At 34.7% G+C, this 144,179-nt stretch overlaps 2 protein-coding genes and 2 long non-coding RNA genes across 4 annotated transcripts; 3 read left to right on the forward strand and 1 right to left on the reverse strand.

The window, feature by feature from the left end:
• Positions 1-11,494: 11,494 nt before the first annotated feature.
• On the reverse strand, positions 11,495-13,692 carry LOC128548312 (uncharacterized). The gene is made up of 3 exons (XR_008366933.1): positions 13,549-13,692; positions 11,867-11,960; positions 11,495-11,650 (listed from the first exon to the last, which is right to left on the reverse strand). It is a non-coding gene; the product is annotated as an uncharacterized LOC128548312 (long non-coding RNA).
• A 31,749-nt stretch (positions 13,693-45,441) lies between these two features.
• Positions 45,442-115,791, forward strand: LOC128548214 (uncharacterized). Its single transcript, XM_053522666.1, has 6 exons — positions 45,442-45,627; positions 65,735-66,412; positions 66,648-66,806; positions 68,519-69,362; positions 98,083-105,965; positions 115,540-115,791. The coding sequence occupies exons 2-6, from the start codon at positions 65,855-65,857 to the stop codon at positions 115,789-115,791; spliced, it is 9,696 nt and encodes a 3,231-aa protein (XP_053378641.1). The 5' UTR covers positions 45,442-45,627; positions 65,735-65,854.
• Positions 115,792-129,879: 14,088 nt separating this feature from the next.
• LOC128548215 (uncharacterized) lies at positions 129,880-131,609 on the forward strand. Its single transcript, XM_053522667.1, has 2 exons — positions 129,880-130,232; positions 131,588-131,609. Exons 1-2 carry the CDS (start codon positions 129,880-129,882, stop codon positions 131,607-131,609), a joined length of 375 nt encoding a protein of 124 aa, XP_053378642.1.
• A 5,358-nt stretch (positions 131,610-136,967) lies between these two features.
• Positions 136,968-140,557, forward strand: LOC128548294 (uncharacterized). Its single transcript, XR_008366922.1, has 3 exons — positions 136,968-138,175; positions 138,982-139,086; positions 140,287-140,557. It is a non-coding gene; the product is annotated as an uncharacterized LOC128548294 (long non-coding RNA).
• The last annotated feature ends 3,622 nt before the right edge of the window (positions 140,558-144,179 follow it).

Genomic DNA, 144,179 nt, shown 5'->3' on the forward strand with positions numbered 1-144,179 from the left:
ATAATAATCTACCATAGTAAAAATGTACAAGTTTTTCTTTTCAGTCATAGGTTCAATCCTACAAAAAAGGATTTTACATCAACTTAGGCTCTAAAGCAACACACTTTGGTGAATATCAATTATTTCTATGGAAATAAATAGCTTAGGTAAGTTTTGTCCGTCTGTACGATCTGCAGACTTGCTATAGGGATTGTTTAATGCTAATCTGTTTTCGAAAAAATATTAATTTTATTTTATTGTAAAAAGCGTTAAAAGTAAGGTATCAAACTGACAATTCTTTTGATAAGTAGTTGAAAATATTGTCTAATCGAATATGAAAAACAATTTTCTTCTCCGACGGACACGCCGTCGGGAACATTTGCTGAACTTTGCCATTTTTGGCTTAAATATTAGCCGTAAAATGAGGAAAAGTGCTTATAAAATATTTATTTATGGGTAAATTACTGCAAATAAAAACTTGTTTTGATAGAAAGTGACAAAATCTGAAAATATATGACAAAAAGACAACATCTGTTCGTCCGTCTGTATGTAATTTAGGATAAAAGCTGTATTCCGTACTTTTCCGCACGGAAAAGTCCGTGTTTTTCACTAACTTCAAAAAATTGTAGAATGTTCCAAACACAAGTTAATAAAATAACTTTTATGAATTAAACCTTAACATGATCTAAACAGATATGTAATTTTTATATCTCTTTTTTACCGCCAACGGTTTTGTATCATTTGTCGTGAAAATATCCATACTTCTTCATATATTAAATAGAGAGATGGGCCTTGTCAGAGAGTCATAATCTTTATAATTTGATGTCCTATTTTAATGAATGATACTTTGGTGCCAGTACCTAGAGAAAACAGGCCACGTCAGGTTCGAATCTGGCGGGCTAGGGGTCAAGGCCATAGTTCAAATTCCGGTAATATTCTCAAAATATGAACTTTTTCAGAGCAGTCTATGCACTCCTCTTTTCTCTAGGTACTGGCTTGCCCTTTGCAACAAGTTATCATTTATTTAAATCGGACTCCTCTGACAAGGGATGAAGAAGTATGTTTATATATATTAAGTTAATTACATATTACAATATTACATGAGGAAGTGTGCATATTTTAACGAAAAGGGGCACATTTTGAGATGGTCCCCCGACGAAACCGTCGGCGGTCATAGTATTCAAATCACATATCTGTTTAGACAATGTTTATACAAAATGTATATAATTGATAAAAGATATTTCATTAAGGTACTTCCGCAAATTGAAATTAGAAATTCATGTGAAAAAAACAGAACTCTCAAAATAGCTTTCGAAATGCAAGGACAAAAAAATATATAATAAAAGTTGAAATGATATATCTGTAGGTAGACTTGCGAGCATAAAAGCTACGTTGAACCCTACCTCCACAGTGATTTGAAAGAAAATGAATGAACATTTTTGGATAATAATTTTGGTATCGTATGCAACCTAAATTGCTATGTAATATTTATTTTCAAATCATAGAAATGCCAAAATAGTGCATAGGAGCGCTACCGTTTCAAGAAAAGGTCGTTAAACAGTCTAATGCGAAAAACACATGCAAAGTATTTCTAAAATATCTATTTCAAGGAATTAAACATATGATTGATTTCCTTACTGAAATATATATGTCTCCTTATTCATAGTTAGAGTACAGAATTTATTTCAGGTCGATTGTGAAGGAAGTTTTACAACTGATATTAATCACTCTCGACACCTCATTCCTGATGGAATCCATCGCCACGAGGGTATGAGGAAAGATGCCAGTTTCCCTTTTAATGCAGAGCGCCAAGCAAGTGAGGTACTGGTACCATTTTTACGTCTTTGGTATGATGCCTCGATAGCCTAGTGGTAGAGCGTCCGCTTCGAATACGGGCGGTCTTGGGATCGATCCCCGGTCGCGTTATACCAAATTTTAGGTTGATGCAAGACTTCCAGGTGTGAAACATAAGTGATCGATCTAGGCCATTATAACTCTCCAGTTTAAAGGAAAACGTGTCTCATGTGTTGTACATCTCCAGCACATGATATCTGAAATCGAGGGCACGACATCTTATCTCGAGAGCATGACATTTTACCTCGAGCGCGAGACATTTTACTTCGATGAAATGGCATCTTATGTCTCATTTCGAGATGTGAACATCTTTTATTATACCTATTTTTTTGTCTACAATGATAAAATTCCATTACCCGAGAAAGAGATATTTTGACTATCGAAAACTTTTTTAACCTTTATAACACGTGACTAAGCGAAAGTGACCGATAGATCATGTGACCGCGCTGGTATTTAGAATCTCATATAAGGGCAATTAACTGCTTCATGGCTATATACCAATAAAAGAAATTATTCTTTGTTACATATAAAATTCAGCTACTTCAGAACAATTTTGTTACAGTTCTAGATTTTCACTCTGCCGTAGACCTATTTTCCACAAGATATCCATACATTTGCTTCGAGAAAACGAAAAGAAAAAAGGAATGTTGAATACCTGTAGTATGCAGTGAAATGCAAGTCAACTGAAGTCAGGTACCCTCATTTCGCCGCATTTTAGAAAGCGGTCCCCAGAATAAACACTCTACTTTCCTTTTCAAGTAAACAACTCGAAATCATGCAAATACTAGCATGAAAAGTGTACTTTTTTATGTAAAATTCATTTCACAAGTGAATGCCAATTTGGCCCCCTGATGCGCGAAAAACGGAAAAACGAGGATCTATTTATCAGGGACTTCTTTCGACTACATCATGGAAGCACATTATTGTCCGAATAACTGCTATATAACCTCATCTTTTAGCCATATGATTGCCTCCCTTGTACACTTAATTATATTAGTAACGTCACTATTCAGTGTGTACACAGGCAATAACCGCGCTAAAGATAAAACTGTTAAATTAAATTAATTAAAAACATTTTAAAACATCTTGTACAAAAGTTTGTTCGGTATATTAAAACAAATACTATATGGAAGCTTATGTGACACTGGTATTGTCAACCTCGAAATAGAATGTCACCACGCGGCATTCGCCTCGGTTGACATTCTGCCCTCGGGTTGACAAATTAAATTTCACACACGCTGCTGTATGATATTTATATACGAGTGTCGACATCTATCTTGACAGTATGACATTATATTTTGAGCGCAAGACATCTTATTTCAATCGCACAACATCCCATTATGAGAGCATGACATTTTATCTCCAGCACTCGACATGTTAATTCGAACGCACGAAATCACGTCTCGATCACTTCACACCTTATATCTACTGAAAAATGTATGATATATGCGTTATAGAACAATCTGACTAAAGTACATCTCCTATTACGCTACGCATAGGATCTGAGAACGACCTATTGATAGCCTCGTTCTGACGACCCTTTCACTAGCCAATCAGAGCTTAACTTACATCATTTTGCAAATCTACATTTAGCCTTGATTTTTGATATTTACAATTCTTATGTCGTAATGTGTCAGATAGCCGGTTAGTTCAGTCGGTATGCCACCTGCTCTGTAAGCGAGGGGTCCCGGGTTCGAGCCCTGGAATGAATGCACATTTTTCTTACTCTTTGACATTCGAACAAGTCGTCTGATTGGTTCAAATAAAAATAGATTTGCGAAAATAAAAATAGCAATACTGGAAATCCGAAATACACAGAAGACGTATGTGAATGGGTCGTTCTCAGATCTTCGTTTAGAAGATCAAGTACTTAAGTCAGATTGCGTTATAGAAAGACCTTGCCACCGAGGGATCACACTCTAATATGTTGATAGACAACCAATGGCAAACTGATTGACATGCAAGAAGAGTAAACTGCACCGATTTTGAAAACACCAGTGCCTTTGCACAAATGAAACTTAAATCTGTCCATGAAGTATTCCTGTGTACCAGTGAAGCTGTGGAAAACGAAAGATGTCCTGCCAAGTGATCATGGGTTCTAATTCTGTGTTGAAATTTTAGTAAATGTTATAAGGCGACTATCCAGCTGAAGATCATGTGTTGTCCTCATTGCACTATTTCAAATACCGAGCGGTGTACCTTGATATTCTGCATATCTTTAGTTTCTTGGCATTGCCTCCTAGTATCGTATCACATTATCATTCTACCTTTCCAAATTGATCCCTTAGTCATCTACCCTCACCCCACAAATCAATTTCTGTTTTCCTTAGAAATACTTCTTTACTATTTTTTTATATTCCTGTATCATTATTAATAAAAACAATATTATCATTATTCATTCATTCCCTTCCCCACCTTTACCCCATCCCTACCACACGCCTCAAATACACGACATTACCATCCCGTATCATTTAAGTGGAAACTTTAACATCTCCCTGTCAAAAACACTGTCCCTATTTCAAAATAATTTCACTTTTTTTCTTGCGTGACCCTGTATCAAAACAGCCAACTATAAAGGCAAGGTGAGCAAGGTCCTCGTCTTTCAATATGTACAAGAAAGTAGAATATAGATAATTATACATGTTAAGACTGCTGCCTTCAGAAAGTATACATGTAATAGAATGTATAACTTCCGTTGGGCTTAAAGCTAATACCGCATTATTTTACTATTATTATATTATTGAAGATCTAAGCCTATTACATAATTGATTATAAATACATGTCTTTTAGTTTTCAATAGGCATTGTCGACATTAAAAGTTCATGTTACGATATATATCTGTGTACAAATTCTTGCGACATTTAATGTCAAAAGTGCAACTTATAGTGGCAGATGATTTAGCGGCAACACGTTTGCTAACGGTGGATGCAAAATTTAATTTCATTCTTGCGACGTTTAACGGTACCTGCGACATTTAACGCTAGTGCGACAGTAAATGGTGCTAAAGTAAGTTAGCATATGTTTTGGGCCGTATGTTAAATGCAGGATACGTCAGTTCCTCAGTGAAAAATCATATATATGTGGGACCGCTGCTTTGTGGAAAATACCTATTTCTATCCTATAAATTGACGTAAATACACATGTTTTGATACTTGTAAAGATAAATATGGTCATTATATTACCTTCACATTCGTTATATAGCACATTCTAACACGACCCGATTTATTTCCATACTAAACAAAGAAGACTGAAACTGTTTATTATTATTCAAAACACACACAGATCGTACGTCAAAATCATTACGCCAAGCGTAACGTCATAACGATGCTATGTTAAAGGAATTCACATGGAGCATGCAAATATTTAGAGAATATCTTGAAAAATGTAGACAGAAATCTTTAATAACTTGTTAAACTCGAAAGTATATTGTCTCAAATTTCTCGCCCTGTGTGGCTGCGTTTCTTTAGTAAAGCGCCGTTGAACGTGTTTATCATGATAATAATAATAATAATAATAATAATAATGATGATGATAATAATAATAATAACTTGGTCATGCCTAAAAACCAACTTAATCATTCCCAGCCGAACGTGTAGGACATAGCTCGATTTGTCAACTAAAGTTTTCCCTTGCCATTCATAAACAACAATTTATGAGCTCTATCTCTCCGCAAAATAGTCTCTGTCTTTAAGTATTGTTATTTAATAATAATTTCATATAAATACAACTAAAATTGCATTTTTCCTATTCGTCATTAAAATCGCTGTATGATGTCTTGAATGCTTAAGTACCTCAATGCAGATAAACTATATAAAAAAAAAACTTTAAAGCGCTAAACAGTTTTGTTCGTATATTTTATTTCTATTTTTGCGCGGCTTAGATTATCCAAGCCTGCTAAAATTCTCGAGTCATATATAACATCAAAGATCAAGATACTATGATAATAACTAATATCGTATTTCATAAACGAAAGAAACTTACTTATTTGATGAATAGATATGTTCTGTAATTTAAGTGATATTTGTATTGTTCTAAATAGAAAAAATATATGGCACACGATGACCGTTATGTAATATTACAAATACATTTCATACATTTTCATTCATTAAAACAAGGATGTAAAAACTACTTCTTGCCGCTGAAAATCAATCAGCATTTATCCCAGTAATGGTGAAACAATCTATGTAGCAAGATTCTGTGCTTGCTGATTTAAATGTGCCAACACAAGAAATCTAAAATCTTCTCTTTTCCTGCCAGTATTGTATTTCATAATCACTAAAATTATCAAACTTCCTTTAAAATATTTGAAAAAATAAATTAATTGCCATGGCAAAATCTTGCCATGGCAAACTTACCATGGTAAAATCTTGCCATGGCAGAATCTGGCCATGGCAAAGTTGCCATGGCAGAACCTTGCCATGGCAAAATTGCCATGGCAGAATCTTGCCATGGCAAAGTTGCCATGGCCAGTTTTCGCCATGGCAAAATAAGAAAACTGAGTTATCGATATGAAACAACATATTTCTACCAATACCATGGCAAATGTAATTTCCTCGTAAAAAACTAGTAATGATATCATATCAAAACATACTAACTTTAAAATAGGTGGGTTAATGTAACAATTTTAGGCAATTTTCATTTTTGTAAAGCGCGTATAAATATGGGCTGAATTTGCCAATTACCGGCGTGGCAAAAAGAAACCGGCGGCTATTTTATACACTCTGTCAGTTATTTATTTGTATGGTTAAAAATTATATATATGTTGAACTGTATACTTCATGAAATAAATACTTTTAAAATGTTTAAATTTGAAATTCTCTTATTAATTTAAGTATGTTAAATGTTTAACGTTTTCTCTAAAAGTTTAATACGCCTGTCAATTATGTCAATATACTATATGCCACAGGGTCATATCATTTTTATTATTCAATATATTTACGGAAAGAAACAAATATGCCCAGGCCTAATTCGGAAATGCACGAGGAAATAAAGTTGTATTGCACAAGCGTGTCTAGTATCTCTCCTGCTTATAAGCGTATGTTTTGAGATGTAAAATCAGATGGAGTCGGGAGAGATAGTTAGATAGGCTGAAGGTTACTTATACACTCTGTCAGTTATTTATTTGTAAGGTTAAAAATTATATATATGTTGAACTGTATACTTGATGAAATAAATTGATATTGAAACTTTAAACTTATATTTGTGTTACTCTACAATTCTGTTTTGGTGCCGTGACCAGGATTCGAATCCTGGAGATTGAAAGGTTAGTGAATAGTACATTTATTTTGCTTGCTAGACAAAATTTAACAAAATGGCAGAAGCTGAAATTCAGCAAGTTTTTCAAGATTTGGCTACTGAATTAAAAAAATGTTTCCACCGCAGTAGGGACTCAGGGTGTAGGTCAAGTTGTACCAAAGTTTGATGGAAATTCTAAAGAATATAGGTCTTGGATAAAATCTATAGAAAAATATGCTCTTCTTACTGGGTTAAATGATGAACGAAAGAAAATGGTATGTTATCAAACAGCCACAGGGCCTGTATCAGATTTGATATATAGGTTTTTAAATGACAATTGCGGATGTACTTGGGAAGCACTTACAACTGCATCGGGATCAAGCAAATTTAGAGGTCATAGAAAGGCAACTTATTGGTCATTTTGTAGACGGATTATCCGAAAATTTCCTTAAAATAAAAGTTATGCGGGACAACCCGGCCACTTTACAGGCTGCCATAAATTCGGCCACCAATGAACAAAATTTAAGAACTCGATTTAATCTAAGGTTTGGGAATTCAAGTGGCAATTCTCATAATTCAGATAGCCATGTTCCAATTGAAGTAGGACATGTTAGACCAAAGAAACAATGTCAGTTTTGTCGACAACTAGGTCATAATATCGGGGAATGTAGGACAAGACAAAAATAAATCCATGCAGTAGCCTTAGAAAACAAAGCAACAATTAACGCACAAAAATATCAACAAAACAGGCCAGAAACAAATAATGATTGGAAAAAGCAAATTGATTGTTGGAATTGTGGTAAATTTGGTCATTTTATAAAAGAATGTAGGAGTGGACCAAGATACAGGACAAACAATTTTAGGCCTTTAAACTAGAACGTCCCTGTCATAAAGAAGTCAACGATAGGAACAACGGGTTATCAACATTTTTTATAGCGCTAGCTGGAAATCCAAATTCTTGTTCAATAAAAATAGGTAGAATAAAAATTAGGACATTAGTTGATTCAGGGGCAGACGTTTCGCTCATAAGTCGTATAACATATAATCAGTTTAATCAAAGGCCTATCTTATACAAAAATCATAGAATTTCTTTACAGTCTGTAAATGGAGATTCGCTAAATGTTAAAGGTTATGTTAATCTAAAATTCAAAATAGGAGGAACACGAATGGAACATAAATTTTATGTAGTTTCAAATATGAACAGAAAAGCAATTTTAGGACGTGACTGGTTAACTCAAAATGGCGTACGTATATATTTTGACCTTGGATGCCTGAGGGTACGAAATACTTATGTCTCATTACAAGAAGATATTCACATTGCTTCAGTTGCTAGATTAAAGGAGGATGTCATAATTAAACCACAAACTACTCAGATATGTAATGGTTACTTACAAAGGAGAAATAAGCTTAAAATTTTTAAAACATACGCGTTGAGGAGTGTTGAAACAGGGTATTTAAGTACTGAACTTGGCCTTATGGTAGCAAATTCTGTCATAAAATTACGAAGGCATCGAACATTTCCTGTCATGATAGTTAATTCTACAAATAGGACAATTAGGTTAAAAAAGGGTTGTGCTGTTGCAAAGGTAGAACAAATTGACGAAAAATGCATAGCTGCAGTAACTACTGCTCAAAAACTGTCAAAAGATAAAAATACAGAATATTCGCCCATTGATACCAGCGAGATAATAGCACCAAAAGAGCACATTTCCTATGTGGAAAAATTAGTTAAAGACAATAGAGATGGTTTTTGCAAATAATGATTCAGAACTGTTAAAGACAGATACAGTTACCATGAAATTCCGACTTATGAGCATGAACCAATAAAACAAAGGCCTTACTGAGTTCCATTAAATGACAGAAAGGTCATGAGCGATGCCATTGATGTTAACATAATACGACCGTCTCATAGCCCTTATGCAAGTCCTGTTGTACTGGTTAAAAAGAAAAACGACAATAGTCGTCGCTTCTGTGTCGTTTTTAGGCGCATAAATGAAAAAAATAAACAAACAGCCTACCCCCTCCCTCATATCGATGATATATTGGCCCTGTTAGGCGAAGCTAAGTACTTTACCACCCTAGATTGTCGCTTCAGATTTTGGCAAATACCAATTGATGAAAAAGATAAAGAAAAAACTGCATTTACCACCTTCAGAGGTCTATTTGAATTTAACGTCATGTGCTTCGGATTAGTTAATGCCCCTGGGGTGTTCAAGGAACTAATGTCTAAAGTCTTAGAGGGTCTAGATTTTGCTGTCGCGTACTTGGACGACTGTCTGGTCTTTAGTAAAACATTAGAAGAAAATAAACGCCACTTAGACATTATATTTCAAAGGTTAAGAGAGCATAAACTTAAACTTAAGTTGAAAAAAATGTCAGTTCTTGCAGCCAAAAACTGAATACTTAGGTTTTGTCATAAGTGAGGATGGTATTAGACCAAACCCTGATGAAGTTAAAGCAATTAGATCACTTCCGAATCCAAAATGTGTTAGAGATTTGCGTAGAATTTTAGGAATGACGTAGTTTTACAGAAGGTTCATTAATTCGTTCTCAGAGATAGCTGAGCCTCTCATAAATTTAACAAGAAAAAATGTACCCTTTATTTGGTCAGAAGAATGTCAAAAGAGCTTTGATACTATCAAAGAACGGTTAACTGCCATTCCCCTATTAGCATACCCTGACATAAGCAAACCATATAATTTGTATACCGACGCGAGTAACCATCATGTGGCAGCGTGCTTAACTCAGAGTTGTGACTCAAAAGAATCTGATGAAAATAAAGAAAGACCTATATTTTTCTTGTCTCATAAGCTTAGTGAATCTCAAAGGAAATGGTCAGTAATAGAAAAGGAAAGCTTTTCTGTCTTCTACGCCTTACAAAAAATGGACATGTATTTAAGGGATGCAGAATTTACAATATTTACAGATCACCGCCCTCTGGTCACTTTATAACATTCACAAATGAATAACAAGAAAATTCAATTATGGGCATTGTCTATAAGCGGTTACAACTGTAAAATGAAATATCTTCCAGGCAAAAACAATGTCATCGCTGATTTCTTCTCTAGACCGCCAGAATCTGAAAGTATACAAACTGAGTCTGAGACAGAGTTCGAACCCGAAATACATAATAATACATACAAACTTGCTAGCAAAAATATAGATACAACCAAAAGTATTAATGTCATTAATTCTAATGATATTGACCCATAACAAGTGGCTAATAAGGGATATGAAAAGCAGGATTCTTTCGTAGAACCTGTTGCAGGATTCGCAGAATTAGATATGAAACTTGAGCAAGATAAAGACCCAGCAATTGTGCAGATTAAGATGCAACTTAAGCATGGTGATCCAAAGAAGTCCGAATGCAAAAAGTTTTTAGAAGTAGGTCAAGTCTTGTACTACATTTCAAATCCAGATGAAGAGCCCTTGTTAAGACTCTATGTTCCAAGTCATTTGAAAGCATTAGCCATAAATGAATATCATAAAGATTTACATCCGGGAACTCAGAGAATGTTTGCAACTATCAAAACAAAGTATTTCTGGCCAAACATGTTTAAAGATCTATACGCCTATGTATCTACTTGTGTTGAATGTCAAACAAGGAACCTAACAAAGGTCAAGGCCCCTCTGCGAGAAACAAATATTGCCCCATATCCATGGTCAATTGTATCAATGGATGTATGTGGTCCTTATGAGAAAACACTTAGTGGAAATCGCTACATTGTTTGTTTCGTTGATATGTTCAGTGGCTTTCCTGAAGCTTTTGCAACCCCTGACAAAAGTACAAATACTAAAATAGACTTACTTTTGAATGAAATTTATCTTAGGTATTGGTGTCCTCTTCAGATTATCCATGACCGAGAGTCGGAGTTTGCAAGCTCAGCCTTTACGGAAACCCTGAAAGAATTAAATATAGACAATATATCTTGTACTGCATCTCATCCTGAAAGCAATGCTAAACAAGCAAGATTGCACAGAGTCCTACATGACATACTAGCTAAGAGAATTCAAGGCAATACTCGTGAATGGGATGTCCACTTAAATATGTCTTTAGCAGGCATAAGGCACAGCGTGTCCTCAAGCTCAAAGGTTACACCATTCTATCTTGTCTATAACCGAGATCCTATCCTATCTATTGATAATCTGTTAAAGCCTAGGGCAAAATATCATGGCGAAGACTATCATAAGATTGTCCTTCAAGAACAGCATAGGTCATTCCTCTTAGCTTATAAACATTTAAAGAGGTCAAAGAGGAAACATAAGGCACAGATAGATAAGAAGGCTAAGGACATCAAGTTTGAAGTCAATGATGCAGTCTATTATAAGAACTATCAAAGAAAAAACAAACTTGAAGACCGTTGGAAATCACATTTCAGAATAATAGAACAAAAAGGTCCAGTAACATACCTGATTAAAAGCCTGCTTGATAATCGTGTCTTCCAGGTCCATGCCGATCAGATAAGGCATGCCAACATAGAAGAATGGCCAGAGCGAAAAGCTCCCCAAGGTTACCCAAAGAGAAGGGCGAACTTCGTAGTTCCACCAGATGATTCGTCAAGCAGTTACGATGAATCTGATGCTGAAATCACAAATAAAGCTGTTAAGGTACATGATCAGGCAAATAGAGTCAACTCTTCAGCCGAAGAGAACATTCCATTAGCACAATTGAGAAAGAAGCCAGAGCAAAGACCAAGTTGAGTCTGAAAGTTATTCTGAGAATGAACAAGCAACAAGCTTCACTAAAAATGTTCCTTCACCAAATAGTGTAGAAAATCAATCTAAACAACTAGATTACCTTAACGAGTTGTCCCATTCTGAATCGGCTGATTTCCAGTCTTCTCAGTCCATGGAGACAGACGACATAGGAACAGAACCCTTGTCAATTGAGTCTGAAATAGAAAATCAAAGTGATATGAAAATTGATATGATTAAGACAGTAGAGCCTGTTAACTTATGTAGCCCGGCTCCTGTACCTGAACAAAGGACTAGTGAAAATACGAATGAAGTCGCCCCTACGACTGTTACTTAAGAACAAGAAAAGCAGAAATGCCTACAACTGATTTTAGAAAGCAACAATAATCTTATGCAGAGCCTAATGCAAAAGATATTTTAGCTAATTCTGAAACAAGCTTTATTAGCTACGACTCTTAGTATTGATACAAAATTACTACATTACCCTGATTCAGTTAGCGCTACATTATGATATTGATAAACCCCATAAAGGCTTCAAATTTTGTGTAAATATAATATTGTCTGTCTTATGTGTGTATATATATTATTTTGATACGTTTTGCCGGTGCCTTGTAAATTAATGCAAAGATTATTTTGTTTTTTAATTTTTGATATTTTATTCTGTTTCGATCAGGATAAAAATGCTGTTTTAAAGAGAGTCTATTAATAAAAATGTATTTTGTCATATTTTCAGACACACAGCAATGAGGTGTGTTATTTTGCTTTGCCTAATTGGCATTATAAGTACTTTAGAAGTACACGAAAATGTTATTTTTGAAAAAGTTAATGAAGTTACTACCACAAAATCACAATGGAAAATTGCATTAATTATGGATGTCACTATCTTTCAAAAAGCTTTAGATAAGTTAGAAACAGACATAAATTCGGCTGAAAATATCTCTACCCAGATAATTGACACTTATTCGTTGATTGGTAATACGACCAAGAAAAACAATCGCAAGGTTGATTCAGCTATCTCTATATTTTTAGACTCCCTAGGAAATTTAAAGAATGAAATACAGTTCATCAAAGCTACATGTCTACAAAATTCATAATTTGGAAATACCTCATTATGATCCTAATGCTAATGCCAGCTCACAGTACACAAGCATGGCCATGGCCGCAAAATATGATTTCACTACAACTGCGTTAACGATAAATACCGAAAGAACAAAATTTGCTACCCTAACACCGGTTGAATTAGAACAATGTAGCGACCCAGTACAAAAATACAAATATTCTGCGAGATTCGTTCACCTATGTATCAAATTTCCTTATCCCAGCGCTGCCCTTCAGCTATGTTTACAAAAAACGATATGAAAATGTCAAGCTTTTTTAAAACCATTGTAAAGCCAAATACAAAATTACCATTCACTAAATACTTATATAAAGGTTACTGGGTTATTGCAACAAATATACATCTAAGATTTGTTGTTATCTGTTATGCATTAGGTAAACAAAAATCCGAATTAGTGGTTACACCTCCTATGGGTTTTATAAGATTAGAAATGAACTGCAGAGCTTATAATGAACACCTATCCTTAAATGCATGGTTTTCTGAGTCCAGTCAAAAGAACATAAAAATTAACAACGACCTTTCCTACTTTCCTAATATAACAAATATCAAAATATTGTCACCCGTTCATAAAAACTTTAACAAAGACTTAAAAACTGCCATCCCAAAACAACTAGAGCATATTAAAGAAATACCCATGGATCAACTGATCGAACAATTAAATCACTTACGTCGTATGCAACTTGATGATGTCCAGCAGGGTTGGCCTCTTTGGTATTACATCTTGATAGGGATATCCATTTTAAGTATCCTTTCTGTGGTGGTATTTACTTTAAATTTAGACAATGTACTCGAAAGAATGAAAGCAAGCAAAATAAAACATTTATTTCACCGCCACGTTACACCAGCCAGAAGTCAAGCGAAAATGACTAATACGTCACAACTTTCCAGATGGATGGACACACGCTAGCCAATCAGCAAATGGGAAACAAAGATGTAGCTCCCGGGTTGCTTCTCAGTAGATTGTACCCTCAGGTCCCAACAGATTGACGAATAAATTAATATCATCTACCTGCAAGAACAATCAGCACAGCCTAAAGTAAAATAACTGACATAATAATATCACATCAAACAGTAATGACAATTTGTGTAACCTTCTTATGGAAGACCTATCTTTCTACCCGGAAAATCATCAATTAAGAAGATTTCATAGATGTGAAAATGAAAAATTTGTACAAACTTATGAAACATTATCCGGAAGACCATTACAGAATTTCCTCATATGTGTACAAGCAAGTGTAACCTGACAACAGAAAAACTACACCTTTTGAAGCTTGACGTTTCCTCATATGTGGACCAACAAACTATAAAAGCTCATAGAATTCTACAGTCGGCCCTTTCCATTTTAAGCATCCTGTTCTATTTGGATATCTCACAATTTAATTCACCATGATGAAGGCTGTAATTTTCAAATTCTTCCTAAATTATATTGTAGAGTACTTGACATATCAAACTCGGAATAATATTCTCAAGATAGTTAATAAAACCGACAAACGTGGATCGCTGAATCTAAGTGATAATCCTTTGGAAACCTTACAACGGCGGCATGTCATAGACTATTTTGGTAAAGCACTACAACAGTCCCTAGAGGCGCTAAAGGACGATCTTACAACAACCCTGTTTTTAGCCAGGGCCACGAAAGCATTTATAAAGATGGCGGTTCTACAGCAACAGTGTTACTTAGCGGCGGATCTCCTCTCAGTCATGGCCCTTGAAAGGCTATGGCGGGTGTCCTCAGAAGAAGTCGTCCTGGAATCGGTCTTCGACGCACTGTATGCAGACACATCGACCAGTGACCTGAAGACGATTACCGACGAGGAGCGTGGGGACCCCAGCCTCTGGGATTGGACTACCGACTTCCCGGATGCCTGCCGCCAGGAGCAATACTGGGACTGGAAGTCAGGTTGTTTTGTTTCCATTCCATATTATTATTTTGAGAAAAAAAAGAAAATTGCTCATTTTGTTTTATTCTGCAAATGTTATAAGTCAACTGGCTATAAATCTGATCAATAACATCTGGATTTTTTTTAATTTGTTTATTATTCCTACAGAAAAAAAAACGGTTTCATATCATTATCCATTTATATTAATGTTAAGTCTAAATATTCCGTATACTTGCTTACAGAAAAGACTTATTTTTCTAGTAATATGAAACAGTAATTGTTTTTATAATCAAACTATTTTAGGTATACAGTGCATTATATCTGATCAATACGATCCGAAATCATTTTTTTTGCATTACTGTACAAATAAAATGTCTGATCATTTAAGATCTGGAATTTTTTATTATTATTATCTGGCCGCTTAGATCTAGAAATTTTGTTGTTTACATTCAAATGTAACTGCATAAATATGTCAAAAATCTCCGATTGTTCTCAAATCTAGATTATTCTTTCTTTGTTTCAAAAAGTATTCTGGTTACGGGTTCTGATTTTCTTAAATCTGGAAAATGCAAGGCAATTTATTCAATTTATATATTAAAAATAATTATTATTTATAAAAGTTTCCTTCTAACATTTTGTTTATATAACCATACTCATGTTGTTTTTATGTTAATAGCGCAAGGCTGTGAAAAGTAGCGTTCTGCATTGAGCAGTCGTACAGAGGCATACATATATTTATAGATAAAAAGTAAACCTGTGCATGTTTTAGAAAAGGAACAGTAAGAACTTATCGTATTTCTAAATATAAATTGTATAAATGTATTCTCTTACATTTGCCCTATAGAAATCATCATGTTCATTGCGTGAACTTAAAAACAATTATAAATTCTATGATACTTATATGTTACAGATATATTCTCTTATAGAAAGACGAATACTTAAGTTATGATATCTTTCAACATATGTTTCATGATCATTGTTTAAAAAAGTAAATGATTCTACTTTTCATGTTTAAACAGTAAATGATTCTACTTTTCATGTTTATGTCACGTATATTCAAGTTTATCATATTTTCCAACATATGTTTCATGTCCATTGCTTCAAAGTAAATACTTCTAATTTTCCTGTTATGACCATTTATTATTGGTTTAAATGTTAATATAAATCATTTCAATGAATGCAAAAATGTTCTTGTTTTAAAATCTTCGTTCTCGTTTCAGAAGTATACATGTTTTTAATACGCTGACACCTAGTGAGTGGCATCTATCGCCGAATCTGTCCTATACAGACGGTGCAAAACAGAACATATGTATATGTAACTTATGTGACTTTAGTTTTATGTGAATGACAATGTGAATCGGACTGAACATTTTTACAACTATGTTAAATCTTAACTGTGCGTTAATGTTGAATTCATATGTGTTACCAAATTTATTATGTATTAATGAATTATTTAAATAATGTGTCTAATGAAGGACAATAATGTTACCATCAGTAAAAAGAATATTATCACATGTACTAGGCAAATAATGTTAACATCGCTAAAAAGAATATTATCAAATGTACTTACCATTGTTGAGCACCTGTTCGAAATATCCTTTTCACAATTGTTTATTCTAGAACACCAAAAGTAGATTACATGCCCTCCACTGGAAGAGGTTGCCTTTTATTACGAAGGTAACTTTGAGGTGACAGACAATTAGAGATGATTATCAGTATCTTTAATTGACTGTTTCCGATATATGTGCAATATATCTTTCATATCAGCTCAATTATCTCGATATTATAATTATCGCAATATCACACATTTACTTAATTATCGGCTATGTCAAAATTTTAGGTTATCTGTAAGATAATTAAAGATTTAACAAGACCCTGAGCAATATTTTACCTCGAGCGGCATTTAATGTTGTGGTTTTTTTTAAAGTAAAGTCTGCACTCTCATTATGTAATAAAACTTTTCTTTTGTAAAATCTAATGCATAAAGGGCTCTTTTCAAACTATTATTTCATTTCTAACATGAATTATTGCTTAAAACGGGTTTTGTTTTACTTACTCTTTTGACAGATTAACTTTATTACCTTTTTTTTTATACTTTTTTTATATAAGAATGAAAGGAGTTGTAGCATTATGGGTTTTTCTTAAGTATATAAAAGTTTAAAGGAGTTTTGGATTTCATTTATATTAGGGATTTTGATATTATTGAAATACTTTTAAAATGTTTAAATTTGAAATTCTCTTATTAATTTAAGTATGTTAAATGTTTAAAGTTTTCTCTAAAAGTTTAATACGCCTGTCAATTATGTCAATATACTATATGCCACAGGGTCATATCATATTTATGATTCAATATATTTACGAAAAGAAACAAATATACCTAGACTTAAGGAAACTTGACATGGACAACCAAGATGGCGTCGCGAAATTAGGGTTGGTCACATTATTTAGTCCTATAGACGATATGCTGCTACAGAGGTCTAAAGATGCATTTTAATCATTTAAAACACACGTATACAATTGTAAAAATGCATTTAATTTATAAAAATAAAATATCAATTATTCTGAAACTCACCATGAAAACTAGTCACATTTTGTGCACATTTTGCAGAAAAATTATGTATCCAAACTGAAAATAATTTATATCCTCATTTCTTTGAATATGTCCTTCAGGTGCTCCACCTATGAACAAAAGAATTTATCTGCTGAATTTTATGCAATTTGCTCCGGAATTTCATCAGTAAATTATAAATTTCTATTTTTTACACCCTAAAAAGTTGAAACCTGTTTGCAGTATGAGGGTCATTAAAAAAGTTCAAAGCACATGTAAGTTTACTTTGTCTTTATTTCTGAGACTTTACATCCTCACATATTAAGTGTTTTGAGTGATTTGTTCATTTCTTAGTAATTCTACATTGTTTATATTTTAATTTTATAAAACGTTTACAATCTTTTCAATCTCTGTCCTAGTTCAAATGTGTTTGCTACTGTTTGAATAACCCTCAATGTCAAAACTTTACTGAATTGCATGGAAATCTCATCGAAAGTGTGGATCTTAGGCCATACTAAATCAATGTATGTTTAATGTAATTGATAAAGTTTTGATTTTCTGTTGCCTTCTTTAAAAAAATATACAGCCAGTTTGATGAGGATTTCTGCATTTTGAACATGCAAGGGTCATAAAACATAATGTAATATACCCAAAATCAGCTGTGTTTGGGTTCACTTTCCGTTCAAAGGACTGGGTGATTTTTACGATAAACATATTTTTGGAATTGCATAGCCCCTTGTTACTGAATTTATTTGCAACAAAATATTGAAATTTATAATTTACTGATGAAATTCCAAAGCAAACAGCATAAAACTCAGTGGATGAATTCTTTTGTGCATAGGTGGAGCACCTGAAGGACATATTCAAAGATAGGAAGATATAAATTATTTTCAGTTTGGATACATAATGTTTCCGCAAAATGTGCACAAAAATTGTCTAGTTTTCATGGTGAGTTTCAGAATAGTTGATTATATATTTTTATAAATTAAATGCATTTTTACAATTGTATATATGTGTTTTAAATGATTAAAATGCATCTTTAGACCTCTGTAGCAACATATCGTCTAAAGTAAAGGAGTAAATAATGTGACCAACCTTAATTTTCTGACGCCATCTTGGTTGTTCATGTCAAGTTACCGTAACTCGGAAATGCACGAAAAAATAAAGATGTATTGCACAAGCGTGTCTAGTATCTCTCCTGCATATAAGCGTATGTTTTGAGATGTAAAATCAGATAGAGTCGGGAGAGATAGTTAGATAGGCTGAAGGTTACTTATACACTCTGGCAGTTATTTATTTGTATGGTTAAAAATTATATATATGTTGAACTGTATACTTCATGAAATAAATTGATATTGAAACTTTAAACTTATATTTGTGTTACTCTACAGACCTGTCAGGAGGGGGAAGAAATTGACTCAGCAGTTCTTCCCCCCCACCCCCAAGCCAGTTCTTGACCAATCAGGTGGAGGAAGAAATTAACCAGTCAGTTCTTTCCCCCATAGCCAGTACTTGACCTGTCGGGTGGGGAAATGAATTTGACCAGTAAGTTATTTCCCCCCTAGCCAGTACTTGACCTGTCGGGTTGGGAGAAGAAATTGAATGGTCAGTCCTTTCCCCTCCAGCACATACTTGACACATAATTTCTTCCCCTACCTAACAGAGCAAGTACTGGCTAGTGGGGGGGGGGGGAGGGAAACTGACCAGTTAATTTCTTCTCCCCACCCCACATGTCAAGTACTGGCTAGGGGAGAAAGAACTGACCGGTCAATTTCATTTCCCACCCGGAAGGTCAAGTTCTGGCTACGGGGGAAAGAACTGACTGGTCAATTTCTTCCCCCACCTAACAGAGCAAATACTGGCTAGGGAGGAAAGAGCTGACCGGTCAATTTCTTCCCCAGCCTGACAGTTCAAGTACTGGCTAGAGGGGAAAGGACTGACTGGTCAATTTTTTCCTCTTCCTGATAGGTCAAGTACTGACTAGGGGGGAAAGAACTGACCGTTCAATTTCTTCTCCCCACCCCACAGGTCAAGTACTGGCTAGGGGGAAAGAACTGAGTAGTCAATTTCTTCCCCCTTCTGAATGGTCAATGGTCAAGTATATGCTTGGGGGAAAAGAACTGACCGGTCAATTTCTTTCCCCACCTAACAGAGCAAGTACTGGCTAGGGGGAAAAGAACTCACCAGTCAATTTCTTCTCCCCACCCCACAGGTCAAGTACTGGCTAGGGGGGAAAGAACTGACCGGTCAATTTCATTTCCCCACCCGACAGGTCAAGTACTGGCTAGAGGGGAAAGAACTGACTAGTGTGAATTTCTTCTCCCCACCCGACAGGTCAAGTACTGGCTAGTGGGAAAAGAAGTGACTGGTCAAATTTATCTATCCACCCAACAGGTCAAGTTCTGGCTAGGGGGGAAAGAACTGACCAGTTAATTTCTTCCCCCACATGAGAGGTCAAGTATTGGCTAGGGGGGAAAGAACTGACTAGTCAATTTCTTCCCCCACCTGATAGGTCAAGTATATGCTAGGAGGGAAAGAACTGTCAAGTCAATTTCTTCTCCCCACCCGACACCTCAAATATTGGGTGGGTGGGAGGGGGAGGGGGGGGGGTCGTGGAAGAACTGACCAGTCAATTTCTTCCCCCACCCCACAGATAAAGTATATGCTAGGGGGGAAAGAACTGAAAGGTCACATTCTTCCTCCATCTGACAGGTCAAGTATATACTTTGGGGGAAAGAACTTACCGGTCAATTTCTTCCCCACCTGACAGGTCAAGTACTGGCTAGGGGGGAAGAGTTATATATGTTGCTAATTATTTTGTGAATTTTGTTGGATGGTTTCTGTCCCAGGGAAGATATGACATGTTAAGGCCTTTTTATCAGTATAGCGGTATTTACCCTCTACCTGGCTCAGGTAAGTTTTTTTTTTAAAGTTTATTTAATTGTTCAGCTGAGCATCATGGGAAAAATTGTGCTTTAATAGACAGAGGGTAGAGACCGTACCATAGCTCTTCGCGTACTTTGATTTTTCAAAATAAAGTAATTTTCACAAGTGCACCGATTACGATTAAAAATGTAGACAATGGAATCTGTCTAAAATCATTGGAATGAACGAATGACAGTCGATCTTAGTCATAATACTGATTGACAGTGAATGCTAATGACACAATGTGTTGCAGAAAGGTATTTAGTTTGTAAATGTAATTTTCTTTCAACTGAAATCTTCTCAAAACTGGTAAAGTAATTGATTATACTTTGACAAAGATCACTGTCTTTGCCGTTCGCCGGCTGCTAAAAGGACAAATATATAAGATTCAGTGTAAGTTTCACTTCACTGGTACTGCCAGTTAGTAAGTTCATACTCTTAAAACACGTCAGAGAAATTTCGGCAGTTTCGACCGATCAAAACGTTGGCAGCATTAGATTATTTTTTTCTTTACACGAAAACTGCCGTTAGGTAATACGCCGATAATCCGGCGTTCACCGATAATGATGTTATTTTCACATAATTGTTCCAGTTCACGTAATATAATCGGTGCACTTAAACTGCCTAGCTATAGCTATTGTTGTTATAGGGAAGTGGTAGCGTGTCTGCCTTAGGTGTGTGAGGTCCTGGGTTCGAGTCCCGGTTAGAGCTTATATATTTGCATTCTGCTACAACATGTTTTTTTCTGTTAACAGACTGTTCCAGATGTTATAAATTTTTAGCACACAGTATCATGACCATTATTTAGCAATCCAGATCAAAAATTGAATGTTAAATCAAATGCACCCAATTAGAAAATATTCACTATATTATGTCCCTTCGATGTTTCTGCTCTCCATGTTCAAGAAGAGTTACATATCCTTGATCACAAAATTTTCTTTTACATGAAAATATTAAATGCTTATAATTCTACGCTTCTGGTTAAAATATTGTCTATATATCTATTTTTGCGAAATATATAGACATTTGCCTTCATTTTTAACTTCATAACTATAATTTGAAAAACTTAGGTACTATCTCTATATAGGGGAATTTATGACGACCGTAGCGGCACATACTCTAGTAATGAAACCCTTTCAAAAGCCATGTAAAGTTAAATAACGTTTACTTTTATCTTTTTATTATTTTTAAAAATAATCACAACCATCTTGTTAACGAATGCGTAGTGATATATTCCTAAATACTTGATCGAGCCATCAAAGACTGATTGAAGCCAAATATCAGGAGAAGGCTATCGGACTATAAAGGCTACAAGTTTTTTCCAGTATATCTAAATCTGCATATACCTTTGGATACAACCCATATGCACATTTATAGAAAGCCTATGAATATTCACAACCGTATTTTAAGAAATTCCAGTTTCAGTCAAAAAAAAAAAATATTTTCAAATCATTTAAAACTATGAATAAAGAACATAAGCGCAAACAGGCGACATCTTTGCTTTCAGTGCATAGTTTTTACAGTGGAAAATGTGTAACCAGTACACCACTGTGTCAGATAAGATACGCTTTCCGATCTTAGCAATAATGAAATCTGCATTGAAAATTGACATTATCAGTTACATGTCAAATGTTGGACTTAACCCGGATGATTTTGTATAACATTGAGGCATGAATAAGTTAAGTTATTTCTGTGTATGAGCAATAACAATGGAAGCCTCTAGGAGGTGCGATTGTACCGAAAAGGGAGACGCTTCAGGGGAATTAGGTAAGTTGTGTGAACTTTGTGAAGCTGGTCATGTTACAACCACAGCGGGTGGCATATGCAGAGAATGTGGACAATATATTTGTGGGAAGTGCTTTAAGATCAATCTGAAAGCAAGTGTATGATTGATTTAGACAAGTCTATGACCACGGTTCAGAACAGAGATGAAAATGTAGAAAAATGTAAAAGTCATGAAAGTGAAACAATAAAATATTATTGTCGCAAACATGGAAGTGTAGGCTGTGGCGACTGTACGATTCCTGTACATGGTCCTTGCAAACCTGAAAGTATAGAAGATTTGTCAATAAATTTCCACAACAGTGAATAATTTAAAAGTCTCTTGGGAAAACTTCATGATCTTACGACTGCAAGCCACAAAAATGACACAAAGGTTCAGGAAAACATGCAAGCAAATAAAGTTATGCTCGAAAAAGCTTTGATGGAGATTAATTGTTTAAGATCTGAAATCAACAACTGTTTAGATAACGTTGAAGCAAAATATTGTAAAGGAGGCAAAAAGTATTGAAAGCCGAAATAGCAAACTATTGGCCAAGCTAGAGCAAGAGACCAAGAAGGTGTCTTTCAAAATCACTGAGGTAAGAAAAAGTTAGACGCGGATGCAAGGCAATGCACTCTTTATTCAGACTGTTAATTGCAAGACCCATATACTTGACATTTAACGGGACGTTTCACGTATACAAACAAAAAGTGACATCAAAACATTCAAATTTATACCTGAAAAGCATCTGCAAGGTGTAATAACATCGATTGAAAAGCTTGTCCAAACAAGGCAGGCTAAATACTTAAGCAGAGATGAAGTTGCAGATCGGGACAGTGACAGAAAAAAAAAGGAAATGGTAAGAAAATAAATAAACGTTTTTCCGATTTTTGTTTTGAATTAAGAATTATTGCAATGATAGATTATTTTGATTAGTATTGTAATGTATCATCTTTAAATTAACATTTTGAAACCAATAAATGATTTAAACTAATTAAAAACAATCTTTTATCACGAATGAATGTCATTTTCTAAGCATAGTTGTGACACTGATGCAATATACAAACTCTGTTGAAACTTAATAACACCAGTGAACATTCGCGGAAACCTACTGAAATTTAATGTAATAAGTGTTTCAAAAATATAAGGGTAATTTGCCCATAAATCGAACACATTCTGCACAGTAACGATCATACTAATGTCATTCTAACGATGCAATGGTCCGTTTCATTCGGAAAGCTTTCAGAACTATCCCTTGATGGTTTTCCATGATTAACAATATCTTGGACTGTTTCGGATCAAATTACTGAAAATACATTCGACATTTACCAGCTTTATATATTCAAATAATACCGCGGTTCTACTTTTATTAACAAAATCGTTATTACATTTGATCAAATAGAAAAAAATAAGTTGACTCAAAAGAATACTGCAATCCATGATTGCTTATTAATCAAGAGAGGGGACAGTAACATGATGCTACCAACTCATATATCACACGTGTATTATTTAGTCAACTACCGTGTAATGTCACATGTGTCGTCTTTAATCGTACAATTTGCGTCTGCTAAAATCAACACTGAAATTATTATCTTTAATCAAACAATGTCACTGGCTTAAGAAAATACTCAGATATTAAAACGTGTTTAAATGGTTGCTTCTATATTTATATTATCAACATATATGCCTGTTTTTACGATTTATTAGTCCCCTACTGGTTGAAAATTTTAATATTACTTGGCACAAATATACCTCATTATAAAACGATGTGTCATGCACAACTTTCAGACCCCTAGCTCAAAGGTTAAGGTCACACTGTCCGGTCCATAACTTTGTCATCCATCAAGGGATTACAATATTATTTGGCATAAATGTTCTCCTTGATGAGATGACATGTCATGCGCAGCACCTAGAACCCTAGCTTAAAGGACAATGTCACACTTGGAGATCAAAGTTCAATAGAATCTTTTCCTGTCCTGTCTATAACATTGTCATGCAAAACAAATATTTCCTGGATGAGACAACGTATCATGCGCAAAACCCGGGCCCTTAGCTGAAAGGCCAAGGTCACACCTGGGAGTCAAAGGCCAAAAGATCTTTTTCCTGTCCAGTCTGTAACTCAACAATCCTTGAAGGGATTTTAATATTACTTGTTCACCATCATGAGGCAGATTGTCACTGGGAGTATCCAGGTCCCTAGATCTAAAGTCAAGGTCTCACTTAGAGGTCAAAGGTCAAATTCAAGAGTGACTTTGTCCAGAGTATTTCTTCTTCGTGCATGGAGGGATGTTGATGCAACTTGGCACAAATGCTCACAACCCTGAGACACCCTTGTTTTTAGAAATACTTATCTTGGTTTTTACGTTAAATAGCTTATATTGTATTTTTTCCAGTGGAGGACCTTGCATTGCATGGCAATACTTATTCACTTGTTTAGTGTTATATTTATTATTCTAAATAAATAAACGTAGAACTGCATTTGCTTAAAATCGTGCATTGTGATTATTTGTTATATTGGAATAATTCATATTTGGACAAGATAGAATATTGTGATGATCTGTGATTATTGGTTGAGGAAAATCAAGTGCAATTTCCATTGGGATCGTGCAGAAAAGAAGTTCACGCCGAATGCCTAGCGTGTGATCTAATCAATGTTTAAAATATTAAATATTTGGATACTTACACAACTTACAAATTAAGTTCCAAATCATAAACTATGTACGGGAGTTATCAGTTTATGTAGTTAATATACACTTGGTGATTTTCCCAAACAAAGGAAACGATATATACATGGAATCGTGAAAATACATAAAAACACTTCGATTTCTGACTCCCACTGCGAATTAAATAGTTTTAAAAAACGTTGCAGTTTGCTAAATAACTGATCTTTAGTATGGCTCTTGCAGTAAATTGTAACAAAATATTTGTTAGAATCATAGACGGAAAGGGCAGAATCAACATTAACTCTGTCAACCCAAGGAATAAATGAGAATTAATATGCAAGTTAATTTATTATTTCTTATTCCATAAAAATCGTTACTCATTATTTCGTTTCCAATAAAATGTTTATTCATCAGGTTCATTTTGAAAGTGTTTGTATCTTAACAAAGTCTGTATTTACAATCAATATTACGGCTTTCATCATCATAGCTATCTATATAATGTGTTACTAGTGATACTGTATAGTCATTGACTATTATTTGTCAATCACGTCGTCTCAGCATGAAAAATATTTGTGCCAAGTAATATTAAAATCCCCTAATGAAAGACAGAGTTATGACACGGACATGAAACAGACCCTTTTCATGCCATGTAAATATCTGAATGTCAAGTGTGATCCTAACCTTTGAGCTAGGGGTCTGAAAGTTGTGCATGACACAGCGTTTTATTATGAGGTATATTTGTGCCAAGTAATATTAAAATCCCTTTATGGATGGCAGAGTTATTGACCGAAAAAGAAGCCCTGTTGCCCTTTGACCTCCAATTGTGACCTTGACTATTGAGCCAGGGGTCCGGGTTTTGAACATAACACGTTGTCTTATCATGGGACACATTTATGTCAAGTAATGTTAAAATCCACTCATGAATGACAGAGTTATGGACCGGACAAGAAATAGCGGACGGACGGACGGACTTATGGCAAATTGCATTCTTATAGTCCCCAAAACTGGTTTTCAACCAGTAGGGGACTAATAAATCGTAAAAACAGACATATATGTTGATAATATAAACATAGAAGCAACCATTTAAACACGTTTTAATATCTGAGTATTTTCTTAAACCAGTGACATTGTTTGATTAAAGATAATAATTTCAGTGTTGTTTTAAGCAGACGCTAATTGTACGATTAAAGATGACACATGTGACATTACACGGTAGTTGACTAAATAATACAGGTGTGATATACGAGTTGGTAGCATTATGTTACTGTCCCCTCTCTTGATTAATAAGCAATCATGGATTGCAATATTCTTTTGAGTCAATTCATTTTTTTCTATTTGATCAAATGTAATAACGATTTTGTTAATAAAAGTAGAACCGCGGTATTATTTGAATATATAAAGCTGGTAAATGTCGAATGTATTTTCAGTAATTTGACCCGAAACAGTCCAAGACATTGTTAATCATAGAAAACCATCAAGAGATAGTTCTGAAAGCTTTCCGAATGAAACGGACCATTGCATCGTTAGAATGACATTAGTATGATCGTTAGTGTGTAGAATGTGTCCGATTTATAGGCAAATTACTCTTATATTTTTGAAACACTTATTACATTAAATTTCAGTAGGTTTCCGCGAATGTTCACTGGTGTTATTAAGTTTCAACAGAGTTTGTATATTGCATCAGTGTCACAACTATGCATTGAAAATGACATTCTTTCGTGATAAAAGATTGTTTTTAATTAGTTTAAATCATTTATGGGTTTCAAAATTTTAGTTTAAAGATGATACTAATCAAAATAATCTGTCATTGCAACAATTCTTAATTCAAAACAAAAATCGGAAAAACGTTTATTTATTTTATTACCATTTCCTTTATGTTTTCTGTCACTGCCCTGATCTGCAACTTCATCTCTGCTTAAGTATTTAGCCTGCCTTGTTTGGACAAGCTTTTCAATCGATGTTATTACACCTTGCAGATGCTTTTCATGTTTAAATTTGAATGTTTTGATGTCACTTTTTGTTTGTATACGTGAAACGTCCCGGTAAATGTCAAGTATACGGGTCTTGCAATTAACAGTCTGAATAAAGAGTGCATTGCCTTGATACAAATGCGTAACTTCTTTCTTACCTCAGTGATTTTGAAAGACACCTTCTTGGTCTCTTGCTCTAGCTTGGCCAATAGTTTGCTATTTCGGCTTTCAATACTATTTGCTTCAACGTTATCTAAACAGTTGTTGATTTCAGATCTTAAACAATTAATCTCCATCAAAGCTTTTTCGAGCATAACTTTATTTGCTTGCATGTTTTCGTGAACATTTGTGTCATTTTTGTGGCTTGCAGTCGTAAGATCATGAAGTTTTCCCAAGAGACTTTTAAATTATTCACTGTTGTGGAAATTTATTGACAAATCTTCTATACTTTCAGGTTTGCAAGGACCATGTACAGGAATCATACAGTCGCCACAGCCTACACTTTCATGTTTGCGACAATAGTATTTTATTGTTTTACTTGCATGACTTTTGCTTTTTTCTACATTTTCATCTCTGTTCTGAACCGTAGTCATAGACTTGTCTAAATCAATCATCACATGATTTTTACGTACATTTGCTTTCAGATGGATCTTAAAGCACTTCCCACAAATATATTGTCCACATTCTCTCTCTGCATATGCCATCCGCTGTGGTTGTAACATGACCAGCTTCACAAAGTTCACACAACTTATCTAATTTACCTGCAGCTCCTCCCTTTTCGGTACAATCTCCTCTCCTAGAGACTTCCATTATTATTGTTCACACACAGAAATAACTTAACTTATTCATACCTAAATGTTATACAGAATTATCCGGGTAAAGTCCAACATTTGAAAGGTAACTGATAATACAATGTGTGTATCAATTTAAAAATGCAAATAGTATTATTGCTAAGGTCGGCAAGCGTATTTTATCTAACACAGTGGCGTACTGATTACACATATTTTACTGTAAAAACTATGCACTTAAAGCAAAAATGTGGTCTGTTTGCGCTTATATTCTTTATTCATAGGTTTAAATAAATTGAACATAATTATTTTGGGACTGAAACTGGGTTTTATTTTTCAGAATACGGTTGGGCATATTCACAGGTTTTCTCGAATCTCTTAATGTGCATATGGGTTGTATCCAAAGGTATGCGCAGTTTTAGATATACTGGAATAAAACGTTTGGCCTTTATAGTCAGATAGCCTTCTCCTACCATTTGGCTTCAATCAATCTTTGATGGGTCGGTCAAGTATTTATCATAGGAATATATCTCTGCGAATGCGTAAACAAGATGGCTTTGATTTTTTTTTTCAAAATGATAAAAGTAAACGTTTTATAAGTTTACATGGCTCCTGAGGGGTTTCACAACTAGAGTATGTACTGCTAAGGTCGTCATAAAATCACCTATATCTATATAAGTAACACATTCCCTTGAAGCTCAGCTGAATAATTAAGACTTTTACCAGAGCCAGGTAGAGGGGTAAATACCGCTGTATTGAGGGGGAGGTCTTAACGTGTTATATCTTCCCCGGGACAGAAACCATCCAGCAAAAGGCTCAAAATAATTGACAATTCTGCAACAATTTATAACTCCAATAGCGAAAGTGAAGCTACTGACTATTTTGACATTTGAATTAGACAAAGACTACGCACCTTGAAATTCCCCACCCACAACTCCTGTAAACACGTCAAAATTGAGTGAATCGGAAGTAACAGAATCGAGTGCTAGACTGATCGAGTGCTAGAGTTACCCCTATACCTGTGAGAGACCTGAAAACGATTCCAAGACGAGGCAAAGGGTTTATGCATCTATAATATACATTGGTACCGGTATTTTCGTGCAGGATAACTTGACACCTTTTTTCGTTAGTGTAACCAGGTTGGATTATTTACATAATCCAATACAAGTTATCTCCCTTGGACTATCATGGGCGTTTCTCCCGCCTTTTATCTTTGTTGTAAGCGTCACGTGAGAGCTGTTCCTAGTCAGTTGTAGAAGAGGACGGACATGTTTATTTGGTTCGTCTATTTGATTGTTTCTTGCTGTACTGTCATTGTTGCAGGTTAAGAATGAATTTGTTTAAATATAGACTGCAAGCTTATTTCTGGTGTTTTATAAGTAATTAAATATTTGGAATACATGTAATTGTACATGTATATAGTTTTCAAGATGGCGGAATTTTTAACTTCTTTACTTTCTATAACCTTATTCTTAAATCTAATTAATACCTATTCAGTAACAATAAATGATTACAGTCTATGGTACTTAGTTGCACTTGTTGTTTACTCTGCAGCATACGAGCACCATAACGAGAGAATGTGTTTGACAGGCAACAGAACAGTTGTAAAGACAGTGTGTGTGCTGAATCGATATACAATCGGTATGTAAAATGTTATATTTATTATATATGAATGTAAAAAGCTTATTTAAAGGGAAAGGCAACCCTGCAAATTGCTTATTACCTAAGAAAATGTATGCCATGGGCAGTTATTTCGTGGTGGAATAAACAAATATATGTTTCAGAAAAAAATGTTTACCTGGGAAACGAAGTGCGGGTGACGTCATTTACACACTTCCGGTAGGGCATGACTAGATATCGGAAAGGGTCCTTTCAGTGGTATTTGATCGGAAAGGGCCTAACATGATCGGAAAGGGCCTGCCATATGTTTATTATTAGAAATTAATAATTATTTTTTCATATTTCATTTTTTTCATTAAAAAAAGAAAATAAATTATGACAAAAAAATCAATTTTCTATTTCTATATAAATTATAGACAAATTACGAGTCATGGCATAAACCGCGCTGATCGGAAAGGGCCTAACATGATTGTAATATGTCGTCCAAATAATTGACTCGGGCTGCGCCCTCGTAAAATTATTACGCCCGACGTATAACCGCCCATCGTGCATAAATAGTGTTAGAGCACTCTTTTGCTATAAATGATTTCTTAAATATAATATATAAAAAACAAAGACAAATATCAAACAGGGAATGCCACGTACCAAAAACGCAGCCTCCCCAAAACGAAACCCACATCACGCAGACGTGCACACCACAAACACACACACACACACGCACACAAACTTGCACGCAGGACAAAACGAACAAACATAGGAACACAGTGGGCACCGCCTTGGAACGGTCAGTGGCAAAAACACCACTGGGGAGCTTAAACCGGTTTATGGTGCGCACCCAACCTCACTCTTACCCCTACCATGTTCCAAAGATACGGGACAGTGTAAATAAAAGTAATCCCCTGCCTTTTCAGAAGACAGAGCAATAAGAGAAACACCCTTAAGGGCCCGACGAAACAGGCCAGAAGACAGATATCGAAACAGTTCAGTCCTGGTAGGATTTAAAACCTGCTTATCATAGAGGCCTCTCCCTCTTCCGTCAGACACAATCAAAGAGGGAAGCGTAGTGTCCAACTGTAAACGGGCTGAACACTAAACATGCGGTATGTCTCAAAACAGTTGATGTTTTTTTCTCTTAGAATCAATCAACATCTACAGAATGTATGGAATATTTACCCCCCCCCCCCCACCCCACCCAACACACACCTTACAAAAAATAATTACAATTTATTTTTCAAGTCTTGTTAAAAATATACCAAACACATACTAAACTACTTTTTTTTTAGATTAAAAGCCTAAAAATATGAACAGCAGATACTATGTTACTATATAATGATTAATAAAAATGAGTAGTTTCCGTAGTCCCTCCGATGCAGACTTTTGTGGGGTGGGGGGGGGAGGGGTTGGGGGCGTAAATATTCCATACATTCTGTAGATGTTGATTGATTCTAAGAGAAAAAAAACATCATTTATAGATGCCTGATTGTGAAATATCTTTTCAATGATCTCTCTATTTAAGAATATATCATTTTGGGTATGAATTACATGGGCATGTTTACTTGGAGGCAGTATATAATACATGGGCATGTTACACTGAAATCAAATACAATTTATACACCTAAAAAGAAAATACTAACACTGTCTTTTAAGCTAATATTACAGTAATGTTTCCCTATCATTTACAATGATTTATACTAAACTATCAAAAGTTGTTTATGTTTAAAGTAATAAATATGTTTAACAATAATATCCCCAGTTAAAGGCCTAGATTCACTACTATATAAGTGTCCCCCCCCCCCCCCCAAATCCAATATACAACTCCCATCTTATCTGCTGCTTATCAGCGATTATGTAACCGTAACTGATTAGAGGGCAATTAGCACAGCAGGGACCTCCAGACCATGAAGATGTGTGCAGTGGAGTTGAAAGAAATTAATTTTTCTTCAGTGAATGTGGAATGATAATAATATTAATTATTATTTTGATATACTATAGATGATAATAACTATTACTTTAATGTTATAATAATAATGATAATAAATAAATAAATAATAATTATTATTATTGTTATTATTATTATTATTATTATATTACATAAAGAATGATTAAAGATACAGTAATAATATTGAAAATAATAATGATAATAAAACACAAGTATAGTGAAAACTTCATGAGTTCTTTGTGCTGACAAACAATATTTTTCTAATTGGAAACTGGGTTTCTTGTATTCATGTAATCAACATTATTTGAACTTCAAATTATTGTGTTCCATACTGAATTTTCATTTTCATTATGTTGTCAATAGTGACTTTTTTTGATGCTTTGCTTTGTAACTTTGAAATGCACATACTGTTTTCAATTTTTAGACAAATGTTATTTACAGTATTCTGCAAGCTGTGAAAGTCAAATTTTTCTGAAATATCACAATTCTCCAGACAGACTTTGAAAAAATAAAAACTTGCATATTTCTTTAAGTAAGTTTATCATTATTTCATTGTTGTGAAAATAAGTTTCTGATTGTCTTATTATTGTGTTTGATCAACAAATATTTTTCTTTACATAGAAATGCAAAAAAAAACCTAGTATAACTTTAAAAGTTTTCAATTATATATCAATTTAAAATAAATTACATTGTTTCCCCTTCTCACTAATTGATACACTTGTAAGGTAGACTGACTCTCCAATAAACATTGACCCTTGTTTATTGGAACCATACTGTGATGGTCATTAGCCCCCAACTGTGCTGGTGAAGACAGAAATCCCTTGGCCCACTGCCAAAATCTAGGCCTTTGACAGCGATTGTTTGAAAATGTTTTAATATTGGGAAATGATGTCATAACGCAGCTATCTGGAATACTCTGTCATTCTGATCAGTCACTTTTTATGAGACTTGAAATTGAATTGCCGCAAGTTATATCAAAGGAAACACATTTGGACTTTAAATATACAGTAGATATTTATAGATACTTGCATGTCTACTTAAGACAAATAAGTCCCGTTAGAACCAACCATACATATATATTTACAGAAAAGTCATGACCATAAGTTTCGTTAGAGCTACTTTATAACTAGATCCATTCAACACTTTGCATATTGAACATTCAAGAGACTTTTATATTATTAAGGTAATGTTCATAATAAGCAAGAAATGAACTGATTTAGAACTGTATAAAACCAATTTCAACATGAATGTTTACTTGTTCATGTTTTAAAATTGAACAAATAGTATATCATATAATTTTAAATTTGAATTGTTTTAGGTCAACATATTTAAAGACCAGTTACTTCACTATTTCCATCATTCATCTTTCAATTGCAGACTATATTACAATTAATATTCATGTCCAGTGGTATATGTAATGGTTGTCATGGCTCAATTGAAAAAATAATTATACTGTATTGTATGAAGTTTGCATAGAATATTGTAGTGTCCGTAGCCCCATTTAGGCATTCAAAGTACATGCTATTTACACTTACACAAAACCATAAACACTCGTTGTTTTATTCTGAAAAAAAATTCAGAGAACAGCATATTAGTTGTGTCTTTTATTTTTGTACAGAAATGTACCTTTATTTAGAGAGCCTAATTTTGATCTTTTATTTTTGGAAATGTTAGAATACAACAATTTCAAATGAGCCAAGATATGACATTACAAAGGTTTCAATATTCAATTACAGTGTTATAATTAAGAAAATGAAAACAATTTCTATACTGTAGGTAATTTTGATGAGAAAATTCGTTTTGAAGAAAGTGATTTTCAGGGGCTATGGACACTACAGGACACTACAGGGTTATGTGATAATGTTATATCAAATTAGTAGATCAGCAAATGAAAATACCGAAACTGTCTCATTTCTTACTTCTTTAGATGTCGCGAGAATGTTGTTCTAGGCAAATGGACCTATGTCTTGTTGCTATTCTTCAGCTCTGTCAAAACATCGTAGAAATAAACAAATAAATTAAGCATTACAAGATATTTATCTGGAAGGGCAGTACGATAAGAAAATAAAGCAGTAAAAGTTTTTCCATAAAGAAAATATAGTTGATTAACGGTAGTTCTGTAAATTATCTATATTACCCCCTTATACACAATAATTGAGGCAATTCAAACGTAGTTTGCATTTTCTAAACATTCCAGCGCCATGCTTTTAACCAATATCACTCTAGCAGAGACAAAACTATTGTTTTGGGGCTTCTATTATTTCAATACTATATCATATATCACAAGATGATTTTGTAATAATCATCTTAAGGTATGACCCATCTAATGGTGAGTATTGCAAATGTTTAAAACAATGTTACAGCAATATACTGTATCCGGTGAGAGACTTGTATGCAAAATTAAAAACTTTTAGTGTGCCGTCTTTTATAAATTTTGTATACATGTAATACATGAAATTTCATCAAGCTAAAATAGAGACAAATTTCAAAGTGATGGGCACTGTCAAAAACGTTTGCAGATAATTCATTTTACCATTAATTTTGACAGAAGAAATGTAAAACTATTGGTAAACAATTATAAAAAAAAAATAAAACTGTGAATATTATTTTTTCTAGGGTGCCTCAAGTAAAAGGATTTAATGAGACAGAATTCTGACTCCAAAATTGAAAAAAGTAAGGTGGGACTATTTCAGATTTTGTTCACTTCATTCAAAATAACCTTCGGGCAGATGTAAATCTACCTACATTTCTTCCTCAATATGTCATTTAAAGAGTAAAGGCAAAATAGAGAACTTTTGCCGCATGTAACTCAGTAGTTTCTAACTCTGCCCTCTTCTGTTTCAGAGGTACATTCACTTTGAACAGCAAGAAATCACTTATCAAATAATAAAAAATCACTTTGTACAATAAATTAATACAATCTTGAAAAAAGTAAACAAATGCTAGAAAAAAAGGAATATAATGAAAAAATGAAATTATGACCCCTGAAAAATTTAAGACAAAGTAGCCTTATTGTTGGAATTTAATATTCTTCAAAAGGAGGTACACAATTACCTGGGTCATATCATAAGTTCAGTATTTGAACTTCTGTCTATATATCACACTAATCATCAGTCTGAATGTCTGTTAAATACAATAATAATATCAATGCGTGTCTCAATCTGTAAACCACTGACTACATAATACAAATTGTGAAAGATAAGAATAATATCAAATGGATATCTTACAATCAGAAATTGACATAAAATACAATATCGAATCATACGACTATATTTCAATCATTCGCACAAAGTAGGTCCATTAACTTATCTGTTGATCATAATATATTGATTACACTACAGATTAACATAAATGATTTAAAACACATATCACATAGTTATCTAACGGTCTGGTGGTCCGCTTAGTAGCTTTATAAATTTTTAATATACGTCAGTCAATCTGTTCCTTTTACAAGTAGAAAAACAATAATATATTGACAATACACCATACAGTCTTTTTAATTCAATATAGATTCAAGATCGGACAGATCCTTCAATGAAAAAATACACCAATTTGCAAATTCCCACATGTCTCACTAGCTGCTAAACTATGCTGAATTAAAGGAATCCTAATGAGCTATGACTTTGCTGTGGTTCCTTGTCAAAATTATGATCTAGAAACAAAATGCGGAAACAGAAGTAAATGACATCAGTAAACATACAATTACAGAATTTTATGCGGATCCGAGAATGATAATCAAAACACCTAAAATTTAAAATGGACGAATAGATCAATATTAACCGGACCAGGAAGGATAGTAATCGTTCGTTATACGAAACCAAATCTTTTATCTAAGTATTTTTTAATAGAAGCTTGACAAGCTTACACACCTTAGACCTTCAACGGTCTATTACTTGAATTGAAGTTAAAAATGCGGTCTCGCCCGCATAAAAAGATCACGTGACCACAAAATAATAAAGACTCCAATCTGATTGTTTATAAATATTGAAATAATCAATACTACTTTATACCTTTTCGTCCCTCAAATAGGGTTAAAGGACTAAGGTGATCGAATTGTATGTAACGAGCAAAACATAATCAATTATGTTGGGTTAAGGGTATTTGAAAAACAATCTGTTATATATTTTACAAGATTATTTAACTCGACACTTTCATCTCAGCCATGCTAAAATGATCACTCAGTTTGATAAAATAGTTTTGTATTGTGGAGGTTTTATGTGATCAGATTTTGATTTTTATGTATAATTCCCTTTGCAAAATGCAATAACGCATGGCTTTATCCTACTTGCTTTGGGAGTAATCTGTTTATATTTCTTCATTTCAGAGTTAAAGATGACCTAGTGACATTCAACAACAGACGACATAGTTTAATCCTCTCTCGCCGTTATTTGAGGAAGTTGACACCCCACTCTTAGATTTTTATGTCATGCCAGATATGTTTACTTGCGTTAGAAAAGAAACAACAAAGGTCCAATCTTTGAAAAGAGAATTTTTCGAGCAAGACGAAAAATGTAATAAAATATACATCATCGCAGATGCAGAATTTTGCAAAACGGCTTTCAGCAAGAGACATGTTATTACATGGTGCCAAAAAAAAATCGACCTGATGATAACAAAGATCGCTACTTTTCTCAGGAAGATGTTTCTACTATGAAATGTTTTGACTTTCTTTTTTCTAGTATCATTACGAGATGCAGACACGAATCGCAACATTGATGACATGGAAATGAAATGTACTGAATATAAGAAATAGTGAAATAGACAACACGATTGAACTGGCGGGACTTAATAAAGAATCCGAACGGAAGCTGAAAATCAACGCTATTTCGAAAATAAACGACAAAACCAGAGATGAGATAGATGCCCAAGTTCAGAAATTCGACGGTGAAAGCAAACTAAAGGCTATAAATGATTTTCAAAACAGTTCTGTGCTTTTTCTGTATATGATCTGCATTTGGAGTGAAGGAAAAGAACTAGGACGATCAATGAGTAATTTTTATAGTAGAGTCATAGAACTGCTCTATCAAGAATCGTAAAAACATTTAAAGTGCAGCACAGGAAAGCAAATGAATCAAATATCCCTAAATGCATCATGGAGCAAGAAACCTTTATAACATATTACAAATTTCTGAAAGTTCTAGGTGAACTATCTTTTCAAACACTATTCTGCTCTACAAGAGGAAACACACTGGTGTTTGCTGCTTCCGTGGCTAAGCGATTCTTGTCAGACGAATACTTGAAATTCAGTTTAAAGTCCGGTATATTGACGCAGAGTAAAGAACAAGGACGGACTAGCCAAAAATCAAAAGTTTCATTTGCACATAATAAATCCATGCAAGATTTTTTGCAGCGTTATTCATATGCCACATGCCAGATCAGGAAAATGCAATGAAAGGTGTCTGGTCGGTATGTAAAGATATAGATTTTGCAAATGAAAATGGTATTTTCTTTCCTTTTGGGGATCAGTTTGCGTTCTTCAGGAAGATTGTTTCAAATGATAATGGACGTTGTGGCGACCGACAGTAGAACACAACAATACAGAAGCTCTTCATTTATTTGGAACTATAACATAATTCAGCAATTGAAAAGTATTCAGAACATGTACGTAGATTTTGTAGTTGAAAACACACAAAATAGTGAAGAAGCAACGTGTCTGCATTTACAAGATTTTACAATAGATAATAACTGTAAGGATGCTAAATATTTTTTAGCATGAAACAACCTTCTTTCTATAAATAAAGGCAACATAAAATCAATATGTATAAAGGCAGTTGAAGGTATTCCTGACATTAACCAGGTTATTGAGATTTCAATCTCTATGACATACAAGGTCTTGAAAAAGTATTTTATAGGAGTGGTATCATTAAAGATGAAATTAAGATGCTGCTGAATGGATCACTAAATGGCTGTTACTTTCCACAAGCGGTACGTAGATGTCTGTTGTTATTTGCCCGATGCCTTATCTTGTCAGCTCGGGAGTATGCAACATTTAAAAGGAATATCTTTCGACGGTTTTGTTATGACACATAAACAGTTGGAGAAGCTGATGGACTACATGAAACAGAAACCATCGTTGCTTGAAATTTCACTCTACAACTTCAAATGCACTGACCACGGTACAACATGCAAGGGATGTAGACCTCTTACTCAACAGCATTCCTCTGTCAGATTTGGACATACGTGTGACTTCGTTAGAATTATGTGATGTTGGGAAGTTAGGAATCATAACTAAGTATCTACAACAACTATTGGTCGCACATAACCTAAACACTTTTCTATGCAGCTTTCAAGAGACAGCCAGTGACATTGACGCTATGCTGGAAACGCTTCCAATGTTGAGTCGTCTGAAGGTCATTTAATTACAGAAAATGAATTAAGGTGACAAAACGCTAGAACTACCATCAGCAGTTGAAAATATAATATTTTCGGACGTAACAATGTCGAGTAATTCCCTGGAAAAGCTGATTAAGACTCTAGAAAGCCATCAGCAATCAATATCTATTGAGATTAAAGGTTGTACTATAGTTCCAAGACATGCATTTGAAACGCTAAAGACAAAGATACGTAAATTTAACTTATTCGTGGTGAAAGAGGATGGTCTAGATGAAAATAGTCAAAATTCGTTTGTTGTCGAAACTTCAAGTGGTAAATTATTGAAGTGAAATAACGTCAATTTAAATAACACCTTATTTCTAACTTTGGGAAAGTTGCAAATGCCAAATGTAATTGAGTGAAACATTATAGAAAGTTGTAAACAATCATTTTCCGGCAAAGCTAACGCACAAAATAGGCGAAATACTTGACCTTCTTGTGATATGTTTTATGCGGAGATATTTAAATTAATGAAAGAGTAATCTGCTTTATACTTATAGTTTAAGAAAATTAACTTGATATGCATTTTTGTGTCACATTTATATGAGCCGCACCAACATAGTGCATTTGCGACCAGCATGGATCCAGACCATCCTGCGCATCCGCACAGTCTGGTCAGGATCCATGCTGCTCGCTAATGGTTTCTCTAATTGCAATAGGGTTTGAAAGCGAACAGCATGGGTCCTGACCAGATAGCAAATGTTGGGTTTCTTATGTTGCGGCTTATATGTTTATGACTTGTGTGAAGTCTTATACTTTGTCCGACTAGTTGTCATTTATCTCTATCTTTAGTTTTGTTTTATGGAAATATTCAATTTCCTAGGAGAACTTGCTGTATGTATTTTAACAATATTTGAGTGCTCCAGTTATAAAAGGTTTTCTCTTTTAAATCTAACCAAGATTACTACATTTTGTATTTGCAATTTAGCCTGTGTAACTTCTTAAGAATTCTCATTGTCTGGTGGAAGTTAAGCCCTTCTGCGAATTTTGAAAAGTGGTATATTGTATTTGGTATTATAAACTAACTTACAAACGGTGTGCAAAGTTTGTCCGTACTTACAAAATAAGTGTACGTTAAAAGACGTCTTCATAGCTGCATAACATTCCATGATTTTTATTCAATACTTTTATGTATAAAGTGCTTGAGAAGATAACAAAATTATGATGAAGTAAAAGTTATGTGCTTTTTTATCCTTTTTATCATTGAAATAAATCTGTGTTGAAAATTTATGAGAGGGTCCTTAGGAAACACTGAATACAACGAAGAAAACTACAAGCAGACACTGTTTGACTGAGTGTATTCATGAGATGTAACGAAGGTGCAACACCAAACACTCCCCCTTTTATTGTTATTTATCTGATGCAAATATCGGGTGAAAACGCTGTTGCGAACACAACAAATACGCCAAAATGAACTGTAAAATGATAAAAGTTTATCATAAAAATGTACATAAAAATGATTGATGCAAGACATCAAAAATCGCAAAATGTTTACTAGTAATCCCCTACACAAATGCCATGACCATCTTTCAGGTATATATTAGGTAAACTGTCACTACTTTATTTCAGTTAAGAACGAACATTACAAAGCTTTCTCATCTTTAGATAACTTCACCTTTTACTTCAAACATTTTGTATGACTTCAAAAATGCGAAAGTGGTGGAGATTTAGGGACTGGGGGTAGGGTGGCGTCTGTGGTCCAAAGCGAGGAGCATATTAGCTTTTGTTAGCACATTAAATCTCAACTTTCTGACACGAGAATAAACAAAATTTGTACGTTTAAGAAGAAAAGGTTAAGCGGTTGCGAATAGTATACACACAGGCAACTACCAGAAACAGAGAAAAAAGATTTGACTGCTCTTGACGGGGTAAAATGACGCCGGCGTCCAAAACCTTTATTTTAGATATGAGATTCATGTAACCCGATGCTAAATAGTTAACACTATTAGGTTTCAACTGATACCGTATACATTTTCTGGATATTTTACCTTACCTATGGTTTTGGAGAAGTTACCAGTAGACTTATGTAATGATATTTCTCTCTAATTTTATTGACTATATTTAAGAACAAGAGCTGTCTGAGGATATGGACTATCGACTACATGTATTTAGCAGACTTGTCAATCGAATAAATGTGGAAAAAAAGCAATGATTTTGTAAAATAGCAAAACAGCGTTAGAGAACCTGTACAATGCATGTCAGATTATGATAATGAATAAGTGTGTTAAGTTTCCATTCATTCCATCAGTGGGTACTGAGATAACAGCTTACATACAAAAACGTAAAAAAAACATGCTAAGTCAAAAAGGGGCATGATTTTGTAATAATGCAAAGTAGAGTTATGGAGCTTGTGTACTGCCTGCCAGATCCTGACAGTGAACAAGTGTGCGAAGTTTCAATCCGTTCCCACAAATCGGTATTGTGATACCAGCTTACATACAAAAACTTATTGCTGAGTCAAAAAGGTACACAATATCTTTTAAAAGCACAACAGAGTTGTTATGGAATCTATGCATTGTTAGTCAGTATATCTCATTGAATGACTGTGAAGTTTCAGTCCATTCCCTGTTACGGCCGTCTTCTGTTCTTACACTGAATTACCTGCCTTAAAGTTAAAAGGCACTGACCTCCAGATTTGGCTAAAAATAATCTTTCTTTCGAATAGAAGTTTGGTCATATTATGAACATTAGAATATGAATTTTTTGTTTCTAAAATATTTTAAAAATTCCAAATCAAGAAAGAAAGATGACCGCGTCGGGAATCGAACCCCGGACCGCCGCGGCAATAACTACATTTTTCAGGCGTCGTAACTAATAGCGCTATAGCTGAAGTAGTGAATAATAACTTCAAAATATAGATATTTATAATCGAGACAGTTTACCTGGAGTAAAAGCGTGACAAACGCTTTTCGATTTTTCATTGTAAAAATTAGTAAAAACAGCAAATTCTCATTTGTTTCCGTAAACATAAAGTTTGTCAGTAATTTTAAGTTTTAAAGCCTTATTAAGAAATATAGCATTTATTTCAAGATATCTGAAAAAATATAAAAAAATGTTTGTTGTCGAACGATCTGGAGGCCAGTCGCTTTAAGATATTTATTAGTAAAAAGATTACAAAATATATTATGTTCGGCGGACGTTTGTGACTATCATAGGAAAAACAAATAACAAGTTATATAGAGACAAATGTTTTGAACATTGATAGCCACTTAATAATGTAGTGAATGTATATTTCCGAACCCGTTGAAATGTCGGCCATTGCATGTCTCCTATATATACGGTGTTGAAACATCCTTTTTTCGAGGATGTGGATGCATCGTATTGCATGGGTGAGCGGCATGGTTGGCTTAGGCGAATGTGTCGTATTCTGGGAATGTGCATATAATGCGCTCTGTTGCGGACATTTGTCCGAGAATGGTGGCTCGTTCCGGATTGTACTACATACGAGAGTGGGATTTGTCAGTTCATAATAAACTTTACGTCATCATACAGTATATATATATATATGTGAGTAAATTTATTACTATTGCATTGCTATTATCTATCTAAAGCTAAAATATAATATTAAAACATCTGACACGGGTTGTTTTAGCATGTATCTTTCCGTTCACCTCTGTGTAATGTGGCTGTCGCGTAATTTCTTTCGCAAGTCTGTTGAATTTTGCGCGATTTGTTTTAATATGGCTAGTGTAAAGATCAATTAATTGGTAGAGAAGAGATTTAACTGCAAAGATTTTCTGAATTTTCATGATGTGTGCAGTGTCATTATAAGAGTACAATACTTTTTCGTCAAACGGAGCCTCAGTATAATCATAGCTTTATGTTATCATTGCTTTATGAAGTTAGTAAGTTACTGAACCCTGTCTCAGCTCTTAATATTCTTGTAAGTGTAGTCGGTAACATCCATAAGCCGGTTGTCTTTATTTCGGATTTTAACTAGCTCACTGTATACAATAACATCCGACAATAATTCTCAAACATAAGCTCAATTACTAGAAATGTATCAAGATTATTTGCCATTTTATTAGTTTGTATCGTCGTCAGTTCTTATTATACAAAACAGAAATCATCAGATGGTCAGTTCCTTAATCAACAAGGTTGTTTTCGGAATTAGCACTAACTAATGTAACACTGAATTGCTGTTAAATTCAGTATAAGTCAAACGTGTGCCTGTTTGGAACTTCAGTATCAGCCGTGTCAGATGCGTTATGTCCGGAGTCGCAGATGGAGACGTTTCGTTTACTTTCTTTTTCGCATACAGAAACAAAGTTTATACGTGAAGTTTTTACTATGTTTGAGAACATTTTTTTTTTAAAATTAGACCGGCTGCACCTGGAACTGAAAATGGATCAAAACCAAGTAATCATCAAAGCCTTACCATTAGCTAGGGTCTGTTTGTCCCTTTTCAAGGTAATACTTAGGGTGAGAAAATGGACATGAGTTTTTAAACTTTGTAGTTTTTTTCTTTCATTGTTCTTTCTCTTAAGAAGGACAATTCCGACTTGGTAAGTCAAACATGACGGAGCAATTGACCTCGAACACTGTTGTCATTAAAAGCCGACCATTCAAAACCGTGACCTAAGAAATAACTTCTGACGTTAAATTATTCTTTCCTCATTGAGGCGACTTTCTGGCTGAACTCGCTCCGCGGATTACATATTACTAAAGCCGAGGATGGAAAAATGGCGTTGTTGAAACATGCAAAACATCTTATTTGTCACTAAGGTTAACATACGTCGTAACCTTCGATTGCATGGTCAATATGTGAAAACAAACCCCAATGCAGTCCTCTCAGTGTGCGCAACAAATTCACGCATAGAATGCCTGGATGTCACATTCACGAGATTTTTGGACAGATACCACTAAGTTTGCTGTGTGCGAGGACGTCGGGCTGTTAGCGCATCAAATACTTCGTTAGGATGTTAGCAGAAAGAAAATAAAGCGAATATATGTCAATAGGTAGAATGATCTTGTCCTTGCGTCCATTCCTGGGGTTCCACACTATGATAACCACTATTTCAAGGAAATGGCTCCCCCGTACGAATAGTGAAATAGCCCGCAGGTGGCTATTCGTACGGCAGTTTTGTAAACTACATTGCATTGATGTCATTCAGCTGATATATTTTAAACCGATTTCTTTACTTTTCTTTATTTTTCAGTCGCACATTTGTGCAAAAAGATAAAAAAAATCCATTCTGTGAAAAAATAGATAAAACATTTTTTTAAAAAGCAGAGCACATTAATTAGAGATGGTACCTACCCAAATAAATCAAAGGGGGACAACTCTGAATTGATCAATAAACTGAAGCCAACATTAAACATTGATCAAAAGTGTCAGAAAAATCAGATAGGTCCTTTTTAAAACAACTTATCAGGCAGACAAAATATGACCTACATTTGTTTAAATCCCTTTGTATTCAATATACAATATGCACACTTTTCTCATGACTTACACAGACAGTTATTTTGTAAGTTGTAGTGAGGCGATGATAGAAAGTTTTGTAATGCATGAAGATTATATAGAATAATGCATACATTCCTTTGAAGAAAATTAACGACATTAAGAAACGTTATTAAGTTTTGATCTTATAATAATAATAATAATAATAATAATAACTTTATTTTAAGAAGGTGACATATTAAGAGTACATAGTATACATACAACTTATTTCCAATATGGCCTTCTACATAAATGTTAAAACACAGTATCTACAACAATAATAGTATCAGTAGCACAATTTTAACGACAATCACACTTTAAAAACAAACTCCATTTGAAACGATTTTACCAGGAGAATAAATCAGTGTAATTCATTTTGCATACATGTACATTCATTCATCAATATCATAAAGTTTAAAAGCTACCCTATACGACATAAAGTGCATGATAATTGATGAAGGTTTGAGGGGAAAAATGAATAAATAAATCAATAAATAAAAAAAAAATCTCAGTATTAGTAACGTTGTTCTTGTAATAAATATTCCTTAATTTTTCGTTTAAACGTTAACAGATTATCTTGAAGTTTGATGTTTGATGGAATGGAATTCCATAAATGTGTGGCTTTGTATGAGAATGTTTGTTTCAAGTAGTTTGTTCGGGGCTTTAACAAAGAAAAATCTTTACGAGTCGAGGAACGAAGATTATAGCCAAAGTTGTTTATTTATTGTTCTCAATGGAGATACATTGGTTTACACAACATTTATATATCAAAATGTAAAATGTATATATCCAACAATGAGAAATAACAAAAAAAGTTAAATTGGTAACACAAAAATTCATTGTCTTCAAATATAATTACAATGTTTTAAGGTAGTGGTTGTAATTACTACATGTTAAGGTAGCTGACAGGTAATGACTCTGTGTAATGTATTTTAAGCAATTCTCAATTTAAACATTCTCTGGAGGGAACTAGCACGATCCTTTGCTTTCCTTGAAAAACGAATAAATGCTGAAAAAGCATATGGAGATTACTCTATTTGAGGATTTTCGTTACAGGTCAACTACCCTAAACAAACTAAAAGGTGTTTTATTTATTGTTGAAAACAAAGTAATCGGATAATTTCAGATATCAACATTAATTTAAAACTTATACTGTTTACACAACTTGAAAAAAAGGTTTTTGTTGGGGCCTCTCATTTACAAATATATCAACAATTATCACCTGAATTGAGTGCATTCATGAGTGGAAAATATTGATAGTAAAATGGTGTAGGGGTTTGTTTACAATATAAAATCTTTAATAACTTCTTTTAGGTACATTTTTGGTATGCTTTTGGTAAGCTTATAATAAAGAGCATGTCATTCTCTTTCACTCAGATTTTTTTCAAGCGTTTTAGACTCTTGGCTAGTCTTGGAATTTGACTTTATTAAAAGACAAAAGGAAGTTCAGTATAGGCTCTTTCAAAATGTTGAAAGCAGAGTAAACTTACATTATACGCTATCAAATTTATTTAGCTGTGGGAGCTTTTCATATAGACTATAATTGGGGAAGTCCTAAAATCTTTGAAAAAACGGTCAATACAAGAGTTGTCCATTTTGCTTCAGATATTTTGAGAAAGTCATTTTTTAGATATCAAATATTTCTATTTTTGACATGGAGAAGAGGAAAACCATAAATATATTTAGAAAATTGGTGCACTTAGCTATCATTTCACTCTGAAAAAAACCTATAAAGATGAATTTGAATTTTTTAGGTACCATCTCTACATTAATTACATGTTTGTATTATCGTATCTATCCGTATGTTATGTATTATCTTACTTCATTATACATACAGGAGAGCCGTATTAATTATAAATGTTCCATTACCGTATGTCTGTATCTTATGTACTTTCTTATTTCATAGTTCATACTAAGTCTTATATTTTATAGGCCACGATTGAAAGCGCCTCCCCGAGGTTTGGCCTGGATCAGGGACTTATAGCTCGATGCCTGAATGTAGTTGAATACTGTTATTCAACCGGATATAATATACTGTTATTCAACTATAACAGAACGCTTTCTGTAACTAATGCGTTGATAACAATATTACACATAGACATAAAATCATCATTTCCTATATTCGAAATAATTTCCTGCTTTTTGTCTTCTCTGAAAAATAAAGAAATCGATTGAAAATATATCAGTTGAATGACAGTGTAGTTCAACACTGCCATACAAATAGCCACCTGAGGGTTATTTCACTTTCTTCACGGGACAGTCGTACAAATAGCCACTTCCATACTTAAAACAGACATTGCAACCAAAATTTTACAAGATGACCATTATATATTTGTATAGATACTATCAGACTAAGTATTTTTGATGATTTTTATGTTTGTTTCGAGTTAGGAATTTTTATCTAGATTTGTCAGTCGCCTGAATAACATTTTGTAAAGCCTATAAGATAATAATCTAACATTTTTTTACACTAGATCATACCTATTGTTTCTAAATGTATCTGGTTTAGTTGACTAAAATCTCTTTAAGGACGTTTAATCAGGTATGTCTTTGTTATACGAAACCACGCGATACCCGGCAGTGAATATCCGAATATGATTGGTCTGTGCGCTCAGTTGTTTAGCGATGTAATAAATACAAAATGTATATAGAAACATGGATTATAATTATGCGATTTTAGGCTTACACTAAATGCTATATTATAGAACTTAAATAATAGACAAAGTGCCAAACTTTTAATCTGGATTTTGGTCTTATGTTTAAAGTTAAATTATTGGAGGAAGATCAACGGTAAAGACTTTCATGAGTGCTAGTGAATTACAGTGTATTTTAAAATAACCGTAAGTATTACGTTAAGAAAGAGTGACTTTCTAATTTTCTTATGCCGTTTAGTTTTGTTTTATTGGGTCTAATATCACATCGACTTGGTCTAACTCACACCGACATAATCATAAATCATATTGTGACTATTCATTGTTGATTGAGGAAGACCCAAGTTGTCCGTTTGTGCATTATTTCAGGCACGGGCGATTAGATGGATATCAACAGCCTTCCGTATGACATGTAGATGACTTCCTCGCATGGATGAATAACCTCTGAGTGAGGGTTTTTCAAATTCTCACAACGTGAGGAGCAAGTTACTAGTGCCCTACTGGTTGAAAACCAGTTTCGGGGAGGAATTATAAGAATGCGTTTTTCCGTCCCCCATTCCGTCTTTTCGTCCGTCTGTCCGTCAGCAATTTCGTGTCCAGTCCATACCTCTGTCAATTCTTATTGGATTTTTATATTATTATTCACAAATGTTCCCCATGATGAGACGACGTATCATGCGCAAACCCCGAACCGCTGGCTCAAAGGTCAAGGTCACAATTGGAGCTCAAATGTTTACAGGGCTTTTTCTCCTGTCCGGCCAATAACTCTGCCGTCTATGAAGGGACTGTAATATTACTTGGCATAAGTGTACCTCATAACAACAGAACATGTCATGCACAACTTTCAGACCTCTAGTGTTAAGGTCAAGGTCACACGTGGCAGTCAAATTTTAACATGGCATGAATAGGGTCTGTTTCGTGACTGATCTATAACGAACTATAATATCACTTGGCACAAATGTTAACAACTATGAGACTGGTGTCATGCCCAAGAACTAGGTCTAAAGTCAAGGTCACACTTAAATTCAAGATTGTCTTTGTCCGGAGCATTTATCTTTTCATGCATAGAGGGATTTTGATGTAACTTGGCACAAATGTTCACCACCTCAAGGCACTTTTGTTTTTAGAATTACTTTCCTGTGATGTTATTATAAATAGCTTATATTGCAATTATTTATTTCTGACCGTAGGGAAAAGTCGAGACCATTTTTTCTGTGGTACAACATGTATAATATATCCAATTTTAGGTGTGTTTGACCTATCTCTACGTGGTAGAGCGTTCTGTGTGGACTTATATTTTATAGATTTGTTCTTATATTTTCTATGATTGGCTAAAGAAATTTTCTATGACGTGCATATATATTATAACATTCTGGCACTCTTATTCATATTTATATATGTTTTGAAACAATCAACAACTGTAAGTTTTTGTTCGAAGTGTTTTGTTATAAAATATTGTATAACATAGTTGTATATATAGCGCAATATTGTTCATATATCATTGACGATATCAGTTCATTATGTTATACTGCAGTAGAGAGAAATAGGTGCCTTTCAGTAGAAGACTTTGTACTGCATGGCAATACTTCATTCACTTGTTCTAACTCAGTGCTAATAATTACCAGGCCACGTAGGTCTTGAATGACATTGTCATGTCTTTTTTATATACAATGAACAAATTGTTAAACACACTCCAGATCGGCAACAGACCAGTAAGAAATATTATATCTTACCCATTCCGTGTATTTTATGTTAACGCCAAAAACTTGTACAACCTTCTCTACTAAACTTCCGGTCAAGACTTTTGAAATTGCAGGCGAAAGGTTAACAACAACAACAATAACAAAACAGATTGTGCAGTATACACAGTTATACATGCAATTAGAAATGATGAAAGAAAGTCGTCTTAGAATAAATCTGACTATGAGATCATACAGTGGTACATCAACGTTTTCTTTATTCTTAAACTCAAATTGCGCATTCATGTTGGTTGCATATACACATTGTAGCATGACTACGCTTGAAATACATTTGCACATCTGCCAATCCGTCTGGACCGGAAAGCGGCAAGTTAATCGTGCTATATATTTCTATTAACGTTGCGAAAACATAAAAATCTGCGGAGTATATGTGATAACACATATTTTGCGGAACTGCATGTTTTAAGTGAGAAATATGCAACTAAATAGTGTACCTAGGAGTAGGGTATACATATAAAACGGTATTTTCTTCCAGGTCTGTTGCCAGTGGGCGGTACTAGGTAATATGTGGAATGGCTGGACAACGTGCAAATGTCGTAATTAACTACTTTTTTATTAAGGATGGAAGGGTGTTACTGATATGGCTCATTTGAGTAACAAATATGGTTTATTTTGTTTAACGATGTTTTGTTATCTATATCTATTACATATACTACCACTGTATATTGTCAAAGGATATACACTTGTCTGACAAGAAATGGTCTTTTGTCACATTGAATTTTCAAAGTGCAAATACCAGTACATTTTACTTATCCAGGCATCGACCTGCATTTGATAACAGGTCCGAAAATTCACATTCGCTGGACATACCATTGATTTTTTTGGCTGGAAACAGCGATAACTACGCAGCGCAGCGTAAACAAATAAAAATGAATAAAACAAAACAAAACGAACATGTAGGCCAAGGTAGCCGGCTCTTTAATTTACTGTAGTATAAATGATCATCATTTTAGTTAAATAAATTACAGTCATCTCTTGTGATTTATTTACTGTCTGTGTTTTAGTTACCTGTTTATTTCGCCGTATTCACGCACTCGTATCATATCGGTCGACCTTGCGTTATGTTATCAACAAATGATCAGATCACAATGTTATCGTCATCGATGTGTTTAAATGGCGTGTTTTTTATTGTTTATAAAGTCTTAAAGCAAATTTTTAATGATTTTTTATTGTTTGTTATATATTGAAATAAGAAAACAAAAATCATTTTTGATACATGATGTTAATTGTGAATTATCCTTTAGACGTAGTTCTTTTGGTATGTAATTACCTTTCTCACTTTCACATTTAGTATATGCTGGCTTAGAATAAAGAGCTCATACAAACAGTCAGAACCAATCAAGATTATTGACTAATAAAAAAAGAGGAGAAATTATGTAGGAATTAATTAAATAAATACGCACAAAGAGGTGCGAAAGTGATGATAACATAACAAAATGTCGGCCGATATGATATTGCGTAAATACGGCAAAATAAACAGGTAAATTACAAATAGTAAATAATAAATCGAAAGAAATGTAATTTCTTTAACTAATATACTGATCCTTTATAATAAAGTTTATTTTAGCCAGCTAGCTACATGTTCATATACGATATTATATATAGAGCCGGCTACCTAGACCTTTAGTGCCTTTATGAATTCCATCTTTTCATGAAGGAAGTAAAGTTGCATTATTCTATTTTCTGACGTAATAGATATTATCTTCGAATGTAGAAAATCCTCATCGAATGTATTTAACTTGGATAAATGTAAAAATCGAATGAGTATATGTAACTGTTTCTAAAATTAAATGTCATGTATCAGCAGTCAGTTGTTTAAAATATTACAAGTTTTAGAACAAATTCATACGATTGTTGGAAACTGCATATCACGGGAATACTTTATTATTGAGCGAAAACATTTTTAGTACACGTATTCCTCTTGATTCAAGAATGTAGAGCAAGACAAAAAATCTCTCAATGTAATGTTAAATGTAAACACGTAATCACAACTATTTACTTTGCTATACAGGAGTTTTAGAACATTAAGTTACATTGAATTTTTGAACAAAATAAATACAATCAAGTTATAAAGATTAAGAGCAAGTACTCAAATGTATTGCTGTGCTACTAGAATTAAAATTGTAAAATCAGCCTTCCGCTACTAGCAAAATGGCTTTATAGCATCACGAAAAAGATCCAATTAATGCATAATGGTCGTCGCTGCATTAACCATTAAATATAGTTTGTTTACTACAGACTCATCCATACATTATATATTTAAGATATCAGAGATTTCTGAGCGCTCTACTTACAATGCAATCGATACATGAAAAACTTGATCGTCTACCCAACTCTGACAGTATAACATTAATAACAAGATCTTTTTCAATAAGGCTATTTCTGAAAGACAATGAACCTTTCTTTCTTGTGTGCTTTTGTAATGTTTAATGTTTAAAATGTGGTCATATATCCTTCTCAAATTTCTATCATATTTGGGACTTGGGGAAGCTTTTTATATCTAAACACGTTGCAGTTTAAATGAAATCAGTTTTATTGTTTCAAAGACTGATATACTAAATGTTTGAAAAGTTTAAATCTAGACGATAAACTCCCTTTTTATCTTTTTATTCCTTCTAAACAAGTTTTACAAATTGCCGTTATCAAACGTAGAAAACCTAGATATTTACATTCTTCAAACCGATACTTTAATCATCGTCCATTTTGCATAGTATAAATACTGATAAATACTGTGTTATCGTAGGCTTCTGTAATGAAAAAATCATTGTTTCTCACAAATTTTGTTAATTGTAGAACATTCCATAAACTAGAAGGTTTAATGAAATATCTTAAATGATTTCGTTCAACACTTTGTCTAAAAATCAAGAAGAAACGTGAACCGATATTAAACCACAATTTAGTGATAACAACCTGAATTAGTTAGGTACTAGCATGTTGGAAAATTAAAAAGAAAGAAAAGCGGCTTCGTATTAAGATAATCCGATACCAGACCCCAGTTTCTCGAAAAAAACTTAAGTAATTACTTAGTTAAGTCTGTTATTTTAAAAGCATGCTATTGCTTAAGTTATTGTTATCTAATATTGATTTTTTTCAATGTCAGTGTATTTATAGCTAAATTAAACTATGGTAAGTAATATGTGTCCGTAGTACTTTTTTACCGCAATACATTAAAATGTCATGCACCATATAGTGCATATTCAAAATTGTGCGTCGTACATGTACAGTAGCATTTCAGCGTCGCGAGAGCAATAATACGAAACTCCATGTTTCTAGATACACTTTATACATTCTTTGATACCATATATTCAGTTAAGTAATAACTTGTAACATAATTATGTTGTTGTGATCCACTACGCATATGGATCGTCGGTCTAAAATAGGTGACCTCTCGTGGCGCAGTGGAAGAAATAGTGTCTATCTCCTCACCAGATTTCATGAATGATATGGTATGTTGATCTTTGAATCAAGAGCCGTTTTTTGACTGCTAGCGAATACTGGCTAGAACAGCACGAAATTGATAGAAAACATATAGATAAGTTGCAGCATTTCAAATAAAAAGGAAGTTTGCGATACAGATCCTCTTGCCATATTAATACGGTAGTCGAAAGATTTGAATAGATACATTAATCAAATGGCGGGTAGTTAACGTAACCAGTGTTCTTGAATTCAGTACCATCAGCAAGTAACTACCAACTTTCCCATATGAATCAGAGATGGAGGGCGGATGATTCCAGACACAATGTCTTTTATCAAATCGTCACGGAGAACATATGCCCCGCCCGAGGATCGAACCCACGACCCCGCGATCCGTAGACCGACGCTCTCCCTACTGAGCTAAGCGGGCGGGTCTACGTATGTGAAGCTTACATTAATCCGACATCGGACATTTTTTGTCAATGAGCGTAAAAGATGACAAATTACTGATGGTAAATTCGTGTTTTCATATTTAACACTTTGCCTTATACTTTGATAAAAAAAATGTTCAGATAATACCAAATCATAGAAAGAAATGATTGTTTCACAAAATTGGAATGCATATAAACTTTCTTCCTTACTAGGGATACAAAAATATTCTGAAAAGGTTTTAATAGATGAATGCCATTTGTAGAAAGTAGAATGATAAAAACTACGTTCCACCTAGTTATATGAAATTTCAGCAATGGAACATCATTGCAAATGCATCAGAGCGAAGACATGTAATAATCAATGGTGAGTTATTAAAGGTGCTGAACTGTCCGAAAGTTTGGCCCTTTTATGAATTTTTTTCCCGAAATGCAATGTATATATCTATATACTGATAATTGTTTTGTAAAGTATTATAAATGTTTTATATGCATTCCAATTTTCATGTGAAACAATCATTTCTTTCTACGATGGTGCCTTATGAAATTTCAATGAACCTGTCTAAAAGTCTATCATACCGTTTTTCGCATATTAATAATTTGAAGTCCTCTTTTCGCCAGTACATTATTAGTCAAATTTTCCGTTTTGTTTATTACTGGAAGCGGAAGCTCGAGCGATTTAAGACATTTTGACCACAATGGTATGTCATAGATCACTGCATTTGAGTTGAACATGCGTCCACGTGTACCATAATTGTCAAGAAGTCCGAAAACGTGTGTTTAAGGTTTAGGAGTATACCTCCAAACACAGAAATATTTGATAAACAAACAACATCTTTACCAGCAATCTACTTGTCATGTTCTATATGGTTCTAAAGTGTATTAAGTCTAAACATTTGAATTTAATGACTCTTGATATTAAGTGTATATTGAATTGACTACACGGAATGCCTATTTTGCCTGTTTATATGCATATTAAAATCATGATGATTTATATGTTTAAAGCTAAATATCTGTAAAATATGTGTTGATACCAGTTAATTGATAGTTTTAAAATCAACGTACCATATGAAATTTTCGAAAAACTTAATTGATTAATAATTTGTACGTGTAATCGTATAGGGGAGATAACAACGTCAATGGAAATCCGATTGACAGAGCCTTTCTTTTTTCCTTTAAATTTCATTAACTGGTAAACCTCATTTATCAAGCTAATTACATTTCTATTGGATAATCATACATGTATATATATATATTATATTCCGTAATGTATATTTATGTGATGTATGTGATTGTTGTTTATGTTTCCGTATATATGTACAATAACATATAATATTTAGTAAAAGATGTGCGAATTAAATATATTCACAACTACATTGTATTGAGGCAGGTTCATTTTAAATAAACAGTAAAATTTATATTTTCTTTGACATCACCTAATAAATTTAAATTCATAAGGCCTATTATTCTCTATGTAGTCAGTCGGGGTATAATTTGAATAGACTGAATAGACACATTGGTTTTGGTATCGATTTTTTCATGCTATAAATAAGTACTGTGAATAAGAAATTTGACAGCTACATAAATTGCCCTTGCTCAAGGACAATTTATTACGTCGTTAACAGTTTACAGTTCTCCATTTTGAACAAATTTATCTGTGTAAAAAAAAAAATGAGCGTGAGACATTATAACTGGATGATAAGACTTCTTTGCAGTAACTAATATACTATCTGGAAACTTGTAAGTAATTTATGCAGTACAGAAAGACAAATATGTCGGACAAATTCTTTGTCATTCGAATAAACCAAAGCTGCATTCAGATTGAAAATCATCAAGAGCAGTTTCGATGGTATGGATTGCTTCTATAACAGAGAAAGGTAAAATGACATGAAACAATAGTAGTAGCTACGTATTGAAATCGTAAGATTGATTGAAATCGTAAGAAAGATAAAAAAAAATGTTTTAATAAAGCTCATTCGTAGGTCACGTCTGTCAGCTATATCAGTTTTCCTGGGCGTTTGTTTTGTTTTCTTTTTCCTTTTGGTTGTAGTTTGCATTATTCTTTTCTTTTTTTTCGATTTTATGTATAGATGTGCAGATTACTAACATCATTGCATTGTAACTGACGAGGCACTATGGAACACGGCAGCGGTCTTATGTCCGCACATTCTATGTTATCATGCCAGAATGTGGTCCTAACTTGTCAAAACGTGTATTATTACTAGTATGTTAAAACACTATGCTAAATTATGATAAAGTATGGTGTTAACTTGTCGAAACAGTGTCTTATTATGATAACTAGTCATGTTATCTTCTCAGAATGTAGGGTTAACCAGTCAAAACAGTGTCTTAATATATCAAAATACTATGATTTTATGTCATAGTGAGATGTTAACTTGTCAAAATAGTGTCTTATTATGTTAAAAAGCTATGTTCATGTTACGACTGTTTTCTGTTTTTCAGATGTATTACATCTTTTTTAGGGTGTATTTAAAAAAAGTTGCAAAATACCTTCTAATCGGCAGTCGTCTGTTGCGTCCACAGGAAGAAAATGGAACAAAAAATTTGAGGCAAAGGTTCTCAACATTGATAGCCACTTTATATTGTAGTGTATGCGGATTTCGAACCCGTTGAAATGCTAGCCATGTGCGGATCTTATGAATACATGTATTGGGAGTTGAAACATTCTTTATTGAGGATGTGGATGCACCGTATTGTGTAGGTAACCGGCATGGCTGGCTTAGGAGAAGGCGCAGCATTCTCAGGGTTATGTGCATGCACTGCACTCCGTTGCGGATTAATGTTCGTAATGGTTAATATTTCAAATCACAGTGTAATCTTGCCTAGAGAGCATGACATTTTTTGCTCGGTAGACAGGTTCACGCGGTATTTTGACATGATAACATGCTCTGTACTCAGGATCACATGGTACCTTGACGTAACAACATAGCATGTAACGTAATAAGACACTGTTTTGATCAGCTAACTAAACATACAGATCAGATAGTAAATATGACATTTACAATGTAAATAATAATGAAACCATGTTAACCAAAAGCAAACTACGAGAGGCGTTGATCAAAGTGTAATCACAACAAGTCACCTTGGTCATTTTATATACAGGCGAGCTAAAAACAAAACCATTGTTGCAAAACTTCTAATATTGAGTAGTTTTATAAAGAGTCATGGCGGTAGCGGTCGGTCAAACGCTTTTCACTCCTATTTTCTCAGACAGACAGAGACAAATTTATATTTCCCACCGCAAAATCGGGGCATGATAAGCCAGACCCAGACCTTACCTTCGTTACAGGCGTGCTTTCCTCAAATTGGAATAATTGAAATATATTGTGATGTGCTTACTTCTCACTCCAACCCCCTCTTACCCAACACCTCTTGAAAAAAGTCAATGTATATCAATTATCTTAGCCTTTTCGTACGGGTTCACATAGGTTCGTTCGAATCTTGTAGAGTTTCAAATTTTTTTCAATGTCTTTTAAAACTGATTGATATGCGAATCATTTAGGCAAATTGCATGAGGAAAATTAGTGTATTTGCTTTTATAAAACAAATGTCTCACCTGTTCTATTAAGAGCGTTCAATTTATTTCGTCAGCCAGTTTAAGACATAGTGACCCAGGGATAGAACCCATTTTGTCATTAAAAATATCAAGGCATAAGCATATCACATGGTTATACATCCCTTATTTTGACAAACACGGAATGACTAAAGAATATTTTTTCAGTCACAATCTATATACTTAATACAGTAAAATACCTGTTGTTTGTTAAATTAATTGAAAGTCAAGGACATTGTTACATTAAACGTCAGTAACTTGAGATGTACATACTGTTTGTTAAGACATTTCGTGTTAGGTTGGTAAGCATCGTTTGCGTCATTCAATAAACTGGTTGAGTACACTTAGTCAACACAATTTTAAGCCTATGTGTTAAATGTGAAGGACATGCTAATTTTCAAGAAAAATCAGTCATACTTTTAACCGGATAATGAAACGGCCCATGGTATTTAAATTTTGTTGAATTATCATTAATGTTTTCCGAATTAGGAAATTTAATTGAAATTGCTTTCTAACGAGATATTAAATATCACATACCATGCACGCGATAATATCTATCTTGTCATTGTAAAAACGATTGTCATGACAGCGATTTGCAAAGAATACTTAACAGAAGTTACCCTTTAAAATACTTGATTATTCACTGAATAATCAAACCAAACTAAGGCGTTTGAATGATGAAATATGGAAAAATAAGTCAGGTAACTACTCAAGCAACTAGCTTGTAAATATAATCTTGCAGTAAAGCATAATCTGTTCCACGGTTTATATCATTAAAAGAGAACGCAAGCATTGTATTGGAACAGTTCTATCCTAATCGTTATGAAACTTGGTCAAAATGTTAGACTTGATGATCTCTAGGCCAGGTTTGAAACTGGGTAATGTGGAGTCAAAAACTAGGTCAGTAGGTCAGATCTAAGGAAAAGCTTGTGAACATTCTAGAGACCACATTTTTGAACCAGTCTTTATGAAACTTGTTCAAAATGTTTGTCTTAATAACCTCTAGGTCAAGTTTGAAACTGGCTCATGTGGGGGCAAAAGCTAGATCAGTTGGTCAGATCAATGGAAAAGCATGTGAACACGCTAGAGACCACATTTTTGACCAAATCTTTATCAAACATGATCAGATCGTTACTATTGATGATTTAAAGGTAAAGTTTGAAACTGGGTCATGTGGGGCATAAACTAGGTCAGTAGGTCAGATCGAAGGAAAAGCTTGTGAATACTCTAGAGACCACATTTGTGATCTAATCTTTATGAAACTTGGTCAGAATTTTAGACTTGATGATTTCTAGGTCAGCTTCTGAACTGGGTCATGTGGGGTCAAAAACAAGGTCAGTAGGTCGGATCAATGAAAAAGCTTTTGAACACTCAAGAAAAACATTTTTTGACCCAATATTTATGAAACATGGTCAAAACATTAGCCTTGATGATTTCTAGGTCAAGTTTGAAACTGAATTATGTGGGGTTAAAAACTAGGTCAGTAGATTAGATCAAAGGAAAAGCTTGTGAACACTCTAAAGACCACATTTATAAACTAAACGTTGTGAAACTTGGTCAAAATTTCAGTCTTGATGATCTCTAGGTCAACGTTAAAACTGGGTAATGTGGGGTCAAAAACGAGGTCAGTAGGTCAGATCAAAGGAAAAGCTTGTGGACACTCTAGATACCACACTTTTGAACCGATCTTTTTAAAACTTGGTCAGAATGTTTGTCTTGATAATCTCTAGGTCAAGTTTGAAACTGGATTATATGGGTTCTAAAACTAGGTCAGCAGATCAGATCAATGGAAACGCTTGTGAACACGGTAAAGACCAAATTTTTGACCTAATCTTTATAAAACATGGTCAAAACGTTAGCCTTGATGATCTCTAGGTCAAGTTTGAAACTGGGTCAGGTGGGATCAAAAACTAGGTCAGTAGGTCAGATCAAAGGAAAAGCTTTTGAACACTCTAGGGACCACATTTATGACCTAATCTTTATGAAACTTTGTCAGAACGTTTTCCTTGATAATTTCTAGGTCAAGTTTGAAACTGGGTTATGTAGGGTCAAAAACTAGGTCAGTACATCAGATCAAAGAAATAGCTTGTGAACACTCTAGTGACCACATTTGTGACCCAATCTTTATGAAACTTGATTAATATGTTAGCATTGATGATCTCTAATAAAATCTGAAAAACAATCCCTTGGAAGCAAAAAATACAACCATGAAGAATAATAGCAGACTTGGTTTGATTGAGTCTGTTCATGAGAGGTAATGAAATGCGCAACACCTCTCACGCCCCTAGCACCGGCTTAAGCGGAACTCTATTACACAAATGTTGAATGGACTCCATGATCCCAAAATATAACAACTCTGAATCCAAGTACGGGGAGACTTTTTACAGCCACACGGCACTTAAAGATTGCTGTTGTGATAATTAATAAAATCTGTAAAAAGATCCCTTGGAAGCAAAAAATACAACCAGGAGGAATATTAGCAGACTCGGTCAGACTAAGTCAAGTTTAAATATGGGTCATGTTGGGTCTAAAACTAGGTCAGATCAAAGGCTTGTTAACACTCTAGAGGCCACAGTTGTGCCAATAATATGAAACTTAAGCCCTCTACAGACGGTAGGTTTTTGTTGTACAACACCAATTAAATTCAAGATGTACAGCCAAACATTATCGTGTGTATGATGCTATTCATTGATTTCGTAAATCTTAAGTCTTGACTTACAGATTAGGACATGTTCTATTTCGTAAGTTTTGCCTTACGTACCACCCACGTTGACAAGCAACAAATTGGTAAATAATTAGTTGATAAGAGGCAAGTGAATGAAATTCCAGAAACAATTGCCCAAATAATAAACACAAATCTGAATACAAAATGGCTTCCAATGCATAATGGAAAAAGGATGACACTGAAAAGTTTAATGATTTGAACCGCGCCATGAGAAAACCAACATAATGCGTTTTCGACCAGCATCCGCGCAGTCTGGTCGTCGCTGTTCGCTAACGGTTTCTCTAATTGCAATAGACTTTGAAAGCAAACATCATTGATCCTGACCAGACTGCGCAGATGCACAGGCTGGTCTGCATCCATGTTGGTCGCAAAGCCACTATGTTGGTTTTCTCATTGCGTGGCCCATTGTAGAGGGCTTTAGTCAGAAAGTTTGACTTGATGATTTTTAGGACAAGTTTCAATCTGGGTTATGTGGGGTCAAAAACTAGGTCACCCGGTCAAATCAAAGGAAAAGTTTGTGAACACTTTAGAGGCCACATTTGTGACTCAATTTTTATGAAACTGGGTCAGAATGTTTGTCTTAATAATTTCTAGCTCAAGCATGTATCTGGGTCATGTGGGTCCAAAACTAAGTCACTAGGCCAGATCAAAGGAAATTCTTTTCTACACTCTAAAGACTACAATTTAAGTTTGAAATTCATGGGAATTAGTCAGAATGTTTGTTCTGATAACCTGTAGGTCAAGTTCGAATCTGGGTCATGCGGGGTCAAAAACTAGGTCACCAGTCAAATAGAAGGAAAAGCTTTTGAACACTCTAGAGGCCACAGTTGCATTCACATCTTTATGAAATTTAGTCAGAATGTTTGTCTTCATAATCTTTAGGTCAAGTTCAACTCTTGGTCATGTGGTGTCAAAAACTAGGTCAGTAGGACAGATCAACTCTGGTGAGCTATGTATAGGGCCATCATGGCCCTCTTGTTTAGCCGTTTTGGGCGCCCTGTCTCTATTCCAAGTAGTTTGATTGTATAACAAGCTTCTTACTAGGGGGCGTGGACAGTGTTGCTTTTTCCATTACTGCCCATGAACAGACTCAATCAAACCGAGTCTGCAATTTTCACTATTTGCATTGTTCTCGGTGCTTCCGAGGGATCTACTTTCCTGATTTTATTTACTTCACAACAGCGGGTGTTAAGTGCTGTGTGGCGGCCGTAAAAAGTCCCCCGACTTCATCTCAGTGTTGTTTTTTTTCTGGTTCTTCGGGATCATTGATTTCAACTCATTTAGTTTTGAGGATTGAATACTGCTTAAGCCGGTGCTAGGGAGCGTGGACAGTGTTGCTTTTTCCATTACTGCCCATGAACAGACTCAATCAAACCGAGTCTGCAATTTTCACTATTTGCATTGTTCTCGGTGCTTCCGAGGGTTATACTTTCCAGATTGTATTTACTACACAACAGCGGGTGTTAAGTGCTGTGTGGCGGCCTTAAAAAGTCGCCCCGACTTCATCTCAGTGTTGTTTTATTTTCTGGTCCTTCGGGATCATTGATTTCAACTCATTCAGTTTTGAAGATTGAATACTGCTTAAGCCGGTGCTAGGGAGCGTGGACAGTGTTGCTTTTTCCATTACTGCCCATGAACAGACTCAATCAAACCGAGTCTGCAATTTTCACTATTTGCATTGTTCTCGGTGCTTCCGAGTGATCTACTTTCCAGATTTTATTCAGGATAATCTTAGTTCAGATCAACAAAAATGTATTTATGTGGGAAAGTTTTTTTCAAATTCAAAACATCCATCTATATCTAAATATGTCTTTATCGTACATTCTAGCAGCTGTTCACGATCACCACTTGAAGACTTTTATCTGGAAAAAGTTAATTAACAATGGTTAGGTGCAAACTGTAGTTAGTGAGTTATTGAACCATATATCAGCTGATTCAGCTTATTATTGTAAGTTTAGCCAAACACAGCCATACTTTATGCTGTTTATCCGACAATAATTTACAGACATAAGATGAATTACCAAAGAAGTTTTAAATGTGTATCTTGTAAGCCTACAATGTATTCGCCATGTTATTAAATTGTATCGTCATCAGTGCTACTTATACAAAGCAGAAATCATCAGATGGTCAGTGCTTTAATCAACACGATTGATTGCGGAATTAGCACTAACTAATGTAACGCCGATTTGCTGTCATTTCCCAGCAGGTGAATAGTCTTTTTAATATCTGAACACCGCGGTCTATGTGCATCTGTATATTTACATATGGTTACTGAACAGTATAAGTCAATCTTGTGCCCTGTTGGGAACTTGACTGGCAAAGAGACGGATTTAGTTTTAGCGTTTTCCTGTTTTATTGATCATGTCCGGAGTCGCTGATGGGGATATTTTGCTTACTTTCGTTTTCACATACAGAAACAAAGTTTATACATAAAGTATTTAGCACGTTTGAAAACCTTTTTTCTAACATTAAAGCGGCTGCACCGGGAACTGAAATTGGACCCAAACCACGTCATCGTCAAAGTATTACTATTGACTAGGGACCTGTTTATCCCTTTTTCAATGACATACCTAAGGAGAGAAAATCGACATGCTTTTCTAAATTTTGGAGGGTTCTTTCTATTAGACTAAGTACACTGGATGATTGTTTTTTTTTTTTTTTTTTCTTGTTTGTTTTTTCTTTTTTTTTTCGTCGATTTTGGAACTTTGATTGAGATATGTCACTCGCAGTAATAACATTTTGTAAAGCCTGCAAGATAATATCTAACATTATTGACAGTAGACATTAACTATTGTCCCTAAAAGTCTAGTGTAGTTGACTAAAAATCTTTACAGAAGAGTCATCAGGTATGTCTTTATTGATCATGTTTTGTTGCACGAAACCACGTGATACACAGGGTGAATACCCGTATACGACTGGGCTGTGCGCTCAGATGCGCAAATATTATGTTTGGTGCTGTAATAGATATACAAAAAAAATGGATAACAAATATGCGACTTTTGGCTTACAGAAATGTTTTATAGAACTAACGTGATAAACAAAGCGCCAAACTTGTAATCTGGATTTGGTGTTTTAAAGTTAAACGCAACATGAACCTGATTTAACAAACAATACAGTGCTCACATACAATTTGAATGATCAACGTTAATAAAGTCTTTCATGATTGCTAGTGAATTTCAGTATATTGATAACCGTAAGTATAACGTTAAGAAAGAATGACTTTGTAAGTTCTTTATGCGCCTTACTTCTGTTTTAATGGTTCTAAAGTTACACAGACACAATAATAAATCATATGGTGACTATTTAATTTTGGCTTCGGAAAAACCAGTTTAAGGTTCCCCTTCGTGCAATATTTCAGGCACGAGCATTCTGTGGGTGCCGCTGCTCTTGTTGCGTGACATTAACTATTAAATATAGTTCGTTGTCTACAGAGTCTTGTCCATACATAATATATGTAAGACGTCAGAGATGTTTTGCGCGCTCGATTTACAATGAATCGATACATGAAATACTTGATCGTCTACTCAACTATAAGAGTATAACAATAATTATTCAGATCTATTTCAGTAAAGCTATTTCTTAAGAAATCTTCGTGTGCGCTGTTGCAATGTTTAGTATATGTATATAACGGAACTCTTGTTGCTCTGGCTGGCTAGCAGAGTAGCCAAAGTTTCTAGGATGATTTTAACGCGTTCTGGCTACTCTGGTCAGCTAGAGTAAGCAGGATTTTATTTCTCCTGGTTACTCTGGCTTGCCAGCTGAGTAGGCAGATTTTCAAGGATTTTTACATGTTCTGGCTACTCTTGTCAGCCAGAGCCGCCAGAGTAATCAGGATTTCATTTACTCTGGCTACTTTGGCTAGCAAGAACAGCTAGAATTGGTTTTAGCTACTCTGGCTAAGCAGAATAGCCCGAGCAAATGCAGTAAAACCTGTTATCAAATGAATGTTTTGTACTCTCAGGGGTGACATTTTTGTGTTTAATGTATCAAGTGATTCATGAAACGCACTTCGAAGAATTGTCTTATTTTTCCGACAGCAGCCAGAGTAGACAGAGTTTCTAGGTTTTAACATGTTCTGGCTACTCTCGTCAGCCAGAGTTACCAAAGTAATCAGGATTTCATTTACTCTTGCTATTCTGGCTAGCTAGAACAGCCAGAATTTCTGAGTTACCCATTGGTTCTAGCTGCCCTGGCTAGCCAGAATAGCCAGAGAAAATATACAGTAAAACCTGTTGCGAAATGACATTTTTGGAACTCTCAGGGTAGATATTTTTGTGTGTGTTTTATGTATCTAGTGATTCATCAAACGCACTTCAAAGAATCGTCTTTGTTTTTCAGGCAGCAGCCAGAATGGCCACAGTTTCAAGGATTTTTACATGTTCTGGCTACTCCAGTCAGCCGGAGTAGCCAGAGAAACCAGGATTTCATTTTCTTCAGGAGTTTCTGGCTAGCCAGAACAGCCAGAATCTCCGAGATGCCCATTGGTTCTAGCTACCCTGGCTAGACAGAATAGCCAGAGAAAATACAGACAAACCTGTTGCCAGAGTAGCCAGAGTAGTCAGAACTCTAATTACTCTGACTGACCATAACAGCTAGTTCCATAATGTTCATATAGCCTGGCTACTCCGGCTGGCCAGAGTAACCAAAAATAGCTGAAATGCACACGGGTTCTTGTTACTTTGGCTTGCCAGAACAGCCAGAGAAATTACAGTAAAACATGTAAACTAGAGCCTTTTTAAAAATATATAACCCTTTTTCATAATAATCATGTTATAATAATTAGGTTGCACTAACTGTTGTATCAATTTATTATGTAAATAAAAAGTTAGACCTGCTGTGTGTCGTGTGTGTGGTATATGACGGTTAACATATATTAAAGAGGACAGGTCTATATCTTTCTGGTAGATGGATATTCTTTACAACAAGCAAAGAAAAAAGATAAACATTTTGGACAAATTTAAGAGTAACAGGTATCGGAAAATGGCTTTTTTTAAAACAAGAGCTGTCGGAGGACAGCAACGCTCGACTATTTAACAGCCTTGTCGCTTGAATGAATAAGAAAGTCGAAAAAGGGGCATAATTTAGTAAAAAAGTAAAATAGGGTTATGGAACCTGCATAGTGCTTATCAGCTCATGACAGTGGACAAGTGTATGAAGTTTCAATCCATTCCCATTAGTGGGTACTGAGATACCAGCTTACATATAAGAATTCAACCCAAAAACTCCTAAGTTGAAAAAGGGGCATAATTTTGTAAAATGCAAAGTTGAGTTATTGACCCTTTGCACTGCATGTCATATCATGACAGTGAACTAGTGTGTGAAGTTTCAATCCTTTCCCATTAGTGGATACTGAGATACCAGCTTACATACAAAAACTTAACCAAAATTTCTATGTTGAAAAAGGGCATAATTTTGTAAAAAAAGCAAAATAAAGTTATGGACCTGCTTTGTGCATGTCAGATCATGACAGTGAACAAGTGTGTGAAGTTTCAATCCATTCCCATTAGTGAGGTACTGAGATACCAGCTTACATACAAAACCTTAACCAAAAAATTCTAAGTCGAAAAAAGGGGCATAATTTTGTAAAAAAGCAAAATAGAGTTATGGAACCTGTGCAATGTAAGTCAGTTTATCACAGTAAATAAGTGTGTGAAGTTTCAATCCATTCCCACAAGTGGTTACTGAGATACCAGCTTACATACAAAACCTTAACCAAAAATTTCTAAGTCAAAAAAGGGGCATAATTTTGTAAAAAAGCAAAACAGAGTTATGGAACCTGTGCAATGTAAGTCAGTTTATCACAGTGAATTAGTGTGTGAAGTTTCAATCCATTCCCACAAGTGGTTGCTGAGATACCAGCTTACATACAAAAACTTAACCAAATCGGGACGCGGACGCGGACGCAGACGCCGACGCAGACGCGGACGCCGACGCATGGGCGAGTCCAATAGCTCTACTATTCTATGAATAGTCGAGCTAAAAAGTAACAGGGTATGTGGAGTTTGACGAAATGTTGACATGTGAACACATACGCTTAAAGCGGCATAATAAAGGTTTTTGAACTAAAGCCTTGGAAAAAGGTATGTACCTGTGACATGCCAATCCAAACGCAAACTTGCGTAATTGTATTAAACAATATTAACTTTGTTTGGACTCAACAATTTTAGGACTAATTCTAGAAATTCTAGAAACTCTGGCTACTCTGGCTGAAGTCCGTTATATGAATCACTTGATACACACCTCTTCTCACACAGGTCGATCATCAACTCCTTCTGTATAAACGCATGAACCTTTGTGTCAACAAAACATCTCTATCTTGGATTCAATCGTCCCTTAGTAATCTGTAGTAGCTGAAGGCTAACACTCTTTATCAGTTCCATCAGGTGGGGGGGGGGTTCAGTGTTGCGTCCTTGTCTCTTCCTTTGTTTTATCAATGACCTTCTCGACACTGTTAAAAGTTGAATACGCTTTTTTGTTCTTGACACCATCATATCCTCACCATTGACTCGTTTGTAGACTCTTACAAACTTCAAGACGATTTGACAAAATTAGAAAAATGAAAACGTAATTGGTCTATGGAATCCAATCCTGATAAATGCAAAGTCATAAAAACCTCCAAAAATAAATTACATAATTAAGAACTAAAAACTACAGCAAATGCTTAATATCTTGGGATTACTATCAGTGATGACTTTAGCTGAAACAAATCATATTGGAATTACATCTTCAAAAGCTAGTAACACTTTCAGATTTATATAAAAAGGTACAATGTAATAACCGTAATATCAAAGAAACTGCCTACAAAACATACGTTCGCCCACAACACCATATGACATCCAGTGCAGACAAACTTTACAAATGAGATAGAAAAGGTACAACAAGCTGCATACAGATGTGTAATGAATTACTACTCATACCAAAGCAGCGTAACATCAATGCATGAAACTCTTAAATGGCAGACACTAGAACAGAGAAGGACACATGCATCCCTAATAATGTTGTACAAAATATCACATAACCTCGTCTCTGTAGATCATAACCACCTGACAGTCTCTCGAAATTTAAATTTTATCATTCCATTTTCAAGAACACAATATCACATGAACTCCTTTTTCCCCGCACGATCACATACTGGAACGCCTTACCTAATAACACCAAAGTCAGAGTGAACCTTCAGTGCTTCACATCAGGCCTAGACTCGTGTATGTACTAATGTCAACATCCTGTCTTTTTTATTTTTAACATAGCTGTATGTATTACTGCTCTTACTTTCTTAACACATGAATAACATGCATAATGTGACATAGCAACATGGTTTAAACAACTGCTCCAACCTCCCAGTTATAACCAGTAATTGACTGTTGGGAGTACTTATGTAGATGTAGATTTCGAAACTGGTTTTACTGTATTTTCTCTGGCTATTCTGGCTAGCCAGGGTAGCTAGTACCAATGGACATCTCGGGAATTCTGCCTATACTGGCTAGCCAAAGTATCCAGAACAAATGAAACTCTGGTTACTCTGGCTACTCTGGCTGCTGTCTGAAAAATAAGACAATTCTTTGAAGTCCGTTTTATGAGTCGCTTGATACATAAAACACAAAAAATCAACCATGAGAGTACCAAAAGGGATATTTCGCAACTGGTTTTACTGTATTTTCTCTGGCTATTCTGGCTAGCCAGGGCAGCTAGAACCAATGGGTTTATAGGAAATTCTGGCTGTTCTGGCTAGCCAAAGTTGCCAGAGCAAATTAAATCAAGGTTACTCTGGCTACTCTGGTCAGCAAGAGTAACCAGAGCAAATAAAATTCTGGCCTCGTGTTCACAAAACATTTTTCAATCTCAGCTGAGCTTGAGTTTGAAATTTGAATATCAATTTTCAAGGTTAATTTGCAACTGAAACTGACCATAAATACTGACTAGCCACTTGAAAATAGTTATTAACTTGAAATTCAGTTTTAGACATGCTTTTTCAATAGAAATGACATATAAAGATTCATTAACAAACTCAGCTAAGTCTGAAACTGTTACCCTTGGCTACTCTGGCTGAACTTTGGCTGATCTGGCAAACCAGAGTAACCAGAGAACTAGCTACTCTGGCTACTCTGGATAAACTCTGGCTGAACTCTTTCTATTACTTGTGAATGTATGCAGACGGAGATAAAAATATGTCAATTATAAGCGAGCGTTGCACTCTTTCTTAACTAGTTCATATTGCACATATTGTAGTTTAAAAAAGATCCAAGATCAGTATTTAATTTTCTTATTGAAAAGGAAAACATTATATTTGAGTCGCATTCCATATATTTAAATCTTCACTTTACATTTATATTTCACAACTATACAAGTATTACACTAGCAGTAACTATAGTTATTCTGATTATGTTTTGTTTTTCAGGAGTTCGACTTTGTGGGTTGATCGATTCACGATGTGTCGTCTAGTTCCATTTGACATGTAATCTTCTGATACTTTCTAAATTCTATGTTAAGAAACGCCTGATGTGCTATTTTACAAAAAATGGCATCAGTGACTTATTCTCATAAACTGAATGAATCTAAATACAATAACTGGGTTAAAGCTGGTTTAGCAGTGTTATTTACCAAAGAGGGAATTCAACCGTTCGTTAATGATGAAATAGAACAGTTTCAGCAGAAGTGTTTGACTGACATTTGTAAAAACAACGGACTTCCAGTTGGAACCACGTGTTCTAGTTGCTGCACAGAAAATGTTGTTGTTTGTCCTACAAACCGAATTTGTAACGTTGGACGCGGAAACTGTAGTTTCCATAGAAACTCTTCCACACTGTATCATCCATCTGGTTGCACTAATAAGATTTGTCATAACTTTAAAACAGAAATTCAGAACGCCCACCGTTACTACGGCCCGTCTTATCGTAATACAGACGCTACCCAATGGTGCAGCAATTCCTGGGAAGTGGCCAAATGTTTCATGCCACCGGATGGGTACAAGGACGTGGCAAGTGCAACAGAAACAGACTTCAATGGAATCATCAGTGTTATCATGAACTACAAAGGTTTTAAATCAAAAGTACACGATATCAATTTATTTGACAAGGTAAATGCTGAATAACTTTTGGATTAAAAAATGATTTTATAAATTTACTAGTCGTAGAGCACAGGTTGAATTTTCCACACAGGTTGAATTTTCCAATTCATATTGAGTTACCGTTGAGGTCATAAATCCTCATGGAAAAACAAATATTTCCGATAATTTTCTCTATACATGTCAATATTATGTTTAGCTGTGAATTAGTTAAATAAATGATGTACTCGCGGTTGCTTCTTTGCAGGGTAGAGATATCGGTAAAGCTGTTCGACATTCCCCGACTTTTGAAGTTAAAGATACAGACTTACAACTGTACTTAACTGACTTGCAGAATCTACTCTCGGATCCTGGATACTTGGCTACGAATGCAGATGCACAGAACGCTAAACAGAAATTATCACAGGTTTGTTTTTATTCCTTTTTGTTTAGAGTGATGTGAATCATTACAGATAAACAAAAATACTGAAACAAACTGTTCAAGCGCAATTTTTGATGTTGATCATTTTTATTCCTTTAAAGGTTTGAAAAGTAAAAGCTTCCGGAGTACCCTAACTGGTCAGCATGTATTGATTTTAACCCTTATTATGCTAGGCATAGTTGACGTGTAAATCTTCAACAGACACCACAATACTTTTAAGCAACTATTACAATGGATAAAATACATTGCAACCGGACGTGCAACCGATCTTCCCTGGAGTCCCAGGGGCAAAGTAACGACACCTCGCCAAGATAATTATATTAGTCAATCGCCTACGAGATCGTACTAAAACACATTGCAAGCCGGACGTTAGGAACACACAGCCGTCCCATTTCTTCAAAAACTGTCCTGAATCTTATAAGAAATGGCGGCTTACGCATCCGATGATCGTGTCGGTACTGAGATCTTGCCTTGGCACCGCAGTCAACGTATACGTCTGGCAATACATCATTAAGGTGGATTATGGCAGATTAGGTCATTGACGAGTCATGCTTTGAACTACGTTGGGTCGGCTTTTCTGGCGCCGCGACGAATTATACCATGATTGCTGTTTCATATAATTGCAAAAGTATGGATCTGTCATAATTTAGGGTGGAATCTCCCTACACACGAAGACTCATGCTGTCAGAATCGCTGAAAATCTCAACATAGCAAGATTCCAAAATGTAGTCCTTCGATTGTTGGCTTTTACGCACATTCAAACAAAACAAGTATGAACCTCATGCACGATAATGCACGCCCTCATATTGCGAGAGCTACAGTTCAGCTTCGTGTGAATGACAATGTCAAACTTCTTGATTGGCCGCCATGTAAACTTGTTCCTAATCCAATAGAACACGTTTGCGACGAGATCGACAGGCACGTGCGTCGACGCAGACGGCAACTGAGCGCCGCAGAACTTCGGTGCAATATTCTCGGAGTTTGTCAGCAACCCTGCTATATGTACCCCCATAATTATATAAACTCGATGAGAGGCCGTTGCGTAGCAGTAATGCATACCCGCTACTAAAGTTTTTCTGACTTTTGGACATACCCGCTGCTAAATTTTTTCTGACTTGTTTTTGACCGTTTTGTGAAAACAAAAATCTTATGTTACATCATTTTTAGTAAATCTTTCACAGGTCTCCGTTAGGTTAATGCAAAAGGATGGATAATTGTTTCTGGGTGTTTATTTGATATTCATACCAAAATTTCAAATAGATCGAATAACATCTTTACGAAAATGATGAAAACCTAAGGTTGCAGTTTAGCAGTTTGGTAAAGTATATGCCATATATACTAATATTATGTAATGAGTTTAATTGAAGAATGCTTAAAATGTATAATGTAACTAGAAAAGTAACATCTTCGTTGGAGAATGCACATACGACTCTATTAGAGCTCATTTTGTTTCTGCACTGTGTTAGAGTGTGATTAATACATATTTGATTTAAATTAATATTGGGATGTATATATTAAATTTTTATAAGTATCATCAACATTTTGTATTAAACAAGACGAAATTCCAAAAAGCTATATTCAAGGAATGAAACCGCCAAGCGGAAGATTCCTATCTACTTTTCTATCTAAATTTGAATTAAAGTAAACAATAAGTATTGTGATGAATACTTTCAAATATCGATGGGTTTATATTACAGCTACAGAATGATACCTTAATCATTGGCAAAGACGATGTCGGAAAAGTCCTGGATGATGTTACCAAGGCGATTCAAGATAGAATAAGGACTGAGGGAGAAGTTGCAGTTACAAAAATTAAAAAAGATTTAGAAATTGTTAAGATGGAAATAAATTCTGGAGTAGAAACGATTTCATCCCAAAGTGAAAATGCCGTCAAACTGATACAAGTCGGCACAGACGAAGGAGTTAAAAAGTTGGAAACTGAAGCTGATGCTGGAGTGAAAACAATTGTATCAGAAACTGCCAATGCAGTCAAACAGATACAAGTCGGCACAGGTGAAGGCGTTAAAAAAGTGGCAACTGAAGCTAGTGCTGGAGTGAAAACGATTGCATCAGAAACGGACAATGCTGTCAAACAGATAAAAGTCGGCACAAATGAAGGTGTTAAAAAGGTGGAAACTGAAGCGGATGTTGGATTGAAGACGATTGTATCAGAAACTTGCAATGCTGTCCAACAGGTACAAGTCGGCACAGATGAAGGCGTTAATAATGTGGCAACTGAAGCTAGTGCTGGAGTGAAAACGATTGCATCAGAAACTGCCAAAACAGTCAAACAGATAGAAGTCGGCACGAATGAAGGTGTTAAAAAGGTAGAACTTGAAGCTGATTCTGGAGTGAAGGCAATTGCATTAGAAACTGACAATGCTGTCCAACAGATAAAAGTCAGCGCAGATGAAAGCGTTAAAAAGGTAGAATTTGCAGCCGATGTTAGATTGAAAATGATTGAATCGAAAGCTGTCGAAGCGCTATCTAAGGCAGGAAATGAACAGAGTGAAGACGTTAAATACAACAATCTGAAAAAAGGTGAGTAGTTTACACCCATATTAGATGTAGTAAATAACGCTTACCTATATTTATCCTAAACAGGGGATACAGGTAAGATATAATATATATATATATATATCATTCGCTCGTGGTCCGGGTTAAGTCGAATATCTGAGGTCTGAATCGCTACAGGGGTCAATAGCTTGCTTATAAAGTTATATGCTCAGTGTCAAAATTGTAAAAGTTTAGGCAGCAGCAGGGGCATAAGTTATACTTAGAGAATCACTGAAATGTTTCAAAGGTTTTAATTTTTGCCATCAACTGGTAGTGCCTTCCTCATGTAAGTGACTTGGGTCTGTTTGGGCATAAGGTTTTATTTATTTACAGTACAACCTCTCCAGAGCGACCCTCTCGTAAGCAAAAACTTCTCTATAACAACATCCTCAAAATTTCACTAAGCTGAAATATACTATCAAATTTACCTCTCTAGAACAACAACCTCTATATAACAATCAATATTTGTATCTCCCAAAGGGTATTGATATACAGAGGTTGCAATGTAATTAACTTATAATATTCCTGACGAAAAATGACGGGGTTCAAAATTTAGATAACTGTCTGCTTTCTTCAAACTTACGTAAAGTCCCTATACACACGAATCTCTTATGCACGATCTCCTCTCCACCTCTTTAATCTGTAATTATTTGAATTCTCATAATTGCGTTCTTTTTTACGTTCATATTTTTTTCTAAGCATCCAAAACTCACCTTTCTGCCATACCCTCTTTCAGTTTCGTGTGCTAGAACAAGACCTACTCTCCAACGGCTATTCCGTAATATTGAGATATTGTGACTGGTCATTGTCCGGCGTCCGTTTTCGTCCGTTTTGCGTCAACATTAGCCTTGTAAACACTCTAAAGGCCACAGTTTTGACCAAATCTTCATGAAACTTACATGGGCTGCTTTTTTCACAGGATCTTCATGAAATTTGATCAGAATATCTGTCTTGATAAAATCCATGCCAACTTTAAATATGGGTCATCTGATATTAGAACTAGGTCAACCAGTCAAATCAATGAAAAAACTTGTGTATGCAATAGGGACTGCATTTTTGACTGGATATTTGTGAAAATTTATCAGAGTTATTTTCTTGATGAAATCTAGGTCAAGTTCGAATATGGATTATCTGGGATAAAAACCTAGGTTACCTGGCCAAATCAAAGAACATATATGGGCTGCATTTTTCACTGGATATTCGTTGAATTTGAAGAGATTGTTTGACTTTATGATATCAAAGTCAAGTTAGAATATAGGTGAACTGTGGTCAAAAATTAGGTCACATTGTAAATTCATAGAAAAACTTGGTTTGTGCAATAGGGGCTGCATTTCATATCTGATTTGCATGGAATTTTATCAGAAAGTTTGTTTCTATGAGATGTCGAATGTGTTCATATATCGATGACTTTGGGTCAAAAAGTAGGTCACCATGCCAAATTAAAGAAAAATCATTGTTTACACTCTAAGGGCCACATATTTATTTAATCTTCATAAATCTTATTAATAATCAGAATGTTTGTTAACACATAGTCTTGAAAGATTTTGGATTTGGTTCAAGTGGGCTCGAAAACTAGGTCACTAGGTTAAATACTAGGAAAATCTTGTTTACACGTTGGAGGCCACTGTTTTGCTTCACATTTCAAGAAACTGTAGCAGAATATTTGTGACTAAAAAGTCTTTGACAATTTCTAATCAGTGTCAGGTGGGGTGAAAAAGGTAACAAGGTCAAATCAAATAAAATGCTTGTTTACACTCAAGAGGCCGCTTTTAAGTCTAATCTAAATGAAAATTGGTCAGAATATTTGCCTTTATAAAAACTCAAACGAGTTAAGCATTAGGTCAGGCTGGATCAAAAACTAGGTCACTAGGCCAAATCGAAGACAACTCTTTTACACTACAGAGGCTACATTTTTACGCCAGTCTTCATGAAACTTGTTGAGAATCGTTATCTCCTTAAAATCTCGCAGGAGTTTGAAACTGGGTAATGTTGTGTCAAAAACATCATCATGGATCATTGGGTCAAACATGTTAACACTAATATGGTGTATACTCAGGTGAGTAACCTTGGACCATTTTGGACCTCTTGTTTCCAGAAAGTTAATCAAGACAACATCAGATCCTTTTTTGATGATCGGTCCCAGCTCACGGGGTTTCATTGGCTAACCAGTGATGTATGCTGTATTAAACATTATTTGCAAACTAATTTTTATCAGGGATTCATAACAACTGATCAGTTAGTAAGTTATAACTTCCTAAGGGTTACTACTGCGTAATAGGATATTTGTTTAATTGATTTTTTGTTTACTGACATAGGTAAACTATAATGTGTTGTTTCACATCATGATACTTTATACAAATATCAATTAGTCATTTTGCTACATTCTATATCGAGGTAAAAAGAAACACGTAAAAGTTTATATTATAATGATTTAAATGAAATCGTTTAGTGTTGTTTTAACTAGAATAATGTATAATATCAGGCGAGTGATTTACATGATATTGATACAAGCTAGGATGTTTGATATGCGAATAGCTTTGGTATGAAGACGGAGGAATACATTTTAAAATATGCGTATATAACTAGAGTTAATCTCACTTTGTACATCATTTTGAACACAACGTGTAACAATAGTTACTACAGACTGAGATCAGTTGTTTGCTACAAACTGTGTCAGAATATCATGAGAAGATAAGCTAAAGTTTCATTCTATCGGGAAAAGAGTGGGTCTAAATAATTTAGATTTGCGCGTTTGTTACCAAACAAAACATATAAAGAGTATATACCGATGGATTTGTCTTGGAACGAAGTACACGACCAGATCGTACGATAACAAAATTGGTCATGTTTGTTTTTTTAAAAATCAAGGGCTGCTTCAAAATACATGCGGAGTCCATTTACAATGTATTAATATACAGACAAGACATGTATACAGTTCTTGCCACCCCTTTTATCTTACCCCACTGGTTATTAAAAGGCTGACAATTTACGCTTAAAATATACTTTAGAATGCTTCGACCGATTGTTTTTATCGTCTTTTCTTGAACTGAAGGACAACTTTTTAATTGCTATAAATATTGCACGGAGAAATCGCGTTCAATTCCCGCCAAATAGGTCACTAGGAACTAACTCAAGTTCCATAGGCCCACATTGTAATGTTTCCGGTCATTGGCAGTTCCTAACATTTTAACAAAGAACCATCGAAGAACTATCGAAAAACTGCAAGAAATGTACATATTGACCATCATTTCTGGGCACTTTTTTCTCGTCTAAGTTATATGATGGAGTCCCTCTCTGAACATTTTGCGCTCAGTTTAGTACACCTTACGATTTCGACGAGGCAGCTGGATAGCTTCTGCAAATGAAATATATTCTACATTGTAAATAGCGTTTCGGATACATGATGTTAGGTGAAGCAATTCCGGCAGACGACAGCGACCTAACAGGCCCTAAAATATAACTAAGGGTAGGTCCGGATTAAGAAATATTTGACAGAGACAGGAGCACCAGATTAGAACGAAGGCGTCAGCAGCGGGACGCATAGTTCCGTGCAAGAGTAGATAAGGAGAGATCACATCTGCACGTGTTTTGTGGGGAGGCTTGGCGATCTCCCCATGGAAAGTTTTGAAATAACGGTATAAAATGGTGGTCTCTGGTGCATTTTTAGTAAAAACGAGAGGGTGTACTCATAACATATAAAGGGGTTAGGGTGTTCTCCCCGTGGGAAGTTTTGAATTATCGGTATGAAATAATTGCTTCTTGCCCATTTTTAGTAAACTTTACAGATACAGGATGGGGTACTCCTATCATTTTAGCGGGTCAGGGGTCTCCCCATGGAATATGTTGAAATATAGGTACGAAATGGTTGCCACAGATGCAGTTTTGGTCTGAATTTTGAGAAAGTATCATTTCTTTGCCAAAAGAGTTGGGTGCAAATTTGATGAGTATAGGTCACTTCTCAGTCAACTTGTTGGGGGACGGGGATGCGGGTGCACGCACGGGCTTGCCCGTCCCTGGATCCGGGCCTGCTAAGAGAAAACAAAAGCTGCAGTTCAAACATATGCATCACTTTGAACGACTTTTTAAGGCTTTCGGGTTAAAATTTTTAAATAAATAACAACTAGTCTGTTGGGCCAGCATCATTGATTATTTAGTCGTTAACTTGATAACTAACGTTTCTGAGAGTACCTCTACATAATGTACTTATTCATCGAATGCTTTTATAAACAAGTACTCTCTAGAAGTCATGAAATCGCAACATTTATAAAAAATACCGACAACTGAAACTGAAAGAACTTTTTGTCTGACTGCCCAGATGTGCATTTCTGTACAAGACTGAAGATAGACACACGGACTTAGGATTTCTTTTGACATAGCATCTTAGAAACAAGATTACTCTTTAAATATTAAATAATTAGATAGAACATATTCACAAAAGTGATTGCACTATAAACGATTAAAAACAGGAAAGGGACAACAGTGTTAAGTAATTCAAAAGGACTGTTTTACTTTGCAGTGTAACAAATGCATGTCCACACACATAAAAGTATCTATCATCAATACACAATCATGCATAGAAAGTTGTACTACAAAAGGAACACAGTGTTACTTCCCCTTATCGGTACAGTTTGACAATATACCTATACGGAGGTTGCAATGGAAACTAGAATGGTGTCGATAGACATTGTACGACACACGCCCTTGAAAATGCTCCATTCAGTACAGCACAATAATGTTATTAAGTAAATAAATAAATGACTGTAACAACTGAACACAAAACAAATGTGCATGTCTAATTGATGTTCATGATGTTTAGCAAATTTCATTTGAAATGAAGAGAAATGTAGGAAACTACAATTTAGTTGTTATAGTCTTCAAGGAAGGGCCAGATAAAATAATCGACCCTAAAATTCCGGTCAACATGCACATGTCCACATCGTATAGTTCATTTCAGTTAGATGGAAACTGTAGGACTTGAGTTCACAATGTGATGAATTATTTTGAGGTCCAAAAAAGTGTCGTCTTGATGTGGTGAACATTGTGCCAAATTTCTTTAAAATCCTTGAAGCAGTTCAAGAGTTACAGAGCGGACAAACCAAAGTCATATGATTTTTGACTCCTAAGTGTGACCTTGACCTTTAAGCGAACCATCCGAAACATCAAATATGAACGTCGTCTTAGTGTGGTTAACATTTATGCAAATTTGCTTTGAAATCCTTCAAGCAGAGTTACAGAGCGGACACGAAACAAAGTCATATGACATTTGACCCCTAAGGGTAACCTTGACCTTGCATGTAGAAAGCAAGCACATACAAATTTAAGCAAAATCTGCAAGTTAGCACATATGAAGTTATTGGTTTCAATTAAATTTCTAATTTATCATAAACACACATTTTACAAGGAAGACAATACAGTGGACAAACATAGTGAAACAAATATGAACCTTACTGTCAATGATTATGACAAACAATAAACTGGTACATCCTAAAATGAAATGATGTTATTACATTGAATAGAAAGCAATACAAACATGTATAACTGAAACAAATATTGTAAAGAGGCAAGGGACATTCACCCAGAGTGCAGCCATGCCAAGAAGGCTAGGCAGTCCTCATCTGTATTCTGCTCCTGAATTGGGGCAGATTGTTTTAATGGGGAATATCTATAAAAATATAATAAGAAAGATTATATCCTCTTTTTCCAGCTTTAATGCACTAAGTCATAAAAGTATAAGGCAGAATGATCATACATAATACAACAAAGTTGTTTTTGTTTTTTTGCTTATAACAAGTGTGAATATATCAAATAAAATTAAAAATTGTTTTATTTGAGATCATGAAAGATTTGTAAGATTTCCACAGAATAACTCTTTTTGGATATATTAAGAATCCTAAGCAAAATTTCAGATATCTAAATATCCTCAGTAAAATTCCGGATATCTAAGAATCCTCAGCAAAATCTCGGATATCTTAGAATCCTCAGTAAAATTTCGGATATCTAAGAATCCTCGGCAAAACCTGAAGTTTACGATTACTATTGACAGACTTTCTGACATTAACTCTAAACTGTCCAAAATTTTAACGAACAATTTCTAACACGACTAGCAAATTAATTAGAACTGTAAGTTATTAAACCATAGTCAATTTTTATAATATTTAAAAAACAGATGAATTTCTTAACCATAATTCTAAACTAAAATGTTATATACAGAAACAAACACAAAAAATATCACTTACCTATAAAAATATAATAAGAAAGATTATATCCTCTTTTTCCAGCTTTAATGCACTAAGTCATAAAGTATAAGGCAGAATGATACTGCCTGCTGGAAAAGGGATATTTTAAGGGGTTCTCTCACTGTCCATTGGTCAATATTCCTTGACCAATTGAAACTTAGCATTTCTGGTGAGGCGGGACTGAAAAATCCTTGTTTATGGCTTCAAGAAGTGTGAAATACCTTACATAATTTTTTAATCTAAGTCATCTTACTTAACTGCTAAAGTTTTTATAACAATTGTACTTAAAAGATGTTAGAAGGGTACTTTCTTTGTATCCCTTGATTGTTATCACACTTAAGCTGGCTATGTAATTAAATGTCACTGGTTTGAGACAGTTTAAGTGGAACCAGGAACTAACTTATCAGATGCCTAGCTTGTAGAACAAAGATACTAAAGAAATGGCTTTTAAGAGATTATTGAAGTTGGCTTGGGAAAGAATTTATTCCTAAGTGTTCAAAATTTTATATTAAGAAAAATAGAAAAATGCCTTTTCTGAAAATAGCCAGTCCAGCCAAAAGATAAATGAATAATAAAGCCACTAATAAATGAATAATAAAATTAATAAAAACACTGAATTTGTATAGCATAACACGACCTCCCCTCTAAAATGACTTTATTCCTATAAAGTGTGAAAATAACAAGTGTGAAACTTGTAGGACAGTGAGAGATATGACCATAGGTAAGTGTAAAGTAAAATAAAGCATACCTTTAAAAGGTGTGATATAATATGTACAACATACATTCAATATAATGCCAAAAGGGTGTGTAACAAATGATGTTGAAATTTAAGTAATAAAGATAAAAACCAGTTGCAATGATTCCATGTCGGAAATAAGTAATTTCTTTATACCATGTTATCAAACATCTTAGAACACAAAGCATAGCAAATAAATGAACACATTTTCATCATTGAATATATACATTTTCATCATTGAATATATACAACAAAATCTATTATGAGTGTCTTTATACACAATATTTGGATGCTTCTTGTTTTTGTTATAAAATAGTCAATAAAGGAGCATGACTAAAGTAGGTGCCCCTTAGCTCACTTCTGGCAAATGGGTTGAAATAGGAATGAGAACATTACCATGTTGAAAATAAAAGTATACACAATATGTTGAACTAAGAATTTTTCTGATTTTCTTAGAGACAAACAGAGAGACATGATGTTGCCGTTTTACACTGAGAGACTTTTCTGTAAGTTTGTTTGTCAGTTGGCAACGATCCCAGTCGAAGGACAGAATGGGATACCAAAGACCTCTAATAGAAATACTATCAAGGGTCTGTGGTATATTTGCTTGCCAGTGGTTGGGACACAAAGACAAAGTGATTAAAGGCACTCGTATGCAGTAATGTCCATTAGTCAATTCAATAACAAGTGCATTTTTTCTTTCCTGTTTTTTGAGAAGATATAATATAACAAGTACAATGAAGAGGAATGTACAAATGGAAAGTGTTAAAATATAATGATCAAATTTAGATCCAAACTTTCAAAAATATTAGGTTCATCAGTGCTTGTAGGCTTGTTTTGTTTATAAATGAATGAAGGTACAGTTGAGGCTGACACGTGTTTCATTTGAGTACTTTTTAAAATTGTAATCATTATCAAAAGTTTTCTTAGTTTTAGAAAAACAAAAATGAGTAGGAAGAGACATAGTCCTGCTGCAGCAGTAGTACAATATAACAAAATATCATTTGTGGTTGGCCAGGAATCTTCAACAGATATTTGACCAGCCAAAAGAGGTTCAGTTAATGTCTGAAATGCTATGGCATCATTCTTAGCTGCTTCAGCCATTTTCTGCAGACTGAGATGAGATTTTCTGTCATCTGTTATTATTTGACTCATAGAATGATTATAAAGTTTGAAATGTGGTACCTCAATACTTAATGGATTTTCAAAGATTGTGTTACTATCAATAGACTGCAAGGAGGTATCATTGAAAAAATGCTGTAGTACTGCTAAATTTACAGGGTGTAACTTTGAAATTGTTGTTTCTTGACAATCAGACAATCTTTGAGGAAGGTACATATTGTCAGCAGTAACCGAACATTGGCATGGGACAGATATTGTACAAAAGTTACAGCCTGTCACCATACGCCTTGAGGAATTACACATAAAGTCCAGTGTGTCTATTTTATACACAACAATTTTTGTTTTAGACAATACAACAATATTTGGAAATATGTGGTCCAGAATGAACCTGAAATTACATGACTGTTTTACTACAGTTTTGTCATTTTGAAAAATACCAAGAATACAACTTTGGCTTGTTACCGGTGTAAGAACTTTGTTGAATTTACACAATAATTTAGAGTCACTAGTTTTACAATTCGTAAGATCTTCTTGGCTCAAGGTTGTGTAAAATTGTAAGTCATGAGTTATACAAAAATGTTTGGGTAAATCCATTAATTGAGTTGCATGATTTGTAGAATCATTAACTGGAACTGGAAATGAATGAACATTGAACAAAGTTAAAGGTTTTTGAAATGGAATGATGGGAAATTTTAGAGCAACATACAACTTTGAACCTTTCCGAGCATAAATTGTTTCAACATTTTGGTAGATTTCATTGATATCTGTATATACAAGATGGAAGCCAGAAAATTTGTTATGAAGTATTTGCTGAATATCGTTTACTGCTTTTTTCATAGTTGTAGAATGAACCAAGTGAGGAGAAAGTTTTCCTTCAACTAAATCTAACACACCATCTAAGATTTCATTAAATCTGTGTTCTATTTTTCTTGACTTTTCAATATGTTGTGCGAGGAATACATTCATTGTAGAAAAAGCTCTTTCTAGATTGTCAAATGAGTCGTATAGTTCTTTTTGAATATGTTGAATGGCAAGCTCATTTGCTTTTAACCCTTCCATTAGATTAGACATTCTCTCATCTGAAGCTTTAATGTAAGAAGCTAAGTTTTCTTCATGTTGTTCAACAGTGGATACAACTTTAGAAGTTATTTTATTGAGTGCGTTTATGTGGTGAGCTAACATTTCCACATCCTTTACAGTTGCAGTTCCAAATATTGATTTTGATAAATCCCCTATAAATGATAATATTGCTCGTCTAGACCTACTTCTTACACCCAACTGTCTCTCTGGTATAAGTTTATACACAGTCTCGATTGTACTGTTAATTATCATTTCTGTTGCATGTCTGATTTGGTTGACCTCCAGCAGTACATCATTTACGAATAAACATGATTTTTCATCTTTTGTACATCCTGGTAGGTCAATCATGTTGAGAACTGTTGGCAATTCGATTTCGAAGGTATGGACCCAGGTTTCTTCTGATAGTTGTAATTCTGCTCTGGGTTTGAACACTACACCGTAGTTTAGCCGATGCAACTCAGAAGAAAGGTTTCCAGATACCGTGGCAGTACAGAGAGCCATAAGTGTCACTGTTAGCATCATGCTAGCCCATTTAACTACAATGAAAGGAAAAGGAATGCAGGTCAGTCGTTGTTGCAAAACCGACGTCAAATTTTGCAATCTAGCACTATGGTCAGGAGAGAGGACAGATTGGGAAAAGTTTATATAGTAAAGAGTAACATTCAAAGACTTTCATACAAGATCACATACACACATCACTCAAAAATCTGACCTTAACCTTAAAAATTTGACTTTCCTACATTTAACTGTTTGTTGGCATATTATCATAATTAAATAAGAATGCCAAAATGAGCGACACAACACTTAGTGAACTTATTGAAGCATTTCAGCTGTCATAAGCAACAAAGTCTGCCTATCTTATATATAAAATATCTCTGCAAAAATGCATTTAGAGAACTACATAAAATAATAAGTATCTGTGAGTTTATAACAACAGACTAAACCAAAGTATAGCATTATCTATGATGATGTTTTTTCTTGATGTATTTCTGTGACATATTATTTGTTATAAATTTAAACAGTACAATATAATTGTGTCTTTCTATGCCTTATCAAAGTACTTGTATTTAGTAGCCCTTTTTCTCCTTTTACCAGAAAGGGTGTGTTTTGCATAGAATTCCCTGAGTAGCATTTCACTACAGTCTTCCTGTGCTTCCCATGAGGGCTTTATATTTGGGTCTTCCCATTGTACAAGGAAGTACTTCTTCTTGCACCATGTTTTCTGTTTTAAAATTTTAACTGCATCTAACCAGTTATCCTCACCATCATCATCATCATCATCAGTTTTGTCATTTTTATTCTCATTTTCTTCATCATTATCATCATTTGTTTTCTTGACTTTATTATCATTTGAATTTTGAGGCTGATCATGTTTGTCCTCAGGACTGTCATTTTCTGACAAACTTTGTCTTTTAACATTGTTTTCAGTTTTCTCCGTCCTAGTTTGATTGTCACTAGAGCTACCCTCAGTTTGAGTATTATGATCATCAGGTGTTTGCTGCCGAAACTCTTGCCTGTAATTCCTAGGATCATAATACTTTTTCAAATTCTTTGCATTAACCATTGCTTTATGAACTTTATGTGTTTTGCAGTCTGCAATGCGGTAAGTGTCATGAGATCCCTTTTGAGTGATGTAAAATGGCCCTATCCATTTGTTTTGAAGTTTATTTGAGAGACCTGGGGTGTGTTTATTTACCTTTAATAGTACCCTTTCAGTAAGTGCAAAGTTGGATTCCCTGGCTTTAACATCATGTCTTTGTTTGCTTTCTTTTTGAGTGGTCTCTGAATTGGCTGTAGCCTGACCATGGACTGCTTTAAGATTGTCCAATAACTGTGTCATGAATGTTTTGGCCTCTGGACCCAAACTTTCTCTTGGTACTAAGTCTGTATCAAAAGGGAGTCGCATTTCTTTACCGAAAAGCATTTTGAAGGGAGAAAATCCAGATGTTTCTGTATTTGGTGATGACCTGATTGACATAAGAACAGTAGGGAGAATCAAATGCCAATCATTTTGCTTCTCACTTACATACATTCTTAATGTCTGGGCAATAACTGCATTTTGGCGCTCAACAGTTCCATTAGCCTGGGGGTTGTAACTGGCTGTCTTGTGCCTAGAAACCTGGTAAACCTCACAAATAGCATTGATTAATTTTGACAGGAAATTACGACCTCTGTCTGTAACCAAAGAAAGGCATGCACCATAGCGACAAAAGATTTCGTCATGCAATACCCTAGCAATTTCAGTTGCTGTCTGTGTGAATAAGGGGAATGCCTCTACCCATCTAGAGAAACTGTCAACACAGACAAGGATATATTCATGACCTGCTGTTGTTTTTGTTAGTGGCCCAAGAATATCAATATGTACTCTTTCAAAGACCTTTACCACAGGAAGTGGGTTTAAAGGAGTAGAATGAGGGTGTGAATTTTTCTTTGCCATTTGACAACGATCACAAGATTTAACAAAGTCAATAACATCTTGACACATTTGGCGCCAGTAGTATTTGGCTTGTAAGGCTGCAAATGTTTTCTTAAAACCAAAGTGACCGTTGTAATCATGGTATGACTGCATTGCTTTTAGCCTAAGTTGTGATGGTAATGCAATTTGAAAAATTAATTTTTCATCTGTTGGCTTTTTCTTACTTCTAGGTTGATACCTATGAAGAAGTATGCCATCAACAATGTCAAACTGATCCTGATTATATATAATAAAGTTTCTTTGTTTTCCGTCATTTGGCAGTACACCTGATGTCAAATAACTATACATGTCCCTAAACTCAGGGCAGTCTTTCTGCAATTTGATCAATTCAGTGTCATTTTCTAATTTTTCCTCAGTTGGTGACTGAACATCTACAGACAATACTGGGTTATCTGTCGCATATTCGAAACTGACCTGGAGCCAATCTTTCCCAGAGTGTGGACTAGTACTTTCAGTTGATGCGACAGACACTGATGAGACAGATACCTCATTTTGAACTTCAGTTTGAGAAACTTGAGTTTCAAGCAAATGAACATCTTCAATAATTGAATCTGCTACTCCTTGAGATTTTGTATCTTTATTAGGGTTTTGAGTTTTAGATTTTACACTTGCTTGAGCCTCAGCCGTAAATCTAGAGAGAACATCTGCACTATTATGTTTTCCTTTTATATACTCTACTTTGTATTTGAAACCTTGAAGAAAAAGAGCCCATCTGGCTAACCTAGCATTTGATGAAACAGTTAATGAATTTAAACATTTTAATGCTTTGTGATTTGTGAAAATGGTGAAAGGAAGACCTGTTGAAAGGTATGATTTATAAGTTTTTACACCCGAAACTATAGCCAGACATTCTAGTTCTGAAGCTGAGTAGTTTTTCTCCGAGCCATGTAGAGCTCTGCCTCCATATTCAATTACTCTTTCTTTGCCATTTGCATCACGCTGACCTAAGATATATCCTAATCCTAGACGACTTGCGTCGCACGTGAGAATGAATGGTCTATTCATATCAGGAAAGGCAAGGATTGGCGCAGATGAGAGACTTTGTTTTAATATCTCAAGAGCTTTGTCACATTCTTCAGACCAAATGAATTTAACATCTTTTTTCAAAAGTTGTAAAATTGGTGCACAAATCTTACTGTAGCCAGATATAAACTTTTTATAGTAATTTGTCAGTCCAAGTAAACTTTTTACACCTTTTTGATCTTTAGGAGGATTTAGGTTCATCATTTTCTCAACTTTTCTCTCATCTGTTTGTACTCCTTCTTTACTGATAACATGACCTAGGTAGTTCAGTTTTTTCTGTGCAAAGAAACACTTTTTAGGGGAAAGTTTTAGCCCTGCTTGTCTAAAGCGGTTAAACACCTCATTTATATGTTTAAGATGATCTTCAAAATTGGAACTGAATATGATGCAGTCATCGACGTAACAAAGCACATACTTCCACGAAATCCCTTTCAAAACTTTTATCATGAGATTTTGAAAAGTTGCAGGTGCACCTTGTAGTCCGAATGGCATATTTCGTGGGGTAAAAATCCCATCATAAGTAATGAATGAACATTTTTCTCTGCTGTCCTCATCAAGAGGGACTTGCCAAAAAGCTTTGCCTAAATCCAGAGATGTGAAATACTGAGCATTTGCTTCGCCGATCGCATCAAAAATGTCACCTAACCTAGGTATTGGGTAATCCTGCGGTTTACAAATTTTGTTCAATTTCCTGTAGTCCACTGCAAATCTGAATTCATCTGAATTTGCTTTACGCACTAAAACTACAGGCGAGTGCCAGTTTGAATTGGTTTCCTCGATTTGATTTGCCCTTAACATTTCATCTGTTAATTCTTTAGTTTTACGTCTCATTTCTGGCGTTTGTTTATAGAATGGTTGTTTCACAGGTGGAGAGTCTCCTGTAATCACCTTGTGACTCACTAAATGCGTTTGACCTAAATCATGTAAGCCTTCAGCAAAAATATCCGAGTTTTTATGTAAAAGATTTAAAAGTTTTTCTTTTTGACTTTCTGACAGATCAGAGTTTTCAAAGTTAAAGTCAAATTTCTTAGATTTAATATTTTCTTTAGAATCTGAGATTTGGCACTGTTCCCTTTCAGTTATTGTAAAGACATGTTTACTACTGATCTCTGAAGCAACTGCTAAGATCTTGTTGCCTTTAAGAGTCACAGGCTCCTCAGTAGGGTTAATTAACCGTAATGTAGCCTTTCTCTTTTGAATTTTAACAAGGCATTTAGCACCCATAATGTTTTGATTAGCTAAGCTACTTAAAGGCTCTAAAAGAACTTGCTCCTGAGAGTTTACTCTGGCAATTTTAACTGGTACTTCAGTTTCACAATTTGGGGGTATAGTTACTGATTTTATTGTTCTAGCGTACCCTGTGTTAGTAGTTAAATTGCAAACTTTTAAACTGTCTTGAATGTGGAGTAGTTTAGTTTTGTAGTTTATGTCTACATTATTACTTTCCATGAAATCATGCCCAAGTATCAAAGAATGATGCAGGTCCTTAATGATATAGAAGAGATAGCCTACAGTTAGCCCTCCAAAATTCACATCAAGACTTACAACACCATCTACAGCATGATGTGTACCACCTACACCTGTAATAGTTTTTATTAATGAATTTCTGATCTTAGACTTTACATTTGGGAAAGTTTTATCCAAAAATGTCCTACTCACACATGAAATGGAAGCACCTGTATCACAGAGAGCACTAGTTTTCCTACCATTAACTGAAACATTAACAGTGTTTTTGGTCATGTACGCTGTGAAGTTAGCGTTTACTTCAGCACTATTATCATCATTAAATTTAGTATCTTTTGAAAAGCTTACATTTTTAGTTAAGTTAGTTTTAGCACTTTTCAGGATGCCTTTGACTTTGTCTCTGTGCCCATCTACAGGAACGACTTTAGCGGTCTTGCAGACAGGCGCGAGTCCCTATTGGTTACGCCCTCTAGAACGGTCCCTTCTGTTTTGAGAAGAGCCCCTTCTGTCAAACAACTGAGTTCTTTGCCTATCATCCCAATTTTTTCTGTTTGACCTACAGAAGTCACCTAAATGATTTTTACGGCCACATTTATAACAAAATTTACCATTTGCCATACAATGAGCTAAAGAATAGCACCTACCTCCACATCTATGGCATGGTGGTTCACTGGAATTGCGGCTTGCTTGTTGCTGAGAGTCCATGGTCGTAGCAAGTTTGGCGACTGCTGCTGTTAGTACGTCAACTGAAGTCTCCAGTTTTGTTGGGATAGTCGTGACGTTCACTGATGGCTGTCGTAATTGGCCCATCCTGTCCACAAGTTTACGGACTTCATCCAGGGTTGTAGGGGCATGTGTTGAAATGGCAGTTCCGAGGGATCGCTCCATCCCGTGTAGTGCAATCTGGACCTTAACATTGTCAGGCACCTTATTTCTAATAGCTTCACTTTCTAAGCGATTCAAAAACATATCAACAGATTCATTTGGTAATTGTTTCATTGAATAGATTTCCAGATCAACTTGTCTACATTTTTCGTACTTTTCTGTTAGCTTAGTTTTTAAGTCATTGAGGTTAGCGGGTGCTGTAGTTAAGTTTTCAAACCATAATCGTGCATTTCCTTCTAAATGCCACGCTAACGTATTCATGGCCTTATTTCCATCAAGTCCAGTACATGCACAAAATTGTTCAAACCTGCGTAGATAGGAATTAATGTCCTGCGACCCATCACCATGGAAGGCATCAAGCTTAAACAATCCTGACATGATGGGTTCCTGCTGCTGCTGTTGGTTTTGTTGCTGCTGCAGGTTTGGCTGCTGTTGCTGTTGGTTTTGCTGCTGTTGGTTTGGCTGCTGTTCCTGTTGGTTTGGCTGCTGCTGTTGTTGGTTTGGCTGGCTGTTGTTGGTTTGGCTGCTGCTGTTGTTGCTGCTCTTGGTTTTGCTGTGCTGCTGCCCGAAGGTTATAATTCGATGGCTTGGATGTCAGTGGCATTACTTATCTCGCTTGGCATATGTAAGAGGTTGGGGTCTTTCCGTACCCACCACGTATTCTGCTCCTGAATTGGGGCAGAGTGTTTTAATGGGGAATATCTATAAAAATATAATAAGAAAGATTATATCCTCTTTTTCCAGCTTTAATGCACTAAGTCATAAAAGTATAAGGCAGAATGATCATACATAATACAACAAAGTTGTTTTTTTTTTGCTTATAACAAGTGTGAATATATCAAATAAAATTAAAAATTGTTTTATTTGAGATCATGAAAGATTTGTAAGATTTCCACAGAGTAACTCTTTTTGGATATATTAAGAATCCTAAGCAAAATTTCAGATATCTAAATATCCTCAGTAAAATTCCGGATATCTAAGAATCCTCAGCAAAATCTCGGATATCTTAGAATCCTCAGCAAAATTTCGGATATCTAAGAATCCTCGGCAAAACCTGAAGTTTACGATTACTATAGACAGACTTTTTGACATTAACTCTAAACCGTCCAAAATTTTAACGAACAATTTCTAACATAACTAGCAAATTAATTAGAACTGTAAGTTATTAAACCATAGTCAATTTTTATAATATTTAAAAAACAGATGAATTTCTTAACCATAATTCTAAACTAAAATGTTATATACAGAAACAAACACAAAAAATATCACTTACCTATAAAAATATAATAAGAAAGATTATATCCTCTTTTTCCAGCTTTAATGCACTAAGTCATAAAAGTATAAGGCAGAATGATACTGCCTGCTGGAAAAGGGATATTTTAAGGGGTTCTCTCACTGTCCATTGGTCAACATTCCTTGACCAATTGAAACTTAGCATTTCTGGTGAGGCGGGACTGAAAAATCCTTGTTTATGGCTTCAAGAAGTGTGAAATACCTTACATAATTTTTTAATCTAAGTCATCTTACTTAACTGCTAAAGTTTTTATAACAATTGTACTTAAAAGATGTTAGAAGGGTACTTTCTTTGTATCCCTTGATTGTTATCACACTTAAGCTGACTATGTAATTAAATGTCACTGGTTTGAGACAGTTTAAGTGAAATCAGGAACTAACTTATCAGATGCATAGCTTGTAGAACAAAGATACTAAAGAAATGGCTTTTAAGAGATTATTGAAGTTGGCTTGGGAAAGAATTTATTCCTAAAAGTGTTCAAAATTTTATATTAAGAAAAATAGAAAAATGCCTTTTCTGAAAATAGCCAGTCCAGCCAAAAGATAAATGAATAATAAAGCCACTAATAAATGAATAATAAAATTAATAAAAACACTGAATTTGTATAGCATAACATCTGCAAGGCACCAACTACCACTGGGGCTCATTCACAAACAAGTTTGTATATACTAGCAATTTACAAGCAATTTAACATTTGTAACAGAAACAGCAAAATAGCAAACACATAAAGCATACATATGCAAAAGGGCTAACTTCTTAAGCAAACAAAAAGATGCTTTCCTGTGCTGTGATAATTTAAATACATACTGATGATTATAAATTAACATATCATATTGGATAAAAAATATTAATCTTAGGTATTTAATTAACTTTACACACTAAGCATTTACAGTCCTGGCCATTCCAGGAGGATATCAGAGTTTTGAATTGGTTGAAGCTGGAGAAATTTCTAAAATTTTCTGGCAGTGAATTCCACAGCACAGGAGCAGCATATCTAAACGAATTCTTACCAAATTTTATAGAGTTTACTTGGGGTATCTTTAAAGTATTTGAATATCTAAAGTTGTATTTAGAATGTCTTTTTTGTATCAAGTCGGACAAAACTGGGGGAGAGATATCATTCAATAATTTAAAAGTCTCTATAGCCATTGTTCTCATGCGTCTAATATGTAAACTAGGTAAATTTACTTTAACAAGAAGATCTTTGTATGTCGAAGAGTAGTCATCATAGACAAAACTTAAGGCTCGTTCCTGATTTTTTTCAAATTTTCTTAGTGTTACTTTCAGAACAAAAATGCCAGCTCATTGGACAGAAATTGAAATTTCAGAGTATAAAAGTATGAAAAATGGTTATACGATACAGTTTACTCAGATTTCTGCCAATTCTTTTCAGTATATTCAATTGCCTAGCAGCATTTTACATATGTTACCTATGTGTATGTTAAAATATAATTGATAGTCTATATCTACTCCAAGCAGCTTTACAACCCATTCACAATTAATACTTGCAGACCCAATGTTGAATACTGGACTTTTGATAATGATTTCTTACCTACTGCAATTGCCTGAAATTTATCAGGGTTTGCCTGCATACAATTAAAATCAAACCATTCAATAAGAACTTTACTTTCTTGCTCTAAAACATTAACTACTTCATTGAAATCAGGCAAATAAAAAGAAAGAGTGTGGTCATCTGCATAGTTATGAAGTGTTCCTCTTTGAATAAAATGAAAAATTTCATTGATAAAAACATTAAAAAGAAGAGGACATAATATAGGGACCTATGGTACTCCTTTTTTAATATTTGCCCACGTACTTACTACATTTCCAATTTTTAATTTGTTGTTTTCTACCTGATAAATATGAACAGAGACGATTTGTTGAAGATTCTGATAGTCCATAGGCAGACAATTTACTCAGTAAATTATTGTGTGGTAAAGCTTTTGATAAATCCATTAGAACTGCAGCTAAAATTGCTATTGTCTAATACATACTTCAAGTCTTCCAAGAGTTTCAGTAAAGTAGTTTGGCAGTCATGACCCTTTCTAATACAATGCTCATGTCCCCTTCATGTTGATGATGTAAACAGAGTTTTATACGAATGTGTTGGCAACTGTATGGGTAAAGTTCTTCGGCACCGGGGACATAAATGAGTTTATTGTATATCAACATCATCACTTTTGGAATAAGTAAACTATCAATAAAAGTTTTTATAACGTAGTAAGCTGGTTTCATTAACATAGTTTAAAGATAGCTTCTATATAGAACACTGGTCTTTGAGCTAGAAGTCCGAGTCATAAATTTTACATGTCATCTTGTTATGATGAATATTTGTGCCACGTTATGTGAGCTGTAATACATTTATGAAAAGTTACAGACACAAAAAGTTTGATTTTATATTACTTGTTGTTACATTGACCTTCGAGCTGGCTATCATTTGAATCTAGCATGTGTCACATCGAATGGTAACATTCAATGACTGTGACAAGTAATTTGAAAATCCACTGAATCACCGAAAAGTTACTGACAATGAGAAAACAGTTATTTGAATCCCACTTTCCACCACAAAGGTTACTTCTCATCAAAAGTACATGATAAAAGCAATAGAACATTTACATTGAAAACCTCATGAAAAGATTTCTATAAAACAAGTTTGAAAGACATACTTTATTGGAACAAGTTACACAGATAAAGAGTGTTACAAACTTTCCAATATACTATACTTGTATTCCTACTTTATTATCAATTTTTGGTCGGGTACAAAAAGACAGACTGACTTACAGACCACAAACGTATATTTCCTAAAACCTGTTTTCCCTAAGACTAGATTATGAAGTTTTTTAAAAAAATATGTAGAACTATGCTCTATGCTCAGAGAATTGAAAAAAATGTGCCAGTAGATGATTAATCGAAATGCACGTTTCTAAACTTTAATATGCATAATGTCAATAACAATGGTGAGGGTTCAAAATATTTTTCAAATTAATATAAAGCAGGTTCTTAATGCATGACACATACTTCCTTTTCCCTAATTCTTGATATTTCTTCTCTGATTCTCCCAATTTGTGTCTGGAAATATGACTGCATATTTTGTACTATCCATGTGGCCATGTTACAATTCCTATGTAGCTCAGAAAATTCAACAAAAATATTTTGTTGTTGCAGTATTGACTGGACGCATATTTTCCAGAAGAGTACATCTTTCTTAACTTACATACGCATTATTAGTATGACATTAACAATTGTGAGATTTCAATGTTATTTGCAAATTAGTCTAAGGCAGGTTCTTCATGCATGATTCATAATTTTCGTTCTCCCTAATCCTTGATATTTCTTTTTCTCTGGTGTTCTAAATTTTTGTCTGGAAATATGATTGTACATTCTGTATGATACATTAAACAGTTGACCAATGCTTCAAACATTTGTGGCCCTTTGAATGAGCATCTGAAAGGAGGAAGTTTAGTCAATTTTACGCTAGTATAAATCTCACAGGTTTCATTTGCCCATTAAAATCACACATTTAAGAATACAAAATATAAAGTGTTATATCTTAGACTTATAACGATATCAGTCTGACAGATATTATTAAGAAAAAAAGTCATGCCTTTATTAAGAAGCGGTAAAACAGTACCCCGCACAAGTAATAAAGACTAAGACCTATGAATTTTAAGAGATGATATAAATTTGTCTTCATGTCTCCATGCATCTTCATTTTCCATTGACACTCTGCACATGATCACTTCATGCTGATGATGTATACTTAGCACCGTTAGAATTGTTTGAAACTGTGGGTACACAATGTACAAATGTATTTGTGATATTTCAAAGTAAAAGGCATAAGTCAAGAAAAAGTAACCTGAAATGGTGGTCTGGCAATATGTACATGCCTACGTTATGTTGATAATTTCATATCAACTTACATTTCAAGTGAATAAAAATCGTAGATGGAGAGGAATGCATTAGATACAAATATAATTGTTATATTTTAAAAAGGGGCATAACACCTCTAAAATAGGTAGAGGCCCTGAAATTTATGGTAATGATGTATAACAAGTTTCATGGGAATTGGATAGAAAGTAAGGGAGGAGCTAAATACAAGAAGGACAAAAGATACTGTAATATTTAACTATTAATATCCTCCAAAATAGGCCATAACTTTAGAAAAGAGTCATCAGATATAAAAATCACCTTAATTTCTGTATGTCTGCTGCCTGTCCATGAAGTATATCATGATTCACTGAATCTGATGGAATCTGTAGAAGGAGTTTTAATACGCAAGGTACCAATGCATCTGTGATACAATAAAAAAACAAGAGGGTCATGATAACCCGTGATCGCTCACCTGAGTAATTTGAGATACATGTTTTAAAAGTCAAACTGATGCTAGATTATTAAGAAAATTAGATTTCTAGGTCAAATTCATGGTCACTGAACGTCAGTATTAAGATCGGTGTGCAAAACTGTATATCGTCCGTTGAGAGCCAGACGGGCTCTTCAACGTTCTTCATCCATATGCTGATGAACCCCTCTGGCTCTCAATGGACGATATGTCATCCAAATTTCAGGGTTGTATCTTAAAATACAAGTAGGTCAGTAGGCCAAGGTCACAGTCAAGTGACCCCTTATTACTTGGGTTCATGAGGTAATTATAATTGAACAGTCTAGGAAATATGACCAGATAATTTTTCAAGTATTTTTTCTTATATAACTCATAAAACAAGTGACCTCGGGGCGAGGCTCTTTTCACCCCAGGGCCATGATTTGAACTATCTTGGTAGAGAACCACACGGCAATACTACATACCAAATATCAAAGTCCTAGGTATTGTGGTTTCATTCAAGAGGATTTTTAAGTTTTTTTCCTGTATAAGAATATGTAAAACTTGGATTCCCTTGGTGGGGCCTCTTTACATCCCAGTGTAATAATTTGAACAATCTTGGTAGAAGACCACAAGGCAATGCCATATAACAAATCTCAAATGCCTAGGTCTTGTGGTTTCAGACAAGAAGATTTTTAAAACATTTTCCTATATGTCTATGTAAACTTTGGGACCCCCGGGGCGGGCCTCCTTTAACCCCAGGCGCATAATTTGAAAATCTTAATGGAGGATCATTAGATGATGTCACATGCCAAATATCGAAGCTCTATGCTTGCGGTTTTAGACAAGAATATTTTTTAAGTTTTTCCTTTCGGTTTCAATGGCAACCAGAGTTCTGCATGGAATTCAATTCTTCGAACAATTTTTAGACAGCACACCCCTGTGAAAAATTGGCTTGATAGTTTAGGAGGAGATGCTGTTGAAAGGATAGTGTAGACGGACGACGGACGAAGACGGACGGTCAGCGATCCCAAAAGCTAACCCTGAGTACTTTATGATCAGGTGAGCTAAAATTTGAATATTAACTGAAGGTAAAGTAAATCAAACTTGATAGTTCTGACAGTACTTGCATGTCCACATTATGCTGATGTTGTGTACCGAGTTTCATTTGAATTGGATGGAAAATGTAGTTATTTAGTTTATACATGAAATAGTTTGATAAAAGCAGCACTAAGTTATCCTGTGCCTTTTCGAAGTCTACTGTTTTAAGTCTTGCCAAAGCTCCATAAGGCTGCACTGAGGGACACTGCAACTGAAATAAAAGACCAACATGCACTTTTATATATACATAAATCTTACTTTCACAATTACCTGTATCTTCTCTTTAAAATTCAATTGCTGACACTGTATATTTAGATAATTTTGAAAAATACATAAATCTAAAATCAATTATTATAGTTTGTTTAATAATATATGTCACATTATTTCAAACTTGACATCTACCTCCGTGGCGAGTGGTTAAGGTCGCTGACTTCAAATCACTTGCCTCATCGATGTGGGTTCGAGCTCATCGGGTTGAATTCTTCATGTGAGAATGCACCAGCTGGCTTAGGAAGGTCGGTGGTTCTACCAGGTGCCCGCTCGTGATGAAAAAGTGCACGGAGGGGCATTGGTCTTCTCCACCATCAAACTGGAAAGTCGCGTATGACTATGATTAAACCTAAAAATAAATAAAATAAATAACTGACATTTTTCTATATGAAAATTATGATGTAATATTGCAAAGTAAGTTTTCTTGTAATTATAGCATTCATATCCTATTATTTCCTTGGATCAATTTTACATCTCATCAGAAATATTACAGTATAAAAACTATGAGTATTAAAGGAAATTACTGCTGTTTTCAGAAAACCTCGCCGAATTGGCGTTTACATCAAACGCAAGTAGTAAATGACGTAGCTGTCGCTCTAGTTATCAGTGAGAGGGTAATTTAATCACGCTTGTAGTTTGCTCCGCCCAAAAATATATTTCTATTAACCACAATGGAAAAGGTTAGATACAAAAGTAAAATATTATGGTAGTTTATTTCAAGGTAATCCTGCATGATACATACATACATGTGCAAGTACACATACGCAGCATATACACTTACAACTATTAGGATTATACATTTGAACTGTCGAACATCGACATCGATGTATATAACGCTCGACGAATTGTAACAATGATAATTGTTTCAAACGCGGGCAATATGCTGTGTTTTCGATTTTTCCAAGTTCGACGCCGCGAATTGTCGACGTTGGACAAGCTTATGATAGGAAAACTATATCTATGATTTAAACTAACAAAATCACATGTGATTCTGATTAAACGCATATTGTAGTCAAATGGTACGATCGTTAAATACTACTATTTGCGACAGGCAATCTAACGGTAAATAAAGTATAAGAAAGATCGCCTTTTACAAACGCTGTGAACGTAGAGGTTCAATACTAGTATTTACTATCGCAGTTTTAAATAAAAAGATAAAATACTTTTATCGATATATTCTCTCAAACTGTAAAATACCAAGCCGAAGGATCGACATCGATGAGAATTTTATTGGAAAAATTTTCCATATGAAAAATTATACATTATTTCATCTGTCAATTTATTACTGCATACAGAAGACATGGGGTATGCGATGTCATGAATACTTTAGTCAAACGAAAAAAGTAGAAATAAAAATAAGGTATTAGTCGAACCCATCGCCTTAAATCAACTTGGGAGTTCTATGCCGACTTCTGGCTTTATTACAACTACAAACCTGTGGTACTTCTAGACTCCAAATTGCAGTATCCATTCATCGTGTGACCGCCCCCGTAGTCGAGTGGTTAGTCGCTGACTCAAAATCACTGTTACCTCTCACTGATTGGGTGTTTTGGTTCGAGCCTTATGTGAGAAAGTTGACAGTTTCCGGAGCACGGGAGTCTAGTACTGATTTACTGATTCTTCCCAGGAGCGACAGTTAGGTAAACTGTTCACACAACATAAAGGAAGAACTGTTAAAAAACGGGCGTTAAACCTAAGAAAATAAATAAATGAATTTCCGTCATGAGCAAGTTTCTTGGCAAAGAAACTTACTTAGTCATAAATCTCGAATAAAGTTTCAATTCGCTATAAAAGTCAAATGAAGGAGTCCAGCACTTAAGGCCTTTACCTTCATGTACAACGGCTACAGGACCGGAAGTTGAATTGTTTAAAAGTAGGACCTTACATGTTCAATGTACGAAAAAAATATTCCAGTTAAATCAAGCCTGTCTTCAGAATCGCATGTTTGCTAGATTCTCCAACACAGAAAACTATATATTTACCGTTAAACTTGAGTAATGTTAATAAAAAGGGCATTTATGTTTAAATCAAATATTTATTTTTAACATAAAAAGTGATGCCTATCAGGCTATGATTTAGTGACCGAGCGATAAAAATACATATGTTGTTTATAATTGTAATTTATAAAGTATTAACACATCTTTTGATCTTTATGAACCCGCTGACTTAATTTGCATTTTGCAGTGAGGCTAGAAGGGATTAAAGATTTCTTATCAAATTGTCACAAGGAAATAGATGGACATTGGTGACAGATAAAAATATATATACGTGAAAGAACTGAGATAATGCGGCGTTGATCAACAGCTATTTAAGGCAAAAAAAATAATGTTTAGTTTCTCAGGCCCAGCCGCATACGATATTGACCCACCGCATCTAATTTTTTATCAAGGAAAAATTGACGAAATCCGCGAAAAATGAAAATTCAACAAAAAAAAATGAGGACGAAAGAACGAAAATAAGTAAGTACGAATAAATCGTTAAGAACGGTTACTCTGTTCATCTTAGTTAATAGGCGTTTGGTGTTCTGTTTATTTAAGCGTACATTATACATTGATGAATCGTGCCAAAACGAAACTAGGAAATTTCGTGAATTTATTATATAGGTTACAGCAGACTAAATAGTTGTTCTTTATACTATATAGAATCGACATATTTCCAATGGCCGCAGCACACATCAGGACCCGTTTTAAATGCCTGTAACTTACATGTTCTTGAAGAATATTTCAGTGCTGAAAAAATCAAAAGGAAAGTGGGGGTCATGTTTGATGCAAGAAAAATATTTTCAGTCTAATACACAAACTACAAAATCAGCTGAAAACGAGACCCAAAACTGCAGTGGTGGTGTGTATGATCTAAGTATCCCAGACAACATCTGCAGTGTTATTATTTCATTATAAAAATGTTACCTACATGTCAACATGTCAAGCCTAGATCTGTCATGTGATTTTAGCAAAAAAAAAAAATGCAAAGAAAGTAAGGAAAATAGCTCTACAGAGAAAAAAACTGAGGCCTATTTGTATCCGCCATTATGCAACTACCATTTTTTCGCTCCATTTTCCTATTTATTGTCTGTACGCCTATAAGAAAAAACTTTTTTCTTTGACATTGTGCCAGTTTAATTTGAAATGTACAAGCAACATAAATGCATGAAAAAATAAAGGTTTAGCTTGTTTTCCACAGTTTCTAAGGTTTTATGGCATTTTCAGTAACATAAGGCAGTGCGTCAGATTTTGGCAAAAATAGCTGTCGCGACATAACTTTCAAGCAGTTACCCTAACTGTAGCCTTGTTTTGTCCTGTTTTGTCATTTTTTTCTCTGATCTGCATAAAAAATACTCATTTAAACTGTTAAATATGTTCATTTTTATCTCTGATTGCCAGAAATTAGCCATCTTTAGGCTATAAATATGCTGTTTTTGAAAAGAAATACACCAAAACAGTGAAAATGTGATATTTTGGGGTTTTATCCCCATTTACCTTCACAAACTGTCATGGTGTTACTATTCCAGTTTCTTTTAATAGATCAATTGTCACGTACTGTGACAATGTGAGCTTTTGTGGTCATACTTTGTCTGTCGTCAGTTTCGACTGGTGTCCATGCTTCAACAATTTTTTTGTTTAATATATATAGTAGTTTTCTCAGAATATATTGGGTGCCAAATGCAACCTTCAGAACAAGTACTGTTCTTATCAATTACTATCTACATAATTTCTTTAAGAGTGTTAAAAATGGATGTACATCACTGGATTCCATATTAAACGGGTAATATCGTTAATAAAATATAAAATAATAAAAAAAAAAAAAAAATCCGCACTGCCTCATTAAATTTTGCAAAAAGTGGCCTGAGAATCTAAACATTATTTTTTTGCCTATAGGGACAGTTTTACAAAGATAATGTAATCAGTCCGATTGTTTGGTACTCGCTGGTAGATGTCTCTATTCTGCACGTTTTGGTTAGAATTGTAAAAATGTTTGATTTGAGACTGATTCTGAGATACGGCTAAAAATGTAATATCATCTTCAAAAACCATAAATACATTGAATGACTGACTTGTTTTAAACAACTTAACAGGTAACCCCTACAAAATGCAATGTACGTCTTCGGCGGAGTTTATGTCAATGACGATTACAAAATTAGCCACTCACGATAAGAAAATCGATATTAGTCAGTGACAACCTGTGTATGATGCAAACATGGTATCGGCGCGGTTTTCTGAAAACAGCAGTAACACTGCCGTAGAAATTTCTATGGACTCTTGAGAAGATGTTCGTAAAGATGCCTCCTTTTCTGCGTATACTAGAATGCCAATAACGTGTCCTAAAATAGTTGAACGTCCTGTCGCGAAAATTCTAGAAACAGAATGAAACCAATATATGTAATATGTGCATTTCTTCTCTAGAGTGTGAAATGAAAAAAAAAAGAAACCTGCAGGGACCTGCAGGGAGGTCAGTTTCCATAATAACTTATATGGTGAACAAGTTAATTCATATAGCAATAATATAAATCCAAAATAGATACACATTTTTATCAAATAATGATAAAAAAATAATTATTATTACTATTAAAACTGGAGAATTGTACTACAGAATGCCTACGGATTTGACCGATAGTTTACGGCCACCAGGCACCAGTAAAAGATGATGTTGTGCAGGAAAATCAAATCTAAAACATGGCTTAGCATAAGGTTTTTCGCTATAATAACTGTGCCCGGATTCTTTTTTTCTATCTTTTGAATAGATTCCATATAATATGAGATACCCATTGAAAATAAATCGTTTGATGACCATGTTTTTCAATTATTTAGAATTATTTTCGTTTCGCTTTTTAGCTCACCTGAGCAATGCTCATGTGAGATATTGTGATAGCTCGATATCCGGCGTCCGTCGTCTGTCTGTCTGCCGTCTGTCAACATTTAGCTTGTGTATGCGATAAAGGCTATATTTTTCAATTGATCTTCATGAAATTTAGTCAAGCTAATAACCTTGATGAAATCTAGGTCAAGTTTTTGTATGAGTCATCTGGGGTCAAAAACTAGGTCACTAGGTCAAATCAAAAGAAGAAAACACTGTGTAGACGATAGAGGTTGTATTCTTGAATTGATTTACATCCAATTGGGTCAGAAAAATTGCCTTTATCAAGTCTAGGTCAAGTTTTAATATAGGTCATTTGGGCTCAAAAACTAGTTTATTAAGTCAAGTCAAATAAAAACCCCGGCTATTGATGAAATTAAATCAAAATGGTTGCATTGATGAAATCTAGGCCCCGTTTTAATATGGATTACATGGGGTAAAAAACTAGGTCACTAGGTCAGATCAAAGAAAAACATTGTGTATGCAAACGGAACCGCATTTTATACCGGATCTTCATGAAATTTGAAGAGAATTTTTGTCAAGATGAAATATAGGTCAGTTTGGAATATGGGTCATCTGAGGTAAAAAACTAGGTCACCCGGTCAAATTAAATAAAAACACTTTGTACGCAATAAGGGCTACATTATACACTGGATATTCAGTAAATTTTATTAGGATGGCTTGATGAAATCTGGGTCAGGTTAGAATAGGGGTAATCTTTTGGTCAAAAACTAGGTCGCAAGGTCAAATAAAATAAAGTTGTACATGCAATAAGGACTGCATTTTATACTGGATCAGTGTTTGCCTTGATGACTTGTAGGTCAAGTTTGAATATGTCTCATGTTTGGTAAAAAGCTACGTCATCCTGTCAAATCAAAGGAAAAGCTTTATAACGCTTTAGAGGCCTCTTTATGACCATATTTTCATGAAATTTGGTCAAAAGGTTTATCTTGATTATCTTTGGCCCAATTTTGTATCGTGTTCATCTGGAGTCAATAACTATGTCACCTGTTAAATTAAAGTATGCAAAAGGGGCTGCATTTTTCTTTTTAAGTGCTTGAAACTTTATCAGAATGTTTATCGTCTCGGATTATTTTTTATCTGGGTCACAGGGGGTTAAAAATGAGGTTACCAGGCTAATCAAAGAATGATCTTGTTGCCACTCTTGTGTCCACAATTTTACTCTATCTTCAAAAAACTTGGTCGGAATGTACTTGTTATCATAAAGACATGCATCATTTCGAATCTGGGTAACATAGTGCCAAAAAACTAGGTCACTAGGACAAATCAAAAGAAAAGATTGTATACATTCTAGAGGCCACCTTTTTGCTCCAACCTTTCCGAAACTTTATTAGAATGTTTTCTTTTTTAAATCTTAGAAAGCACGAATTTTGGTCATGTGAGGTCAAAAACTAGGTCTCTAGGTCAAATTAAAGAAAATAATTGACCACAGTTTTGGTCAAATTTTAATGAAAATTGGTTAGAATATTTGTTTTCGTGAAATCACTAGGTGAAACATGTTTACACTGTTATAATGTGTTTCTCAGGTAAGCGACCTAGGCCATCTTGGCCCTCTTGTTTTAATTAGTATTTGTTGTTCATTTCAAAGTTAGTAATGTTAAAATTATTTGTGATATTATGAGATTACAATGTATTTTTAGCAAAGTAGTTGATTACATGTGTTTCATCATACTGTTATTTGTTAGTTTTGTACAACTTTGTATGTAACATAAATACGACATGTTGTATGTCAAATATGAGGCAAAGAACACAACCATACAAACTAATAGCAGAAGACTGTAATGTGAAATGACAAGAGTTAAAAATCATAAATATTTTGCTATTTTAGATCTAAAGTCAGACCTAACGACATACTACAAAGAGATTTGCGGAACAATTCCGATATGTCCTTGTTTGGATGAAGTAGATGCCCCATTTATCAAAGTCTACATTCCACCATATCCATTGTATTCACAAGAAACCGACAAATTGAACCAACTGTCAAAACAAGGTAAAGGACAAGAAACTGAAACATCAGAGGGAATACCAGTGAATTCATTACAGATGGTATTTAACAAAGTGAGTGAGTTGGGTTTTAGGACGAATCGACACAAAGAGTCGAAAGAGTTCAAGAACATATACTTAACTGCAGAGCCTGGTCTAGGTAAAACGTCCTTTGTAAAATGGTTAGCTCTAAATTGGTGTCAAGCGCATAGTCCAGTAAAGAATGAATGTTGCTATTTTGACCAAAATGACGTAAATCAGATGAAAACGTTTGAATTTCTTTTTGTCATTTTTCTTAGAGAAACAGATGCAACTGAAAGTCATGTAGATTCTTTGATAACAAATAATGTCATTAGTGCTCTAGCAAGACAAAGTGCGTACACTCCTGAAGTTCTAGAAAAAGTTATGTTTAACGAAAAGTGTTTGATTATACTTGATGGACTTGATGAATGGGCCATGTCTGGCATACCTAAAAGGTCAACAAGAAAAGCATGCACATACGTAACAACATCTCGACCCTGGAGGTTTTGTGTGCTTCCCCTAGATTCAACCAAAATAGATCAGCATGTATGCATTGAGAAAGTAGAACAAGTCTGTTCAAAAAAGCTCATACCAAGAATATTGTCAATTTTTGAAGAAAGAGAATGTTTGAGGGATGATGCTCTGAACGCAGATAATGCATGTCAAATATTTAGATCAATGCTTGATGAGAAAAAGATAACTCAGTTTTATAATACACCTGTCATACTTGTACAACTGCTTTATCTGTGGAATATATCAAAAGAAATTGGTAACTCCCAAAGTGAAATTTACGGAGACATCGTCGATGCATTGTTTAGCATTGCTGAGAAAAAAGTTCAACTTCTGGATAAATTCAAATATCACAGGCCTTCAAATGTTACATACTTTAAAAGGTTTTTCTTTGAAGATTACTATGATTTGATGATTAAGCTTGGGAAATTGGCCTTTGAAACACTATTCTCTGAAAACAAGGGATCCTCTCTCGTGTTTGATGAAGCCGTGGCATTCAAATACCTTCCAGCCGATGAAAATGCTACTACTGATGTTGTCCTCTCTACATGTTTGCAGACAGGCTTACTGACAAAGCAGTTTGTGTACGTACGAGCGAGGAGGAAACAATATACTTACTCATTTTATCATAAAACAGTCCAGGAATTCTTAGCAGCTCTGTATATACAGTCAGAGTATTCAGATTATATCGGTGATGTAATAAAGAAAAGATGTAGTTCTGTTTCATGTATACTGGAGATGGAAACTGTGTTTATGTTTATGAGTAGCTTCCATCCAAGCATAGCAAGTGTGATTTTACAGTCATTGCAGAGTACAATAAATGAAGATGAGACAACCGGTATGTACAGATGCAAATACTTATGCTGGTTTAACAAAGAACATCGTCAGATGAAATCTATCCAAAATATGTTAGTTAGCTGTGTAACAGAGATTACAACGACTGGACATGGATGCCGGCATTTACCCCTAATTGATATAATAATTGATGACTCATGCAAAGAAGAATCCTACTCTGCTTCCTTGAAAAATCTCCTTAAATCAAATGCAAAGAAGATACAATCGCTAGTCGTTTCTTCTCGTCTTCTATTCACCCCAGACGTAATAAATTATTTCCGAAAGCATTTCGAATTATCAGAAGTGTGGTCTGTATGCAAACTGCAGATAGACGAAAGTTCTATTTCAAATGATTTGCATGATTTGATTGGTAGATTTGCGAAAAGTCTTAAATGTTTAGCCGTTTCAATTGATAGCAAGACTGCTTTTGTACCAGGTATGGTTGACCATTTTTTAGGACTGAAAACACAGAAACTTGAGACATTGTACTTATTTTCTCATGGAAACGTACACGACAGTATTTTAGAACAACTTATTCATTTCATTTCACATCAGACAATTCTAAAGGAAATATGTTTAGCAATAGAATTCAGTGTGAATAGATACACAACTTGCAATGTACATCAGCTTCATCTGTGTCAGCATGAACATTTACAGACACTTTCACTGCATAATGTACCCCTAACACATTTACAACTGAATGACTACTTACAGAAGCTTACACTGGAGAATGTACCACTAACACACTTACAACTAAATGACCACTTAAGAGAGCTTACGCTAGACAATATACCACTTACAAACCTACAACTGAAAGACAATTTAAAGCAGCTCACACTGGATAATGTACCACTAACAGAGTTGCAGCTGGTTGACAACTTAAAGGAGCTAAGACTGACGAAAGTACCACTAACACATCTACAGCCGAATGACCACTTAAAGCAGCTCACACTGCATGATAAACCAATAACAGACTTACAACTGCATGGCCACTTACAGGAGCTTACACTGCAAGATGTACCACTAATACAGTTTCAGATGATTGACCACTTACGGAAGCTTACACTTTTAAACGTACCACTAACACAGTTACAACTGAATGACACCTTAAAGGACCTTACATTGAGGACAGTACCACTAACAATGTTACAACTGAATGACTACTTACAGATGCTTGACCTGCGTGATGTACCATTATCACAGTTACAGTTGACGCACAACTTTCAGGAGATTAACCTGTATGATGTACCAATAAAACAGTTAGAACTAGGTGACAACTTAAAGAGGCTTACACTGACGAATGTACCACTAACACAGTTACAGCTGAATGACCATTTAAAGGAGCTCAGCCTTGATGATATACCACTAACACAGTTACAGCTGAATGACCATTTAAAGAAGCTCAGCCTTGATGATATACCACTAACACAGTTACAGCTGAATGACCATTTAAAGGAGCTCCGCCTTAATGATATACCACTAACACAGTTACAGCTGAATGACCATTTAAAGGAGCTCAGCCTTAATGATATACCACTAACACAGTTACAGCTGGGTGACAACTTACAGAAGCTTATACTGTATGATGTACCACTTACACAGTTGCAGCTGAATGACAACTTAAATCAGATTTCACTGTCGGATGTACCATTAACAAAGTTACAACTGGGTGACAACTTACAGTGGCTTAATCTGAAGAATAAACCACTAGCACAGTCACAGCTGAATGACAACTTAAATCAGATTTCACTGTCGGATGTACCATTAACACAGTTACAACTGGGTGACAACTTACAGGAGCTTTCACTGGAGAATGTACCACTAACACAGTTACAGCTGAATGACCATTTAAAGGAGCTCAGCCTTGATGATATACCACTAACACAGTTACAGCTGAATGACCATTTAAATGAGCTCAGACTTGATAATATACCACTAACACAGTTACAGCTGAATGACCATTTAAAAGAGCTCAGCCTTTATGATATACCACTAACACAGTTACAGCTGAATGACCATTTAAAGGAGCTCAGCCTTGATGATATACCACTAACACAGTTACAGCTGAATGACCATTTAAATGAGCTCAGACTTGATCATATACCACTAACACAGTTACAGCTGAATGACCATTTAAAGGAGCTCAGCCTTGATGATATACCACTAACACAGTTGCAGCTGAATGACAACTTAAATCAGATTTCACTGTCGGATGTACCATTAACAAAGTTACAACTGGGTGACAACTTACAGCGGCTTAATCTGAGGAATATACCACTAGCACAGTTACGGCTGAATGACAGCTTAACAGAAGTTTGGCTGTATGATGTACCATTAACACAGTTACAACTGGGTGACAACTTACAGGACCTTTCACTGGAGAATGTACCACTAACACAGTTACAGCTGAATGATCATTTAAAGGAGCTCAGCCTTGATGATATACCACTAACACAGTTACAGCTGAATGACCATTTAAAGGAGCTCAGCCTTGACGATATACCACTAACACAGTTACAGCTGGGTGACAACTTACAGATGCTTAGACTGTATGATGTACCACTTACACAGTTACAGCTGGGTGACAACTTACAGGAGCTTTTACTGTATGATGTACCACTAACAAAGTTACAACTGGGTGACAACTTACAGCGGCTTAATCTGAGGTATATACCACTAGCACAGTTACAGCTGAATGACCATTTAAAAAAGCTCAGCCTTGGTAATATATCACTAACACAGTTACAGCTGAATGACCATTTAAAAGAGCTCAGCCTTTATGATATACCACTAACACAGTTACAGCTGAATGATCATTTAAAGAAGCTCAGTCTTGATGATATACCACTAACACAGTTACAGCTGAATGACCATTTAAAGGAGCTCAGCCTTGATGATATACCACTAATACAGTTACAGCTGAATGACCATTTAAAGGAGCTCAGCCTTGGTGATATACCACTAACACAGTTGCAGCTGAATGACAACTTAAATCAGGTTTCACTGTCAGATGTACCATTAACACAGTTACAACTGTGTGACAACTTACAGGAGCTTAGTCTTATGAATATACCACTAGCACATCTACATCTAAATGACCACATAAAGGAGCTTATTCTGGAGAAAATACCAGTAACACATCTTCATTTGAATGACAGCTTAAAGAATGTTTCACTGAATGAGGTACCATTAACACAGTTACAACTGGGTGACCACTTACAGGAGCTTCAACTGCATGATGTACCATTAACACAGTTACAACTGGGTGACCACTTACAGAAGCTTTCACTGGAGAAAGTACCATTAACACAGCTACAGCTGAATGACCATTTAAAGCAGCTCAGACTTGATGAAGTACCACTAACACAGTTACAGCTGGGTGACAACTTACGGGAGCTTACACTGAATAAAGTAACAGTAACAAAGTTAGAGCTGCGTGACAATTTAATGCGGCTTACACTAAATGTTGTGCAACTGACACAGTTACATCTGGTCGAACGCTTACAGAAGCTTACACTAGAGAAAGTACCACTAACACATTTACAACTGAATGACTACTTACAGGAGCTTACACTGGATGATGTACCACTAACACATTTACACCTGAATGATCACTTAAAGCAGGTAACATTGCATGCTGTGCCACTAACACAGTTACAGCTTGGTGACCGTCTACAGAGGCTTACGCTGGAAGAAATACCACTAACATATTTACAACTTAATGAAACCTTAAAGGATCTTACATTGAAGAAAGTACCCCTAACACAGTTACAACTGAATGACCATTTAAAGGAGCTTAATCTGATAAATATACCACTAGCACAGTTACAGCTGAATGACCATTTAAAAAAGCTCAGCCTTGGTAATATATCACTAACACAGTTACAGCTGAATGACCATTTAAAAGAGCTCAGCCTTTATGATATACCACTAACACAGTTACAGCTGAATGATCATTTAAAGAAGCTCAGTCTTGATGATATACCACTAACACAGTTACAGCTGAATGACCATTTAAAGGAGCTCAGCCTTGATGATATACCACTAATACAGTTACAGCTGAATGACCATTTAAAGGAGCTCAGCCTTGGTGATATACCACTAACACAGTTGCAGCTGAATGACAACTTAAATCAGGTTTCACTGTCAGATGTACCATTAACACAGTTACAACTGAGTGACCACTTACAGGAGCTTAATCTGATAAATATACCACTAGCACATTTACATCTAAATGACCACATAAAGGCGCTCATCCTTGACAAAATACCAGTAACACATCTTCATTTGAATGACAGCTTAAAGAATGTTTCACTGAATGAGGTACCATTAACACAGTTACAACTGGGTGACCACTTACAGGAGCTTCAACTGCATGATGTACCATTAACACAGTTACAACTGGGTGACCACTTACAGAAGCTTTCACTGGAGAAAGTACCATTAACACAGCTACAGCTGAATGACCATTTAAAGCAGCTCAGACTTGATGAAGTACCACTAACACAGTTACAGCTGGGTGACAACTTACAGGAGCTTACACTGAATAAAGTAACAGTAACAAAGTTAGAGCTGCGTGACAATTTAATGCGGCTTACACTAAATGTTGTGCAATTGACACAGTTGCATCTGGTCGAACGCTTACAGAAGCTTACACTAGAGAAAGTACCACTAACACATTTACAACTGAATGACTACTTACAGGAGCTTACACTGGATGATGTACCACTAACACATTTACAGCTGAATGATCACTTAAAGCAGGTAACATTGCATGCTGTGCCAATAACACAGTTACAGCTTGATGACCACCTACAGTGGCTTACGCTGAAAAAAATACCACTAACATATTTACAACTTAATGAAACCTTAAAGGATCTTACATTGCAGAAAGTACCCCTAACACAGTTACAACTGAATGACCACTTACAGGAGCTGACACTGGCAAATGTACCTCTAGCACATTTACAACTTAATGAAACCTTAAAGGACCTCATATTGAAAAAAGTACCACTAAATCAGTTACAACTGAATGACAACTTACAGAAGGTTAAACTGGCAAATGTACCTCTAGCACATTTACAACTTAATGAAACCTTAAAGGACCTTACATTGAAGAAAGTACCACTAAATCAGTTACAACTGAATGACAACTTACATACTCTTCTACTGTATACTGTACCACTAACACAGTTACGGCTGAATGGCCACTTAAAAGAGCTTACACTTGATGATGTACCACTGAAACACTTACGACTGGGTAATCGTTTAAGGAAGCTTACACTGGTTGATGTACCACTAACACAGTTACAGCTGAATGACCACTTACAACAGCTTACACTGAAGAAAATACCAATAACATATTTATTCCTTATTGACCACTTAAAGCATCTTACACTGAATGGTGTACCACTAGCACAGGTACAACTAAATGACCATTTAAAGCTGGTTTCACTGCATGAAGTACCACTAACACAGTTACAGCTGGGTGATCACGTACAGAAGCTTACACTAAAAGATGTGCCACTTACACTTTTACAGTTGAATGACAAATTAAAGGACCTTACACTGGAGAATGCATCACTACCTTATTTACAGCTAGGTAACCACTTACAGAAACTGGCTATGAAGAAAGTTGCATTACCAAATTTACAGCTGAACGACCACTTAAATGAGCTGACACTAGAGGAAGTAACACTAACACATTTACAACTGGGAGATCATTTACAAAAGCTGACACTGAAGAAATTATCTCTCACACATTTACAGTCAAATGACCACTTACAGACGCTTACGCTGAAGAATATACCAACTATGCATTTACAACTGGATGACCATATCTCACATATTAGAAATATGCACCTAATATCGATTTCATTGTCAAACAGTACATGTAACATACTCTTAGATAAAATAATGAACTGTGAGTCATTGAAGATTGAAGATGTCACTCTAAAAGATACCAATCAGACAGAGCACCAGGACACAGAACGAATTGACATTTTACAAGTTAAAGGTCAACATTTTACGTCTAATAGGAAATCATTTGAACTACAGAGTTTAAACATGAATAGCAAAGTTTTGCAAAAACTTGTGGATACACTTCTTAAAAGTGAGCATTCTGCAACAGTGTCACTATCTAACGTTACTGTGGAAGACGTTACCAGTACAGAGCAGCAGGAGATAGTAAATCAGGACAATACATCAGTACTTGCACTAAGCGGGCATAGTTTTACACATGGTAAGAAAGAGTTTAAATTAAATGATGTTATAATATCAAACAGGACATTCAAGCAGTTTGTGGATACGGTGCAAGAATGTCGGTATCCAGTCATAGTAGAGCTGTGTTCGTGGAACGGTGGTGTAAGCCTTTACTATAGGAAGGGGATAGAATATGTCAGGTCTCTATCGTCATTCACAATCGTAGTAGATGGTAAAGATTGTTTTAGTTTCAAAAAGATTAATTTAAACATTCACGGTAATATTTCATGAGGTCATCGTGGTTTATTTGCAAAAGAATATTTTCAAGGGTGACCAAAACACAGGAAATAATGAGGTAGTCCTGTGGGAATGTTTTATGACAGATTTTTTGTTAAAAGATGAAGATGGGTAATTCCAACTTTTTCCCATTCCAAGGCACATTGGAGGCATTAAAGATACTATAATAGAACATTCGTAGTACCACTTTCAAAATGGTTGATCAATGCATCTTCTAATGTTCAACACGAAGCAACTTGCGGTTTTGGTGAAATATTGCAAAGTTTTCGTAATTTTAGGGTCATTTTCAAAAAGTCTTATAGAGAACTATTTGGTTTACACCCGAATCTCACTGACTGTTAATAGACTGTTTTTGGTATTTAAAAAACGTTTGACACACTTGAATTATTTCATGATGAATATTTTCTGTTTTATGTCATTTTTGCTGTGTGTATCTTGTGATATATAGGAATTTCTGCATAACAAAATTATTGTAAATTATGTATTACATATTATAAAACGTTCTTAGAAATATCTTGTCTAAAATAAGAGTTATTTAGAGGAATAGTGTGTTACACTTCAAAGCGGTTCAGTGTATACATATTGTGTAAGACTTTTCTGCAGAAAAAGTGTATGTTGTATATATTTCTGCTATAATTGCGTCTCTACGTTTGCAAAACGGTGTTATACATGTTTAAATGTTATTGTGAAGAGAAATGAAAACAAGAATATTTCAGTTGTGCCTTGATTAATACAATGTATGTCAGTAGAGTGAAAACAGAATAATGTTGTTTTTTTCCTTGGACATAATAAAATAGGAAGTAAGTACGTGGGAGCATTCGAATGACATTGACAAAACTAAAAGAGTTAGAAAGCAGCATCTGAAACATAAGGAAAAGGCTAAAATCCATTTGATGCTGTCATGTATTTAATTGAAAGATATTTTGACAATGAATTTTAAACTAAGTTTAATAAGTTAGAAGATTATGTTGATAAAGTATAGACACTTCATCCGACCAGATGTTTTAATAAATGAATATTGTATAAGAGATAAACATTATTAGCACGTTATTCGTATCATATCAAATAAAATACTGGATTCTTGTTTTTGCCGACATACTGGTCTAAGTGTATGTTCCGATGGCCCAAATAATTTTAAGACAATATTGTAATAAATGGTAAACTGTTTACTACAGTTAATAACTTATCAGCTTAACTTAAAATATTGGGCAAAATTGTTTCATTTTTATGAGGAACATGCTGGGTAAAGATGTCATTTAAGCACATATGACAATATTTTGACATGCCATTGATTGATATTGCTTATGGTTAATACGTGTAAAGCGCTTTACACAGAAGCTTGGGACTACATGGTGAACAACAAGTTAAACTATAACATGCTTAGTTAGAAATATGAGACAATGTCTTTTGTGTGTAAAATCAATAATAATGCGCGTACATAGCGTTAAGGTAGCTCCGCACGTTTGTTTAGCTGTAAGTGACGGCTTTACGTTGTTTATCTGGAAAACCCAGAAATGGTAACTATAGATGTTCCCGTGAATCTATCATTTCAGTGTATTAAGTGTTAAGATGTCAACTGTACTGTCTTTCTTAAGCTTAATGTTGACTACAGGTGGGTTTGACGTTAATTATTTAACATAATAGTATAAAATAAGAAAAACTATAAAACCTTCAAATGATTGTGTATGTTTTGTTTGTTGGATGTTTCCTAACATACTTTTGTAATTTATACGTTTGTTAATTGTATACATACACTTTTATTCATTTTTACTGAATATTTATACATGTATTGTCTGTTAATACGCAATGTTCTTTTTATATTTGTTAATAAGTAATTTACAACTGTGAACAGTTTTGTTAAAATACGCATCGTGGAACTTTTCTATACTCAAACATATGATACAAATAGAAGCAAATTTTGAACAATTGACCGGAGAACCAATATTTTCAAATATGTCTAACTACCAATATAGCACACGACACTATCCTTTTTATAAGCTAAATTTCCATCGGATACAAAATCATGCCATGAAAAATCTATTTGATTAAGTCTACATTGTAGAACAATATTTGGTTCAAACGTACAGGACTTTTTAAAGAATCGAAACTCTTGTTTTTACCGGGATTAGTCAAGGAAATTTTCTGACTCCTCTCCTTGTTCTGAACATTATTGGACAGATGAATGTATAGACATTTCATTTACTAAACCTTCTCCTGTGATAGTTTCCTTTTAGCTGAATCATCTGATTATTTCTTAATGTTTTTGATATTTTGGTTAATTCTGTTTGCATTTACTGGACAAAATATCATAAAATCTGTTTTGGGCTTATTCACTGATTTATGCACAATAAAATTGTTAATAAAGCAAATACGGCTTCAACATGTCAAGGTCAAATAGCAATTTTTAAACTAATAACGCTCTGTTTGAAAATTAAAGGTATTTGGTAAGTTAGATACATGAAATTTTCAAATAAAGAGTACTTACATGTACACTGTATTAGGAAAATACTGTTTTATAATAAATGTTTAACGTAGTACACAAAACTGGTTTTGTATATGGAGTCTAATGTTAGCACAGAAGAATTTCTATATATTCCTGAAGATATGGCTTAGGATTTAACGAAGAAGGCTAAAAGAAACGCTACTTTTTCTTTTCGTTATCTTTAATAGTTTTTTTCAAGTTAAGTATACCAAATTTGCACCAGATAGAGATTAATGATAGAGATTCATGATGTATACCAAAGCAGATTTTACATTATCCCAAATTTCAGACGTCAAAGCAACGTACTAAATATGTCTAAATTAGACATTTTACTGTTTTATATCGTCTGTACTTGATTGTTAAATAGAGTCGTGTAAAGGAATCCAAAATTGTAAGAAAGTGTTCAGACGTCACTAAATTTATGAGTATTAAATAATAGTGACTTAACTGGAAACAGCTGCAAAAGAGTCTTCTATTCACAAATATCAATTGATTTTCTATCAGTTGTATTGTACGAAATTTATGAACATATATGAACATAAGTTTTAATCACTCTGGTATATTCAAGCAGACCAAGCAAAATTTCATGAAAACTAAAAATGAAGGTTTCAATTGATTTAAAAGATTGCTTTAAAATGTTTATTTCGGGAAACAGCTTTTTTAAAAAAAACAACATTATTTTTCTAGTTAAAGAGAGATAGATTGTTGTGCGGAAATGAGCATATAATTAATGTGTAAATTGAGCATGTTTGTCCTAAACTTTTTAACTAGATGTGATGTAATACATTTTTGTATTCTAGTCACAAGTGTCTTTTTATGTTCATTTTGTTATATATAAAGTAAATTTTGTAACAACATGTCATTAATTGTTTATGAAATCATGTTGTACCTTATGGGTCATGTCAGACAGTTTAACAAATACAGCACATTTTATCATTAAGTCTTTTAATTTTAATTTTACGTTATGTAACATGATGTTTAGTATCTTGGAATTTGTATATATTTACAAACCCAACATGTATGAATATGATAGTCATTGTCTAATGATATAATTAATGTACTCCGAAGTGAATATTATAATGGACATTAAATCCATTACTGTGAGATGCTGAAGAATTCGATGAAATATAATATGTAGCATTAAGATATCAATCTTAGCGATAAACACTGTATTTCATAACATTTGGTCTTGCTTTCTGTTTTCCACAAAGTTCATTACTTGGTCATATTTAAAGGTCTACAAAACTAAAAGTTGGAAAACATCAGAAACAATACTAGTCACTTCCACTGCAGAAAATATATTATTAAAAACTGATTGTGTTAACATGCCGCACCATACTCCTCATTTTGCACACTAACAAATTTTCTGATTGATATAAAATGTGCATTTTCTAAAAGAATACAAATCCCTGTATTCCAATGAAATGTGATACGGAAAAATAAGCAATGGTTGATAGTTGCTTTGAGTAAGTGGAAAGTAGGTGTCAGTTGTTGTTTGCCCGATGCCCTATTTGGTTAGCTTTGAATTATGAAATAGATTGTAGGAATAGCTTTCGAAGTTTGCTGTGACACACAGCCAGTTGTCGGAACTTGCAAATTGTGGACTATCTGAAATAGGAACCATCCTTGCCAGCGATTTCTCTCAAATGCGTCGGATATGATAGAGGATATGAGTGCTCTGGACAAAATACAATTGTCTCACTTCTTAATGTGATATATTCTTATTCACTCAAGACAAACATTTTTTGTTGTTTTATTTTATGCTTATATACTTTGAAATACTGAGCCCGCCTGCTTAGCTCAGAAGGGAGAGCGTTGGTCTACGGATCACGGGGTCGCGAGTTCGATCCCCGGGTGGGGCGTATTTTCTCCTTGACGATTTGATAAAAGACATTGTGTCTGAAATCATTCGTCTTCCAACACTGATAATTCATGTGGGGAAATTGGCAGTTACTTGCGGATAACAGGTTTGTACTGGTACAGAATCCAGGAACACTGGTTAGGTTAACTGCCCGCCGTTACATGACTGAAATACTTAGTACTGTTGGAAAACGGCGTTAAACCCAAAACAAATAAACAAACAAACATTTTTACCAATTTTAATTTGGGCACGGGGAAAGAACGCACGTAAACGGTGACGATGCAAAGACGCACACAGCATACATTCCTATTTTGTTTGATTAGATTTAGCATAACGTTATAATATACTTCTCAAGTAGCGTTTTATAATCGAGTAAATATGCTGTACAAAACAAAGTGCCATTTACTTACCATTTATGCGAAAAACTAAAACCAGTGTTCAAATAGAACAGCAAAGCTATATCTCTCACTTTCTGGAGGATTTAATGTCACACTGACACAATTATGGGTCATATGACAATTTTCCAACTCTTGATGGTAGACGAAGACCTAACTAAGGTACCTCTCCTGTGTTATATCATCACGCCTTTAACGTCACAACGACACAATTATCGGTCATATGGCGATGTTCCAGCTCTTGATGGTAGATGAAGACCTAAGGTACCCCTCCAGGCGTTATATCATCACGCCGCCTTTAACGTCACAACGACACAATTATCGGTCGTATGGCGATGTTCTAGCTTTTGATGGTAGATGAAGACCTAAGGTACCCCTCCAGGCGTTATATCATAATGCATTCAACGTCACAACGACGCTTATTAGTCGTGTGGCGATATTTCAGCTTTTGTTATTTGAGGAAGATCCAAGGTACCTCTCCAAGCATTATATCACCACGGGTGGTTACCTGGATAGAACGATCTAAAAGGTGGCTGGATAGCTTCTTCAAAGGAATTATTCTACGTACCAAGCGAGACCAGCACCTACATTGGATTGGGGCAAGTGATTCGAATTCAGCGGATATATCACTCGCAGTGAATGATATGTAATGAATGATATGGATTATGCCTCACTGATACACGCAGTATTTTATAATTTGACGTAAAATAAAGCATTTAGTTGATGCGGATCTGTTTGTCCACAGGAATATTTGCGTGATATCCGTTAGACTTAGCAAGATGACAGTCTCTTAATGCATCAATATGTCATGTTCAGTTTAGTCAGTTTTGACTTTCTGTCATAAAATGCTTACATTTTGTATTTTCTTTCTAAAACAGAATTGGCAATGTACCCTTACCTCTGATAAGAGAAATGATTTATTAAATCAAAGTTATATCTGCATATACGCAAAACATTTATATATACGAGACTATGTGCATTATGTTTATGCATCAAAGAACTGTTTTGCAAATTTCACAATGATGCATATTTTAAGTTGATATGGAAGGAAATAAGGACATTCGTCTGCATCAAGGTGTTGCAAGTTTTAGTTTAATACCAAAGCATATAATTCAACTAAAGTATGCGTATTTTGACAAAATAGGTCATAACTAATTTTTATGTACAGATATATATACCGTACTGAAGTAAACAAATAGTTAACATTAACTCAATGTCTCTACGGTTTAAACACTATTGAACATTGAAAACTGAAATGTCTAAATACTTGTGAGTGAAATAAAGAAAATAATAGGGAACTTCTACTGGAATTATCTGGATGCATTTGACAGCTTTACATTAATTAGTCCTGTCCATATAATTGTTATCTTGCAACATTACACTCGATTACAGGAAAAGTTCTTTCTTTTAAGACTTGTTGACAAATGTTGCATACACACCTTTTATTAAGGTAATTTCAGTAACTTCATCAAGAATGCTTAAAATAATATGTAATTTAATGTTCATTACAGTGCGTTACATCCCCAACATAAAATCTGCAATTATAAGAAACTATCCCCCTTTTAAATGCGTTTTTGTAACTGCAGAACAAGTTTACCCATAAAATGTTTCAAAATATCAAGTGACAGCAAAAAATATGACAATAATGCATTTTTAATCTACTTGCTCTTTTGATGTGTTCACTACCGTTCATTTGTAGAAAATCCCTTGATAAAATGAATGGAATCTATGAACCAAAACGACAACAAATATAACAACACCACGTTGCCTTTTCAAATAAAAATTGAGTTTCTTCCTAAGAGAAGGATATTTCATGATGAATGTTGCATTTTAGCTGAAGCGTCTGAGCCAAAAGCTGGTGCAAATTTCAATATGTGAACACTTGAATGATCAAATTATCTGCATATATATGATTTATCATATAGACGTGTATTCTATAATATGCAATTTCGTGCAAAACATCAAAGCATCCACGTGTAATATCTGGGAATCGCTCCAATATTGGAACAATCACGTTTCTCTTGGGTGTATATAAAGTAAAAAGCCACTAAATATAAAACAATTATTTGTTTCAATTAAAGGATGGCCAGTTCAAAGCGTATTTATTCATTTTAAAGAATATCACTTGTGTCCATAGCCATCTTTTTATGACAGATGAGAAAGAAAATAGAAGTATGAGAATTATATAAGTGAAATGCCAGTCAGTGGACGTCTACGATGCTACAGGAGATCTGTGTTACCTTTCGTTAATACATCTGTCTGTTTCGATATATACAACTTGAACTTGTCAAAATATAAATACCGTGAAAACACCTTTTGAAGAATGCATTTATTTACTAATAAAATTGGATCATCATTTGAAATCCGAAGAAATGCATAACTAATATATAAGCTAATATTTTCATTGTTGTTTATTCCTAATGATCAATACACTAAATAATGTACAAAAAATATTTCTAAACCTCACTTTTCTACAAAGCGGTCTTCCTCCACAATAAAAGCCCAGAAAGTCGCTGTTTTACCTATAATTGTGTCGGTGTAATGTAAACCTGATAAAGACAAAACAAATAAATCTGCAAAAGTCCAGTTCAAATTTATAATTATAATTTGACTAAATACACATAGCTTCACGTTGTATCTGAAGCTGCAGTCACTGTTCAATATAATATTGAAACAACCATTTAAAAAAACTGGAGACGTGTCTTTGACAATCCAATATGCATACTGTAGTGAACATAATCACTATTCATCTATAAGGTTTACTGATGTCGGAAAAGCTAAGAAACATGCTAAGAGCATATATTATGTTCTTAGCCGCTTTAATTTAATGACGCAAAAATATGGATAGTTTGTAGCGAACTTGTGCTGAGTCATTAATTATACACGCATGTTTATCCCTGCATGGAATGCTGGTGCGCCATGCTAACTGCCAAATGCTAAGTGTCAAATAGTTGATGCAAAATTCTATTTGTGAAATACCAGGTAGTTAATATCAGATATTGCCTGTCAAACGGTAATAGTCGAACGATAAATTCTAATTGTAAAAGCTACACGCGTACAGTTTGTTCGAACTTTTTCAACATGTTCATTTCCACCTGGTTTCGCAAAGAATATTTTTATGACACTGATAATGATGAAGTTGATGAAAATAAAAGTTAGATTTCGGTACAAATGCAAGAAAATGTAATTTTTGCATTATTTCAAAAGCGTTGCAATGGTTTACAACATTTTGCGCAATTTCTTTTGGATATCAAAGCATATTTAGCATAAATTTTATGTCAATAAGTCTCTTTGTTTTTCACCAATCATTTTCAGAGTACTCACTTTTATGGATTTTGAGAGAAAGTAGTTTTCGCCTGAAATATGTGGGTTACTCCACATCGAAATACGAAACAGTAAATGTCGTATGTTTACTGCTTAGTGCTTATTCAAATTACGAACTGAATAATTATATTAGTGGATGACTGCACCCTTTAAATATTTATTTGCCTTCTTTACATCTATCTCTGATATAAACATTTTAAAGTCGACATTTTGAGTCCAATGTTCTCCGTGGTCGATCGAACATGTTAGACTGGTAGAATATCATATGTCATCAGATAATTAAAGGTTACATTCATATGTTCAAGAGATAAAAACACCCATAAAAATTTTGACGATTAGCATATACGCATTTAATTAGGCATTTTGTACAAAATTACTGTCTCATAATGTCAACACTGTTTAACAAGTATTTAAAGCTTGCACACTTTTATCAAACACGGCCCGATGTATAGAACTAACGAGTAAAATATTCTATTGATGATGGTAAATGTCTTGGTTAAATTCTTTTTGTAAAGTTTGGAATGAAGTTACGGATGCTGATTTCCTTAGTACCAAAAATGGAGTTTCCACTTTTTTCTATTTTATTTTGTTCAGTAGGTTTTATTTTTTCTATTTCTAACATAGTCTTCCACTTTATACGAAAAGTATAGACGTGTAATAGACTTTGAACAGGTTCATCGAAATTAACTATTCGATCAAACTGATAATTTGAATAAACTTTAAACATGTGATAATTTCTCGTACGTAAAAATCCTGAACCTTGTGTACAGACACGTCAAAAGCACAAACTTTCAAATACATTGAGCATAAAAAGTATATAACATCATTCAACTACTTTCAATATGAGCGACAGGAATAGTAATGAATGTGCAATTGTAATGTCGGAAAGCAAGAAGAGAGAGTATAACTTAATTAACATTTTGTCTCTTCTAGCGAAAACATATTTGCGATCATATACGCCTTTATGGACACTTTCAGTGTGAAAATTGGTGGCTATTACCTGCTTTGAAATCTTGAAGATGGGAACGCTTGATTTCGCTTTAAGGTCAAACATCTTTATTAAACAGAGGACGCGGTGTTTAAGCATAGCTAATCTAAGCTAAGGTGATGCTGACAATGCTGAACAGCAGAAGATATATTTTCGAATATATGTGTTCCAGAACAGGATGTATCAATCGTGCCTGAAGGAACGCTAATGATGAAATTTCCCCGTTGCTTGGTAACGACGGCCCAACGGAAGACACTAAGGTGATCATTGATACTTGTAATGAGATTATTCTTGAAGCTGATATAATAGATGTTATCGTACTTGGCAAACCAAGTGACATTATCGTTTAATTCATGTCATGTACGGCAGGTAATTCGTTCTACAGATAGAGACTTGGTCTCAAGTCTCGTCGCTACCCCAGTGTATCTGTGAATGAGGACGTCACGAAGGTTCGCTCTACTGTGTTTTATCATGCCAAGCAAATTCTTAAAGCTCGTTTCCAAACTACTTCGTATGACGGTACCATAATTGCGAGAGTTGCAAGCTGGAATTTAAGATCCGAGGCAGAGTTGCCTAAAGTTAAAAGTCGGGTACCAATTCCTTACGAAGCAGCAACCTCTGTTACTCGACCTAAAGCTTGAGAGATGCAAACGGCAACATATTTTGTATGATGCTTCATTACTGTTGCGCAGTATACAAAAAAAAAGCTTTCGGTACTTCGCTTGAGAACATGCGATGTCACCCAAATGAATAAAGACCAAAGTGTATTAGTGTAAACATTTGAAAGGATCTGATATTTTGTGTATTATATTGACCACAGGGAATGTTAATTCGCTTGTTTATACGCATATGCATATTCAAATCATGATGTTTAATATGTTTAAGTGTGAATACATGTTGATACCAGTCAAATGATAGTTTTAAAATTAATTTATGAAATTTTCGACTTACTAGACTGATAATAATTTGTATATGAAACACATCTTAGGGAATATCTGATATTTACTGTTTGACAAATATTTGTCTTAGGCCTATTACTTGATCCACGCTATTAGTACCACTAAATTACTTATGAATGTAATAACTTTATATTGATAAATCATTTTATCTGATAATCTATGATGAATTTTCTAGTAGATAATTATATTCTAGGGGAGATAACAATGTTAATGGAAATTCAATTAGCATAGTCATCCTTTTCTCCCTCTATATTTCGTGAAAAAATGGATATGCATTTTTATAGGCTATTCATATATGTATTTGTAAATAATTTGCGATTTAAATTATTCACAAGTACAGTGTATACCAGGCAGGTTTATTTCAAACATATAGTGAAATTTTGTAGACATTTGTATTTTCTCCGACATAACCTAACAAATTCAAATTTAGAAGACAGTAACCTTATATTTTCTGTCACAGATGCTTGTCCTGTCTTTTTGCCCATATATGGGTCCTTCATTAAAAAGTTTAAAACTACTGTTTTTAGTCCTTAAACGAAAAAATGTTTTTACTACATACTGATACATTAAAGTATAAATTTATAGTATTTTTGTTTCGAAAATATTTTCGTTTGCTTTTTGTTTTAGGATTTTTAACTTTTTAAGAGGGAATCCATATATGGATAGCAAGACCTGACACACCTGTGTTTTGTATATAATATGTAGAGAGACTAAATTGAAGACATTTATTTTCGTATCGAGTTTTCCTTTCCACAATTAAGCACAATAAATAGCTACACAAATCATCCTAGCTTAAAGACGATATATTACGTCGTTTGCAGTTATCTATTTTACAAATTTTTACCTATGTAAAAATAAAACGAGTGTGTGATATTAAAACTGGATGGTAGGAGTTTTTTTGCTGTAAGTAATATTCTATCTGGTTACTTTTAAGTAATTTATGCACAATACAAAGAAAGACATTTGTCGCACGAATTTTTTGTTATTCGAATAAACCGATACTGCATCTAATTTTGAAATTCGTCTATAAAAATTTCGGTGGTATGGATTGCTTTGACTGAGTGAAAGGTACAAATGACGTGAACAGTAGTGGTTATTTACGTATTAAAATCGTATGTAGGATAAATCGTATGTTGGATTAAGAAAATTAATCATATAGCTGATTCGCAGGCAACGTCTGTCGGTTATGTTAATTTTCCTCGGCGTTTGTTTTATCTATTTTGTAGTTTTCATTTTTTGTTGTATTCGATTTTGCAGATGTCGGGACAAAATATTACATAATACGCAGCTCAATATCTTACAGTCTGTTTACTAACATCACTGCATTGTAAGGCGTAACAAAAATGTTCGTTTCCGGTATCCCGATGAACCTTTAATTCTTGGCGCTACCCTAAATGTTTTATGGCCCTGCAGAATATTTTTTCAACGTTTTAATAAAATAAAATGTAAAACTGCACTTTTTATGCTTTAAACATGGCCAGTGATGTTAGGATTCAACTAAATGATGCTCTAAAGGCATAACCTTATTTGTATTCATTTTTTCGATACAAAAATAATTTCCGAAAATTCTTCCTTAGCCCCCTCCCCAACACCCCCCCCCCCACACACAAATAAAAAGGGCCTACCGTTTTAGGCCTAATGGACAAGATACTATTGAACGCCGCAGTTATCTTATGTCGGGACATTTCATGTGTGCTCTTAACTTGTCAAAACAGTGTATTATAACATTAAAACACTATGTCACTATAATAAAGTATGGTGTACACTTGCTAAAGCAGCGACTTATTATGCTAACTAGTGTTATCTTCTCAGAATGTAGTGTTAACCTGTCAAAACAGTGTCTTATTATATCAAAAAACTATGCTATCATGTCATAATGAGATGTTAACCTGTCCAAATAGTGTGTTATTATGTCAAAAATCTATGTTAATATGTAAAAGTACAGTGCGATCATGTCTATAGATGGTGATATTATGTTAAATACACTGGACAAGGCCAATTATACTAAAACAAGATGACATAGCTTTGAGACATAACAAGACACTGTTTTGACCACACTTTAACATGATAACATGACTTGTAACATAATAAGATTCTATTTGCACTAATAAACACCACTTTTGACATAATAACACAACATATAAACGTAACAAGACATTGTTTTGACAGGTTAACACCATATTTTGACAAGATAACTTAGCTTTTTTTACATAATAGCACGCTCGGTAGATAAGATCCTATGGTATTTTGGCATAATAACATAGCATTTAACGTAAAAAGTAACATAATTGCATGCACGGTAACAACATGACTAACAAAATAAAACGCCCTGTAGACAAGATCAAATGGTACTTTGACATAGTAACATAGCACGTACTGTAAGACACTATTTCGACACCACATTTTGACATGATAACTTTGAACTTTGACATTATGACATAATATATTAACATAATAAGACACTGTTTGGACAAGTTTAAAAAAACACTATGAGAAGATATTTTTTAATATAATAGCACGCTCAGTAGATCAAATCACGCGGTACGTTGATTTTTTAAACACAATACTACGTTCTGTAGACAAGATCACACCATACAGTAACAAGATGGCAGATCTTTTTAACATACTAACACACTCTGCAAACAAGATGATACTTTGACATGATAAGAATCTATCTAACAAGTTAATATCACATATTGACATGATAACATAGCTTTTCAAAATAATAACAGGCTTATTCAACAATTTAAAACCACGCGCTGACAAGATAACATGACTAGATAGTATAATAGAACACTGTTTCGACAAGTTAACACCACAAATTTACATATTAATAACAAAATTTTAAAGATAATATAACACCGCTTTGACAAGTTAAGATCACGTTTTGACATAATATCATGAAATATCCCGTCATAAGACAGATACGGTGATTCATAAGGCACACTTTGAGATAACTCTGGTATGAAATAGCAACTATTTATTTTGGTCTTTGCTTTTATTCACATATATTAAAAAAATTCGGAACTTATTTGATTAACTATTGTCCAGCTTCTTTTGTGGGTAGTTACAGTATCACTATGTTTGTGGAGATACAGATTTGCGTGTGTTCGTCTGTCCGTCCATACGTTTGAGAGTGCAAAGTGCTCAAGGTGTGCTACTGTTATCTGAAAAGCTTAAATCTCCTCGGACTAAACAACAGGACGTGTATTTATTTCGACCCAACAGTATTAGGATTTTTCTCGGTCGCATTCATTCTTTTAAAATTTCCAAAACATTGCAAATGTGGCTTTGCATTTTTGTACGTCGTTCGAACTCTGCTAGAATTTTTACTTTTATTTAACGTCTTTAAAAATCATTAATATGCGAGTCATTCAGGCAAATAGCATGAGGAAAATTAGTGACTGTATTTGTTTTTATTAAAAAATGTCTCACCTGTTCTTTTAAGAGCGTTCAATTTATTTTTTCAGCCAGTTTAACACATAATAACCCAGGGATAAATTAAAGCCCATTTTACCGCTCAAAATATAAAGGCGTAAGCGTAACACATGGTTATGTATGTATCCCTTATTTTGACAGACACGGAATGACTTGAGAATATTTTATTCAGTCACAATGTATAAATTTAATACAGTAAAATAGCTGTTGTTTGTTAAATTAATTGAAAGTCAAGGACATTGTTACATAAAACGCTAGTAACTGGAGATGTGCATACTGTTTAAATTAGTATAACATAGTTTGTTTGTTGGTTAGGACATTTCACATTAGGTTGGTAAACATCGTTTGCGTCAATCAATAAACGGTTTGAGTACTCTTGGTCAACTCTTTAAGTCTATGTGTTAAATTTAAAGGATATGCTAATTTTTAAGAAAAAGCAATTATATTTTTAACAGGATAATGATCCGGTCCAACGTCTTTAAATTCTGTTGAATTGTCATTAATATTTTCCGACTTTAGAAATTGCTTTCGAGATATTAAAAATCACATACCCTGCACGCGTAAACACCTAGTTTGTCGTTGTAAAAAGAGATCGTCATGACAGCGATTTGCAATAGAAAAGGTACTTAGCAGAAGTTACCCTTTAAAATACTTAATTATGCTGAACAAATGAAGGTAAATGCTATTCACATTAAAGCGTAACTCCAAGTACATTGATGACGTCTCTGTGAAGGTCGGTGACTCTGTGATAAAATCCACAAAATGTGTTAGGAATCTTGGTCCAGTACTTGACAACAACATGGATATAGAACAACAAGTCAACTCTGTGTGCCGGGCTGGATATGATGCACAGCTTCGCAGAATAGGTCACATCAGAGGTATCTTACCAGTGATGCCACAAAGATCCTTATCAACAGCCTGGCTATTTCACGGTTAGACTACTGTAATGCCTTGTCAAGTGGTATTCTAAATAGCACACTTAACAAGTTGCAACATGTCCAGAACACGACAGCTGGCGCCATCACCAAGACGCCCCGTCGCAATTATATAACACCGGTTCTGAAGGAGCTCTATTGGTTGCCAGTAAAATACAGGGTGCAGTACAAGGTTCTGACTCACACCTGTAAGACTTTACACTATCACTCCCCTGCCTATATTAGGGATATGATAGAAGTGTATAAACCGGTCAGAAACCTAAGATCAGAAGACACGCTGTCACTGCCAAAAAACTAAAACCATGATCTATGGCAATCGCAGCTTTTCGTGCACTGCTCCAAAGCTTTGGAACTTCCTTCCCGCCAAGATCAGGGAAGCTGACACGCGAAATGGTTTCAAAAGCCTGCTAAAACCCACGTCTTTGTACAAAAGTTTGTTAACTGACCGATACATTGATGTTTTCTTCTTCTTCTTCTTCTTAAAACTGCATAGAACAGTATTTTAGCTTAGGATAACTTAAATACTTTTAAATATGTATGTATGTTTATCTTGTTTAATTAATACATTTTGCATTTATGAATTTTGTTAACGTGGAATGCATTATTTTTGTATGCGTATTTGTTAGTATTTTTGCAGTTTTTCCGTGAAGCACTTTTGAACGTGAACATGTGCATGAAAAGAGTGCTATATAAATGTTATTATTATTATTATTATTATTATGCACTGAATAATCAAAACAAACTAAGTCATTTAAATGATGAAATTTGGAAGAATAAGTCAGGTCACTCCTCGAGCAACTGGCTTGTCAATATAATCTTGTAGAGCTAGGGTTAGTTAGCCGGACAAGTCTGTATCTAAAAAAGATTATCTGTTCTGAAGTCTTTATCTCACTCTGTCCCTCTGGTCAGATCGCCCTGTGTTTGTTCTAGTAGAGGATGAATTTCGCGCCCTGTGTGGCTGCGTTTGCTATATGTAAAGCGCCTTTGAACGTGTTTATCATGAAAAGGGCGCTATATAAATCTGGTATAATAATAAATAATAATAATAATATTCCCGGCATCACATTCATTACTTCAACCTTACCTTCTATCAGAACTGTTATATTTCGATATTTCAGATAGTTCACTACGACATTTAATTTGTGTTAGTGAACTGTTTATTATAAGTTTCAGCTTGGGTGGTTCCAATAGTCCCACATTAACTGCTTTGGGTATTGTTTAATCACCCATTTGATATAGTGCTTGCTTTTAAATTTTATCTTTTGACAGTTTCTGTGATATACAGGCTCCACAACCTCGAATTCCCTCTCTTAATTCCAGTTTGTTTAGTTATGCTCATTGTTCTGTCGTTTAGGGAAAAGCCATAATTTTAACTGGGGACCATACTCCGCATTTCATGAAATTGCACTCTGTGTATCAATGAAGTTTCCGTGTGTACCCCCGAACGAATACTTCTTCGGATGACTCTTAATTTATCCCCCCGCCAAAGGCAAAGGTGATATTAGAAATGCTCTCCGTCCGTGCGTCCGTCCGTGCGTCCGCAACGATCTTTTCCGGAGCATAACTCCAAAAGTACTGGAGGGATATTCTTCAAACTTCATACACTGATAGACCACATTGGGAGGAAGTGCAGTGTGCAAGAACAATAACTCTACCTTGCCTACTTTTTGAGTTATTCCCCTTTATCATATTTTCTTTAAAAAAATTGTCCGCAGCATATCTTTTCCATGCATGGAGGGATTTTGATATATCTTGGCACAAATGTTCACCACTACGAGGCGGAGTGTCAAGCGCAAGAACCAGGTCCCTAGTTCTAAGGTCAAGGTCACACTAAGAGGTCAATGGATACATGAATGAAAACCTTGTCCGGAGCACTTCTTCTTCATGCATAGAGGGATTTTGATATAACTTGGCACAAATGTTCACCACCACAAGACAGAGTGTCATGCGCAAGATCCAGGTCCCTATGTCTAAGGTCAAGGTCACACTTAGAGGCCAAAAGTCAGATACAAGAATGACTTTGTCCGAAGCATTTCTTCTTCATGCATGGAGGGATTTTGATGTAACTTGGCACAATTATACATCATCATGAGACGAAGTGTCATGCGCAGTTCCCTTCTTTAGAATTACTTCCCTTTGTTGTTACTTTAAATGGCTTTTATTGTAACTTTTTCATTACTAGTCGTAGGGAAAAATCGAGACCCCTTTTCAGTAGTGCAACATGCATGCTACATCCAATTTTGAGGTGTATTTTGACCAATCTCTACCTTGTAAAGATTTTTGTGTGGACTTACAATTGTTTTTTGTTTTTTTTTAAGATTAACTTCCATTAGTTGTTACTATAAATAACTTATGTTGTAACATTTTTATAATTGACCACAGGAAAAAAACAAGACCACTTTACTGTGGTAAAACCTGGATGTTACTTTCCAATTTTAGGTGTATTTTAAGACATCTCTACCTGGTAAGGAGTTTTTGTGGACTTAGAAAAACAAAAGACTTACAATGATTACTAAACAACCACAAAATTAAAATTCCATTTGCAAATACAGCTGCTAGAGTAAAGAAATTTGCTGTGACGGGCATATATTGTGACATTCTGGCACTCTTGTTCCCTGTTAGCTTTCCATTCCTTCTTTTTACAGTAGCCATATAGAAAAACATCATACAGCTATACTGTTCATGAAAATTAATAAAATTTAGCAGTAAACCACCTCACCACTGAATAATTCTTTCTTCCACATCTTTAAAACCCCTGATGTGGACCACAACTAAACGGTTTTTCAAAGCTTCTCCCAAAATGAATACTTTCAGACACTAACTTGCCAGGAACTTTAGCCTTCAATTATAATATGCCCGGCGGGGGGATTGGCCATGTCTAACATGGCTCTTGTTATAAATAGTATTTACCACATGTATAAATGTTGAGTTTTGCTCAACCCGGGGCTAGAGAGCGTAGACGGTAGCTTGCATTTCAAATACCGTCAATGAACGGCTCCTGCAACATTTTCATTTATGTCGTGTTGGGTTAACTGCGGTTTTCCACTTGTCATATTTCATTTATCATCTCATTTACAGCTTAGAACACCAACCCTGTTCACAATTTTATCCTGACCTGAACTGACCTTAAGATAGATCTTCACGTTCGGGTTAATGTTTTTTCTTCAATGTAGAATTTGATTAAAGCCTGAATTTTTAAACTTTCTTACATACTAAGAAAATTCGGCAAATAAGAAAGATATGTCATGTGCTCGATGTTTTGCTAAATTGTTTTGAAAAAAAAAAACGACCATGCACAAGTTTTCATAATGAGTGTCTATGGGTAAATCGCAAGACTGATAACATTTTTGCGAATAGATTTTTTTCACATCATAAATTTTAATGAAACTTCTCAAAGTTTTAAATAAACATATGGCCTGTAACATGGTAAAATGAAATGTGTAGGTTCGCGTGTTTGTTTTATAGGTAGGTATTTGCCCATTATTAAAGAGATCCACGCATTTCAAGCAGATTTAAAGACATATTTCGGAATTATTTAAAGTGTAATATGTTTAAATATCATATTTCAACTTTAGAAAGATAGGACCGTTGACGTTTTGATAAATTTGCTGACCGGTTGCAATTAATTCATTACATGATTTTCATGGCGGTACGCCAACTTCAGACTTTTATCTAAGATTTCCGGATAAATGACTTCCGGTTTATCAAACGTGCAGAACAACCTTCCATGATTACAATAAATTTTTAGAGATGCGTGCAATTCATAGCATTGTAAGCTATCTTTTTCATCATTGACCCAAAAGGTCCCTTAGGCTTTAATTTGCGCGAATAGTAACCAATCAAGACATTTTACATGTATCTTAGGATTTTATGGTACATTGACAACAGATTTAACTACTGACAACATATACATAATGTACATTTGAGAACATTCCTATTGTACCTTCTGTGTCACGTTGCAGGTTCTTTCCATATGAGATTGACTCAGAATAGGGAGGTAGAATATTTCACTTTTATTTTGAACATATCATTTAGAATGACCTATTGCTCTGAAAAAATAAGAATTAACTTATTTGATTTGATTTGATTAACTTTTTTTTGAAATGATTAAATATAACTACTGACAACATTTACCTAATTTACATTTAAGAACATTCCTATTGCACCTTCTGTGTCACGTTGCATTGCTTTCCATAAAAGACTGACTCAGAATATGGAGGTAGAATATTTCACTTTTATTTTGAACATATCATTTAGAATGACCTATTGCTCTGAAAAGAAAAGAATAAACTTATTTGATTTGATTAAATGTGCTCTTGCAGGTAACGTCATAGGCATAAAAACATTTCTGTTTCCATTATCAAAACACGAAACACTCTAGAAATATTTACATTCTGGTTACTTACATTCGAATATGTTCAGTTTTGTGATCTTGATTCTAGTTGGTTATGATATAAAAGTGGCAAAGACTTTCAATCAAACCGAATCTGCTAGGTAGCATTCCATACTTCCAAAGGATCTTCTTACAGATTTTATTATTTAAATTATTTTTTCTACTTGTGTCTGTCATATCATATACAGTCATCAACCAGTTGAACTTTTAAATACATAGAATCACATGTATTATAACCGCAGTTCCAATTATCATAAATATCGCTACCTTGGTTGCCTGTAATGTGGATAAGGTCTTCTAAATGGCGGTTGACTTTGCCGCCGCGTTGTCTTTTGTGTCATCCCCAAACATCGTGGACTCCATTGTGCAGGTGGGAAAGTTTTCCCAAGTTTTGTTTGGTCTATGTGAACCCTGTCTCATACTGTCGTGCATTTGGGCCAGCTTCCTAACATGTCTAACCTACATTGTGTCGAAATTATCGCTAAACCTTTCACCAGTCTGCATTTTAGTAGACTGATAACAACCAGTGACCACATTTACTAGTATTGCATTTGAGATTAAACTCAAAATGTACTGGATGTGTTCAACTATTTGTATTCCTTTGTTCAGTCTTCATGCTAAGAACGCTGTTGGGTTTGAAACAGCAGCAGGTGTCAGGACTGAATCAGTTGGTCTATATCCGTACATAGTGTATTCAGAACGGAGATCCCGTGCGATCGGAAAAAAGATTAATGGCGACATATACCAAACTGTTAGACAAGATCTAATTGTCACAAAAAGACATGTCGCCAGTCCGAGTTCCGCGACTGGACCAATCTATGAGTCATCAAAATGGCGGCCAAGTTAGGAAATATAGAGTTTTCCATCTTACATTATGTGTGTAACGTAATAACAATATTGAAGTATATAAACAATTTAATAATGTGAAATAATAGAATATATCTTACCCCACCCACTTTATTTCAGCAGATTATTTTTTGTTGAATATATTTGTTTGATACATGCTATACCATCAACATATACGGATATAATCATATTCTAGTAGTGCTGTAGCTGTTTATGTGTGTTTTATGTCTCTGCTACACATAAACACTGTACCAATATGCTGACTCACCATTCGTATCGCGTTGAACTCTACAACGCCTTTTAACATTCGCACTGAATCAAATGCAATGATTAGAATTCCTACCTTTGTTCTAACGTTTCTTTGCCGATAGATATGTTTTATTTTGATAGAAACATTTCTAAAGAAAGGATTGATAGTTTCCACAGGATCTCAAAACTTTACTGAGTAATAATGGAGTCTTTAAACAATAAACTTTCCATAGTATATAGTTTGGATTGTTACCTTCATATTAAAACATGTCGGTCATTTTAGCCCAGTCAGTGAGAAGGAAACTTTTCATGATGGGTATCACGATTGTGTAATGAATCATTTACCATATTCTGGCATTCTGAGAACTCCTGAAAGTTCTGTGATAATTTTGCCAATTATCAAGGGCTGGCACAACATTTAACAATATTTTTGGAGAATTTTCATAACAGTTCTACGACAGATTTCTTACTGTCAAAGGTGTCTTTCTTGAAATCACATTTGTCTTTCAGCAAAGAAGATATGACGACCATTCACAAAGATTCTCGGAATATAGACAACCTAATTAGAGAATTGTTATTAGTAGCTATTTGATTCTAATCTTATATAACCCATGTAAGAAGTATTTTAGTTCTATACTTCTTGGTCTTTAAAGTATCATAAACCGGCTGCAACCTGTAAATGTTATTAGTTATAACCACGAAAAGTTGCAATAGGATTGTGGATGTATGCGTACATGTAAGGGTCGATTATGTGACGAGTTGAGAACGTGACTGTCCTTGACATGTTCAAATTGTCATTTTTGATTTCCGCTGAAGGACCCAGAATCAACCAACGTAGATAACATGCAATGAAATAGGTATGGACTTCTAAATAAGATCTTGATTATCATGGTCCTGTAAGTACCAGCCTGAGGGATGAGTATCATTTCCCCCTAAAAAATAGCTTAAGAGGAATGCTCTTGTATGCTAACCTTTCCTTCCAAAAACTGAATTGCTATATATTCGTTTCATCGATAGTAGTTTGGCATATTTTGTGTTTATTGCCAAATTTAGACGTATTTGAAATATTGTAAGACGTTTTTTCGCCGTTTGTAATTTTTACCCACAGAGCGTTGGCCTCTTGCAACCACCAATATTTGCTATTGCCACTCTTGACAAAAACAAACAAGTTTTTTTCTAAGCCCTAAGGGGACGTTTTATATTACGAGGCCGGTGTCCATCTGTCCGTCCGTCCGTAAGCAATTCCATGTCCTCTCTGTAACTCTTAAACCCTTCGAAGGATTCCGAAGAAATTTACACAAGTGTTCACAAATATGACTCACTCTTGTTTCGTGTCCGCTCTGTAACTCTTGAAGGATTTTAAAGACACTTGTCACAGATGTTTACCACATCGAAACGACATGCATAGTGTATGCTTCGGATGGCTGACTTCAAGGTCTAGGCCACACTTATGGGTCATATGTCATACCCTATATTGCTCCGCATTGCGGTGCTCTTGTTTTCTAAAAAGAATTATTATAACACTTCTAGTTAGCACTAGGACGTTTGTTAATTGTCAGTCACACTCGACTCTATTGCTATTGCAACAATAATCGTTTCGTATCTGATTTTAGCGCGATCAGTTGTGTCCCTACTGACGCTGTTTTATCACGATCTCTTTACCAAGATGCAAAATCAGTCTATGTCAGAGAAATTGCGATCATCATTTAACTTAACCCTATACTCCACAGATACGCATTTTATCGCGTATGCCTGTTCCTCCATAGATACGCACTTTATCGCGTTTGCCTGTTCCCCCATAGATACGCAGTTTATCGCATAAGCCTGTTTCTCCATGAATACGCATTTTATCGCTGTCATAGTTTAAATGCAAAAAATTAATTAAATACATCGGCAATAAATCCCACAAAAACATATTTGTGAAGATTAAACTGTCTACAAAAATGATTTCAGAAAATCATGTGGTTAAAACTGAAAGTTATCGGCAATTTACACTTTTAAATCAGATGGTATTTTCCGAAAATCACATTGACTTTACATGCGTCAATAAAGTTATTGATGGAAAATTACCGGGGAATTTTTCCACAGCTTTCTAAATTTAACTTTTACCTTGGGTCATTATATGGAAATTAAGTAGGACAGATCATTTTCTGAAAATATCGTAACTATTTTTAGCAGGTGTAGTTACACAGGTGACCTCGGCCTAAGAATATGTCATCTAGTTTGCATTCTAACTTACACGTGTAGTGAGAAAAATGTTTGGATTTAGTCAGTAATAAAGATGTGATTTCTCTTTTTTTTTGTAACTATAACAACCATAATGAAATGTTGTGAAATCCATAGAGCACGCGTCGGCATTTTGGGATTTATGCTTATTGACCTCGATCTCTTTGAAGCATGTGTATTGTGCACTGTTATCAAAATAGACCAATTAGGGTGTTAGTCGGCACTGTTTTGATAATGAAGATCAACAATGTTTTTAAGTAAGTGTTTTTACAAGCTGATTAGATTATCTTTGATCAATGCTTCTTATCAAAACTAATTAATTAAAATTTTATGGCCCATGAACACCTGCAAGATTGATTCCAGTGCAGATTTCAATTGATTGGTTATTGCATTTTATTTGTTTTAGCCAATGAAATTAAATAAAACAATATAGCACGCCCATTGTTTTGGTTCCTTTCTTATTTCAAAAAATTAATAAGTCCTTAGTTCGTGTGAGAACACCCTGAGAGTTAGATCGTTATCAATAATAATCTTAATATATCACCATGGTACATTTATTTGATAGTGATTCTGGTGATGAGTCTAATTTTTCTGGCTTTGGTGAGTCAGATATTGAGGTGCCTGTTGAGCATGCGTCTGATAGTGATACTGACTCAGATGATGAGCCTGCCCGGACAGATGGGTGGACTCCAAACTTCACCAACCTGAGGGTGCGTTTTCAATTTCTAATGAAACAAACAACTATACCGCAATGGCTCTATTTTTGCATTTGGCAGACAAAAAATAAAATAAAAAAAAAATAGACTAAACAAACTGAAATAAAAATATTTTACTTTCATAATAAAAATATTTTATTTTTGATATAAAATAAATAAAACAACCAGAGGCAATAAGTTTATTATTTCCCTTTCTTTTTTCAGTTTGATGACTTTGTGGAGCAATCTGGGTCCAATCTTCCAGATGGATTCGACCGTTAGCATGCCACGCCTCTGGATTACGTTTGGCTGATGTTTCCGATAGACCTGATACGGAAGCTGGTAGAGTACACAAACTCCTATGCCATATGAAAGATGACAGAACAGGGTGCTGTAGATGACAAGTGGGATGAGGTTACCGAGCCCGAAATGAGAGCCTTCCTGGGTATTAACATCCTGATGGGCATCAGTCAGCTACCTGAAGCAGACATGTACTGGTCTTCAGATCCATTTATAGGAAACGCCGGTTTTCAGCAAGCCATGACATGTAACCGTTTCCAGAAGATAACACAGTACTTTCATGCATCAAATCGAGCTGCTGAACCACGACGCGGTGGACCAGGTCATGACAAACTGTACGAGGTTCGAGAAATCATCCGTGCAGTATCAGACGCATTTTTGAGGGGTTACACCTTATGTCGGGAGGTTTCGGTGGATGAGGCAATGATAAAGTTTTCTGGTCGATAAGCCTTCCGACAACATATGCCAGCTAAACCTATCAAGAGGGGTATGAAAGTCTGGATGCTTTGCGATGCCAAGTCTGCCTACCTTTCAAAATTTGATGTTTATCTGGGTCGACAAGAGAACCGTACGGAACATGGCTTAGGATACAACGTGGTGATGAAGTTGACAGAACATCTTCGAAACACATTTCGTTGGTTTTTTTTTCGACAACTACTTTACCAGTCTGCCACTACTTCAACGCCTCATGGACTTCGGTCTTTATGCATGCGGGACTGTCAGAGTGAACAGAGTTGGCTTCCCTAAAGATCTGAAGAAACCAAGAGATGTGAGAAACCGAGGAGAGTCTAAGGTTCTTCAGTACGGTGACACCAACCTTACAGCCACTGTTTGGAAGGATAAGCGATTGGTTCATCACCTGTCAACTCTAAGTGATTCGAGAGACACCAGGGATGCGCAAAGAAGAGTCGGAAGAAAAGTTCTCTGTCTTCACCAGCCACATACAGTGTTTGCATACAACCAGTTCATGGGTGGTGTGGATCTCCATGATCAGTTCCGGATGAAATACAATGTTGGTCGATGTTCTAAGAAGTGGTGGAGGTATCTTTTCTAGTTTTGCCTGAACTGCGCCATAGTAAATACCTACATCATAGAGCTGCATCCACTCGGATTACAAAGAAGAAGCGTTACTCCCAACTGGACTTCAGGCAGGAATTGTTCCGTGCATTGATCGGCGGCTACTCCAAGCGAAAGAGGTCTGTGGGCGATGTTGATAGACCTGTACTTCTGGAAGAGAACATTCATGGCCATGTTAATAGCCGACTTCCAGGTCAAAGAACCACTTGTAAATACCACAAACGATACTTGAATCAGAGGAAGGAAACTGTGTATGGTTGTACTATTTGTAACGTTCATCTGTGTAAGGACGGTTGCCATGCCCATTTTTCACAACCGAAACCTGAAGGCAGCATAACTTCTAAACATGGAAATTATTTAAAACTCAGAAACTGAAAAAATGTGATATTTTATGATATATTATTCGTTGCTTTTGGACTCTTATCACTGTGGAAATTATTTTGACTTTGGTAAAAAGAAAGAAAAACTGATAAAAAAAACTTTCGTGGTAGCCATAAGCCACCTGACGAGTCCTTTGGCGGGGACGAAAAAGTTTCTTTTTATACAGTACAAACAAAAGTCATAATTATAAAACAAGAAAAGAATATATTGTTATCGATAATATGATACATGTACAAATAAATTTGATTTCTGCCTCAAGTGTTTTTACTTTTGTTTTTAAAATTGAAAAGCCCTTTATATATAACTTTCTGGCTTTCCATTTATCTTGATGCAATACAAAAAAAAACATTTATGACAGAAATAATATTTAATTTCTGTATAATTACTGTTTGTGCAAAAACTTAGGCTGAAATTAATTATTTACATACGCAAAATGGCTAAAATATCAAATGAAATAGTAAAGTCTTAGGTTTAAAGCCTTCTATCTTGGTAAATATTTGTCATAAAATTATGACATTTATACCATCAGAAAGAAAATTTAATTCTAAAAAAATTTATATTGGTCACTAAATGGTTAAAATATGTCTTCATGGTGTAATATTGATTTAAATAACACAGGTATAAATTTTGCATATTTTTCCAATAACCTGTATGGAGATAGTAAACAGATAATGGTATTGAGTGTATTGGTTATCAAAAATCAGTACTGTTACATCTATATGGATCTGATAAGGCTAAATAGGCTAAGTGTATATGAGGTATTGGGTTAATAAATGCATTCTCGAATTGTAGAAAAGGCTGTTGCATATTAAGCACTAGGGCACATCTTACCACAGTATGTTTGATATATCATACCCGTACATAGTTTCATATCGTGCAAAGTTGTGCTATTGGAGCTTAGTGTTGTTGTGAGCAGACATTTTGATACATATTTACAGGTATAAACTAATACAGAGATAAACTAATACAGAGAAGATATATACGAACATATGTTAAAACAATGACAAGAAAATGATAGAAGCAAATTTATTGTTGAGTTTCATACAGCGGTTTAAATATTTCATGGTTAAAGGGTTTAGCGACTACACATCAATTTAAATGGGGGGTTAATAGTGTCAAAACAACAGCAACGAAAAGGAGAAAGTAACTTATAAAATGTCAAAGATAAATTAGATATAAATATACTCTTTTATTCTATAGTTATGTCCAGCTGTGTTAAATAGCAAGAGATGAGGTCACTAGAAATAAAAGTATGCACTCATTCAGAAGGATACATATAGAATTATATTTAAGTATGCTAAATTATAATTTTGAAGGGTCATAAGTACAAGTCCCTGTGAGATGATTGTGCTTTCGGTTATAAGTTTGTTTAATCATTACTGTTTTCAGTTATGTAAGATTATAACTATTAGATAATTATCAACAGGTTTCTATTTTTGATTTACATTTAATTACGATGCAGCATAGAATTTACTTAAACAAAGCTTTTCCTTTATTTTACGTCCCATTAAAGATGTTCTATGCTCACCTTCTACATAAATATTTCATCATTGCATATTGCTCTGAATCTAGTAAATTCTCATTAAACATCTTTACCTTGGCTAAATATATAAACTAACTATACTGCAATCACAATTAAATGTCTGTAAAGTAACAACATTTGTTTCAAACAAACTTCCAGAGTTTACTAGCGTAATATATTCATACTATGTTTGTTTACTTAGTATGTAGTATTTAAACCTACCTACTACCTTTCATACTCACACACATGGTTATTTTATAATTCCATAAATGATATGCGATAATTGTTCATATATTTAAATATGAAATTTGGGCATAATATATCTTTAATATTGTATAAATGACATTTCTTTGATTATTTAAAATAACATAATGCTAATAATTATGTATGTGTACGATGTAAACTACAAAACACTTCACTTTCAGCAACAAAAACAAACAACTCTGTCAGTCATTTGAAGATGATGATATATTTAATTTAAAAAAATGGCCGCCATTTTGATGACGTCATACCTCGGTCCAGGCGCAGAATTCACACTGGCGATATGGCTTATAATGAACTTCAGACATTACGGAACAGATTGGTATATCTCGCCATTAATCTTTTTTCTAATCGCACGGGACCCAAAATATGGCTCTAAGCGAATACACTATCCTGCCCAGTCTGTAACTCACAATCTTTAAAGGGATTTTAATATTACTTGGCACAAAATGTTCACCACCATTTGTCATGCGCAAGAACCAGGTCCCTAGGTTTAAGGTCAAGGTCACACTTAGAGGTCAAATGTTGAATCCAAGAATGACCTTCTCCGGAGCATTTCTTCATGCATGGAGGGATTTTGATGTAACTTGTCACAAATTTTCACCATTTTGAGGCACCCTTATTTTTAGAATTACTTCCCTTTGTTGTGACTATAGATAGCTTATGTTGCAACTTTTTTATTACTGGCCGTAGGGAAAAATCTGTGGTACAACATATATGTTATATCCAATTTTGAGGTGTTTTCTGACCTATCTGTATCTGGTAAAGAGTTTTGTATGGCCTTATATTATATAGATTTGTTTTCGTTTTCTAGGATTAACTTCCCTTTGTTGTTACTATAAATAACATATATTATATTTTTTTATAATTGGCCAATCCATATGAAAATACAAGTGATAAAGAAATGTGCTATGACGTGCATATATTATAACATTTTGGCACTCTTCTTTATATTTATAGATGTTATGAAACAATCAACAACTGTAGCTTTTTGTATATTTATGCTAATTTTTATCTAAGTGTTCCGTTATAAAATATTGTATTATACATAGTACAATGTTGTTTATACATCGTTGACAAATTAATATCAGTTCATGATGTTATACTGCAGTAGAGAAAAGTAGGTGCCTTCCAATAGGGGACTTAGTATTGCATGGCAATACGTCATTCACCTGTTTGACAGTGCCATTAATTACTCGGACACGTAGGTCTTGAATGACATTGTCATGTCTTTGTATGTACAATAGTTAAATTGTAAAACACACTCTAGATCGGTATCAGACCATTAAGAAATACTATAACCTAGCCCTTGGTATACTATGAGAGCCATGGTACTCAACGAGAAAATATATTAGACTATTTCAGTTGCGCATTTCTCACTTATAACGTGCAGTTCCGCAAAGGACATCGGACATTATGCTAGGGATTTTGCCCTAAGTTCAATGCTAGTTCTTGACTTCAGTAGCTGATAGTTTTATATAACAGCTTCAAATACTGATAAATAAGTTATATTTCTATCAAACTGTCACAAAAAATAGTTTTATTTTATATTCGTTTTCTTGAAATTCGGACAGTTTGTAACTAAGGGTCATATTTTTGAAAAATTTAAAATGTGTATTTTTAGTTAAAATAACCATTGGTATTTAAGGTATGTCTACTATGAAATATTTTAACAGAATAAATAAACTGATACCATGCAGATTATCAGTTTTATTGACATTTTTGAAAATAAACGAAACGGAAAAAATAAAAGTGGAACAAAACATTTGGTCCCTAACTGTACTTTAGTTATTTCCACCCGAGTGCCCATGATAACACTGATGCAATGATCATATCCTATTGTTTGTTTTCTATACATCTATTGCTATACTGTATTTATACACATGTACAATACTGACCGGGCATTATGTGGAGGATTATTATTGAACACATGCAGTGGTGTAGTTGGCCTTTTTCAGTTGAAACGGAGGGGTGCAGGAGACCGCCTATTCCACTGCGGGTTCAGGGATGCCTTACTTTTAGCATTTTATATCAGTGGAACTTCACTAGCTAGTATCAACATTTATATAGATATTCTTGGGGTGTCTGTGTTAGTTCTTTAAGGTCCTTACTAGTATTTCGGTTGGCTTCGAAATAAGTTTCAGACGTGTGAGCGAATTGATGTTAATTCTGGGGGTGTCAGTGTTAGTTATGGGCGAGTCAGTATTAGTTCTATGGGTGTCAGTGTAAGTTCTGGAAGCAATTAGGTTAGTTAATGAGATGGTGTCTGGTGTAGTTCTGTTAGGGTATAGGATCCTGGATGGAATAAAAGCAAATGTTGCTCTTAAAATGCATTCTAAGTTCGCTTCAACTGTGTCCTACAAAAAGTAAAAAAAATGCACCTAAGTGGCACTATTCCCATAACAGATCGTCTGTATTTCTCTGTCATGTTTACGTTGAAGACACATATGTAATATGTCGAAGCCACTTGCTTGGTTCTTGACTTATGACAGATGCAGTTGTCTCAATCCTGATAACACTCAATCGACGGACTTAGACTGTCAAGAGGTAACAGATCTGATTGAAAAATTCATAAGATATACTAATAAGGATCTGTCTGCTTTCTAGCTTCACTTTCTATGTTCCCTATTTATTTAGTTTAGTGCTTTCTGTGCTTGAAATATTTACAAAAATGAATAAAGCTGTATATATGTAAGGTTTAGGAAACACATGCAATAAGTGTCAAATATTTATGTAAAAATTTATTTGCTGACACCCTGTACGTAGTTTTTTTTTCAATTTTAAACACTTTCCCACCTGTGACCAAGTGCCATTTTTGCAGCATACGTATATAATAATTATTTACAAAGGCATGTGAACTATTTTGTTGCGTCACTGGTGGGAAAGATGTTTAAGACGTAAAAATGATTTATGTTCATATTTTAATAGAAAAGAGAATGAGAAATGCCTACAAAGTCTTCTTTTTTGTTCATGAACTTGTAAAATGAAGTCGCATTTTATGAAGAAATGGTCTTCAACTATCATAACTATGCAATTTCAGAAGTCTATCCCTATGTCACGTTTTCCTTAATCGGATAGGCAATCTGAATAGGAAAATGTCCGAGGTCTTTGGCACTGAACGTACTGAATAATTGATCTTTTATCTTCAGTCATGCACCAGCTACATTTTCTCAATGTTTCTTATTAGAGAGAAATCCACGTATTTTATGATTTCGTCTCTACTAAACTTCAAGTTCAGACGACACGGCAGTGGCAACGTGCAGGCAAAACGTAAAAAAAAAAAAAAAAAACAAACAAAAAAAATAAACAACAAAAAACAAACAGATTGTACAATATTATACACAGTCATACAATACAACTAGAAATGATGAAAGAAAGTCGTTTTAGAAATTATTCTGACTGTGAAATCATACATTTTTAGTTGCATATGAACATTTTAGCAAGACGACCCATGATGCCGTCCTGACCGGAAATAAAGAAGAGAAGTTTCTCATGCACGTTTTATACTTAGTCTAAGAAAATGTGACTGATGTACGATGCGATGTTCAATATGCACATAACCCATTTGCGGAACAGCGTGTTTTAAGTGAGTAATATGCGACTGAAATAGCTTTAATATTTTCACGTTGGGTACCGTGGTTCTCATAGTATATATTTTCTTCCATGTCTGTTGCCAGTGGGCGGTACTAGGTAACTTGCGAAATGGCTGGACAACGTATAAAATATAAGATTGATGAAGGTAAATGTAATTTTTTACGGGTCGAATAAAGTTAATGATATGGCTTATTTGAGTACCAAATATGGTTAATTTTGTTTAACTATGTTTTATTTTTTGTATCTATAACATATACTACCACTGTATCTTGTCAAAGGATATCAAATATAGACTTGTTTGCGACGAAATGGTCTTTGTCACATTAAAATAGAAAAAGTGGAAACTCAACAGTTCGCTCAACACGACAAAAACGAAAATGTTGCAGGCTCAGTTTGATTGAGCCTGTTCATGGACGTTAGTGGAATTGACAAAGTCCAAATAACAAAACATCTTACTTATTTCGTGCATTCCATATTTTCATGAAGGAAGTAAAGTTGCATTATTCTATTTCCTAACGTAACAGCTATTATCTTCAAATGTAGAAAATCATCATCGAATGTATTTAACTATATCGAGTTTCACATACATGTACCTAGTGGTCCGAGGCACATAGAATAGAGATTGTAAGACAAAAACTAAACTAAAAGCCATCGTTCATCACAAATTCAGTCACGCACAAACAAGCAACACACTTATTATTAGACTGAATGATTGTTGTAAGTACATAGTAGTACATGTTTATAATGACCATGTACGTAATGTATACTTTTTGTATTTAAACAATAAGCTTGTTTACCCTTGAGATGGATCGATAGGTCACATTGTGAATATATGAAGAAGGGGACAATAAATATGTCGATCATAAGCAAGTGTTGCGTTCTTAACTAGTTCATATTGCACATAGTTTAGCTTAAAAAGATCCCAGATCAATATTAAACTTTCTTATTCAAAAGAGAAAACATCACATGAGATTTAAGCATAGCAACCTTAACTTGACATTTAAAGTTTACAATTATATAGGTATATTACACTAGCAGTAGCTAAACGTATTCTAATTATGTTTTAGTTTCAGGGGAACGAATTGTGCGTTGCTCGATTCATGATTCGTTTTCTAGTTGTATTTGTAATTTTCCGTTACTTTCTATTTTAAGTATCACCTGATGTGCGATGTAACATTAAAATGGCATCAATGACTTATTCTCATAAACTGATGGAATCTAAATACCATAACTGGATTAAAGCTGGTTTAGCTGTGCTATTTACCAAAGAAGGAATTCAACAATTTGTTTATGATGAAATCGAACAGTTTCAGCAAAAGTGTTTGACTGACATTTGCAACAGTGATGGAATTCCAGTTGGAACAACGTGTTCAAGCTGCTTCACAGAAAATATTGTAGTTTGTCATACAAATAGAATATGCAATGTAAGACACGGGGACTGTAGTTTTCATAGAAACGCTGCTAGGCTATACAACCCTGCAAGCTGCCCAAATAAAATAAGTCATGACTTCAAAACAAAAATAGAGAAAGCTCATCGTTACAACGGTCTATCTTATCGTAATACGGACGCTACACAGTGGTGCAGCAATCCATGGGAAGTTGCCAAATGTTTCATGCCCACCGGATGGGTACATGGATGTGACAAATGCAGCTGAGACGGACTTCAGTGGAATCATCGGTGTTATCATTAACTACAAAGGCTTTCAATCAAACGTATACGATATCAATATCTTTGACAAAGGAAATGCTGAACAATTTGAGGCTGAAAATCTGATTTTATTAATTTACTTGTCATAGAGGGTTCATAGGATGCTCTAGTGTTCTAGAGGTTGAATTTTCAAATTCATAATGAGTTACTATTGAGGTCATGTATCCTCATGGAAAAGCAAATGTTCCCGACGATTTTGTCAATAAGTTTTCAAATTAATGTTTAATGTGAATTTGATAAACATGATAAATGAATGTTGTACTCTCTGTTGCTTACTTGCAGGAGAGAGATATCGGCAAATTTGTTCGACATTCACCGACTTTTGAAGTAAAAGATACAGACTTACAGCAGTGCTTTACTTGCTTGCATAATCTACTCTCGGATCCTGGATACTTGGCTACGAATGCAGATGCGCAGAATGCTAGACGGAAATTATCACAGGTATATTTTTATTCCACTTTGTTTAGATCTGATATATCTGTTAGGCAAATATACTGACACAAACTGCTCAACCGCCATCTTTTGATGTTGAACATTTTTGTTCCTATAAATGCTAGAACGATAAAAGCTACCACAGTTCCCCAGCTGGTCAATATTTATTGATTTTTAACACTTTTGCAACCGCGTCTTGATAAATCACTCAAACAGAAGCAGTTAATGCAACATTTGTATTTTGCATGGGGAGCACGGCAAATCAATTTTGAGTCTAGACTTTCTGATAATATTGTTCTGAAAACAGCAAATAATCTGCTTATATGGATCATATGAGCGCAGCGGACAGGGGCCGAACCGTGATGATTCTTGCAGCCAGGACTTCTTTTCGGTGGGTTAATATATACACATTGAAACGAATTATTAGTTCAAATTTTGTTTGCAGGGTAACTAATGTTCGAAATCACAACTTAACAGTTACATTTTGAATTTTCATTGCCACTATTTAGCTCTATATCACACTTGACTTGCATATTCTAATGCTAGGCTAAGACACTGTTCCGTAGAGTAAAAATTATTTTGAATATTAGGTGTTACAATGCCTTCTTAAAATCGTTTAACGCCAAATATAAATAAAATATGAAATATGGTTCAACGAAAACGCGATAATTCGAACATAAAGAATAATTACATCAAACAGCTTCCGCTCTCTGATAACACGCATAAATGCGTTTGCTTATTAAGAAAAATGTCTACTCATCGATATATGCTGTTTTAAAAATAAATAACGTAAATCCAGTCCAATTAACCTTCAGGTTGCGAATACCTTAACAGACACCACAAGACTATTCAGCAACTATGTATGAAATGCAATGCAACGGGATGTGTAGCCGATCTTCCCCCGAAGACCCAGAGGCAAAGTAACGACATTTTGCATTCTCTTCCCAAACTGCTCTGAATCGCTTGAGAATCCGAGTTTTCAGTTGCTTTATCATAGAGTAGCCCGGGTGTGAATCTGTCATGATCTGTGTTTGAATTTCCCTACTCACGAAAACTCATGCTTTCAGAATGGCAGTATAGCAGCCAGATAACAGAGTGCTAAGTATATAATTGTAAATCATAAATCGTTGAAGGGCCTCAAAACAGCTTTTCGTTTGAAGTAATAACTACCCAAGAACAAATATTTGATTGCTGCTTGTTTGTATATTTTATGGCTAGCTACATAAAATAAAAGGAGGCAAATTAGTTAAAATTTTCGATGAACTCTAAAATGTTCCTTTATTTTATTATAAAGTAGAATGTCCCCATATTGATACTGATGCCTCTTTTTATGCGTATACAAGAATACCAGTGACTCCACTTAAAAAGCTCATCTACCTGTCGCGGAAATTCTAGAACCAGTGTAAAACCAAGATATCTGTAATATGTGCATTTCTTCTATAAAGGATTGAAATATTTGTTTTGATAAAAAAATCTGCAGGGGCCTAAATATCAACAATAATTAATGAGTTAAACAAGATTATTCATATATAATAAAGTTAATACACAATAGATACCCACTGGAATCAAATCATGTCTAAAAAGTAATGACAAAAAAAAAATATTTATAATTACGCTTAAAAATCGAGAAAAAGTAACTGTCCTCTTTTAGAGCTTCATAAGATTTAAAAATGAACTTTTTAGACTTGCTTCCACGAGACAATAGCAAACATTTTGAGGTATGATATCATATTATACTACGCAATGACTACAGATTTGTTAAGCAAGCATCTTTTCTAAGTTCGCCAGCTGTCTAATATACATTATTTTGGCACAAATACCGCATCAGATATAATTAAAACACATAAAATCGCGAATATTTATATGGTGAAAATTGTTCTGATTTAAATGTGCACACGAAGAAAAACTCTTTTCTCGTTAAACATGGAATTGTCCAAGTACGGACCGATAATTTACGACCGCCAGGCATCACTTATGATGTTGTTAAGGAAAATTAAATCTAAAGGAAGACTTAAAATAAGGTTTTTTTTTTGCTTTGGTAACGGTGACCGGATCCTATATTTCTTTCTTTTACTTTTTTGTCGCACCGATACTATTATAGATCATAAGGTGTCTTCAAGGAAGACCCGAGGTGCGTGCACATCCGTGCATTATTTCATCACGAAGTGCCACTTGAGTAGAATTACCGACCTTCCATAAGCCAGTTGGATGGCTTCCTTACATGAAGAATTCAACGGCCTGAGTGAGGCTGGAACCCACATCGATGAGGGCAGAGACCTTAACCACTTTGCTACGAAAAACCCCTTTACTATTATTTTAATAGCTTACATATAATCATATGGGACCCCATTGAAAATGATTCGATTGATGTCCCTATTTTTAGCGTATCATTTAAATTATTTAGAAATATTTTGTTTGGCTTTTCTAAATTGAAATTGATTGTTTTCAACTCAAAGTTAGTAAAAACATTTTAAAATGATCTGAGATTACAGTTATTATTATTATCATTATTATTATTATTATACCAGATTTATATAGCGCCCTTTTCATGATAAACACGTTCAAATGCGCTTTACATATAGCAAACGCAGCCACATAGGGCGCGAAATCCATCCCCTATCAGTACAGACACAAGGCGATCTGACCAGAGGGACAGAGTGAGATAAAGCCCCCATAACAAATAGAGAGAAATTATTTTAGATACAGGCCTTGCCGGCTAACTTAGCCTAGCTCTTGGTGAATAGAGAGTCTTTAACATGCCCGGTGTATAGCACCGATACACGCGAGGCCATCTTTCCTAGGAAGAACCAATACAGGCCTCTAGTTACAAAGTAGCTGTTTACATATGTTTAAGAATGCTGTTATTTATTTGTTTTGTACTACTTGGCAATATATTGGGTATTTTTAAATAACTCATAGACCCAGTATATATGTAAATCGATCTAAATATGATCCATTGGAGGCATATGACACAACCATGCAAAATGATAGTAAAAGCTTATAATGTTAGATATTAAGCAATACAAATAATTATTATACTATAATAAGAACGCAACACTAACTACATACTACAAAGAGATTTGTGGAACAATACCGGTATGTCCTTGTTTGGATGAAGTTGATGCCCAATTTGTCAAAGTCTACATTCCACCATACCCACTTTATTCACAAGAAACTGACAAATTGAAACAACTGTCAAAACAAGGCAGCGGACAAGAAACTGAAACATCCGAGGGAATACCGGTGGATTCATTACAGATGGTATTTAACAAAGAGTCAGAAGAGTGCAAGCACATATACTTAACTGCAGAGCCGGGTCTAGGTAAAACTTCCTTTGTAAAATGGATAACTCTAACAGTCCCGTTAACAAAGAATGTTGTAATTTTGATCAAAATGACGTGAATCAGATGAAACCGTTTGAATTTCTTTTTCTTGTTTTCCTCAGAGAAACAGGTGTAAATGAAAGGCATGTAGATTATATGATTACAAATAATAGCATACCTGCTTTAGCAGACAAGCTGCGTACACGCCTGAAATTTTAGAAAAGGTCATGGTTAACGAAAAGTATTTGATTATACTTGATGGACTAGATGAATGGGCTGAGTCTGGAGTACCTAAAAGGTCAGTTAGAAAAACATGCACATACTTAACAACATCGCGACCGTGGAGGTTGTGTGTGCTTCCCTTAGATTCAACCAAAATAGACCAGCATGTATGCATTCAGAATGTAAAACAAATCTGTTAAAAAAAAACCTCATATCAAGAATATTGACAATTTTTAAGGAAAGATAATGCTTGAGAGATGACGTTTCGGACGAAGATGATGCTTGTCAAATATTTAAATCAATGCTTGATGAGAAAAAAGTAACTCAATTTTATAATACACCTGTAATATTTGTACAGTCGGTATATTTGTGGAATATTACAAAAGAAATTGGGAACTCTCAATGTGAAATATACGGAGACGTCGTAGATGCATTGTTTAGCATTGCTGAGAAAAAAAGTTCAACTTCTCGTTAAATTCAAAAGTCACAGGTCTTCAAGAGTTACTTACTTTCAAACGTCTTTCTGTGAAGCTAACTATGATTTGATAACTAGGCTTAGGAAACTGGCATTTGAATCACTATTCTCCGAAAACAAGGGTTCATCTCTCGTATTTGATGAAACCGTGGCATTTAAGTATCTTCAAGCAGAAGAAAACGCTACCGCTGATGACGTCCTTGCTGCGTGTTTACAGATAGGCTTACTGACAAAGCAATCAGTGTACGTAAGAGCGGGGAGGAAACAATATACTTTCTCATTTTATCATAAAACGGTCCATGAATACTTTGCAGCACTATATATACAGTCAGAATATGCAAATAGGGTTCATGTCAGTGATGTAATAAGGAAAAGATGCAGTTCCGTGTCATCAATTCTGGAGATGGAAACTGTGTTCATGTTTCTGGGTGGCTTCAATCCAAGCTTAGCAAGTGTGACTGTACAGGCATTGCAGAGTACAATAAATGATGATGAGAAAACCGGTATGTACAGATGCAAATACTTACACCCGTTTGATAAAGGGCATCGTCAGATGAAAGCTATCCAAGATATGTTAGAATGGACATGGAGACAAGTATTTACCCTTAATGGATATAAATATTGATTACTCATGCAAAAGAGAGTCATACTCTGCTTCTTTAAAAATCTCCTTAAATCAAATTCAGAGAAAATAAATCTAGTGCCGTTTCTTCTCTTCTACTATTCACCGCAGACGCAATGAATAATGTCCAAAATCATTTCGAATTATCAGAAGTGTGATCTTTATGTAAATTGTAGAAGACAGTTCTATTTCAAACGATTTGCATAATTTGATTGCTAGATCTGCGAAATATCTGAAATGTTTAGCCGTTTCATTTAATACCGAGTCTGTTTTTGTGCCAGGTATAACTGACCAATTTTTAGGTCTGAAAACTCGAGTCACTGTACTTGTTTCTACATGGAAACATAAAACAAAGTATTTTAGAACAACTTATTCATTTCGTTTTACATCAAACACTTCTAAAGGAGGTTAATTTGGAAATAGAATACTGTGTGCATAGATACAGAACTTGCAATGTACCTCTGCTTCACCTATGTCAGCATGACCATTTACAGAAACTTTCACTGAAGAATGTACCACTAACACATTTACAGGCGAATGATCTCTTACAGGTGCTTACACTGAAGAATGTACCATTAACACATTTACAGCTAAATGACCACTTAAAGGAGCTTACATTGAAGCATTACCTCTAAAACATTTACAGCTAAATGACCACTTACACGAGCTTACATTGAAGCATGTACCACTAACACATTTACAGCTAAATAGCTACTTTCAGGAGCTTACACTGAAGCATGTACCACTAACACATATTTACAGCTAAATGGCCACATAAGGCAGCTTACGCTGGAATATTACAACTAACACATTTACAGCTGAATGCGTACTTACAGCAGCTCACACTGGATAATGTATCACTAACACAGTTAAAGCTGGGTGACAACTTACAGAAGCTTACACTGAACAAAGTACCACTAACACATTTACAGCTGAATGACCATTTAAAGCAGCTTACGCTGTATGATGTACCACTAGCACAGTTACAACTGGATGACCACTTACAGGAGCTGACAATGAATAAAGTATCACTAACACATTTACAGCTAAATGACCACTAAATCAAGTTACACTGTATGATGTACCACTAGCACAATTACAATTGGATGACCACTTACAGGAGCTGACACTGTATAAAGTATCACTAACACATTTACAGCTGAATGATCACGTAAAGCAGGTTACACTGTATGATGTACCACTTACGCAGTTACAGCTTGGTGACAATTTACAGGAGCTGACACTGGATGATGTACCACTAGCACAGTTACAACTGGGTGACAGCTTAAAGAAGCTTAGACTGGACAAAGTACCACTAACACATTTATAGCTGAATGACCACTTAAAGCAAGTAACACTATATGATATACC

This window comes from Mercenaria mercenaria, chromosome 14 (assembly GCF_021730395.1).
Source record: "Mercenaria mercenaria strain notata chromosome 14, MADL_Memer_1, whole genome shotgun sequence".
NCBI classification, from domain to species: domain Eukaryota; kingdom Metazoa; phylum Mollusca; class Bivalvia; order Venerida; family Veneridae; genus Mercenaria; species Mercenaria mercenaria.

Coding starts and splice junctions, on each gene's coding strand:
- LOC128548214 (XM_053522666.1), top strand. CDS start 65,855: ATGGCATCAGTGACTTATTCTCATAAACTGAATGAATCTAAATACAAT. Junction 66,413..66,647: donor ATATCAATTTATTTGACAAG/GTAAATGCTGAA, acceptor GCTTCTTTGCAG/GGTAGAGATATCGGTAAAGC. Junction 105,966..115,539: donor TGTGTTCGTGGAACGGTGGT/GTAAGCCTTTAC, acceptor TTCTACAGATAG/AGACTTGGTCTCAAGTCTCG.
- LOC128548215 (XM_053522667.1), top strand. CDS start 129,880: ATGGACTTCGGTCTTTATGCATGCGGGACTGTCAGAGTGAACAGAGTT. Junction 130,233..131,587: donor TGTTCTAAGAAGTGGTGGAG/GTATCTTTTCTA, acceptor ACATATTTACAG/GTATAAACTAATACAGAGAT.